The 123,326-nt window shown below is 46.3% G+C and overlaps 4 protein-coding genes and 2 long non-coding RNA genes across 8 annotated transcripts; 4 read left to right on the top strand and 2 right to left on the bottom strand.

Moving 5' to 3' along the window:
• Positions 1-18,042: 18,042 nt before the first annotated feature.
• Positions 18,043-80,766, bottom strand: TNFSF4 (TNF superfamily member 4). Of its 3 annotated transcripts, none has more exons than XR_014220754.1 (4): positions 42,603-45,273; positions 34,674-34,832; positions 32,569-32,605; positions 18,043-18,445 (listed from the first exon to the last, which is right to left on the bottom strand). XR_014220754.1 is itself a non-coding variant. In XM_082226701.1 (4 exons), the coding sequence occupies exons 2-4, from the start codon at positions 42,753-42,755 to the stop codon at positions 18,063-18,065; spliced, it is 573 nt and encodes a 190-aa protein (XP_082082827.1). In that variant the 5' UTR covers positions 42,756-42,767; positions 78,304-80,766; the 3' UTR covers positions 18,043-18,062. The 3 variants fall into 3 exon arrangements, 2 of the variants coding, with proteins under 2 accessions (XP_082082827.1, XP_082082826.1); XM_082226701.1 differs by lacking the exon at positions 34,674-34,832 and adding an exon at positions 78,304-80,766 and having other exon boundaries at positions 42,603-42,767; XM_082226700.1 differs by lacking the exon at positions 34,674-34,832.
• Positions 45,665-48,188, top strand: LOC309534503. Its single transcript, XR_014220758.1, has 3 exons — positions 45,665-46,457; positions 46,878-47,742; positions 48,114-48,188. It is a non-coding gene; the product is annotated as an uncharacterized lncRNA (long non-coding RNA).
• Positions 49,491-77,812, top strand: LOC309534494 (mitotic-spindle organizing protein 2A-like). Its single transcript, XM_082226703.1, has 4 exons — positions 49,491-49,661; positions 52,795-52,913; positions 72,209-72,346; positions 77,407-77,812. Exons 1-4 carry the CDS (start codon positions 49,507-49,509, stop codon positions 77,547-77,549), a joined length of 555 nt encoding a protein of 184 aa, XP_082082829.1. The 5' UTR covers positions 49,491-49,506; the 3' UTR covers positions 77,550-77,812.
• An 8,091-nt stretch (positions 80,767-88,857) lies between the features above and the next one.
• On the top strand, positions 88,858-104,328 carry HMGCS2 (3-hydroxy-3-methylglutaryl-CoA synthase 2). The gene is made up of 10 exons (XM_082226672.1): positions 88,858-89,033; positions 92,003-92,454; positions 95,911-96,036; positions 97,389-97,553; positions 98,656-98,824; positions 100,411-100,581; positions 101,731-101,837; positions 102,332-102,457; positions 103,068-103,210; positions 103,975-104,328. Exons 1-9 carry the CDS (start codon positions 88,930-88,932, stop codon positions 103,172-103,174), a joined length of 1,527 nt encoding a protein of 508 aa, XP_082082798.1. The 5' UTR covers positions 88,858-88,929; the 3' UTR covers positions 103,175-103,210; positions 103,975-104,328.
• A 656-nt stretch (positions 104,329-104,984) lies between these two features.
• PHGDH (phosphoglycerate dehydrogenase) lies at positions 104,985-117,185 on the bottom strand. Its single transcript, XM_082226666.1, has 12 exons — positions 117,007-117,185; positions 113,325-113,476; positions 111,927-111,992; positions 111,192-111,246; positions 110,980-111,078; positions 110,667-110,799; positions 109,829-109,977; positions 108,894-109,046; positions 108,214-108,346; positions 106,508-106,635; positions 105,877-106,099; positions 104,985-105,213 (listed from the first exon to the last, which is right to left on the bottom strand). The coding sequence occupies exons 1-12, from the start codon at positions 117,145-117,147 to the stop codon at positions 105,065-105,067; spliced, it is 1,581 nt and encodes a 526-aa protein (XP_082082792.1). The 5' UTR covers positions 117,148-117,185; the 3' UTR covers positions 104,985-105,064.
• A 105-nt stretch (positions 117,186-117,290) lies between these two features.
• LOC309535231 lies at positions 117,291-120,631 on the top strand. Its single transcript, XR_014221143.1, has 3 exons — positions 117,291-117,435; positions 117,476-117,803; positions 118,678-120,631. It is a non-coding gene; the product is annotated as an uncharacterized lncRNA (long non-coding RNA).
• Positions 120,632-123,326: the final 2,695 nt, after the last annotated feature.

The following is a 123,326-nucleotide window of genomic DNA, read 5'->3' as shown; positions in this document are numbered from 1 at the left end:
ATTTTATATCTGTATTCCTTAATTTTTCCCATGTTTCCATTTCTATATTATGTTATGACCAACATCTATTGCCCAGGGTATCATTGAAGATTTCACTTGTTCATCTTTTGTCTCCTATTCCAATAACGTCTTGTACATTTTAGACATCACTTTAACCTTACAATTTAACAGGTCTCTCTCTAATTGTGATAGTTGTTCCCCAAACCTCCACTCCATATCCTTTTTAAATATTTCATTCAAAGGATGATATTGTAACCATGTTGCCAACATTCCTGGTAGATCCTTAAACTCTTTTAATTTTAATTCTCTGCCCTCCTCTCTTAATAAATTTCTATAAGTCGCCCGACTTTCCGTCATATTTTTCTTTCTCACCACCATGGATTCCAAAGGTGAAAGCCAAAGTGGTGTTTTAGTTTCCCATAATTTTTTATATATGTCCCATATTCTATAGATTTCCCCCCTAACTATATGGTTTGTAAAAGTTTTATGTACTTTCACCTTTTCATACCACAGAGAAGTATGCCAACCAAAAATATTATCATGACTTTCCAAATCTAAAATATGTGGACTCTTCAATAGCAACCATGCCATCAACCTGCACAGACAAGATGCTTTATAATATGGTCTCATATCTGGCAGGAAGAAACCTGCTCTATCTTTCATGTCTCTCAGTATTTTATATTTTAATCTCAGTTTTCCCCCTTGCCAGATATATTTAGAAATGTCTTTTTGCCATTTGTTGAAGCAATCTGTTTTGCCAATCACCAGAACTGATTGAAACAAAAATAACATTCTATTTTTAAAAAATAATTTTTTAAATTGATTTTCTTTTCTCATAACAAAGATTCAATATCATCATTTAACATCCATTTTCTAGTTTCCCCCCTCCCTTTGACTTCCCTCAACTTCCATTTCTGGTTTATTACACCAAATGTTACATTCTGATGCTTATACATAATGTTCTGTTATCACTAATTATGTTTCTTGTTCTCTGTAAATAAAGTTGTAAATGTTTATTTAAATCCTGCCAACAAGTCCATTTTTGTTGTTTTTTTCTGCAAGTATGTTGTAAATAAACAAAAATAACATTCTTGGTAATGCATTCACCTTTATGGTCGACACTCTGCCCAGCAAAGAAAGTTTCATTCTACTCCATATTTGCAAATTTCTTTTAATATCCTCCCAGGTTTTCAAATAGTTATCTTTATAAAGATGTATATTCTTTACTGTTAACGATACACCTAAATAGTTACTCCCCCCCCCCCGCGATCTTTAGACCTGATATATTTTGCAATTCTTTTTACTCTCATCATTCATATTTTTTACCAGGAGCTTGTTTTATCTTTGTTAATTTTAAGACCTGATTAATACACACACACACACACACACACACACACACACGCCACACTTCTAATGCTTTTGGAATTGACTCTATTGGTTCTTCTACAGATATCACCATGTCATCTGCAAATGCTTTTAATTTGCATTGTCTCTGCCTACCCTTATTCCTTTAATTCCGAGAGAATGTCTGACACCGCTGGACCCTCCAGAACCCGAACAAAAACCTTTGGGCTTGTTAAGGTGTGTTGCCCTCGCTGCCTTCCCGTCTCCTCACAGCAAGTGGGTCGCTCAGCACAAGCAATCTCCACCATCTGCCCTTGCCCACAGCAGACCTGGAAGTCCAGACCTCAATTGCCCAGAACCTGGACTCACCAAATTCTAGAGTTGGAAGGGATCCAAAGGGTCATCCAGTCCAACCCCCAGCAAGGCAGGAATCACAACTTAGCTTGGTTGCCTTTGAGGCACAATAACTGTACTCCAAGCACAAAAGGGGGTGCAGAGAGGGTGCAACTTGCCTATGCGGGATGTTTGGGATGCCATCCTCTTGTGCCTCTGCATGGTTTGAGCCTGAGTAGAACTAAGAATGAATCCCTCTCCCAGCAGCTCATGACAGGGATGCTGCATGTTAATGTTAAAAATGAAAGCCAATATTCTTGCCTTGCTAGAAGTATGTGAAAGCCTCTCTCTCTCTCTCTCTCTCTCTCTCTCTGTGTGTGTGTGTGTGTGTGTGTGTGTTGGGAAAGAGGTTGCACCTGCAATTTATACAAATTTGTTAACAAATTTGGATTTAATCAGGAGTGAGTTTTTGTTGCTATCCATCTGTCTCGGAAGATAGTGGAGGAGGGTGCCTTTGGGGGTGAAGTCTTTGGAGTGTTGTAACACCTCCTGTGGCTGCAGAGACCAAAGCGGGAGAGACATGTTTTGTTGCAGCTGGGGCAAAGGAAGTTGTCCAGTTGTGCTGCTGCAGATGCACAGTGGCCTTTCTTCTCTCTGCACTCCTCCAACGGTCATTCCTCCTCTGGTCACTGCTGTGGACACACATCCTGACTGATGGCCTCCAGGTGTTGTGAATGTTTTGTCTATCATTTTTGTCACCAGCCCAGGGCCCATGGGTGCAATGGTGGCCTTAAACATTTCTCCAGGTTCCTCTGTGAAGGTTCATTACTTTTTCACCTCTTCAAAAGTAGCAGAGATGGAGGAGGACGCTCTTCCTCTTTCCGTGCTCTGTGCTTCGCCAGGCAGCCTCTTCCTCTTTTGTGTGAGGGTTGGGGTCAGATTTAGTAAAAGGGATCCTCCTGAAACAATGTAATTTTCCATGGGTTATTTCACCACAATCTCCATTGAAGCACAGATCAAATGAAGCTTTTTTGAAATAACAGGCAAGTTTAGGAGGCTACAAAATGTTTTGGGCATCACTGTGGGGCATCTATTTTTTAAAAAAATGAAGTGAAAAAATGGAGGTCAGGAAAGCTTCAAACAATCTTTTGGTATCAGTAGGGAACCTATGGGTAGCAAATATTTTTTTAAAAAATGTGCCATTTTAAGAAAACAGACTTAAAATAGATTTTAAAAAATATATATTTGGGGGACCCATAGAAACAGTGAGGGTCTGAGGACTATAAAGCAAGAGAGTGGCCTGAGAGAAGGAAGGAGGGAGGGAGGGAGGGAGGGAGGGAGGAGGGATGCTGCTCAAGGGCTAGGCAAGGTTGTGGTTCCCATGGCATTCTCATCCACGTTCCAAACAGGGACGCGGACTTATAAAAAATATTGGGGGGGCCCGGGAAAGCTTATGAATAATAAATAAGCTCATGAATATGCAAATAAAGTGGCGCCGCCTCCTCGTGAGCGAATAGGGGAGAGCGTGCTGCGCCTATTAATCAGCTCCGGAACAGCTGATATGCGGGAAACGTGGGGCTAGCCGGAGAAGAGAGGGCGAGCCCCCTCCGCTCCGGCCCTAAACCTCTGAAACCGCCAGGAGGAAGGAAATTCCCCCCGGCAGTGCCTTGGCAGTGGTGCTGCGAAGCAGCGAGGCAGGAGCCCCCGCCCCCGGGGATTCCCTAATCTCGCGGGGGACGGCCGGGGCTCTCCGACTAGGGCGCGCGGCTGGCTGGCTGGCTGGCGAGGGAGCAGGTGGGGAGGAGGCGGGGGACGGCGGTGGCGCTCTGCTGGAAGGGCGCCTGAGATTATTGGGGGGGCTGAGCCCCCCAAAAATTTTTTTTGAGGGGGCTCGAGCCCCCTCAGGCCCCATGGAGTCGGCGCCTATGGTTCCAAATATGCCCATGGACCAAAGGTACCTAGGAGAGGGTGAATCTGTCAACTCAGGTTTCTTGTTTTCCCAACCTTCAGATTACCATGTTTCTGCAAAGTTCTCATGAAAATTTGTCACATGTTTGCAAGCTACTTGGGCCTAATTCAATGCATTTTTTCACTAATAATGTGGACTTTACAACCCTTTCCCGTAATATAGGCATTTTCTCTTTTTTTCTTTCAATTTTTTTATTTGCATTTTCAAAAACAGGAACAGAGAGCATATTTAACTCCCTCCCCTCCCCTCCCTCTGTCCCACTTGCAACTTTGTACCCAATACAGCATGTATACATATGACTTCCTTTCCACAGTTTTCCTGGAAAAATATATGCATTTTCTACACATTTTTGGGTGGATAAATGGAAATTTTGGAGGGTAGCTGTATTTCAGTTCAGGAAGTGCATACTGTATAGTGCAAATTACGCACCCACTCCCACCAATCCTTAGCACGCCCTGTCTTAAAGTAGTCCCTAATTAGCACTTGGAATTTTACAAAATAAGGCAAATGCTTCTGTTACAGCTGTGGATGGTCCCCAAAACAGGAAACTCACCTGCAGACTTGGATTTTGCAGGAACTCATGTTTGCCTTCACTGGTGCTCTGTTTATATCTTTGCAAATAAAGTTAATCTTGGAAGGAAGGAAGAAATAATCATGTGCCCAGCCCTCTCTGATTCAAAGGAAGTGCTATCCCTGGACACCGAACTGCTGTCATGAAACTGACGAGTGCATGAAACCCTATTTCTTTGGGAGCAGCAGTAACAGCTGAGAAAGGAGGTTTCTAGAACACCCACACCTCTCGCTTCTCTCTCAAAATACATGGACTTCCAAGAAGCAGCCATGCTGATCTTCTCCCTTTCTCTCACTTATCTTCAGTCTCAGCAAGACATCCACAAAGAGCAACAGTTTTTGTCCATTGTTTTGTTAACTGACATGGGAAACAAAGGACAGTAGCATAGCAGTCCTGAAAATCTAGACAACTCAAAGAAAAACTTATCTCGGAGGAAATCCTGGAGGGAGAGGAGGGCTGAAGGTCATGGCTAGTCTCAAAGCTAGTCTAACTGCACACCATGCAGCAAGATGAGTCAGGTGCCAAGGTCCAGCTCTGGCCTGTATGAGGAGTTCATACGCTGCACAATTTCTGCCCTTAGAAAAACAGCATGTTGGGCTTTAGCATGTTGGGCTAGATCCAAAAGCTCCTCCTTGTCATTCTAGGTTTTCCATGTGCAAGAAATCATTATTCATTGAAGCAGCATAGAGGAACCATCTGTCATGTGAGTTCCCACCAGCAGTCTAAAGGGGCACACAAACACAAGTTGATCCATTTGGTGAAAACTAATCCAGGGATTCATTGAACCCCAACAAGACAGAATGATCAGAAGGCCAGCATCTTGCCAGCTTTGGCATTTCCCACCCTGAAACTCCAACGTTTATTGGCAGGTGAGCTATTTTTCTCCCAGGATTTATTCACAGCAAACTGGACTGCCCTAACCAAAGCTACTATACACATAATATAGAAAGAAAATGACATACTTGCAGTCAGAAAGTGTTGGCTTGGGCTGCTCCCGGCATGCCATGGCCTTTAGGACCTTGTGGCTGGCAGGCTAATTCAGGTCATTCTCTTAAGTCAAATGGCTGGCTTTACTCTGCGCTGCCCCTCAGGCAGTGAGGAAGAAAGTGGCTACAGAGTGATGGCCAGACAACCCTGGGATGGGAGACCAGCAAATTCAGGAGCAGGGAGTTTCACATTGTCCTTCTGGGCAGCAGCACAGTGAGGAGACTGGCTTCTGCTGCAAGAGAGGAGAGTCACCAACCTGCTTTGTTCCTGGTTCAAAATCTCAAGACTCTGTGTTGCAGGAAGTCACCCTGTCTCATCACCCTAAATCTCTTATTTCTCACTGCCTGAGCATGTGCAGAGTACTGTGGCGTCAAACAACTGTTTGCAGTGTTGGAGGCATTTTTGCTGAGGCTCTGAACTTTGCTGTGAGAGGGAGAGAGGACAGAGCATATGCGAATGAGCTGAGAGCCATGTGGGAGCCCCTCTGGGAAGTGGAGACATGAGGTCCAGAGTTGGAAGCTGATGAGCTGAGTCGTGATGGTGCTGTTAGTATCTCAGCTCACAGTCAGAGGTAACTGGCCTCCCCCAGGCAATTAAGCTGGATACTTGATGACCTCTCCGCTGTGTCTTCCGGCAGGCAAGGTCATAAACCCGGCGATTCTCCTCATCAGTCAGACGTGAAGAACACACCCTCTGCTACTCTGTTTCTCTCTCCCTCCCTGCATTCTCCCCAGGGAGGGGAAATGAGACAGACAGGAGTCCTATTTACATGTTTTATTCCTGTCATTCAGTAGTACATAGAAATGCGACTGCACCCTTCAGACTCCATCAGAAGAGTCACACAACTCCACCCCTGTACTTCCAGCACAGGTCACATGACACTCTGAGCTAACATCCGGTGCTCAGTACAGAGAATAGACTCCTCCTTTTCTCCAACAGTACATCTGCAAACCACAACATCCTGTTTTGCATTCCAGCCATCTGGAGCTGGCTTTTGCCTTGGTGCTTTTTCCTGACAGGTGCAACATGTGAGTGGTCTTCCTCTGGAACAACTAAATGGCCGCAACTTCTTATTTGGCGGTCACTAGTAGCCAAGTACGATTGTCTTCCATAAACACGGTTTTAACAATAAGTCCGTAAGTGACTGTGGAGGCTAATTCTGGATCCACACATCCTTCCACAGTGGGGACATAGGTTTCCGGGAGGGAGTTGATCATGGTGTGGATTTGCCAAGTGTGCCTTCCTCTTAGCACATTTCTCCCTTGCGTCCTGACTTTGAGTGTCTTCAAAGCCCATGACACCTTTGGTAAAGGCTGTTCTCCAACTGGAGCGCTCGCAAGCCAGTGTTTCCCAGTTGTCAGTGTTTATACTGCATTTTTCTTAGATTTGCCTTGAGACAGTCTTTAAACCTCTTTTGCTGACCACCAGCGTTACGCTTTCCAATTTTAAGTTCGGAATAGAGTAGTTGCTTTGGAAGATGATCATCAGGCATCCGCGCAACATGACCAGTCCAACAAAATTGATGTTGAAGAATCATTGCTTCAACACTGGTGATCTTGAACCTTCTGGTCTGACACAGACCAAGAGGGAGTGGGATTTAGCCCTTTGGGGAAAATTCATATTCTGCAGAGAAAGTGGGGGTTATGCAAAGGCGCTGCAGACCTCTGTAAAGCCCAAAAGGACACAGCATCCTCAAGCAGCCTCTCCGCCTCCCGGATCGCTCCTTAAAGGAGTGGAGAAGATTGGCGAGATTGAGGCATGAATGCTAAGGAGCCATTTTCTAACTCAGCAGAATGAAGCCTCAGGCTCCTCAGGAGTAAAGTGACAGATTCTCCAACAAAAGAAAACCGAGTCCAGATTTGGAAGAAAGGACTTATAATTTGGAATTCAATTGGAATGATTTGGAAGACAGCAAGGTGAAAATAATAATAATATTATAATAATTTATTATTTATACCCCGCCCATCTGGCTTGGTTTCCCCAGCCACTCTGGGCGGCTTCCAACAAAACACTAAAATACAATGACCTATTAAAAATTAAAAGCTTCCCAAAACAGGGCTGCCTTCAGATGTCTTCTAAAAGTTTGGTAGTCATTTTTCTCTTTGACATCTGGTGGGAGGGCGTTCCACAGGGCGGGTGCCACTACCAAGAAGGCCCTCTGCCTGGTTCCCTGTAACTTGGCTTCTCGCAGTGGGGGAACCGCCAGAAGGCCCTCGGAGCTGGACCTCAGTGTCCGGGCAGAACGATGGAGGTGGAAACACTCCTTCAGGTTTACTGGACTGAGGCCGTTTAGGGCTTTAAAGGTCAGCACCAACACTTTGAATTGTGCTTGGAAATGTACTGGGAGCCAGTGTAGGTCTTTCAAGACCGGTGTTATATGGTCTCAGCAGCCACTCCCAGTCACCAGTCTAGCTGCCACATTCTGGATTAGTTGTAGTTTCTGGGTCACCTTCAAAGGTAGCCCCACATAGAGCGCATTGCAGTAGTCCAAGCAAGAGATAACCAGACCATGCACCACTCTGGCGAGACAGTCCGCGGGCAGATAGGGTCTCAGCCTGTGTACCAGATGGAGCTGATAAACAGCTGCCCTGGACACAGAATTGACCTGTGCCTCCATGGACAGCTGTGAGTCCAGAATGACTCCCAGGCTGCGCACCTGGTCCTTCAGGGGCACAGTTACCCCATTCAGGACCAGGGAGTCCTCCACACTTGCCGGCCTCCTGTCCCCCAAAAACAGTACTTCTGTCTTGTCAGGATTCAACCTCAATCTGTTAGCCGCCATCCATCCTCCAACCACCTCCAGACACTCACACAGGACCTTCACCGCCTTCACTGGTTCCAATTTGAAAGAGAGGTAGAGTTGGGTATCATCTGCATATTGATGGACACCCAGCCCAAACCCCCTGATGATCTCTCCCAGCGGCTTCTTATAGATATTAAAAAGCATGAGGGAGAGGACGGAGCCCTGAGGCACCCCACAAGTGAGAGCCCAGGGGTCTGAACACTCATCCCCCCCCCACTTTCTGGACACGGCCCAGGAGAAAGGAGCGGAACCACTGTATAACAGTGCCCCCAGCTCCCAGCCCCTCTAGACGGTCCAGAAGGATGTTATGGTCGATGGTGTCAAAAGCCACTGAGAGATCCAGCAGAACTAGGAAACAGCTCTCACCTTTGTCCCTAGCCCGCCGGAGATCATTGACCAGCGCGACCAAGGCAGTTTCCATCCCATGATGAGGCCTGAATCCTGACTGGAAGGGATCCAAATGGTCCGCTTCTTTCAGGCATGCCTGGAGTTGTTCAGCAACCACCTGCTCAATCACCTTGCCCAAGAATGGAAGATTTGAGACTGGGTGATAGTTGGCCATATTGGCCACATCTAAAGATGTTTTTTTAAGAAAAAAGGAGATCAGCCTCGGATGTGGTGAGAATTAAAATGCAGAACTATTCGGCAAAATGTAACGTAACATATCTATTTCCCTCTAATGGAGAATTTCATTTTGAACTATTGCAGTTCTCTGCTTTTATATTAATACATCTGGACTTATTTAACTGGGGGGGGGGAGCGAAACACCCCTCCAGTGACTTATATTTTCCCCCCTTTTTCCTCTCTTTTGGAGGAGTCTGGTTGGCAAGGGGAAGATTTTCCTGAATAGAGATTGTGTTGCCTTTTCAGCAGCTCAGGCTTAAATAATATTGTAAATACTGCTGTGTGTGATACAAAGTGATATGCCAGTTCTGAACTTTTTACTTTGAAAAGGACCCAGAAAATCTTTTGGGATCATCTGACTACCCATCTGGGAGGGAATTGCATAGAAGGGATACAATACCCAGCAGTTATTAATTGATAGATTTGCCACAGTTTTGCTTTATTTTTATTATATTTGTCTCTGCCCCTGTAACTGGACTAGCAAGTGGCTGAAGCATTTGTTTACTGGATTTTCTTTTCTTTTTTGGTTGCTATTTCAACTCTGTGCCTGGTGTCGCCAGGATAATAATAATAATAATAATAATAATAATAATAATAATTATAATTTAATTTGTATCCTGCCCTCCTCGGCCAAAGCCGGGCTCAGAGCGGCTAACATCATATAAATAAGATGATATGCATAATACAAGTGATCAGTCAATTAAGATACACCCCACAATTAATTCAAACAATTAAAATTAAAATTAAAACTGGATGCTGGATTTCGGCATCAGTGTCGGCCCTTATGGAAAGATAACTGCCCAGGTAGGAGAAGTGATCGACATTTTCCAACGTTACACCATTGAGTTGGATTTGTGGCACTGCAGAGGGGTTGTTTTGTACTTGTTGGTGCAGCACTTTGGCTTTTTGGATATTGGGTGATAGGCTAAGCTTTTCATAAGCTTTTGCAGAGATATTTAGGATGGTTTGGAGGTCATCCTCTGAGCGTGCACACACTACGTCATCATCAGCATACTGAAACGCTATGACAGAAGTTATGGTAACCTTACTTTTTGCTTTCAACCTGCTCAGATTAAAGAGCTTTCCATCTGTTCAATATATGATTTCTACCTGTTATGTAATGAGATGAATAGAATCCAAAAGGCAGCAGTCTGATTGGTCCTAGAACAATAGGATTCAGAAATTCAGCAGTCTGATTGGTCCACAGGAGCCACCCAATCCAGCTCCAGGTGGAAGGGAATCCACAGCCTGATTGGCCTACAGGAGAATCCCAGAATTAGCCAATCACGTGGGGCCTATTGTGTAAATAATGTATATAAAGCAGACATTCTGGGAGAACTTCCATTCCTTTAACCAAAATGGTCAAAGGCCTGGAAACGATGCCTTATGAGGAACGGCTAAGGGAGCTGGGCATGTTTAGCCTGGAGAAGAGGAGGTTAAGGGGTGATATGATAGCCATGTTCAAATATATAAAAGGATGTCACATAGAGGAGGGAGAAAGGTTGTTTTCTGCTGCTCCAGAGAAGCGGACACGGAGCAATGGATCCAAACTACAAGAAAGAAGATTCCACCTAAACATTCGGAAGAACTTCCTGACAGTAAGAGCTGTTCGACAGTGGAATTTGCTGCCAAGGAGTGTGGTGGAGTCTCCTTCTTTGGAGGTCTTTAAGCAGAGGCTTGACAACCATATGTCAGGAGTGCTCTGATGGTGTTTCCTGCTTGGCAGGGGGTTGGACTCGATGGCACTTGTGGTTTCTTCCAACTCTAGGATTCTATGATTCCTCCTCACCACTATGAGCTGAATAAAGAGCATGAAATCCACTCTCTGTCTGAGGGACAGTAGACCTGCCCCCTGCTGAAAAAGTTTGCTGACCCCTGCCCTAGAAGGCTGAAAACCATTTTGGGATTCAGGAAGGGTCACCTCGGATATTGTTAAGAGACGGTTTGCTAAGATCCTTGCAAGAATTTTGCCGGCCGCAGCTAATAGAGAGATGCCTCTATAGTTTCTGCAATCAGTTCTTCTGTCAACTTTTTAAAAGAGATTAATAATTTTGGCATCCCTAAAGTCTTCTGGGATCTCTTCTGTGTCCCAGATTTTTTCGATGAGCTTGTGAAGTTGTTGTGTTCCACTCACTTTGAAGAGTTTGGCAGGTATCCCATCAGGTCCGCTGGCTTTGTTGTTTTTCATTTGGCTGATACCTGTACAAAACTCTCCCAGATTTAGAGATACTGCAAGCTCATCTCTAACTTGGTTTTGTGGAATTTGTGAGAGGACCTCAGCAGCTACGGGAGAGTTGCGGTTAAGAAAATGTTGGTAATGTTCTTTCCAGTACAGTGCAATGGCTTCTTTATCTTTTAGAAGTGTAGTACCGTCTGCTGAGCATAGGGGGCATATACCATGATTTATTGACCCATAGATGGTCTTTGTGGCTTTAAAGAAACTCTGTGCATCATGAGTGTCAGCTAAGTGCTGGATCTCTTGAGCTTTTTTTTATCCACCAGGTGTTTTTTTAGTTCTCTGGTTCTTCTTTGAACCTCAGCCTTAGGCTATTTTCTTAGTGGCACAGTTTCTATCTCTTTGCCAGATCTGAAAAGCCTTCCTTTTCTTGTCAATCATGCACTCAATCTCACTGTCATTCTCATCAAACCAGTCCTGATGTTTCTTGGTTTGGTATCCAATAGTTTGTTCACAGGCTGCAATAATGGATGTTTATAGCTTGGTCCGGTGTTCCTCAGTGTTATCAGGGAATTCCAAAAGCAGATGGGCCTTAAGAGTCGTTTGGAAGCAGTCCCATTTAATGGGATCTTGAAGGGCTTGAGTGTTCATTTTGTGCCTTGGTTTCCTTCCTTGAAGCCTATGTTTAGGTATAATCTTGATAGCCATCGTGGAGCGTATTAGTCAGTGATCTGTCCAGCAGTCGTCGGCGCTCATCATAGCTCTGGTAAGGAGCATATCACGGTGATCTTATCACGGACAATAACATAGTCTAAGTGGTTCCAGTGGTTTGACCGAGGATGCCTCCATGAAGTTTTTAATTTATTTTTCTGTCCAAAGAGTGTGTTGGTAATAACAAGGTTGTGCGCTGCACATATCGTCAAAAGTAAGATTCCGTTCTGGTTGCTGTTGCCAATTCCTTCTTTCCCAATAGTCCCAGGCCACAGATTGAAATCTCACCCAACTTTTGCATTAAAATCGCCCAGGAGGATAATTTTATCTTCCTTAGGCATCTCTGATAGGACGGTATCCAGCTGAGAGTAAAAAAATTCTTTAATATCTTCATTGGCATCCAGTGTTGGTGCATAAGTGCTTATAATAGTAGCTTATTGGTTTTTGGTGAGTTCTATTCGAAGGGTTGAGAGTCGCTCATTTATGCCGGTAGGGACTTCTGACACCAGCTTCACAAGATGGTTTTTGATAGCAAAGCCTACCCCATGTATTCGATGTTCTTGTTCAGATAGACCTTTCCAGAATAATGTGGAGCCTCCTTTTTCTTCCTTCAGTTGTCCCTTGCCTGCTCTTTGAGTCTCTTGAAGCGCTGCAATATCAATGTTAAAACGTCACAGCTCTCTTGCAATGATGGCAGTTCTGCATTCAGGATGCTCACTGTCTGTTTTATCTGACAAAGTCCGTATATTCCATGTTCCAAAGTTCAATTGTCTTTTATGACCACTAGAATCATAGAATCATAGAATCATAGAGTTGGAAGAGACCACAAGGGCCATCGAGTCCAACCCCCTGCCAAGCAGGAAACACCATCAGAGCACTCCTGACATATGGTTGTCAAGCCTCTGCTTAAAGACCTCCAAAGTAGGAGACTCCACCACACTCCTTGGCAGCAAATTCCACTGTCGAACAGCTCTTACTGTCAGGAAGTTCTTCCTAATGTTTAGGTGGAATCTTCTTTCTTGTAGTTTGGATCCATTGCTCCGTGTCCGCTTCTCCGGAGCAGCAGAAAACAACCTTTCTCCCTCCTCTATGTGACATCCTTTTATATATTTGAACATGGCTATCATATCACCCCTTAACCTCCTCTTCTCCAGGCTAAACATGCCCAGCTCCCTTAGCCGTTCCTCATAAGGCATCGTTTCCAGGCCTTTGACCATTTTGGTTGCCCTCCTCTGGACACGTTCCAGTTTGTCAGTGTCCTTCTTGAATTGTGGTGCCCAGAACTGGACACAGTACTCCAGGTGTGGTCTGACCAGAGCAGAATACAGTGGCACTATTAATTCCCTTGATCTAGATGCTATACTCCTATTGATGCAGCCCAGAATTGCATTGGCTTTTTTAGCTGCCGCGTCACACTGTTGGCTCATGTCAAGTTTGTGGTCAACCAAGACTCCTAGATCCTTTTCACATGTACTGCTCTCAAGCCAGGTGTCACCCATCTTGTATTTGTGCCTCTCATTTTTTTTGCCCAAGTGCAATACTTTACATTTCTCCCTGTTAAAATTCATCTTGTTTGTTTTTGCCCAGTTCTCTAATCTGTCAAGGTCGTTTTGAAGTGTGATCCTGTCCTCTGGGGTGTTAGCCACCCCTCCCAGTTTGGTGTCATCTGCAAATTTGATCAGGATGCCCTTGAGTCCATCATCCAAGTCGTTGATAAAGATGTTGAATAAGACCGGGCCCAAGACAGAACCCTGTGGCACCCCTCTAGTCACTCTTCTCCAGGAACCATTGATGAGCACCCTTTGGGTTCGGTCAGTCAGCCAGTTACAAATCCACTGAGTGGTAGCATAGTCAAGACCGCATTTTACCAGCTTCTTTACAAGAATATCATGGGGCACCTTGTCAAATGCCTTGCTGAAATCAAGGTAGGCTACATCCACTGCGTTCCCTCATCTACCAGGCTTGTAATTCTGTCAAAAAACGAGATCAGGTTAGTCTGACATGACTTATTTTTCAGAAATCCATGCTGACTATTGGAGATCACAGCATTCCTTTCTAGGTGTTCACAGACTGTTTTCTTAATGATCTGCTCCAGAATCTTCCCTGGTATTGATGTCAGACTGACTGGGCGATAATTATTTGGGTCCTCTCTTTTCCCCTTTTTGAAAATAGGGACAACATTTGCCCTCCTCCAGTCTGCCGGGACTTCGCCTGTTCTCCAGGAATTCTCAAAGATGACTGCCAGTGGTTCTGAGATCACATCTGCCAGTTCTTTTAATACTCTTGGATGCAGTTCATCTGGCCCTGGAGACTTGAATACATCTAAACTAGCCAAATATTCTTGTACTATCTCCTTAGTTATTCTGGGCTGTGTTTCCTTTGCTGAATCATTTGCTCCAAATTCTTCAGGTCGGGCATTGTTTTCTTTATCGGAGAAGACTGAGGCAAAGAAGGCATTGAGGAGTTCAGCCTTTCTGTGTCCCCTGTTTGCATTTCACCATCTTCTCCTCTGAGTGACCCCACTGTTTCTTTGTTCTTCCTTTTGCTACGAACATACCCATAAAAGCCTTTTTTCACTAGGTGGTGACCTCAAAGGCACGGTAATCCAGTCACGGGAAAAGGGAGGCAGGCTGTGCTTAGGGCACCTTTTCTAGCCCCTCCCCCTTTTCGGGGTGAGCAGAGTGGATCCTAAAAAGGGCTTCTCAGCCATGGATACAGCTGCCGAGCTGCTCAACTGCCTCATTCCTTGAGTCAGAACGACTGAATCAGTATCCACCGCCCATGTGCCGGATCATGACTAGGGGCTTCCAGATTTCACGATCCTGCCCCCGTTACCATTTGCCAATCGCAATGGGACTTTGGGGGGTTGGATTGGGGTTTTGGAAGTCGCCTGTGTGTGAATTTGTTTTATGTGTGTAGATCAGTGCACGCTGACCAACGCACAGTCTTCGCAGTAGGGCTCTGTTCCAGTGGCATGAAGTAGTCACAACAAACTGGTAGATTCCTATCTGCTGCAGCCTTCATCCACCTTCACAGCCGTTTTAATATGTATCGCTTGTTATCATCCACCTGTTCTGCTGTTGAGGACTTCTTGGATCATTCTTTGTCTAGCTCCTTCCCTTTGGCCTTACGTGACCCTGCTGGGAGTATGAGATTCCTGACGGCTTCGCTCACAAGGATTATAGGAACATGTAAGCCCACTCACCACAACAAGGTGAGATCCAGCAACTGAGATGACCACAACTACCTTGATTGGTGCATTAAGATGGAAATGTTTCTTCTCCGGGAAAGTTTGTGGGACATTGTAAGCGAGCCAAAACCAGAGGAGGTGAGCACCCAGCACCTGAAAGATGAAGACAAAGCGGGGTCTAACATTATCCTGTGTCTGGAAAACAGCTGGTTCATTTTAAAGGCATGGAGATGGCAAAGGAGTGCTGGAATGTGTTGCGAGATGTTTATGTATGCACCACTGCCGAGCCCAAGGTCAGGCTTACAAGGCAACTCTGCAGGAGGGTGAGAGTGTATCAGCCCATCAACAGAGGATGCAACAGCTGTTTGTGGAACTGGAAGAGTGTGGAATGGCTTTTACTGAATTGAATAAAGCCTACACTGTCCTGAACTTGCTACCTGAATCTTGGATGTTGTGGTGGTATCGTTAGAGGCGATGGATGTGGCTGACCCTGCGTTAGAGCAAGAACAGAAACATCAGCAGAGACAGCATGTGAAGCTGGCCGAGCATCGTGAAAGCCAAGTGGGGGCTGACCTGTGACTGCAAACTGCAGAGATCAGCTCTTGAAGGAGTCAGCGTGCCGAGGCAGCGAGGGAGAAGCCAGGGTGATTGTCATGTGACAGTGTTTTTGGTGTGGCTCGATACAGCACCTCAGGTACTGGCTGGAGATGCTGGCCATAAAAAACATCCCCATTCAAAATAGAAGCAAATAATTTGTCTCATCTGTGGTGAAAGGAACAGTTCCTGAAACCAGAGCTGCTGTGTATACAGAAAATTTTTAACAACCAAATTATTAATCAATATATCCATTTACATGCCCCCTTTTTATCCCCTCCCCTCCCTCCCCCCCAGGACATCCCTCAGCTCTCTCCGGTTTCTTTGCACATATTATCCTCTGCATATTGTACAATTGTACGTATCATTGCCTTATTTATCATATATTCAACAAATAAATTTGTGGATATTTATTCAAAACCTGCCAAGGAGTCCAAATCATTTTGTTGTCTTTTTAAATAATTTGTGAAAAGTTCCCATTCTTCCTTGAAGTCACGATTGTCACACAATCTATATGTCAGCTTGGCCAGTTCCGCATAGCTCATCAGTTTTTCTTGCCACTGTTCTTTCGTTGGAATTTCCTCGTTCTTCCATCTTTGTGCTAACAAGACTCTTGCCGCTGTTGTAGCATACATAAATAAGGTTTTTATTTTTCTTGGCAGGTCTTGTCCCACAATCCCTAACAAAAATGCTTCTGGTTTTTTTTTACAAATGTCATTTTGAACATTTTTTTCAATTCATTATATATCATTTCCCCATTTTTTTTAACTTCTCTACATTCCCACCACATATGATAGAAAGTATCTTCTTTTTCTTTACATTTCCAACATATGTTTGACCCAGTTTTATACATTTTTGCTATTTGTACTGGTGTGATATACCATCTATACATCATTTTCTTATAGTTTTCTTTCAGCAGGGAACAGTCAGCAAATTTCAGATCTACTTTCCACAGCTTTTCCCAGTCCTCAAACTATATTGTGTCCTATATCTTGTGTGATGGTTCATGTGTTTTAATCCAAGGGCAAGTGCCAGGGTATGTGCCTTGTCTGAGGACACATTTAGAGAATGTTTTGCTAGTGGAAAATTTCCAGTATTGTCTGCTAAGTGTAGCATGCTTGACAAAAGATAATTACATTGTAATCTTTCCTAGCACAACTTGCTGGATTGAGAAGGATGGCATGGTATGTGCACAAGGTTATCATGAGAACAACTTGTATATCATGCAGGATACAGCTGAGGTCAGTTCCACTTTAAAAATGCAAGTATCTGCTCAAACAATTCTAGCCAATAGGCCTCTCCACGACAGCTGCACCCATCTCCTACATCAGAGAATGGGGCATTCAAACTTTAGAAGTTTAGCCAAAAATGCCACAGCTCGGCACTGATTTTAATTTTTTTCTGGGGTTGCAGCACTCAACTCGCTTTACAGGCTGTGGGAGCCGGTGTTTGTCCGCAGACAGTTTTTCCGGGTCATGTGGCAGAGTCTGGGGGTCTGGGGGCAGAGGAGTTAATGTGTTACTGTGACTCAGACTATGGAAATAATGTATAGACAAGAAGGTCCCCTACTGGAATAGTAGTACAATTTGGATGGTCTCTGGTGGGTTGGAAATCCCGGAAACAGGGGTTGGTATCTGCACCTACATCCAAGGCAGAATATGCTGCTCTGTCTGAATTGAGCAATGAGCTTCCCTATTTTGTGCAGATTCTTACTAATATGAATGTAGAAGCCAAGCTACCTGTGACAGTTTATGAGGACAATCAGCCCTGTATATCCATGGCAGAGTCTGAACAATTTAAGTCTAGGACAAAACATGTGGACATAAAATATAGGCATGTTAGGGAAAAGTGGCACAAGGATTAATGAAACTTGTCAAGCCAGAACATTGCTGACATAATGACAAAACCCATCAGCTTCAAAAGACACAAAGAAATAGTTGAAAAGTTGGGATTAGTGAAGCTAACTGTATAAACACTTCGCACTTCGCAAGTTTTTTCCTAAACAGAATTAAGAAGGGGTGTTAGGTTCCTTTAACTGCTATTAAGGAAAATCTCTTGCACCTGCTTCTCTTCTCTTGCACCTGCAGGTCTTGTGATTACTGTTCAAAGGTCACTGACCTGGCAACTGTGTTCATTCTTGGGTCTATTAAGAGGGGCTGTACACTGCCGCTTTGCATTGCTGCAAGGAAGCTCTGCCAGTTTGATACTGAACTCTGTGCTGTATGTATGCTGTGAGTTGTGCTTCCTTTGCATTTGAAGCCTGCACCTTCTGCTAGGGATCTAGGGGAAGCCTGCATATAGTGTATGAAATGAAACTGCCTTAATACTTTGGACCTGTCAGTAAAGGACTGAACTGACTGAAAAGCTGGAGTCTGACTGAATTTCTTCCAGCTCAAAACTGCACAGTCACGAACCTACACGCTTGGAGGGCTGCACATGTTTGGCACATGCCATATGCCAGCACTGGGATGATACCCAGTGGCTCCCCCTCCCAAGCTCCATGCGTTCTTCTGCATAGGCTCAGTTCAGAAGGGACAGAAGTCCCTGATCTGCAAGGGATGGCCATCCACACAAGGTCAGCACGCGGTCAGGGCGTAGGTGGGCTGTTTAAATTTTTATGCCATTGGCCAACCAACACTAATTAGATCCGGGAACAATTATTCTCAAATACATCAAGTGGGAGTCAATTCTGGATGTGCTTAATTCGAAGCCAGTACACAATTGCCCAAACAGCTGGAGATGAGTTCACTGGTCATTTTATTAATTTTCAGGACGGCAATATGAACGAGGAGTTAACATGATGAGGTTCAGATTCAGATCCAGCGTGAGTGCTTCATTATTTTCAATATTGTTAGGGTGTGCCTCCAAGTAGACTGCCTCTTGGGAACGAAATTCATGCACGAAGACTTCCTTCACCTTTGTATTCTCCTCACTGCAATTTACCTCCAGCAGGGGCTCTTGGGGCTGACAGTAGACCCTGAGGATCAGTTCGTGCGGAGCCCTGGGCAGGGTGATGGTTCCCTCCAAAGAGAACAGGTAGAGGCCATCACAGTGGATTGGGATGGAGCGGTTTAGAACATTTATTTCCATTGTGCCATCCCTCTTTTTAATACCAATCGCTTTCTTATAGGCAATGGAGTCATCTGAAATGCAAGAAAACACAGGAAAAGCCACAAATGTGTTAGTCCCTAACCTACTAGTTTCTCTTATGAGAAAAGAAAATTGGAGGTGGATTGTAAAAGCAAGAGAACAGAAAATCTATAAAAGAAGGTAAAGAAGCAAGGGTCTTTGCCGAAGCTTTTGCATGAAATAGGGCTTGTCCCTAAGCATACTGGGTGGGGCTGGCTCAAGACATTTGGGCATCTGAAGCCAACCACAAAATGGTGCCTCTCACTTTCGATAGGTGGCGGGGGGGTGTCTGTTTCCAAGGTGCTCAATCTCACTGTCCCTTAAGACCCTTGTTCTGCTGGTGGCTGTACAAAGCAAAAGGATCTGGCAACACAACAGAGAAAGCGAACTTCTAGGAGCTGCCCTCATTGAAAGGACGAAATTAGAATCATTGAAAGGAGTTGAACTCGCTCTCATCTTCAAAAAAGTATGCAAGTTCCCGACTCTGCGCCTAATCTGTTTCTCATCTCTTTGGGACCACAGGTCTTAACCAACAAGCATTTTCCCTACTGGTTGTTACCTGCCATTGCTGTTTGCATTTCCAGACTCCTCAATTTTACACACAAACTCTGTCAGCACCTGACATTTCAGCACTTGAAATTTCAGATCTCTGTCAAGAAAATGGTTGCCTCTATGGACTTCCGGGGAGGTGCCTCTGGATAATGGGGGAATTCCTCTGATCGGGAGGAATTTGCCCCGTGGGAATTCGGTCTGGCCACCACGGCAAAGGCGGAGACCCACAAAAAATCACAGGCGAGAAAAGCCTGTGAGCGTGGGATTCGGCGGGCACCTTTTGCGCCTCCCCTACTCGCAGGGAAACCCGGTTTCGGGGATCCGGAGTGAAGTGGGGTGAGCGGCGCGGTGCTTTGAATCATCTGCTTCTTCCACGGAGCGAAGCCACATAGCTGTTGCCGGAGAGCACTGACTTTTTCCTGTGGACAATTTGACTTCAAAGAACTATCCGTGAGTAGAGCGGAAGAGGGAGAATTGGATTTTAAAAGTTTAATTTGGCATCGAAACGGGGGAGGTTCAACACAGGAAGTCCGCCTTCCCCATTTGTAAATAGACGGAAGCAATAAGACTGCAAGCTAAAGTCTTGGAAAGCCTTCTGTAAAAGACTAAATTTCCATCGGAAAAGAGTACAACCCCCCCCCCGGTGGCAGGAGAAGGGGGGGAGTTGAGGACAGAGTATACCTGCAAGAGAGAGCGACGAGAGTAAAAATACTGCTGCTCTGACCCTGGAAACGGACTGCTAGCAGGACCGACGTTTTGGAATGTTCATTGACAGCGCTTAGAATGTTCTTTGACAGCTAGCAAAATAAGAGAAATACACTGTTTCTATCGTCTCCGGCTGTTACTAAAAAGGAGTAAAAGTAACTAAAAAATTGAAACTAACTTTGGACTTGTGTTTGAAAGAGGATACTAATTGACTATTACAAATAGAAACTGTTTCCCCCTAGTGGAAGTCTTTAAAATTGGTTGCTTTATAAGAGCTGGGCTAGGGGAATTTCCAGTCACAAGATAAGAAACCATGAGACTTTGGGACTGACCTTGAATTTGCTAAGTGTTATGGCAAATGAAAAGGGAAAAACAGAACAGCCAGCAGCTGGGGGAACATTGAGATCCGGTAAGACTTGGCAGCAACCCAGGAGAGCTTCAACATCAGGCCCCTCTGCCTCTTCTGCGGCTGCTGTTTCTGCATCAGTACATTTAAAATCCAAAGGAATGTCGACAGAAGACTCTCTAGCAGTTGCATTAAGTAAGATAAATGATTCACTGGAACAGCTTAATAAGAAAGTGGATACTGCAACTAATAAAATTGTTTTAAATACAGAAAGTATAAATAACTTGGGACAAAAGGTGAACACCAATACAGAATCCATTCAGAAACTGATACAGGAATCCACTTTGACACGGCAGACTGCGGAGGAAGCTAGGGAGAAGGCAGCAGCAGCTGATTGTAAAGTAACTCAATTGGAGAAAGAGGTAGTGCCAACCCTACAGAGACAACTTGACGAACACAAGGTGATGCTTGCTATGATTGAACTTAAAGAAAAACAGACAAATTTGAGGATTAGAGCCATACTGGAATTGGAGAAGGAAAGCTTGATAGATTTTCTTACACAGGAATTTGCTGATTTTTGGGAATTGGACTTTGGTCAAGAAGAGTTTAGAATTGTGAGGGCATTTAGACTTGGAAGAGGAGGGAAGAAAGAGAAGAATAGAATAAGAGACTGTTTGATTTCCCTCCGGACCAAAGAAGAGAGAGACAAAATTTTGGGTTGGCACTACCAGAAAAATCTAGAAATACATCAGTCAAGAGTGGAAATTTTTAAAGACATTCTAAAATACCTTTTGGATCTTAGATCCAACTACGGAGATATTGTTGCTCTGCTGAGAAGGAATAAAATCATCTTTAGGTGGGAGTTCCCCCAAGGCCTATCTTTCAGCTTCAAAGGAAGTAAAATAAAAATAAGATCAGTAGAAGATAAAGTAAAGTTTTTGATTAAATACGAGGAAGATCTGCAGAAGGGAAATGGAAAAGAACCAACAGCATTGGATAGAAGATCACCAGATAGAGGACCAGAGCAAAGAGCATCGGACAGAAGATCACCAAACAGGGGAACATTGGATATATCAACATTATCCTTTGGATTGGACCTCCCAGTGAACATGCCATCATCACTACCAACAGAAGAGGAGCAAGCATTGGGTGCAGTTTTTTTTTTGGGGGGGGGTACCAGAGTAACTACATGATGGCGCTGCAGGTCCTGAGCTGGAATGTGAATGGACTGAACTCCCCCGAAAAAAGGCGGAGAGTATTTCATTTATTGAAAAAAGAGCATTTCGACTTGATTTGTTTACAAGAAACACATGTGATAAGGCTACATAGGAAGATATTGAGTAATAAAAGATTAGGCCAAGAATTTATTTCATCGGATAAAGTTAAAAAAAGAGGAGTGGTCCTTTATGCAAAGGAGAGCCTATCACCAAAATTCATATTTAAAGATGATCAAGGAAGATTTGTTGCAATTGAAATTCAATTACAAGGAGAGAAATTTCTGATTGTAGGTATTTATGCACCAAATGAAGGAAAATCGGAGTTCTTTAAGAAGCTACATGAGATTTTGATGGACTATATGGACTACAATATGATTTTGATGGGAGACATGAATGGAGTGGTGTCTACAAATATGGACAAGGCACAGAGACAGGTAGTCACCAAAGATGGTAGACTACCAAAAACCTTTTTTGACATGACTGAAAGTATGGACTTAGTTGACATTTGGAGAATGAACAACCCTCTGGGAAGAGAGGGAACTTTTTTCTCTGAGGCTAAAATGACTTGGACAAGAATTGATCAAATTTGGGTAACCAGGGGACTGGTCCCGAAGATCTGCAAAACGGAGATTTGCCCTAAAACTTGCTCTGACCATAATGCTGTGAAGATGGAAATGAAATTGATGTCAATTGGTTCCTTTAGATGGAGGATGAATGATACTTTGTTTAGGAATGAAGAGGTTGAAGAAGGAGCAAAAAGGGTTTTCTTGTGTCTGTGTGTTTCTTTCTGGCTGATTAGCTGTTTTCCCTGTGTAAAGGTCAGAGGGGGCAGGGTTTCTGTTGAGGCAGGGGATTAGCTGTGGGAGGAGCTTATCAGAGTTTGCAGGGCAGCAGTTGAAGAAGGAGCAAAAAGGGTTTTCTTGTGTCTGTGTGTTTCTTTCTGGCTGATTAGCTGTTTTCCCTGTGTAAAGGTCAGAGGGGGCAGGGTTTCTGTTGAGGCAGGGGATTAGCTGTGGGAGGAGCTTATCAGAGTTTGCAGGGCAGTGGCGCGCGCCTAGCGGCGCGCGCAGTTAGATCCATCTTTTAGATTTAGGGGAGCTAGTCTCAAACGTTTGTTGGGGGAGATCTAGGTGTTTTTTTGTGGGGGGGAAGTTATTTGTCCTGTCTTCAAGCTTTTTATGATGGAGGACCTCTGTAGCCAACCCCAACGACACGATCTCAAGATGGAAGGGGAGGGAACAGCTGCAGTCGCCTGCGATTCCTGCGCAATGTTTGCCATCTTGCCAAAGGTTGCAGGCAGCTTTACCTGCAGCAATTGCATGTTGATTGCCCTCTTAAAAGACAAAGTCCAGCAACTGGAGGAACGTGTAGCTACGCTCCAAAGAATTAGAGAGCTGGAGCTCTTCTTGGAAGCAACAGAGCACACCGTCTCCACCAAGGAGGAGACAGGGGACTCCCCTGAGAAGGAGTCTAGTTCACCAACACAGGAGCCAGATATATGGAAAAACGTGACTCAAAGAAGTAGGAGGCCCAGGGTTCACTCTGATTGCTTAGAAATACACAATCGCTTTGAGGTCCTCTCCCCTAGCATGGAAGACGAAGAGCAGACTCCATTTGAGGATCTCTCCCTCATTACAGTCGATCAGGTATATGAAGACGAGCAGCAAAGTCAGTCCTCAGGGAATGTGCAGGCGACCTTGGAACGGACAGCTCACGGAAGAACCCCGACCAAACCCAAGAGGAGGCGTGTAGTGGTGATAGGGGATTCCCTACTGAGGGGAACAGAAGCAGTGATCTGTGGGCCTGACAAGATGTCTCGGGAAGTGTGCTGTCTCCCCGGGGCTAAGATCCAAGATGTAACTGAACGACTGCAAGGAATCATAAAACCCACTGACAAATACCCCTTCCTCTTGGTTCATGTGGGAACCAATGACACTGCAAGCAATAGCCTCCAGAAGATCAAAAGAGACTACGAGGCTCTCGGCAGGAAATTGAAGCAACTAAATGCACAAATTGTCATCTCGTCTGTCCTCCCAGTTGAACGACGTGGCCCAGGGAGAGAGGGGAAAATAGTGGAAGTGAACAGCTGGCTTCGCAAATGGTGTAAACAGGAACGGTTTGGATTCTTAGATCACGGACTGCAGTTCCTTGAAGATGGACTTCTGGCAAGTGATGGGCTGCACCTCACAATGGTTGGGAGAAATGTTTTTGCCAAAAATCTCAGAAACCTCATCAGGAGGGCTTTAAACTGACTAATGTGGGGGAGGGAGACAGTGCTCCTGAAGGTAGGGGTCTATCAATTAATGAAGATGATCATCCAAATGTCATAGACCAAATGGAGCAAACAGCACGCGGACCTAGTGGTGGGAGGAAAAAATCCTTAAATAAGAGACACGGGGGAATGATTAATGGACTTCAATGTCTGTACACTAATGCGCAAAGCATGGGAAATAAACAAGATGAGCTTGAGCTCTTGGTACAGCAAACTAAATATGACATAATAGGCATCACTGAAACCTGGTGGGATAAGTCCCACGATTGGAAGGTAATAATGGGGGGATACAATCTATTTCAGAGAAACAGACCAGACAAGAAAGGAGGAGGAGTGGCGTTATATGTCAGGGATGTGTATACCTGTGAAGAGATCCAAGATTTAGATCCTCAAAGCCAAAGTGAGAGCATTTGGATCAAAATTAAGGGAGAGAAGAATAACAGAGACCTCATTGTGGGAGTTTACTATAGATCCCCAAGCCAAACGGAGGACATAGATGATGCCTTCCTGGAACAGATGGCCAAGCATGCAAAAGGAAGGGAGATAGTAGTAATGGGGGACTTCAATTACCCGGATATTTGTTGGACGTCAAACTCAGCCAAGAGCATAAGGTCAAACAGATTCCTCACTGGCCTTGCAGACAACTTCATTGTCCAGAAAGTGGGAGAAGCAACAAGAGGAACAGCCATTTTAGATCTGGTCCTAACCAATGTTGATGACCTGGTTAGTGGGATAGAAGTGGAAGGATCATTAGGCGCGAGTGATCATGCTCTTCTGAAGTTTACTATACAGCGGAAAGGAGCAGCCAAGCATACTAGGACTCAATTTCTTGACTTTAAGAAAGCCGACTTCATAAAACTTAGGGAAGTGCTGGGTGAGATCCCATGGACAACAATACTAAAAGGAAAGGGAGTTCATGATGGCTGGGAGTTTGTTAAGAGGGAGATACTAAAAGCACAACGTCAGGCAATACCAATGAGACGGAAACATGGAAGGTGCCTAAAGAAGCCAGGGTGGCTATCTAAAGAACTTTTAACTGAATTAAGATTAAAAAAGGATGTGTACAAAAAATGGAAAAGGGGGGAAACCACCAAAGAGGAATTCAAACAAATAGCCAGCACGTGTAGACACAAAGTCAGAAAAGCTAAAGCACAGAATGAACTCAGGCTTGCTAGAGAGGTTAAAAGCAACAAAAAAGGCTTTTATGGGTATGTTCGTAGCAAAAGGAAGAACAAAGAAACAATGGGGTCACTCAGAGGAGAAGATGGTGAAATGCAAACAGGGGACACAGAAAGGGCTGAACTACTCAATGCCTTCTTTGCCTCAGTCTTCTCCGATAAAGAAAACAATGCCCGACCTGAAGAATTTGGAGCAAATGATTCAGCAAAGGAAACACAGCCCAGAATAACTAAGGAGATAGTACAAGAATATTTGGCTAGTTTAGATGTATTCAAGTCTCCAGGGCCAGATGAACTGCATCCAAGAGTATTAAAAGAACTGGCAGATGTGATCTCAGAACCACTGGCAGTCATCTTTGAGAATTCCTGGAGAACAGGCGAAGTCCCGGCAGACTGGAGGAGGGCAAATGTTGTCCCTATTTTCAAAAAGGGGAAAAGAGAGGACCCAAATAATTACCGCCCAGTCAGTCTGACATCAACAGCAGGGAAGATTCTGGAGCAGATCATTAAGCAAACAGTCTGTGAGCACCTAGAAAGGAATGCTGTGATCACCAATAGTCAGCATGGATTTCTGAAAAATAAGTCATGTCAGACTAACCTGATCTCGTTTTTTGACAGAATTACAAGCCTGGTAGATGAAGGGAACGCAGTGGATGTAGCCTACCTTGATTTCAGCAAGGCATTTGACAAGGTGCCCCATGATATTCTTGTAAAGAAGCTGGTAAAATGCGGTCTTGACTATGCTACCACTCAGTGGATTTGTAACTGGCTGGCTGACCGAACCCAAAGGGTGCTCATCAATGGTTCCTCTTCATCCTGGAGAAGAGTGACTAGTGGGGTGCCACAGGGTTCTGTCTTGGGCCCGGTCTTATTCAACATCTTTATCAACGACTTGGATGATGGACTCAAGGGCATCCTGATCAAATTTGCAGATGACACCAAACTGGGAGGGGTGGCTAACACCCCAGAGGACAGGATCACACTTCAAAACGACCTTGACAGATTAGAGAACTGGGCAAAAATAAACAAGATGAATTTTAACAGGGAGAAATGTAAAGTATTGCACTTGGGCAAAAAAAATGAGAGGCACAAATACAAGATGGGTGACACCTGGCTTGAGAGCAGTACATGTGAAAAGGATCTAGGAGTCTTGGTTGACCACAAACTTGACATGAGCCAACAGTGTGACGCGGCAGCTAAAAAAGCCAATGCAATTCTGGGCTGCATCAATAGGAGTATAGCATCTAGATCAAGGGAAGTAATAGTGCCACTGTATTCTGCTCTGGTCAGACCACACCTGGAGTACTGTGTCCAGTTCTGGGCACCACAATTCAAGAAGGACACTGACAAACTGGAACGTGTCCAGAGGAGGGCAACCAAAATGGTCAAAGGCCTGGAAACGATGCCTTATGAGGAACGGCTAAGGGAGCTGGGCATGTTTAGCCTGGAGAAGAGGAGGTTAAGGGGTGATATGATAGCCATGTTCAAATATATAAAAGGATGTCACATAGAGGAGGGAGAAAGGTTGTTTTCTGCTGCTCCGGAGAAGCGGACACGGAGCAATGGATCCAAACTACAAGAAAGAAGATTCCACCTAAACATTAGGAAGAACTTCCTGACAGTAAGAGCTGTTCGACAGTGGAATTTGCTGCCAAGGAGTGTGGTGGAGTCTCCTACTTTGGAGGTCTTTAAGCAGAGGCTTGACAACCATATGTCAGGAGTGCTCTGATGGTGTTTCCTGCTTGGCAGGGGGTTGGACTCGATGGCCCTTGTGGTCTCTTCCAACTCTATGATTCTATGATTCTATGATTCTATGATTCTAGGTGACTAAGAAGGCCCAAAAAACTCTAAGAGATTATTTTGAGATAAATATGAATACTACAGTGGAAAAAAGAGTAATTTGGGACGCAAGCAAAGCGGTTATGAGAGGATTCCTAATACAACAGTACGCAATTAAGAAGAGAATTCAGAATGCTGATGACATTGAAATGAATTGCAGGGGCTCTAGCAACAAGGTAAAATGTAAGATTGGATTAATAATAGATAAACTAATAGGACACAAATTTGCTGAATTAATTATTAAAAGGGATACAAGAACAGGAGACGTGAGGAAGTCAGGAAAATAAGTTAACTAAAGATGAAATTAAGAAAGAGGGAATTTTTTCTTTCTTTTTCTATATGTGTTTTTTTCTCTTTTTCTTTTTTCGTTTTTAAAGTGTGTATTTTTGTATTTTGTAACTTTGTATTTACTCTGTCTTTGTATTTTTCTGAACTTTTTTATTGTTAAAACTTAATAAAATATTGATTAAAAAAAAACAAAGTCACAGGAGATCCTGAAAGAGATAAAGCTATACCAAACACAATATATGAAGCTGATGAATCAGGAAATAGAATGGAAGATCAAACAGATGAGGCAAAAGACATTTGAATCAGCAAATAAGTGTGGAAAATTGTTGGCCTGGCAGATGAAAAAAAGACAAAAACTCAATACCATTATGAACTTGGAAGTGGAAGGAAAGAATATACAGAACCCAGTGGAGATCAGGAAGTGTTTTCAGAGATACTTCAAACAACTTTGTACACAGGAGAAGCAAAAAGAAATGGATATTGATCGATTTTTAAAAATGAATGGACTACGTAAAATCTCTCAGGAAAAACAGCTAATGTTGAATTATAAGATAACGGATCAGGAGGTGGAAGGGGCCATCCAAAACATGCAATTAGGCAAATCTCCAGGACCAGATGGTTTGACTACAAGATATTGCAGATCTTTGAAAGAATGGTTAATACAACCATTGAAGGAAGTCTGCAATGAAATATTGGAAGGAAGACAGGCACCAGAGTCTTGGAAGGAAGCTTACATTACACTTATACCAAAAACAGAGACTGAAAAGACACAGCTCAAGAACTACCGCCCTATATCGCTGCTTAATGTGGATTACAAAATCTTCGCAGATACTTTGGCTAAAAGATTTAAAAAGGTGTTAGCAGAAGAAATTCATACAGACCAAGTGGGCTTTCTCCCGGGCAGACATTTGTCTGACAATACAAGGAATATAATTAATATTCTAGAAAAACTACAAGTGAATATTAATACTAAAGCAGTCTTGATATTTGTGGATGCAGAGAAAGCCTTTGACAATATTTCTTGGAGTTTTATGAAGAAGAACCTACAGGGGATGGGGGTAGGACAAGGTTTTGAAAATGGTATAGGTGCAATTTATTCAGAACAAAAGGCAAAATTAATTGTGAATAATGTGATAACAGAAGAGTTTAAGATTGAACAAGGGACACAACAAGGTTGCCCAATTTCTCCATTGCTTTTTATATCGGTCCTCGAGGTTTTGCTAAATATGATTAGAAAGGACCAAGAGGTTAAAGGTATACAGGTGGGAGCTAAACAGTATAAATTGAAAGCATTTGCTGATGATTTAGTATTGACTTTACAGGAGCCAAAAGGGTATTGGAACTGATTCAAGAATTTGGACAGGTTGCAGGTTTTAAGTTGAATAAGATGAAAACCAAGGTTCTAAAGAAAAATTTAACTATGAATGAGAGAGAGAAGTTTCAGGAGGAGACAGGACTAACATTGGTTAAAAAAGTGAAATACTTAGGGGTTAACATGACTGCTAAAAATGTGAACCTATTCAAGGATAATTATGAAAAATGTTGGACTGAAGTGAAAAAGGATTTAGAAGTATGGACAAATTTGAAGTTATCATTGTTAGGCCAAATTGTTGTGATAAAAATGAATGTGCTGCCAAGGATGTTATTTTTGTTCCAAACATTGCAAATTTGGGATAAGATGGATTGTTTCAAGAAGTGGCAGAAGGATATTTCTAGATTTGTTTGGCAGGGCAAGAAGCCTCGAATAAAATTTAAGATACTAACGGATGCTAAAGAAAGAGGTGGATTTGCCCTGCCAAACCTTAAACTTTATTATGAATCAGCTGCTTTTTGCTGCCTGAGAAAATGGCTGCTTCTTGAAAATACTGAAGTGTTGGATTTAGAAGGTTTTAACAATGCATTTGGTTGGCATGCATATTTGTGGTACGATAAGGTAAAAGTACATAAAGCATTTAAAAATCATATTGTTAGAAAAGCATTGTTTAATGTTTGGATAAGATATAAGGATTTGTTAGGGGGAAAAACCCCAAGATGGTTGTCACCAATGGAAGCGAAGGCACAGAAAAAACTCAATATGGAGGCCAAATGGCCGAAATATTGGGAAATTCTGGAATAAGATGGAGAGAGAATAAAATTGCAGAGCTTTGAAAAACTGAAAAACAAAGTGCGAGATTGGCTCCATTATTATCAAATAATGGAGGCATACAAATTGGACAAAAAAGTTGGTTTCCAGGTGGAAAAATCAAAATTGGAAACAGAATTGTTAGATCCAAAGACTAAGAATTTGTCAAGAATGTATAACTTGCTGTTGAAATGGAACACTCTGGATGAAACGGTGAAATCAGCTATGATTAAATGGGCACAAGATGTTGGACATAACATAATGATGGCTGACTGGGAACGGTTATGGACCACAGGTATGAAATTTACGGCATGCAATGCCTTAAGAGAAAATTTAATGAAAATGATTTATAGGTGGTACATGACACCAGTTAAGCTTGAAAAAAATTACCATTTGCCCGATAATAAATGTTGGAAATGTAATGAGACTGAAGTTACATTCTTTCACCTGTGGTGGACGTGCCCAAGGATTAAGGCATTCTGGGAGATGATCTATAATGAATTAAAAAAGGTACTCAAATATACCTTCCTTAAGAAACCAGAGGCCTTTCTCCTGGGCATGGTCGGCCAATTGGTGTTAAAGAAGGATAGAACTTTCTTTATGTATGCAACAACAGCAGCAAGAATACTCATCGCGAAATATTGGAAGACACAAGATTTACCCACCAGGGAAGAATGGCAGATGAAGTTGATGAACTACATGGAATTGGCGGAAATGACTGGCAGAATCCGAGACCAGGGAGAAGAGTCGGTGGAAGAAGATTGGAAAAAGTTTAAAGACTATTTACAGAAATACTGTAAAATTAATGAATGTTAGAAAAATGTTGGAATGAAGTTATATGGCTTTAGTAGAAATGTTATAAGGAATTAAGTATAAATAGATTATTAGAGCATTAAAGGGAAAAATAAGGTTAGAATGTGTTAAGACAATTATAGGATAGAAAACAGAGGAAGATGGAAAGGAATTGCTGAAACAATTAATAGAAGTGGAATACAAAAAGGGAGGTGTGAGGAGGTCGTGGAAATAAGGGAATGAAAGATAAGATATTGGAATTGGACTGTGTTTTAAATGGTTTTTGTTTTGTTTTGTTAGTTGTGTGTTAGTGTTTTGCAGTGTGTGTGTGTTTTAGTATTGTATGGTATTGTTGTATGTTTCTTTTTTTCTTTTTTCTTTTGGTTTTTTGTAGTGTTGTGTTCAATTTGTTGGAAAACTAATAAATATTATTATTTAAAAAAAAGAAAATGGTTGCCTCACTTAGGCCTCTGGGTAAAAACTGGCCAGTGTGGTGTTGTGGTTAAGAGCGGTGGACTCGTAATCTGGTGAACTGGGTTCGCTTCCCCGCTCCTCCACCTGCAGCTGCTGGGTGACCTTGGGCCAGTCACACTTCTCTGAAGTCTCTCAGCCCCACTCACCTCACAGAGTGTTTGTTGTGGGGGAGGAAGGGAAAGGAGATTGTTAGCCGCTTTGAGACTCCTTCGGGTCGTGATAAAGCGGGATATCAAATCCAAATTCTTCTGTCAGAAGTTACCATATGTCTCAGCTCCAATCCCAGCTGGCATTTCTCTCCTGCCTCCTCCAACCTGTCCCCTGACCTCTTTCTCCATGCTTGTCATTTTTCTCAGGGTGATCTAAAGGGGACAGGAGTCATTTCTCCGCTCTGCCCCATTTTGGAAGGATTCTAAAGTTCCTCGGCTGTGCTGGAATCTCACACAAGGCCGGGCTCAGGGCAGCCTAAGAAAGCAGGCCTACCTTTGTGGATAAAATGCAGTCTGCTAACATTCAAAATTTGAGAGCTTGGCTCTTCAAGCCCTAACCCCAGATTCTTGAGTCACAGGGAACTTCAGGGAACTCAGCTGCTCCTCCCCTGCACTTAGCCCCCCTTCCTTGAATCCTTGAGTTTCTCTCTGTCCCACCATTTTCCAAATCTTGCTGTTCTTTCTACCTTTCTGTCCTAAACACAGCATTTGCATTCCATTTCTCCCTGTTGCTCCGGAGCCTCCACTGCGCCTGCTGAACCCCTTGCGCACACACACACCCAATCCTGATAGAACAACAGTAATCTTTTTCACTTCCATCTATCTCTACCTCTGACTTAGAAACAAGAGAGTTTAAGCTGTTGGTCCAGGCAGATTGTTATTTTTGAACTACCTGCACCAAATATATTCAAACTAACCATTTTTGTTCTCTGTAGCCTTTTTGTGTGTTTGTTACCCACCATTTGCTTAAATGCTTTTTATTCTTCTGTATGTTTTGGAAACACTTTGTATACATCTTTTGCTGCTACAATTCTGTCTAAATCTGGGGGCTGACATTTGCATATCCTTTTTGTGCTTTGTAACTTTGCAGTGGCAGCTGAAGGGCAAAGTCTCCTCTCACGCCCACTTCCAGCTGGTGCAGCAGTCCTGCCCTGGAACCCAAGCAGGCGCCCAGCTAGGCATGGAGAAATCCATCTGTTTGGCTTCACCTCAGTTTCTCATCTTATGTTCAGTTCTCCACATTTCTGCATCAGTTTGTATTATTTTTTAAAGTCCTCATGAAAGTTCATCAGCATTCAAATGCACGTTTCTTCTAGGCTGCACATGGCTGTATGCAGTTTTGCCCAATACACATTTTTTGCAAGCCATTTCCCTTGACATAATATATTTTATATATTTATTTCCTAAATGTGCATTTTTAATTCACACATTCATCTAATATACAAATTTTTGTACATATTATTTGGTCAGAGAGCCAGTTTAGAAGAATACAGTGGTACCTTGGGTTAAGAACTTAATTTGTTCTGGAGGGCTGTTCTTAACCTGAAACTGTTCTTAACCTGAAGCACCACTTTAGCTAATGGGGCCTCCTGCTGCCGCCGTGCCACCACCGCACAATTTCTCTTCTCATCCTGAAGCAAAATTCTTAACCCAAGGTAATATTTCTGGGTTAGTGGCGTCTGTAACCTGAAGCGTATGTAACCCAAGGTACCACTGTATCTGTTTTTTGGTCCACATATTGTTGGAGAAAGTGCAAATTTGGTAGGCTTGTGTTAAATGTCTTACTGATCTCTCCCCCCCCCCTGCGCATCCTTGGCTCCACCCAGAACACCTGCCGTTAGCTGAACCAAAAGCTTTCCACCTCCTGAAGGCTGCCAAGCGCAGCTTCAGCGTGACCTTCATTCTACCTCTTATCTCTGCCCTGCTCAGGTATCAGGCAGTTTGCAGTAAAAGGGAATAGAGAAGAAACCAGTAGGAATCATTCTCCAACTGTTTCAACCTAAATTCATTCTCCTGCCTCTTTCACTGGAACAAGGTGGGAGGGAAGGAACAGGCAAACCCGAGGAGGAGAGGGTGAAGATGGTTCTTCTCTTTCTGGTAAAGCCCATCTAGATCATTTTCCTGCCTGGATGTTCACTAGAGGGGCAAATGCAGAGCCCGGGAGAGAGTGTTCTTCTCCCTCATGCAGCCTGGTCAGAGAATATTCATTGCTGCTTCAGTTCCCTCTGGGCAAATTGGGATGGAGGGAAGTCAAGATTGGAAGCATCAACTGGTCATGGGGGAGGAGAGAACAGTGCAACCCACCTCAAGCCTTTGGAATAGGGCGAAGGAGAAGGAGAAGGAGGAGGAGAGGAGAACTCACACTTGATGTAGATCCATTGTGCCTGTGGGTCTGGACTCTGAAACACAACAAAACATGAGGTTATGAAAGGTGCCTACAAGCTCCAGATGGAAATGCAGACATGAAGGGACACCAGGGAACCAACATTATGGGGCCTTTTGCATGGGAAGTTTTAAGAGGTCTCAACTGCAGTCCTTTAGTACAACTATTTCCCGCAAGCTACAGAACTCCAGAGCACTGCCTGTGCAGATCCACTGCAGGTGCAACTCCTAGGGGCTAAGGTCCCTTCACCCCCCCAAAAAAAAACTATATGAGGATGCTGGGGCCCCCTAAAGTTGATGAACGTTGCCATTCAAATGGTGTGCATGCACTGCATCATGTGAGCAGGGTGGAGCTTATCTCTCCCCCCCCCCCCCCGTAATATTTTATCCAATTTGGCACCCCGATTCACTGCCCCCCCCCCCACGAGAGATGCTGGGAACATTGGCCTCTTCAGAGGCAGTGCACAGCACTGGGAGAGTGGAGTGCTACTAGAGAGTAAAACCTCTGTGGGCTGCAAGGTATCTACTTCTGTGTGTTTGTGTTCAGAGGCAGAACGGGGAAAGCTGAGCTCTTAGTAAACACCAGAGGGGTCAAGAATGATGGCCGCAGGATAGTTAATATTTTGCAGGCTTGGGGATTAGAGCAGTTGGTGGCATCTCATGCATAGCACACACACACACACCCCAGCACAAGCCTGTACAGTAACTTCAGTTGGAAGACATCACATATACAGTAGCTCCAAAATAGCCATGTTGCTATCCAGTATTATTTCCTGCCTTTGTTTTAGTTATATAACTGGATTCACATGCCCATAACATAGACTGCGGTATTATTAAAATTTTCTCTCTCCCTGTGTGTGTGTGTATGTGTATCTAATATATATCTGCCATGTGTCTGATGAAATGAGTTTTAGACTGAAACAGTTTATACTACAATAGGTCTGTTAGGGTTGTGTCTAAGGAACTCATATTTGGAGTAGAACCATTGAAATCACTTGACTAGTCATTTAGTTGAGTAGAATCTATTGGAGCTGTATCTTCCTGGCAGCACACGACAGAACCATGAGACAGGTGTAAAATATACTCAAGCAAGAGTTTTATTTACAACCTTACAAACGCAAAGCATGTGGGTGTTCTCTTTTGCAGGCAAATTCAAACTGCAACTTCTCCTCCTTTTGTAGTCATCACCAGCTGTACCTAATCAGCCTAGAAAACCACACCCAGAACTCACAGAAACAGTTCTTAAAGTTACAATCATCTTTCCTGTTTATTTGCAGAATGACTCCTAACAGAATCCTTACAGCACAATCCTAACCATGTCTACTCAGAACTGAATCCTTTTGAATTCAGCGGGGCTTCCTCCCAAGTAAGGAGGGTTAGGATTTTAGTCTTTAAGTTAAAGGTAAAGGTAAAGGGACCCCTGACCATTAGGTCCAGTCGTGGCCGACTCTGGGGTTGCGGCGCTCATCTCACTTTATTGGCTGAGGGAGCCGGCGTACAGCTTCCGGGTCATGTGGCCAGCATGACTAAGCCGCTTCTGGCAAACCAGAGCAGTGCACGGAAACGCCGTTTACCTTCCTGCCAGAGCGGTACCTACTTGCACTTCAACGTGCTTTCGAACTCCTAGGTTGGCAGCAGCTGGGACCGAGCAACAGGAGCTCACCCCGTCGCGGGGATTCAAACCACCGACCTTCTAATCGGCAAGTCCTAGGCTCTGTGGTTTAAACCACAGCGCCACCCGCATCCCTTAAGTGAGCATAAGGCTATTATTTAGACTGCAGCAGACTGGCACAGTCCCCCAAGTACAGTTTTCCAACTGTACTTCCAAGTATAAAGAGCAGCAACATCTTCCCTGGTTCTTTCTGTTAGAAGACACCTTATTTTTTCTTTCTTTTTTTTGCTTATTTTTGTAATATGTTGAAACTTTAATAAATATCTTTTAAAAAACACACAAAGATGATTACAATTTCACAGCTTAAAAAAAAGAGCAAAGGACCAGGGTTTTCCCCTAAACAGCCCCCAAACGGTCAGTGCACTTTGGCATCTGCCTAGAGAGCTCTTGACATTTGTAAATGGGCCTCTTACTAGGGAAGAGGTGGGAGCAAGCGCTGGTCTCCCTTAGTCTGTAGGTGGTGCATGCAGCTGCTAGAGAGAGTTCTTGTGATCGTGATGCCTGGGGGTTTGGTTACGACTCTGTGTCCTCCTGCTCAACCTCATATGGTGGTGGCAGATGCTCTTTGTGTTCTGCAAGCAACCAAACATACAGGTAGGTTGGAATATTGTGGAAATATCTAGAGGCAGAGAAAACCAGCCTTTATTTTGAATCCAAATGAAGGCAGAATTATGTTGGGAGGAAGGATTTTAGGCATAATTTTCAAGCTTGCTTTCATTTGCACAGTCCTGGTTTCAGATGTCATACACAGTGGGACTAATTAGGCTTAGTATATGTACAGAAAGCAAACCAACTATGGATGGTGGTTACAGTATTCAAAAGGCAAAGCAGACACCTTCACAGCAACCTTGCAACCTTCTCAAGGACATTCCCACTTGGTATAGCTAGCATGCAACAACAGAGTGTCTCCAATCCCCGTTTCATCTTTTCTTCTTAAAACTATTGATAAATCCATGATGACGGTTTGTTTGCTCATTCCAACGATCTATATACTGTTTGCCACAATAATCTCTAAACCATGCACAGTAAGCTTACAAAAAACATCCACCAGACATACAATGTTTTATCTTGAATTTTCATTCACTGGATACTCAAATGAAAAAGAATTTTAATAGATGGACAAGAATGAGAACTCGGTTATCAACTTTAAGACAGATTGTTGAGTTGCAAATGAAAATTATTCCAACCTGTTTGTACTTATTTCAGGTTCTCCCTATCCCCCTTCCTCTGATCACTGTGGCAAAAGCCAATAAAATATTTGTTTTTTCCAAGGTCCTTGAAGTTGTATTATAGAAAATATGGGCCTGAGAGGCCTGGCCATGGGTGGCTGCACTTTCATCAGGTAACATAGAATCATAGAATCATAGAATCATAGAATCATAGAGTTGGAAGAGACCACAAGGGCCATCGAGTCCAACCCCCTGCCAAGCAGGAAACACCATCAGAGCACTCCTGACATATGGTTGTCAAGCCTCTGCTTAAAGACCTCCAAAGTAGGAGACTCCACCACACTCCTTGGCAGCAAATTCCACTGTCGAACAGCTCTTACTGTCAGGAAGTTCTTCCTAATGTTTAGGTGGAATCTTCTTTCTTGTAGTTTGGATCCATTGCTCCTTGTCCGCTTCTCCGGAGCAGCAGAAAACAACCTTTCTCCCTCCTCTATGTGACATCCTTTTATATATTTGAACATGGCTATCATATCACCCCTTAACCTCCTCTTCTCCAGGCTAAACATGCCCAGCTCCCTTAGCCGTTCCTCATAAGGCATCGTTTCCAGGCCTTTGACCATTTTGGTTGCCCTCCTCTGGACACGTTCCAGTTTGTCAGTGTCCTTCTTGAATTGTGGTGCCCAGAACTGGACACAGTACTCCAGGTGTGGTCTGACCAGAGCAGAATACAGTGGCACTATTACTTCCCTTGATCTAGATGCTATACTCCTATTGATGCAGCCCAGAATTGCATTGGCTTTTTTAGCTGCCGCGTCACACTGTTGGCTCATGTCAAGTTTGTGGTCAACCAAGACTCCTAGATCCTTTTCACATGTACTGCTCTCAAGCCAGGTGTCCCCCATCTTGTATTTGTGCCTCTCATTTTTTTTGCCCAAGTGCAATACTTTACATTTCTCCCTGTTAAAATTCATCTTGTTTATTTTTGCCCAGTTCTCTAATCTGTCAAGGTCGTTTTGAAGTGTGATCCTGTCCTCTGGGGTGTTAGCCACCCCTCCCAGTTTGGTGTCATCTGGAAATTTGATCAGGATGCCCTTGAGTCCATCATCCAAGTCGTTGATAAAGATGTTGAATAAGACCGGGCCCAAGACAGAACCCTGTGGCACCTCACTAGTCACTCTTTTCCAGGATGAAGAGGAACCATTGATGAGCACCCTTTGGGTTCGGTCAGCCAGCCAGTTACAAATCCACTGAGTGGTAGCATAGTCAAGACCGCATTTTACCAGCTTCTTTACAAGAATATCATGGGGCACCTTGTCAAATGCCTTGCTGAAATCAAGGTAGGCTACATCCACTGCGTTCCCTTCATCTACCAGGCTTGTAATTCTGTCAAAAAACGAGATCAGGTTAGTCTGACATGACTTATTTTTCAGAAATCCATGCTGACTATTGGTGATCACAGCATTCCTTTCTAGGTGCTCACAGACTGTTTGCTTAATGATCTGTTCCAGAATCTTCCCTGGTATTGATGTCAGACTGACTGGGCGGTAATTATTTGGGTCCTCTCTTTTCCCCTTTTTGAAAATAGGGACAACATTTGCCCTCCTCCAGTCTGCCGGGACTTCGCCTGTTCTCCAGGAATTCTCAAAGATGACTGCCAGTGGTTCTGAGATCACATCTGCCAGTTCTTTTAATACTCTTGGATGCAGTTCATCTGGCCCTGGAGACTTGAATACATCTAAACTAGCCAAATATTCTTGTACTATCTCCTTAGTTATTCTGGGCTGTGTTTCCTTTGCTGAATCATTTGCTCCAAATTCTTCAGGTCGGGCATTGTTTTCTTTATTGGAGAAGACTGAGGCAAAGAAGGCATTGAGTAGTTCAGCCCTTTCTGTGTCCTCTGTTTGCATTTCACCATCTTCTCCTCTGAGTGACCCCATTGTTTCTTTGTTCTTCCTTTTGCTACGAACATACCCATAAAAGCCTTTTTTGTTGCTTTTAACCTCTCTAGCAAGCCTGAGTTCATTCTGTGCTTTAGCTTTTCTGACTTTGTGTCTACACGTGCTGGCTATTTGTTTGAATTCTTCTTTGGTGGTTTCCCCCCTTTTCCATTTTTTGTACACATCCTTTTTTGATCTTAATTCAGTTAAAAGTTCTTTAGATAGCCACCCTGGCTTCTTTAGGCACCTTCCATGTTTCCGTCTCATTGGTATTGCCTGACGTCTTCTGTTGGATCCCCACACCTGAGCACAGGCTACTAGAACTAGACCTCTTACAAAAACTGAGGTTCTGTTCCTTGGTATGGGGTGTGGTAAAGGTTTGGTTGCAGCTTTGTGTAAGGAACTAATAAGCAACACACAGGTTTGATATTGGGCATCAACGTTGTTTAGGAGGGAGACAGAGGAGAGAATATAGGTGATATAGATAGAGGAGAGAATATAGGTGATGAAGGAATATTGAATGATCTGATCAGTCAGTGAAACCAATCTTGACGCATACAAGAGAAACCATGCTTTAATTGTATCATGGGTGGTACAAGACCCCAATGCAAACTATGGGCTATATCTGCCTCATATAACCAACATGCTTAGCTCTAGTTAATGCATGGAGGGGTTAAGGCCATAGCGTAAGCTTAACTAGGTCACACACCTTCACCTTGGGAAGAAGGGTTACCAAAGCCTTTGTTCTTTTTCCTTTCCTTCATGCGAACCAACTAGTAAGGATGTCTAAGCTGGATGCTCCAATCATAGACCATGTGGCTTTAGCAACATTTTTCTAAATGTTTAGAAACATTTTTTAAATGTTTAAATGTTGCTGATGTACAGAAAAGCACATGCATTTGACCTTTGAAGAGTTTGCAAGTAAACCATTTTTACTTGCTATGCTAAGGGGATGTGGGCAACTTTGGAAGAAAGCTAGGAGGAGGGATTTTAAAAGTCTAACAGCCTATATTTCCATGCTCTACTTCAATGCATATTTTGTGATTTTAAATCTCTGCTAGGGCTCTCTTGCCAGAGTACCAGGCACCCAGGAATTATCTTTTTATACCTATTATTTTCCTTGCCAACCAGCACAAATGTTACAGATAGCATCTAACATGCTTGCCAACTGCTTGTGAGGCTGCTGGGGGAGCATACTTCCAAGTCTGGTGGGAGTACCTGCAGGTCCATACATTTTGGTCTCTGGTTTTTAATGAAATTGCAGCAATTAACAGTGCATGTTCCCTGGGATACTCAAGAGTATGCAGCACCAGCACTGTTTTTTCAAATGTTTACTGTAACAACTTCATGGTGAGTTCCGGCACCTTTTTTTTAAAAAAAGCACTGGCAATTCCTAAGGAGTTGATTCAATTCTCCCCTCTGCCTGCCTCCACTGGAGAGGCAGGGAGGGGCTGTAGTTTCCAGGTTCCAGCGAGACCTTGTGGAGCTTTTGTGAGATCTCGCTGGAAGCCACAGCCACACAACCCTGGCAAGTGACCCTTGGGCAGCAGCGCTGGGGAGTGCAGGGGCACCTTCCCGTTTCACCTCAGGTGCCAAAATGGGCCACCCCTGCATGCGGGGCCACATACAGTAACTGGCTGAAGACCTCTGTCCTTAAAAGTATATTGAAGCCAAGTTCTTAAGGGTCTTGTAAAATAATACAAGAACCTTGAACTTGACCCAGAAGCATTTCGGCAGCACACGCAAACTTCCAGGGGCTTACCGTATTTTTTGCACCATAACACTCACCTTTTTCCTCCTAGAAAGTAAGGGGAAATGTCTGTGCATGTTATGGAGGGAATGCCTAGGGGTGGCATGCCTACGGATTTTCCTCCTCTAAAAACTACGTGCGTGTTATGGTCGGGTGCGTGTTATAGAGTGAAAAATACGGTAGCTGCTGTCTGTCTGTCTCCACCACCCGTCCAGCCTCCACATTCTGCGCCAGTGGGAGCTTCCAGATCAGGCACAAAGGCAGCCCCACATCAAGGGGATGGAGCAATTCCTCTGACAGGAAAGGCTGGAGGCATCTGGGACTTTTTAGTTTAGAGAAAAGGCAAGTAAGAGGCGACAAGACAGAAGTTTATAAAATTAAACACGGTAAGGAGAGTGGATAGAGAAAAGCTTTTCTTCCTCTCATACACATCCAGGGAAGCTGAATGTTGGACTATTTTGGACTCTGCTGGTCGTGTGCTCATGTCCCAGGAGGATATGGGTCACATCAACGTGACGGGAGACCGGAGTGATGAATCTCGGGCGACGCTGCATTGGGGGAAGGCACAAGGCCTCAGGGTTATCTCCCAACAGGTTCCCCATCTAATTAGAACTCCAGAATGTTGCTTTGGTGAGTTTATTTCTGATGAGTTTACTCTAAGAAGCACTTTTGGTTAAGGAACTTTCTTAGCACATCAAAAGGCTAGTATTCATGAATTAGCAACAAAGTTCCCCACAATAAATCTAGAGCAGTGGTTCCCAATCTTTTTGGGCCATGCCCCACCTAAGCTTCTCTAAAAACCTGACACACACACACACCCCCCGGTGACATATAATTTTTATTATTCAAAAACCCCTACTCACGTGGAGGAAGCCTAAAAGGCCATTAATTTGGTCTAACTCATTCTTGAATTGCCAACATTTTAAATAAAATTTAAATAACCACATGCTTAGTTTAAAACTAAATATTAAGGCATGATTTGACCTGTTTGATAAAAGCAAAATATAGTACAGTTTACTGGTTCCAAATGGACAGCTGTATTCCTCTACCAGAGGAGTTTATCATAGGAGGGAACTAATTAGCCAGTAGTTCAACTCTACTTCTGTTGACAAAACCCACACACTAGACTTAAAAAGAACAAAAACTGCAAAGCTAAGACAGATGATCTTATTTCTTGGACAAGCCCATCATCTTGCATCAGATTGTCACCTTTCTCTCATGGACCTTTATTTTGTTCCATGTATGGTTGCAGGTCTATCCATCAGGGTAGATCAGATATATTTTCCTCTCCAATCTGACCATTACATCAATTATAGGTTGATGAAGAAGTAGTGAAACGTTTGAGTGGATACAGTATTAAACACTAGGCTGATTTAGAATGTGTCTCAATATGTATAACATTTTTAGCTACATTTTAAAAAATTAAGTCACAGTTTGAAGGGTTGCTATTCCAAGACCGATTAAAATGGCTGAAATGAAACTTCCTGAGCCCAAAACAGTCAGGACTACTCTTAAATAACTTCACTGAGAGGAAAATAATTAGTGTGGTGTAATGCTGCTGTGACAGCAGAAACCACTATTGTAAATTCATTGTACTAGCATTTTGTGAAAAATTTTCCCCAACACAGAAATAGTATCCTAAGTACATTTCAACTGGCATGGAGTTCACAAACAGGGCAAACTGGACTCTCAAAGGATGTCAACATGCTAAGGTCCAACCGCCCCCTCATTGCAACTGTCTTTATTTTAGTATTTCCTGTTCTCCACAAACACTAATAAATAACAGCGATAAAGCCCCCTTTGCCCCAGCCTCTGTGTTCAGAACTAGACATTGGTTGTCCCCCCCAAGGTGCTTAGCAGTCCCTGGATGATCAGGACTATCACTTATTCGGGTCTCACTCCCACCCGTCTCCACCTCTCTTCACTTTTATTCCCTGTGGTCTTCTAATCTGTGTGTGGCAAACCCAGCCCCACTTCCGCAGGCAAGTACCGTATTTTTCGCCCCATAGGACGCACTTTCCCCCCTCCAAATATGAAGGGGAAATGTGTGTGCATCCTATGGGGCGAATGCAGGCTTTCGCTGAAGCCTGGAGAGCGAGAGGGGTCCGTGCGCACCGACCCCTCTCACTCTCCAGGCTTCAGGAAGCTATCCACAAGCCTTGCAAGCCCGGTGGGAGTTCCCACGGGCTCACAAGGCTTGCGGGCAGCAGCCTGCAGCCCCCGCGAGTGTCCGCAAGCCTCCCGCGCCCGGCAGGAGGTCCCGCCAAGTGCGCGAGGCTTGGGGTGGCAGCGTGTCACCCGAAGCACGGGGAGCCCTCCGGAGGGTGCCCCGTGCTTCGGGCAGGTGTGCACAAGGCTTGGGGCGGCAGCCGCAGCAGGGGGGGGGAATATTTTTTTTAATTCATTCCCCCCCCAAAAAAAAACGAGGTGCGTCCTATGGGCTGGTGCACCCTATAGGACGAAAAATACGGTACATTTCCAAATCTGGACCTCCCTTATTGAATCTGGCCAAAATAAAAATGTGAGGTTTACTTGTGTTATTTTCCAGTGATGGTATTTATCACTAAATTTTGGGAATGAGGGTGGCATTGCACTTTTTATTTAATGAACTTGGTAAGGTTTTTAAAAATAATTTACTGGCAAATTGCAGGGGATTGGACTAGAAGACCCATGGGGTCCCTGCCAACTCTACAATTCTATGGTTCTAAGATTTATTTTCCAATTGTTTCAGTGTGCCTTGATAAAGCCTAGCATTTTCTAACAAAATATAAACATGAGAATGGAATTTTAAAATTGTCCTTAAGATTGCCAAGCCTTGAGATTATCAGCCAATTTCAAAAATAAGTGGTATGAGATTTTTTACATTTACTAGTTACAAATTCTGAGATTTACCAACAAATGATGAAAACTAGAACAAAGTTTATCATTAGCCAAAGGTACTTGGCGATTTTTGAGGTATACTAATAACTGTTGAACACCAAGTGGAAATGATCATTACGTGCTCCTAGTATTTAAAACCACCCGTTTCTAACAACAGTTGATGTGAGAAATGGCTATAATATTTCTCTCTTAAGGAAGCAAAGCAATAAACCTGTCCTACATTGTTGGAGAATCTTGTGATTAAGGAGGGAAACAGTGTGGCTAAATCTTTGAGTCAGAGGAAGAGCTCAAATAACCTGCCATTTACATTGTAACTTCTGCAAAGATAGATTTGCACATACCCTAACCTCCACAGAAGCCCGCAGCTTTTTGTATGTGTTCCTTAGCATACATGCAGATGAACAGACCAAGGGACCATTTTAATAGCAGGCTTTCCAATACCAATCATGTGGTTTTAAAAGAGCCCTATTATATGAAAAGTGTGTGCCTTTTTCTGATTCAGGAGAGCCTAAACATAAACAAAACTGTGGACTTCAGGATGGGAAAGCCTCGTCTGTGTGAATCTGTCAGGAGAGTCATACCTGTAAGGTTCTTTTGCAGACTTACCCTAAGGTAGCACAAGCCAATGCAGATCAGGCAGGCAAGCAAGACCACCAGCTGTACAACCATGGTCCCAAGCGGCATCCAGATTTGTCTGCTTCTTTTCCTGTCCTCCTCACACTTCTCAGCAGGTGCTTCTTCCAGTTTTCTGGCCTCCATCTCCACTTGTTCCTCCATGTGCAAAGCACAAAGGAAGAAAATCAACACTGAAGCCAGAGAGCTGTGAATTCCCAGGGACAGCTATTAAATAGCATTAAGAGATCATTTTAAGCCTTATATGCAAACAGAGGCGGGGAACTTCTTTATGACTAATATGAAATTTCCCTTGAATCTCACTCTCTCTCCTTCTGTGGGTGATTGTGGTGGTTGATATTTAAGATATCCCAATTCATTTTTAATAGACATTTAAGCTGATCCCCAGAGATTTATAGATCTCTGTTTTCCTGGCTGTGCCTCCCAAACGTGGAGCAAAGGCCTGTCTGACCCCCTGAGTGTCTGGGTCAGAAGACGCACAAGGCAAATGTCACTCAGTGAACACAGTGCAACACAGTAAGCTAGAAATAGATGGGTTACAAATAAAATAAATAAAAGCAAAGTTTAGCTGGCATAGCTCAGTTGGTCTTAATCTCAGGGTTGTGAATTTGAGCCCATTAGGCAAAAGATCCCTACACTGCAGGGGGTTGGACTAGATGACCCTCATGGTCCTTTCCAACTCTACTATTCTATGGTTCTAAATAAAAGATACTAGGCCAGCCCCTGGTATTAACCAGGTCTCTTTAGTACTGCCTCTTACTCCTGAAACCATAACCCTTGATCTTTGGCTTCTCCCTTTCCTCCTCTAATCATGCGTGCTCCCTCTAACCTTTACCCCTTAAATTCAAACAAGTTCTATAGCTGTGTACACACCATACACTTACAGTGTATACCCCCCCCCAAAGAATGGGAATTGTAGTTTGCTAACAGTGCTGGGAACTGTAGCTCTGTGGGGTATAAACTACAATTCCCATATTCTCATGAGAGCATAAACCTCCAGCAAGGCCAAATTCTTCAAGTAGAGGAGGTTATTTTTCATTTTTAAATGCCTTCAACAGTTTTTTTTCAATCAGAACAAGGTACCATTTTCATGTGGTTGTTTTATTTTAAAAAGTAATCTGCCCTAGTCCCATGAACACAGGGCAAATAACATAACATTGTTGTTGTTTAGTCGTGTCCGACTCTTCATGACCCCATGGACCAGAGCACGCCAGGCACTCCTGTCTTCTACTGCCTCCCGCAGTTTGGTCAAACTCATGTTGGTAGCTTCGAGAACACTATCCAACCATCTCGTCCTCTGTCGTCCCATTTTCCTTGTGCCCTCCATCTTTCCCAACATCAGGGTCTTTTCCAGGAGGTCTTCTCTTCTCAGGAGGTGGCCAAAGTCCTGGAGCCTCAGCTTCTGGATCTATCCTTCCAGTGAGCACTCAGGGCTGATTTCCTTAAGAATGGAGAGGTTTGATCTTCTTGCTGTCCATGGGACTCTCAAGAGTCTGCTCCAGACCTATAATTCAAAAGCATCAATTCTTCGGCAATCAGCCTTCTTTATGGTCCAGCAAGCCACTCCAGTATCCCTGCCAAAAAAATTCCATGGCAAAAACAACAGGCATATAAAACATAACATTACCTTTGATATAATCTAATAAGCAAGGAAGCATTTTGCTCACTTCTGAAGTCAAATGAAAAGTTCTTATTTCTAGGAGAGTTCCCAAGATGCCCCCTTGTGGCTCAGATCTATTTATTGACGGGTAGAGCTTCAAGCCTGCCTTTTGCAGAAGGACTGTGCAATTAAAGCGGGTGAAAGTACTTGGCCATCATGGCACATCAAATCCTTTTTAATGGCCCTTTTGTGGTTGGGGAAGGGCAGGAAAATGCACTGAAAAGTGTAGGGCAAGCAAATGATTAACAAGAAGATATATAAACACTGGGCAAGCAAATCAGGATAAATGCTCATTTTTGTATATCATCCCTACAAAAAACCCCTGAAACACTCAATAAAAACTAGACACGGTCTAACTTCTGTATAAGTTTTATGCAAGCAAATCAGGATGAAAGCTCATTAAATGAGGGGACTGTTTATACAACAGAGTTCATTTAAAAGGAAATTGAAAGAAAAAAAGAAAGAAACAAGAGATTTTAGATGAAATTATGGAAAAGGAGAAACAATTGTCAAAAAAAGCAAATAAAGAGCTAAGCAGGCAACTAGAATATTACAAACCCAATGATAGTTAAAGATAGCTAATGAAAAAATAAGCTAAAAGATAAAAAGAATGAAACAGAAGCACTTTGAACATGCCAATAAATCAGGAAAACTGATAGCGTGGCAATTGAACAGAGAAACTCCATAAATAAAATTAATATAAATGGAAAGACTACTGACAAGATGAAGGAAATAAGAGCAGCATTTGGTAAAATATTTCTTAGACTGTATAAAGAAAGGAAAAAATCTGTAAAATAGATGCTGAAAAAGCCTTTGACAATGTGTCTTGGGAGTTCATGGAAAAAATTGCTTGAAGAAATTAATTTTGGACCTAAATTTTTAAATCGAAGCTACAAACATGAGTCTGACCAAACTGCGGGAGGCAGTGGAAGACAGGAGTGCCTGGCTTGCTCTGGTCCATGGGGTCACCAAGAGTCGGACACGACTAAACGACTAAACAACAACAACAACAATTTTAAAAGGAATACAAGCAATATATTCATAACAAAATGCCAAGTTAATTGTAAATCAGGTGATAATGGATGAATGTAAGATACAAAAAGGAACTAAACAAGGATGCCCGCTATCACCGCTGTTGTTTATTCTGGTCCTGGAAGTACTTGCAAGAAATATAAGAGCAGATAAGGAGATCACAGGGTAAAAACTGAAAGCATATGCTGATGATTTAGTAATTAGGGTGGAGGATCCAAGAAAATCTAATCCTAGAGTGATAGAAAAGATTCAAGAATTTGAGGAAGTGGCAGGATTTAAATTAAACAGAAATAAGACTAAGCTATTAGTAAAAAAATTGAAGAAAAGAAAAAAGAGTTGATACAAAGTATTGAGATGGAAGTTCATAAAAAAGTAAAATACTTACGGATATGGTTAACAGCAAAAAATATAAATATCTACAAAGACAATTATGAAAAAGTGTGGTCTGAGATAAAAAGGAATTTAGAAATATGGAGCAGAATGAACCTTTCCCTACTAGGAAAAATAACAGTGATAAAAATGAATGTATTGCCAGAAATGTTCTTTCTGTTCCAGACAGTCCCAGTAATGGTGAAAGATGATTGCCTCAAAAAATGACAAAAGGATATTTCAAAGTTTGTCGGGGGGGGGGGGAGGCAAAAGGCCAAGGATTAAACATAAGATACAGATATAAAAGAAAGAGGTGGGTTTGCCCTCCCAGACCTCAAATTGTATTACGAGGCCGCATGTTTGGTATGGATTAGGGACTGGATAAAACTGGAAAAGGAAGAAGCATTAGATTTGGAACGTCATAACAGATTTGGATGGCATGCATACTTGTGGTATGGGAAAGGGAAAGGGAAAATCCACAAAGGATTCTACAATCATATAATTAGGAGATCACTAATGAGGGTGTGGGAGAGATATAAAGACTTAGTAGAACAAAAAACACCCTGGTGGTTATCGCCAATTGAAGCTTTGTTACTCAAACTGCTTGGCAAAAAAGGGAATTGGCCTACATATAGAGAATTGCTGAAGGATCAAGAAGGGAAATGGAAGCTAAAAGATTACGAGGAAATTAAAGACCATTTTCAGAGTTGTTTACACTGCAGACAACTACATGAGATGTACAAGGAAGATAATAAGAAAGGGTTTATGTAATGTGTATGGGTTGCTCGTGCGTAAGTTGCTGCCTCTCCAAGCTTTGTTGCCTTGCTAAACCTTTCAGTCTGCACAGCCCTTCACTTCGTGGCTGCCTCAGTCGCTAGCAGAATCTGTCGGTGGGCGTTTCTTAAATCTTTTCCAACATAAAAGTTGTTTGACACCCAGTCTCCTCCTACTCTCTCTGTGCGGAAGTCTTCTGCGCAGGGTGGGCGTGGGTAGCGGAGGACCCGTGCTCTCCCCGCTGGTGTCCGGTGAAGAGTCCTGGAGCCCTCTCGCCAATTCCCCCATCAGCCCCTCTATATCCCTGGTGTTGGGCTGATTTGCTTCCCCATCTGCGGAGCTGCCTCTCTCCAGCATCATTTGAGAGCCTTCCCTCCGCCTCTAGCTCCGATGTCAGTTCCCTGACAGTTTAGCTATACAACTTCTAGATTTCAAAAGAAGAAGGGAAGCTGCTGAAAAAAGCAGATAGTATTTTGCTAGAATGGAAAACAAAAGATGAGGAGGTCAAACCGGTTATGATCAATGGGCACAGGATATAGGACATAATATACAATTTGAGGACTGGGAAAAACTGTGGAAAGTAAAGTTGAAATTTAGATTGTTCTCTCTTGAAAGAAAATTATATGAAAATGATATATAGATGGTATATTACACCAGTACAGATCACAAAAATGTATAAAACCAGGTCAAATATATGTTGGAAATGTAAAGAAAAAGAAGGGACTTTTTATCATATGTGGTGGGAATGTAGAGAAATTAATTTTTTTTGGGAAATGATATACAATGTATTGGAAAAAATGTTTAAAATGACATTTGTAAAAAAAAAACCAGAAGCATTTTTGTTAGGGATTGTAGGACAAGACCTGCCAAGAAATTTTTTAAAAAACTTATTTATGTATGCTACAACAGCAGCAAGTCTTGTTAGCACAAAGATGGAAGAACAAGGAAATCCCAATGAAAGAACAGTGGCAAAAAAACTGATAAACTATGCAGAACTGGGACAAGGACAACTGTGGCTTTAAGGAAGAATGGGAACTTTTTACAAATTACAGTGGTACCTCTGGATGCGAACGGGATCTGTTCTGGAGCCTCGTTCACATCCTGAAACGAACGCAACCCATGTCTGCGCATTTTGATTTGCTGCTTCCGCGCATGACGTCATTTTGAGCGTCTGCGCATGTGTGAGCGGTGAAACCTGGGAGTAATGCGCTCCATTACTTCTGGGTCGCCGCGGAGTGCAACCCGAAAACACTTAACCTGAAGCTACTTCAACCCGAGGTAAAGGTAAAGGTACCCCTGCCCGAACGGGCCAGTCTTGACAGACTGTGGGGTTTGTGCGCCCATCTCACATTTATTGGCCGGGGGCCAGCGCTGTCCGGGGACACTTCCGGGTCACGTGGCCAGCGTGACATCGCTGCTCTGGCGAGCCAGAGCCGCACACGGAACGCCGTTTACCTTCCCGCTGGTAAGCGGTACCTATTTATCTACTTGCACCCAGGGGTGCTTTCGAACTGCTAGGTAGGCAGGCGCTGGGACCGAACAGCGGGAGCGCACCCCGCCGCGGGGATTCGAACTGCCGACCTTTCGATCGGCAAGCCCTAGGCGCTGAGGCTTTAACCCACAGCGCCACCCGCGTCCCTCAACCCGAGGTAGGACTATCTAAAAAGACAACAAAATGAAATGGACTCCTTGGCAAGTTTTGAATAAACATACACAAATTTATTAGTTGATAACATGTTAGATAGATAATGTAAGGATATGTAAAATTTTATAACACGCAGAGAATAATATGTGCTGAGAAATCAGAGAGAGGAGCTGAGGGAAGTCTTTGGTGGGGAAGGAGAGGGAGGGAGGGAAGGGAGGGAGGGGGAAAGGGGGGGAATAATGTATGTGATTGTATGGTTTGATAATTGGTTATGTTGAAATTGATAATAAAAATGTATTTTTTAAAAAAGAAAGCTCATTAAATGGATCATTTGAAGGAGAGAGGTGCTCATTTCTGACATAGGATTGCAATTTGGAAAGTATCTGTATGGAAATTTCCTTTCCCCCAGAAGGTATTTTGGACAGGCCCTTTAGAAATAAGTAGGCTTCCAGCAATTTAAGTACAGTGGTACCTTAGGTTAAGAACTTGATTTGCTGGAGGTCCATACTTAACCTGAAACTGTTCTTAACCTGAAGCACCACTTTAGCTAATGGGGCCTCCTGCTGCCTCCGTGCCACCAGAGCCCAATTTCTGTTCTCATCCTGAAGCAAAGTTCTTAACCTGAGGTAATATTTCTGGGTTAGCGGAGTCTGTAACCTGAAGTGTCTGTAACCTGAGGTACCACTGTAGAACCCAGTCTTGCAGGACCTCATAGTATGACCACCACAGGACCTAGCACAAGCTAGAAAGAGTAGGGCCACAGTATTTGTACAGCCACAGCCCCCTTGGACCCCTGACCAGGGAGGGAGGAACAACTTTGTTCTTCAAGCCTCGGGTCCAGGGAGGGCCTCTCCCCAGGAGGCCAAGGGCCTAGGAGACACCTGCAGGGCGAGCCTGGAGTTGGCTGTCCTCCCTCAAGCGTCTCGTCCGCAGCCCGATCCTGCACCACAGGGCCGCCCCTCGCTCCTGGCGGGGGGAGGGAGGGAGAAGCCCCCCCCCCCCGCTTGACCTCTGCCATGTCTGCCTCGTCCAGAGCGGCGAGCGGGTCCTGCCCGAGGGGCGCCCCAGGAATCTGCCCCCCCCCCGCTTCTGAGACTGAGCGGGAGCACCGAGGGCTCAGGCGAGGGCAGCCGGGGGGGGGGCGCTGCTTCCGCGCCGCCGAGGCTCCTCGGCTGCTGCCTGGCTCCTCGGGCGGCCTCCGGCCCCTTGAGCGCGCGCGCGCGGGGCTGCTCCTTCCCGGCTTCCCCGGAGCGCGGGGCTTTTGCGCAGGGGCCGCGCGTGCGCGACTCGCCTCCCCGCCTCCGACCAACTTCGCTTCCCAGAGTTCTTCGCGGCAGGGCCGGGCGCCGGGGCGCGGCGACGCTCCCAGCATGCCTTTCGCGCCGGCTGGCGGGGCGATGTCTGGCCCGGGCGCGGAGGCGGCGGCGGCGGGGCTGGCGAAGGCGGGGGCCGGAGCGCCTCGCCCCCGGAGGAAGCTGCTCACGGCGGAAGAGGCAGAACTGTTCGAGCTGGCGCAGGCGGCGGGGAGCGGCCTCGACCCGGAAGTGTTCAAGTGAGCGGGGGGGGGCGGTGTAACGTGACGCGCCTTTGTAATCCGCCCCGCGACCCTCGCGCGAAAGGCGGCACACAAAAGCCGGAGGGGGAATCAAAGGCTCCGCATTGCTAAGCCAGGCTATGGTTACTGTAATTGCCACTTGTTCTTTACTCCAGGCAGATTGCAGATAAATAAGGACAGGTGAAAAGCTGGAGGGGTGTGTGTAAACCCATTAGTAAATAAAACAAGCATTCATGGAATAACACCCACCCACATGTCAGGAGCTCGGCCTACACTCGAGTAGGACCCTGACAGAGGCACATGCCCGACTGGCATGTTCTGTCCCTTCTGGTCATTCGGGAGTGTCAAAAGCTTTCTTCTGCCCGAACATCACAGCAACCGATGCCAACAGAGACAGGCACACTTGGGGATCCGCAGAGTGTTTGCAGTTCGCATAACAGACCTCAGCAACACAGCATTTTGGCTAATCTACTTTATTTACATATAAACACACATGGAGCACTGCAACATGGCTCCCTCTCTCTCCAGCATCAGACAGCAAAGAAAAAGAACAAAGGTCAATAGTCCCACTTCACGGAACACAGGAACACAAACATCCTGTCTCCATCACTTCCCACTCTGTGGAGTCAAAACATACACTGTCATGTGAAGGACAACAATCCCATGACAGCAATCATGGAGCAGGAATTCTAACACCACCCACAGAAGATCTCTTGAAACCGCACAGACAGTCATAGCAAGGACAGAACAGCACCAGCTTCACGAAAAGCAACCAGTTCCCTGTGGGAGCAAGGAAGCCTTCGCCTGCCAGCTGTTCAGAGGCCCCTGTCCCTTGATGGTGACTCCCTCCAATGCCACTACATAACATGGCAGAGGAAGTGAAATAGTGCCCCTTGGCACTCCTCTTAAGTGCTCCCACAACCACAGGGGTCAGAGGCACTACATGTGACATGTTTGAATTCCACCCCCCAACTACCGTATTTTTCGCACCATAGGACGCACTTTTCCCCTCCTAAAAAGCAAGGGAAAATGTGTGTGCGTCCTATGGAACGAATGCAGGGGGGAGGCAGGCGGGAAAAGCCCCCAAGAGCCGCACACAAGCTCCGTGAGCTCTTGTGGGCTTTTCAGCAGGAGGGAGAAGGGACTGACTGGCGGCATCAGTCCCTTCTCCCACCTCCCAGAAAAGCCAGGAGAAGCCGCAATCTCTTTAAAGGGATTGCGCAGCTTCTGCGGGCTTTTGCGAGAGGTGAGGGAATCCCCCCGCCTCCCAGGAAAGCCAGGAGAAGCCGTGCAGCCCTTTTAAAGTGCGCGCGGCTTCTGCCGGTTTTGCAGGAGGTGGGGGAATCCCCCCGCCTCCCAGGAAAGCCAGGAGAAGCCGTGCAGCCCTTTTAAAGTGTGCGCGGCTTCTGCCGGTTTTGCGGGAGGTGAGGGAATCCCCCCACCTCCCAGAAAAGCCAGGAGAAGCCGCGATCTCTTTAAAGGGTTTGCACGGCTTCTGCGGGCTTTTGGGAGAGGTGAGGGAATCCCCCCACCTCCCAGGAAAGCCCTGTGCAGCTCCTCCGCCAAGGAGAGGCTGCACAGGGCTAAAGGGGAAGCCAAAACAGCGAGAGGAATCCATCCCGCTCGGTGCCTTGGCTTCCTCCATAGCTGCGCGCAACCCCTCTGCCAAGGAGAGGTTGTGTGCAGCCTGTACGCTGCTCTTTGGGGCTGCTGGGGGGAAAAAGATTTTTTTTCTTGAATTCCCCCCCTAAAAACTGGGTGCGCCCTATGGTCCGGTGCGCCCTATGGTGCGAAAAATACGGTATATTATGTAGCAGGGAAGAGTATCCTATGGGGCCAGGGAGCCCAGAGTAGTCTCTCAGTGGCATCTGCTCAAAGCTACCACTCTTACGGGAATCAGCCTTAGCTGGCAGCAGAGAGGCGCTCCTGCCTGTGCTACTCAGAGCTCCCAGGACCTTCCTTTTTTACCTCTTATGCTCAGAGTTTTCCTGTAAGCCACTCCCTCTGTCAGTCTCAGTTGCAGTATGAATGATAGTTCCCGGCAGGGCTGTGGAACTGGATTCAGGCAGCCATGGGATCATAGAATTGTAGAGTTGGAAGGGACACTCAGGATCATCTAGTCCAACCCCCTGCAAAGCAGGAATACGCATTTGTCCCGTATGGGGATCAAACATTGGTGTTATCGGCACCGTGCTCTACCCAGCTGAGCTATCTCCCCCTGCCCCATGTAAACATCTCTCTGGCGTTTAGAAGGCATTTGAAGGCAGCCCTGTACAGGGAAGTTTTGAATGTTTGAGTTTTTTTGTGTTTTAATATTTTGCTGGAAGCCACCCAGAGTGGATGGGCCAACCCAGATGGGCAGCATATAACAACAACAATAAAAATAAAAATGGGTGGGGCTGCCCACCTGACAGCCAAGGGACATAACGGAGTCGAGTGGTGTGTTTTTGCCCATGCATGCAAAGGCATAGCCAACAAAATGTGGACAACCAGCTGATTGTCAAGCTTAGTGCTCAGTACTTTCCAAGACCCAACAATCAGCTGGTTGTGTGGGGTTTCAAAGCTACAGCATTACCTGCCTCACACCTGGCATCATATATGGCATCTGGTGTAGGGCGGGTGGACATGGCTTAAAGGTCATCTTAGGCCCACAGACCAGAAAGCTCACGCACCTTGTGGGGATAAATGGTATGTTGTAAGCCACATTGTCTCCAGTCCAGTCCACAATATGGGGATAATGCCTATGCACTGAATTTGAATTTGCAGGACATTTTTTTGTAACTGTTTCAAGACTAATTGACTGTAGGGTAGCTCAGTCGGTAGAGCATGTGACTCTTAATCTTAGGGTTGTGGGTTGGAGCTGCACGTTGGACGGCAAAATACTCCTGCTTTCCGGAGGGTTGTACTAGATGACCCTCGTGATCCTTTCCAACTCTACAATTCTATCATTCTATGACACTTTCACATAAAACATGGCCTAAGTTAAAGAGAATGTGAACTGCAGTCTGCGTTTTTGGGGAAAAAACCAAAAAACAGCAACCCAGCAACAAGAAACAAATCAGGAAATCTAATTTCCAGACAATGAATTGTTAGTATAGTACTTTTAATGTCTACCTATGTTCCCTTCTAGGATTCTGCTGGACCTTTTGCGCATGAATGTGGCACCTTTGGCTGTTTTCCAGATGCTGCGCTCCATGTGTGCTGGGCAGAGGCTTGTCAGTGCTGAGGCTGCTCCTGAGCCAACGCGAGGTTAGTGGTGCCCCCCCACCCCTTAAGGACAGAGGTGCTTGTTAAAGGCTGCTGCTCACCAGGGCTTAATTTGTGCCAGGGAAACTAGTAGCAACGATAAGAGTATCTTTAAGCATCGAGTACCTCTCCTACATTTTGATTATTTTCCACAGTCAGTTCTCAATTTGAAGAAGATGTTAAGCTGCTAGGATGGGCCTACAGTATCATTTTCTTTCCATATGTTAATAGCTTTCAAGTTGCAAACTGAGAATTGTATAAATCATACAAATCTGACTGAAGTTATACATCTTTGAAAGTATAAAGCCATTTTAAAAACTACTCTCTTTGCTATGCAGTTGAAATTAGAATTTGTGAAATGTCCATTTTCTGACCTCTGATATTTTCTATATCACTCAAGCCTGATCCTCTTTTGCACACAATCCATTAAAACCAAAGATTTTAAAAAATAAGTGCCACTCTCTGCATGAATTTATTTTACTGATTTTTAACATCCACTTTCTAAGCTGTAGATAACATCCTGTTCCTGGGACTATAGGAAACCCTCTTGTTATGAGTCAGCCATTTGTTTAGCTTAGTGTTGTCAACACTGACCGGCAGCTGTTCTTCTGGGTTTCACGTGTGTCTTTTCCCCTGGAGATGTCAGGGAAAGCTCCGCCGCTGAGCTATTGCTGAGTCAGCAAGTTTTCAATAAAATGCAACTGTACATTCTTGTGTTGCGTTCAGTCTAATCCTAACTAGGCTTCTTGGGAAGTAAATTCTTTTGATTTTCAGTTAGACTTGTCAAAGTGCATTGAGCTTTGCAGTCCCAATATGATATACATTCCAGATCACCTTTTATGTCTGTTTCTCAGGCAGCATTTGAAAGATCAGTAAATATTAACATTATTAGAGCAGATACAATTTTGTTCACCTTGTTTACTGTTCTACAGTTCAGGAATGAACATTTTGCCTGTCATAGTTCAGAATTATTGCTTCTAATTAGCATATCTATGTTGATCAGAAGCAGTAGTTCTTTGGTGGCCTTATTTTATGTCATAGCACCGCCTGTTCTTAGCCAAGGCCCCTTCACAGCAATTCTGACCATGTTTGTGCTTAGCACTGGATATAATCTGGTTTCTGGGTTACAGTCTCATTCAAGAGAAGGGCAAAAACAAGGCTTTATAAAGCGGGAGGCAGAGGACCAGGGAGATGAGGCCTAAGTACTAGAAGGCAGCACAGAAAAGGTGAGTTTGCGGTAGAAACTGTGAAGACTATGGGGAAGCTGTTCAGCCACTAGGAAGACATGGCAGCTGAGATGAAGGCACACGTGTGAGAAGGAAAGAAAGTGGGTCAGCAGGAGACAAGCTTGCAGGAGGTGGGGAGCTGAGCACAACAGGCCGCCCTCTGGTTTCTTTCAGGGCCCTTCTCGGTTGCATGTTGGTGAGCATTCATTCATGCATTCACATACCTAATGATCTGTTAATTCTTCTGGTGCGTACTGGAGTCTGCAGCGCTAGACCACTTAACTGGATGGCTTCCTACTGATCAACGGCCGAGGTCCCACATACAACCCCCTGGATTTATTCTGTGTTTGGGCTTGCTTGTTAATTTCTCCCATCTCTGATATTGTATCTACCACCCTGAGCTGTGCTAAAAGTTGCCCAGATCTTGCCTTCCTGTTCACCTACTCCCCACTTTCATTGTAGCACTCTTGGCACGTCAGGACTATAGATCTGCTTTTTAAGGCTGAGAGGGGGCATTGAAATAAGCAAAGAGCCCTCATTCTCCCCCCATCTTTCTGATTGAGGAGAAGAGTGCTGCTGTGTGGAGAGGAGCAACTGCTGCAGCCTGACATTTGTGGCTCCTCTGAATTAAGCATCAAATTGCATAGTGCACACAAAATAGTCCTCTTTTTTTGTTTTGTTATTGGAAAAGCAGCTTTTGGAAGGCAAAGCTTGGAACAGAGAAGTGGCTGCTGACTTCACTTTCTTTCCAACAACACCAGAACTGGCGTATGAATATAAACAACAATTTTACTAGAATAAGTATATAACCTCATAAATCAACTAGACAATGAGCAAACTAAAGTGCAGTGTGCATAACCAAGCCTGGAGCTACTCATAAACATAGAATGTACCAGTGTCTCTCTCGTTGCTGTACTGGTTACGTATGCAATAAGTATGTCAACATAGCTGGAACAAATAGTCGTTGGAAGCACAAAGCCATAAACGTAGGAGTGGTTGCTAAAAAGCATTCTTCAAGTAGTCGTTAGCTGGAAGCGCAAAGTCAAATGATCAATTGAAGCCAAATGGATGAGACCTGTTTTCCGGATATTATCCAGGTTTTGCAGCAAACTTCATCAGTCCATAATGCTAAATAATATGGAATAATACAGAATGGCATTCCAGTTACAGTAAATGAACGACGCAATACCCATCTCATGTTGTATCTTACTTAATCGCTCAACACATTTCACTCAAGAAAAAAGATACTCACAGGCACAGCAAATGTAGAAACTGGTGATACCAAACATTTAAATACATTACAGGTGCTTGGAATCAATAATCACATTCATACATGGTTAAAGGTACAGTAACACTTCCCTGTTATTGCTAAACAAACAAAGACACAAAAATAGATTTATATATAACAACCAGGGTCAAATTCAGTATTCAAACCTTTTGGAAACAAGGTTCCTAGTTAAAATATTAATTTGTACTCTTTTTGTATCAAGGCTCTTCATACATCAACAGATCTAAAAGGTAGTTTTTTTAAAGTCCACAGGATGAAAAAACTCAGGTCATTTTCAGTATGGGCCTCTTGCTGGAAATGTTGGGCTAACGGGGCGGGTAGGCAAGCATTGCATATTTTGGACCTTTGCTCATAAATTCCAGTCCTGATTGCACAGGACCTACATATAAAAGCTCGCAAGCACAACAGATACAGTACACACAATTTTTTGTAGAACAATTTGTAAACTGTTGCAAGACAATCTTTCGCCCATTTATTGTGTTGGTAAATGATTTCACGGGCAAAGCAAATCTGCAACATGTGCAATGACTGCATCTATAATGCCCTTTCAGCGTAGTGTGTGGGTCGTCATTATGGTATTCAAGTAGATCAGTATGGGAAAGAATGTCCCTAAGCGATCTAGGACGCCTTTTGCCTAAAATGGGCACATTTTGACAGCCTGGAATATGGGGAATGATGTGCCAATGTCTCGTAATCACTCTTTCAATAGAAGAAGATAAATAGTTGTCCTCTATAGAACCAAAAATCCTGTCCTGATTGTTTTTGGGTTTCGGTACCAACAATTCCTGCCTAGAAGTTCTTTTAGCCCTTTCAAAGGCCGTTTGAATTATTTCCTCCAGATAGCCTCTATCTCTTAATGAAGAGGAAAGGGATGCAGCATTTTTTTTAAAAAAAAAATCAGTATCAAGGGAAGAACTTCTTTTAAGTCTAATATTTTTTTAAAAAAATAATATTTATTAGTAGTTTTCAGAATTATAAGAAGAAAAAACATTAAAAAACAACACTATAATAGACAAAGGGGAAAAAAGGAAAAAACACAAAAACCAATACAACAATACAACAAAAAGATAAAAAGAAAAAAGAAAACAACACAAATCCCAGATTACATATCTAAAACTTCCATTTGCTTGTTTCATTTACTTCCTCACACCTCCCTTTTTGTATTCTAGTTTAATTAGTTATTTCTTCAAATTCTTTCCATCTTTCTCAATTTTTGTTAAAAAATTTATCCTAACCTAATTTAATCTAATAATTAACTCAACCAATCCTTTCCATCTTTCCCCATATTCTATTATTCACATTACCTTAATTAATTTAACCTTATCTTACCCTAAAACACCTTAAAGCTTGAATCTTAGTTATCAAATATACATTACTCCTGATATCATTTCTGATAAAGTCATATAGTTTCATTCCAACAATTTCCCTAATATTCATTAATTTTTAGCCAATTCCCCAAATAGAAAATTTTCTTTATAAATTTTCTTCCAATCTTCATCCAACGTCCCTTCTTCCTGGTCTCAGATCGTGTCAGTTCTTACTGTCCATTCCATCTAGTCCATCAATCTGGAAGCCTTATGTCCGAGGCCCTTAAGTCTCTTCCATGTCCCTTCTGCAATTCTTCTTCTTCTTGTTTATACTTGCCCTTTTCCTTGTCTTTTGTTGGTCTCTTTCTTAGTTTCTTTCCTTTCTCATTGAGGGGTAGGCCTCTGGGGGATTCCAAGCCAAAATTGTCCCCATCTCCCTTCATCAAACCCGCCCATTCCCCACAGTCCCACTCCCCACAATCCTCAATATAGTCCAAAAAGTTTTTAAAAGCATATTCCAAGGTCTCTCCAACGTTGGGAACCTCCTCGACTCCAGACGCCCCCTGGCCCACTCCAACTTCAATCTTCAATGACAACGGCTCATACTCCTGTAGGGCCTCGGGACTCTCCATTTGTATTATTTGGGGTGCAACCGCATCCTCCTCCATTATCTTCTGCACTTGCCCAGTCAGTACAGATTCATGAGTTGGTCCCTGGATAATTTCTGTATCAATATTCCCTATTTGCCCACAGTTATTAACTGCAACAGTCAAATCCATTTTCTCATTCATCAAGTCCATCTTCTCATGCATCTGTTCCAGCAGGGCACTTGTCTTGCATAAGGCAAGCACCCATTCTTCTTTCCAACTCATCTTTAGTCAAGGTCAGAAAAGCCTGTTCCCACGGTCTTAATCTCACATCTGTTGAGCCCTCAAATGTACTGCAGCAACAATTTGACAAGCTCCCTCTAGAGGAGGCAATTTCTATTTGTATCCATTTTTTTTTTAGGCAAGTCCAACAAAGGAAAATTACTTTCGTTTTTCAGATATTTTTCAGATATTTTGTTTCTTTAAAATGCAAAAGGCAACATTGGAATCAACTTGTTTCTCTTCTTTAGCTATCTGTCAAAATATTCCATTGACAGTCAATGAACCTCTCCAACAATTTCTGTCTCTGACACCCCGTTCCCAGGTTAGAGACGGTGGAAACTTGTCCTTCTTCACTCCTCTCCTGCTAGGGTTGAACAAAGTTCCCCCCTTTTCTCCTGCTTCCAAGGGGGTTTCAGTAATTCTAAATGAAGGAAATTTAGACTTTTTTGACAGCTTTCCAGGCTTTAGCTTACAAAGTTTTTGCTTTAGTCTATATACAAAAAGCGGAAGGCAGACTTGCTGTTTTGAACCTTCCCGCTTCGTTACCAAATTAAGAAATTTCTTGATCCAATTTTCCATTTCTACTCACAGGTACTTGTTTTAAATCCAATTGTCCACAGGAAAAAGTCAGCGCCCTCCGGCAATGGCTGTGCGGCTTCACTCCGTGAAAGTAGCAGTCAGTTTGCAGCACCGCGCTTCTCACCCCACTTTGCTCTGGAGCCCCTAAATGGGATTCCCTGCGAGTAGGGTGCCCTGCCGAACCCCACGTTCCCAGGCTTCCTCCGCCTGGGATTTCTAGCGGGTCCCCACCTTCGCCGCGGCAGGAAGACCCAGTTTCCACGGAGCCCGTTCCTCCAAACGGAGGAACTCCGCCATTCACCGATGGCGCTGACCCGGAAGTCCTTCTTTTACCGTATTTTTTGCACCATAACACTCACTTTTTTCCTCCTAGAAAGTAAGGGGAAATGTCTGTGCGTGTTATGGAGCGAATGCCTGCGGGTGGCAGGGGGGGGATCTGCTGCAGTCGTGAGCAGAGGATCCATGGTTCCCCTTCCTTCCCTCCTCCGTGGTTACAAAGCATGGATCCACATGGATCCTCAGGATTTTTGCATTGGGCTACTCCAAACTCACTGTCAGATCACATGTCTGTGGCCACAGCATGAACCACAAAAATCATATATCCACTATTTCGTTTAGAATATTTTTTTTCTTGTTTTCCTCCTCTAAAAACTACGTGCGTGTTATGGTCTGGTGCGTGTTATAGAGCGAAAAATACGGTAAGTCTAATAAATTGGCTGAGCCGGAGACTATTTTTTAATTGGACTGGATGGTTAGAATGATAATGAAGTAAATAATTCCTATCAGTAGGTTTGCAAAAAATAGCAAGGAGAGACAAGAAGGCCTTCTTAAACAAGCAATGCAAAGAAATAGAGGAAAACAACAGAATGGGAAGAACCAGAGATCTGTTCAAGAAAATTGGAGATATGAAAGGAACACTTTGTACAAAGATTACCATAATAAAGGACAAAAGTGGAAAGGACCTAACAGAAGCAGAAGAAGAGGTGGCAAGAATACACAGAGGAATTATACCAGAAGGATATCATAGAATCATAGAGTTGGAATAGACCACAAGGGCCATCGAGTCCAACCCCCTGCCAAGCAGGAAACACCATCAGAGCACTCCTGACATATGGTTGTCAAGCCTCTGCTTAAAGACCTCCAAAGAAGGAGACTCCACCACACTCCTTGGCAGCAAATTCCACTGTCAAACAGCTCTTACTGTCAGGAAGTTCTTCCTAATGTTTAGGTGGAATCTTCTTTCTTGTAGTTTGGATCCATTGCTCCGTGTCCGCTTCTCTGGAGCAGCAGAAAACAACCTTTCTCCCTCCTCTATGTGACATCCTTTTATATATTTGAACATGGCTATCATATCACCCCTTAACCTCCTCTTCTCCAGGCTAAACATGCCCCAGCTCCCTTAGCCGTTCCTCATAAGGCATCGTTTCCAGGCCTTGGACCATTTTGGTTGCCCTCCTCTGGACACGTTCCAGTTTGTCAGTGTCCTTCTTGAACTGTGGTGCCCAGAACTGGACACAGTACTCCAGATATGGATATGGATGGCCCGTACACCCCAGGTAGTGTGGTTGCTGACCTTGAGCCAGACATCCTGGAGAGTGAAGTCAAATGGGCCTGAGAGAGCACTGCAAATAACAAGGCCAGTGGAAGTGATGGTATTCCAGCCGAACTATTTAAAATTTTAAAAGATGATGCCGTTAAAGTGCTACACTCAATATGCCAGCAAGTTTGGAAAACTCAGCAGTGGCCAGAGGATTGGAGAAGATCAGTCTACATCCCAATCCCAAAGAAGGGCAGTGCCAAAGAATGCTCCAACTACTGCACAATTGCACTCATTTCGCACGCTAGCAAGGTTATGCTTAAAATTCTACAAGGCAGGCCTAAGCAGTATGTGGACCAAGAACTCCCAGAAGTGCAAGCTGGATTTCGAAGGGACAGAGGAACCAGAGACCAAATTGCAAACATGCGCTGGATTATGGAGAAAGCTAGAGAGTTCCAGAAAGACATTTACTTCTGCTTCATTGACTATGCAAAAGCCTTTGACTGTGTCGACCACAGCAAACTATGGCAAGTTCTTAAAGAAATGGGACTGCCTGATCACCTCATCTGTCTCCTGAAAAATCTCTACGTGGGACAAGAAGCTACAGTTAGAACTGGATATGGAACAACTGATTGGTTCAAAATTGGGAAAGGAGTACGACAAGGCTGTATATTGTCTCCCTGCTTATTTAACTTATATGCAGAATTCATCATGCGAAAGGCTGAGCTGGATGAATCCCTAGCCGGAATTAAGATCGCCGGAAGAAATATCAACAACCTCAGATATGCAGATGACACAACCTTGATGGCAGAAAGTGAGGAGGAATTAAAGAACCTTTTAATGAGGGTGAAAGAGGAGAGCGCAAAATTTGGTCTGAAGCTGAACATCAAAAAAACGAAGCTCATGGCCACTGGGCCCATCACCTCCTGGCAAATAGAAGGGGAAGAAATGGAGGCAGTGAGAGATTTTACTTTCTTGGGCTCCATGATCACTGCAGATGGTGACAGCAGTCACGAAATTAAAAGACACCTGCTTCTTGGGAGAAAAGCAATGACAAACTTAGACAGTATCTTAATAAGTAGAGACATCACCTTGCCAACATAGTAAAAGCTCTGGTTTTCCCAGTAGTGATGTATGGAAGTGAAAGCTGGACCATAAAGAAGGCTGATCGCCAAAGAATTGATGCTTTTGAATTATGGTGCTGGAGGAGACTCTTGAGAGTCCCATGGACCTCAAGAAGATCAAACCTATCCATTCTTAAGGAAATCAGCCCTGAGTGCTTACTGGAAGGACTGATTGTGAAGCTGAGGCTCCAATACTTTGGCCACCTCATGAGAAGAGAAGACTCCCTGGAAAAGACCCTGATGTTGGGAAAGATGGCGGGCACAAGAAGAAGGGGATGACAGAGGACGAGATGGTTGGACAGTGTTCTTGAGGCTACCAGCATGAGTTTGAGCAGACTGCGGGAGGCAGTGGAAGACAGGAGTGCCTGGCGTGCTCTGGTCCATGGGGTCACGAAGAGTCGGACATGACTAAACGACTAAACAACAACAACAAGGTTTGCAAAATGGGCGTAAATTAATGACATGTTCATTACGTTCAGTAACAAAAAATAATTCAAATTCTAGAAAGGAAATGCTAACCTCGCTCTTTTTACCAGTAAATCTTAAAGCTGTATTACATTGATTTAACCAAATGTCAAATTCCAAGAATATATCCTGGTCCAAAACAAAAATAAAATCATCAATGTAACGATCATCAATGTAACGATAATAAGCCAACAAATGCTTCCTAAATGGATTTGAATCACTCAAAATATATTCTAAATCAAAATAACGCATATAGACACAGGCGAGGGATGGTGCACAATGGGCGCCCATCGCCACGCCCCTGCATTGAAAATAAAACTGTTCTTTAAAGCGGAAGAAATTATTTTCAAGAATAAGGTCCAACAGATTGAATAACACATGTACCAGCGGATCATTTTGATTACTGTTTTATTGTCATGCAGTATTTGTTCAACCAGGGAACGTAACCTATCCAATGAAACATTAGTATACAAAGCTTCAACATCCCAAGTAGCTAATATAGCACCCTGGGGAACAGCGAGACCTTCTATGACAGAAATAAAATGTTGAGTATCCTTAATGTAGGATGGGGTTCTTATTGCCAAAGGATTAAGGATTGAATCCACAAATTGTCCTGCAGGCTCAAGGAGGGACCCAGACCCAGAGATAATGGGGTGGCCGGGAGGGGGGGAAATCCCTTTATGAATTTTGGGGAGGGTATTAAAAATTGGAACACGACTATGTTCTGGTACTAAGAATTCAGCTAACTGGTCAGATATTAAACCAAGGGCAGACGCCTCTTGGACTACCAATAAAAGCTTACGTCTGACCTCATTAGTTGGATCATAATTCACGGGTTGATAACTGTTGAAAGGTCTCCTATTCATACACTTGTTTATCTAAAACTACAACGGCCCCTCCCTTATCCGCTTGTTTAATAACGAGATGTTTTTTCTCAGAAATCTCTTTAAGAATATTGTTTTCTTCCCTAGACAAATTGAAGGATTTATACTGTTTCTTCCACTCGATTTTCTCTATATCTCTTAACACTAAGGACTGATATGTTTGGATATAATGATTGTGTGTTACAGGATTGAACCGGGACTTAATTCTCAATGGGAGTAGGCTGGTATATCTTGCCTGCAAAAAAGTCTCTAAGCTTTTATGAACGTCTACGCGAGTTTGAAAGGTGGAATAGCCAGGTGTGGGCACAAAACCCAATCCTTTCTCAAGTATATTTCCACTCTAATTTACTCGTCAGAAGACAAACTAACAACTAATGATTCTGTTGGAATCCTTTCCTCCTGGATGAGCATTTCCCCGGCTCCTGCGAAAACCCGGATAACGCCTGTTGGACCTAAGCTGCAATTCCCTGTCTCTTTCTTTTTCTTTTTTTTAAAAAAAGATATTTATTAAAAGGTTTTAAGATATAACAAGAAAAAAGAAAAATAAACATACAAAATAAAAAAACAGTTAAAAACACACATTAATTTTCAATAACATAACTTCCATACACTTATTTCCTCGGACCTCCTCCTCCCTCCCTTCTTTGTATTCCAGTTCGATTTGTTAGTTCAGCAAATCCTTACCATTAAACTTTTACCCATTTGTAAAACCTCTTTTTTCATATCTCTTAAAGCATTACAGCTGGAAACCGCTTAGTTTCTATCCAACATCCTTCTAACATTCATTAATTTTACAATGTTTCTGTAAGTAATCTTTGAATTTCTTCCAGTCTTCTTTCACCGACTCTTCTCCCTGGTCTCGGATTCTGCCAGTCATTTCTGCCAATTCCATGTAGTCAATCACCTTCATCTGCCATTCTTCCAGGGGCAATTCCCTGTCTCTCTCCGTCTTGCTGTCACTGTGGCTGGAAGCACTGATAGAATCATAATCACTAGGGAAATCATGTGGTCTAGTGCTGTCATGTCTTCTGGGTTGGATTTTACCCTTTTTATCGTCTTAATCCACCAGTATATGTTGTTATGGGCATAATCATTTTTATCCCTATTAAATTTCAGCATTTTCAATTTCTTAATCTCCTCAGTGTAAGTGTTTAACTCCTCCTTTGTGATCTGCACCAACTTGTCCATTTTCTGTGATTTTAATTGAGTTTTTAAATTTGCTAATACCATACAAATTTCCTTATCAACAATCTCTATCATGTGTACATTGTTCCAAGCACCTGTAATGTATTTAAATGTTTGGTATCACCAGTTTCTACATTTGCTGTGCCTGTGAGTACCGTATGTTCTGGTGTATAAGACAACTTTTGAACCCCGGAAAATCTTTTCCAAAGCCAGGGGTCGTCTTATACGCCGGATATGGTGGTGGCAGGTGGTGGCAGTGGCAGCTAGCTTGGAACGGCGACGGGCAGAAGGATGGTAAGAGCCGCCCCCCACCTCCATCCCTGGCCGCCTCCCGAAGCAGCAGCAACCGCAGCAGCCTCCCCTTCCCACAACAAGGTGGTGCGCGGCTTCAGCCAGGGCTCTAAGGAGCTGAGCATCCCCACAACTGCCAGAACTACCAGCCGGTGAGCGCAGCCCGTCGCTTTGCTGGACGGCCGATCGGGGCTCACTCGCTTCACCTCGGGCTGCTGCGACGGCAGAGGCAGCGGAGGGGTGCACGCTCTGCCCCGGCGGCGCTTGGCGGGCTTTAGGTTTGGGGGGGCTGCCTCTAGTTTGCTGCAGGCGGGGGTAGTCTTATACGGCGAGTATATCCCAAACTCTGTATTTTAACAGGATTCCAAGCTCCTGTAATGTATTTAAATGTTTGGTATCACCAGTTTCTACATTCTATAGTTTCTACATTTGCTGTGCCTGTGAGTACCTTTTGTCTTGAATGAACCGTGTTGAGTGATTAAAATACAACATGAGATGGGTACAGTGGTACCTCGGGTTACGTACTTAATTTGTTCTGGAGGTCCATTCTTAACCTGAAACTGTTCTTAACATGAAGCACCACTTTACCTAATGGGGCCTCCCGCTGCTGCCGCACCATCGGAGCACAATTTCTGTTCTCAACCTGAAGCAACCTGAACCCGAGATAATATTTCTGGGTTAGCGGAGTCTGTAACCTGAAGTGTATGTAACCTGAAGCATGCGTAACCCAGGGTACCACTGTATTGCATGTATTTTGTGGGCATTCGTTTATTGTAACTGGAATGCCATTCTGTATTCTATATTATTTAGCATTATGGGCTGATGAAGCTTGCTGCAAAACCTGGATAATATCCAGAGAACAGGTCTCATCCATTTGGCTTCAGATGATCATTTGGCTTTGTGCTTCCAGCTAACGACTACTTGAAGAACGCTTTTTAGGAACCGCTCCTACGTTTCATTTTTAATTAACTTCCACACAGTTTCATTTCTATCCATTTTCTCCACAACATGCATAATTTTTATAAACTTTTATCATGCTTTCCCACCCCAATAATTTCCTTTCTTTTCTAAACCAAAAAGTTCCAAGTACATTAGTTTTCCCTGTGGGAAGCATGTTCCGACTCCCTTGGCCATGGTGGTGGTCCTCTTCTGCATCTTTCCCAGCTTCACGGTATCCTTTTGAGATGGGTCAACCAGGAATGTATTCTCAGTTACGACCACACAATTGATTATGCATTACAGGCTCAAACTGGTACCCATATGAAACAGTCTAGCAAGCTGAAGGCTTCATATTACATGTATAGGGTAGGAAGGCAGAGGCCCAAATTGGCACCCATGTTTTCACCATATACGTTACGGTCACCAGACAAGCATTTTGGGCTGCTTTCAAGGAAGGGCGGTGGACACATTAAATAAATAAATAAATAACCCCAAGCCTGGAATTTGTCTTTTTCACAGCAGTTGCATCAACATCTTCTTTGAGAGGTGCAGCACGGCCTCCCAATTTCTTTCCTGGTTAATCACTACCAGTTCAGGCCTCATCAGTGTACAGAAGTTGAAATTATTTTCTCCCACTTCTATTGAACTGCTGTACGCCTTACTCAAATTACTTAAATACTTTCAATCAATCAATCGGCCGCGAAGGGGGGAGGGAGACGGGGGGGAAGAAGAGGAAGGTGAGGTGGAAGAGGAGAATACGGAAGAAGAGGAAGAAGCAAGGAATTGAAAGTCAGGAATAAACTCGATATTTAACTTTAGCAATGTCTTTAACTTTTCTAACATGGAATGTTAACGGTTTAAACGAAAAATCAAAAAGGAATAAAATAGAGAAAGTTTTGAGAAATAAAAAATGTGACGTGGTTTGCTGCCAGGAGACCCATGTAGCTAAAAAACACAAACATATATTGGTCAACAAAAAATTAGGATTGGAATTTATAAACTCAGAGGTGAATAAAAAGAGAGGTTTGGTAATCTACGTGAAAGAGAAATTGGAACCCAAATTAATCTGCAAAGATGAAGAAGGGAGGATCCTGGGAGTCCAAATTACTTACCAAGGGGAAAGAATCAACGTAGTATCAGTTTATGCTCCTAACACAAACCAAACTGAATTCTTTAGAAAATTGGAACAAGTACTATTAGAATTGGAAAATCATAAATTAATTGTACTAGGTGATCTGAATGGAGTCCCGGAACCTGAGATAGACAGAAGTGAAAAAAAAGGAAAGGGAACCAGGGGAGACTCCCCAAAACCTTTGATGACCTCCAAGAAAATCTAGATTTAATTGACATCTGGAGGTTCAAAAATCCTACAGAAAAGCAGTTTACACATTTTTCAGGAGTTCATCAAAGCTGGGGTAGAATAGACCAGATTTGGGTCTCCAGAGAGCTCTCAACAAGATCGGTGAAATGTGAAATAGACCCCAGAACACTCTCGGACCACAATCCTATATTTCTGGAAATAAAGTGTAAGTTATCAGGACCTTATAGATGGAGAATGAACGATTACTTACTGGAACAGGATGAGACTATCGGTAAGGCAAAGAACACCTTGAAAGAATATTTTGACCAAAACCTGAATAAAGGAACAAAAATTGATGTGGTCTGGGATGCAAGTAAAGCAGTACTCAGAGGCTTCCTGATCCAACAGAATAAATATAGAAAGAACTTGAGAGAGGCAAAGAAGGATGAAATAGTTAAACAACTAAAAGAAATAGAGAGAAAACTAATAAGAAATCCTGGAGACGAGAAGACCAAACAACTCGGTAAATTATTACAAACTCAATACTCAACATTGTTAAATCAAGAAATAGAATGGGGAATAAAAACGATGAAACAGAAATATTTCGAGTCGGCAAATAAAACAGGTAAGCTACTAGCGTGGCAACTGAGGAAAAGGAAAAAACAAAGAGTGATCAATAAAATTAAATTGGAAGATCAAACAATAGAAGACCCTAATGAGATAAAGGAAAAGTTCCTCCAGTATTATGAAACCCTGTATAAAAAGAAGGAAGATGAGGATATAAATGAGATAGGAAGGTATTTGGAAAGGAGTGGAGGGGAACAACTATCAGAAGAAGAAAAGGCACTCTTAAACGAACCAATAACGGTGGAAGAGGTCAGGGATACAATTAAGAAAATGAAACCGGGGAAGGCTCCAGGCCCGGATGGCCTGTCTCAAAAATACTACAAAACTCTAGAGGAACACCTGGCCCCGGTTTTGTGCAACGTAATTAATAACATTCTACAAGGGGGGAGAATACCTGATTCATGGAGAGAGGCATATATCACGGTAATACCGAAAGCAGACTCAGATGCGCTCGATATAAAAAACTATAGACCAATATCACTACTCAATAATGACTATAAGATCTTTGCAGGAATAATGGCGAGCAGATTAAAGAAATACCTGAATAGAGCGATCCATAAAGACCAAGCCGGATTCCTGCCCGGCAGGCAGATAAAAGATAACGTAAGACATATAATTAATATAATTGAATACCTGGATCTCAGAATCGATATCCCCGCTGCCTTAATCTTTATAGACACCGAGAAGGCTTTCGATAATGTATCTTGGCACTTCCTCATAAAGTGCATGGAGAAGGTAGGAATAAGAGGGCCATTTCTAGAAGGTATAAGGTCGATTTACTCAGATCAAAGAGCGAAATTAATTATTAATAGTAACCTGACAAACTCATTTAGGATTACCAAAGGTACAAGACAGGGGTGCCCTTTATCACCCCTGTTATTCATCTTGGTTTTGGAAGTTATACTAAACAAGATAAGAGAAACATCGGTAATAAGAGGGATCAGAATAGGCACAAAAGAGTATAAAGTTAAGGCTTACGCCGACGACCTAGTAGTCTCAATAGAAGACCCCGCAAAAGGGATAAACACAGTGATTGAGTTAATGGAAGCGTTTGGTAGACTATCCGGTTTTAAATTGAACAAAACTAAAACGAAGATGCTGATAAAAAATGTAGACGAACAATTAAAAAATAGAATCGAGTTGGAATCCGGGATAATGGTATCGAAAAAGGTTAAATACCTGGGTATTTGGATCACCCCAAAAAATATAAACCTGGTGGAAGACAATTATAATAGAACTTGGAGAGAGTGTAAAAGAGACCTGGACAGCTGGAGTAGATTACAACTCTCTTGGGAGGGGAGAATGGCTGCCATCAAAATGAGTATCCTTCCAAAAATGATATTCCTATTCCAAAATATCCCAGTAGTCAGGGGCACAACAATGTTTAAAGACTGGCAGAGGACCCTATCCAGATTTATCTGGCAGGGTAAAAGGGCCAGAATTAAGTATAAGTTGCTCACTGACAGAAGAGATAGAGGAGGGTTTGCAGTTCCAAACCTGCAACTATACTACGAGGCCTCGCGCCTCTGTTGGACCAAGGAATGGATAGTTTTGGACAATACTGACCTACTGGATTTGGAGGGTTTTGATGCTAGATTTGGGTGGCATGCGTACCTGTGGCAGGATAAGGGGAGAGTACACAAAGGATTTTCCAACCACATTATAAGAGGAGCGCTGCTGGAGGTGTGGAATAGATGCAAAAGATTAGTAGAAAAAGATACCCCTTGGTGGCTGTCACCCGTTGACATCCTAGTAATTAAGAAACTAAACATGGAAGGTAAAAGGTGGACATATGCTGACCTCCTGAGAAGATCAGACAAAGGATGGGAAATTAGACCCTACGAAGAATTAAAAGATAAATTAACGGGGTGGATACAATACCACCAAATTAATGCTGTCTGGAGGGAACATAAAAAGGCCGGAATGAGCAAGAATAAGCCAAATTCCAACTAGAAATAATAGAAGGAAAGTCTAAACTCTTAACTAAAATGTACAACCAACTATTAGATTGGGATACAATGGATGAGGAAATCAAAGAAGTTATGATTAAGTGGGCCATAGATCTAGGACACCCCCTAGAATATGAAAGATGGACAAAACTATGGATTAAGGACATGAAATTTTCAGCCTGCGTCAGACTTCGAGAAAACATGGAAAAGATGATGTACAGGTGGTACATCACCCCAACAAAATTAGCCAAAATGTATAAAACCGGGGAAAAGACGTGTTGGAAGTGTAAGAAGAAAGAGGGAGACTTCTTCCATATGTGGTGGTCCTGCGAAGAAGTAAAAAGGTTCTGGGGGTTGGTTTATGATGAGCTAAAAAAGGTCCTAAAGTATACATTCCCCAAAAAGCCCGAAGCATTCCTTTTAGGAATGGTGGGAGAAGAAATTAAAAAAGACGACCAAACCTTTTTTCAGTACGCAACAGTATCCGCAAGGATACTGTTAGCACAGAGTTGGAGAACATCTAATATCCCAACGATCAGCGATTGGCAGAACAAATTAATTGAATACATGGATATAGCAATGATGACTCAGAAGATCAGGCAACAGAGAAATAATAAATTTATTAATGATTGGAATAAATTTCTCTCATACATGGAGTCGATTTTAGGAAATGTCAAAATCACAGTTGGTATAATATAAAAACCGCGAGGTAGGAACAACGATTAGATGAAGACACTGCTGAATATATTATTAAGTTATGGCTCACGACGTGGTGGTGGGAAGTCAAATAATGTAATGGATCTGTATAATGTTTGAGTGTCTAAGCAGTAAGGAACTTAATTTTGGTTTTGTATATTTTTTTTTCCCTTATATTTTTGTCTTTGTTTTTATGGATGATGTATATATGTTTTTTAACTGTCGGAATATAATAAAGGTTTTTTAAAAGTGAAAAAAAATAAGAAAGAAAGAAAAATACTTTCAATCAATCATTTACTGTATTTGGCTAAAAGCCATTACAAATCCAGTTACAAAACCAGCAAATCCAATAAAACCTATTAAAAAGCTCCAGAAATAAGCAATAATTTACAATAAATCGAATACAGATTAGCTGGGAAGATGGTGGCACAGCGGGGATCTATATAAAGAGGCTCGGCTTTGCTCCTGCAAAAAGGTTTTATCTGCTATTTTTAAATGTTTTTTAAAAACACTCTAACTTTTTAAGCTTCTCAACTTGCAATTTGGATGCCTTTCTGGGTTTCGGGACCCTGTTTTAATTGTTTGAACTGTTTATTTTATCTTCTTACCATCCCCTGGTCTGGAGGAAATTTCTTTCTAAGGAGCCTTTTCATTATTACCTCCCCTTACCTGCTTGCTCACAGATTAGCTTTCTGCTTCATTGGGTTATTTGCTTGGCATCATTAAATACTATCATAAATTATCTATATGATTATATTATGACTGTATTATATGCTACCAGTCACTCCAGATCCTTGCGGACTCTGCAGCTTATATCCTGCATCTATCCTCTTTCCTGTTCTTTGACCAGTTACTGATACATATGAGGAGAACTTTTGCCACTATGGTGGGGGGATATTTGTGAGTTCAAAGTACCGTATTTTTCGCCCCATAAGACGCACTTTTTCCCCTCCAAAAATGAAGGGAAATGTGTGTGCGTCCTATGGGGCGAATGCAGGCTTTCGCTGAAGCCTGGAGAGCGAGAGGGGTCTGTGCGCACCGACCCCTCTCGCTTTCCAGGCTTTGCGCAGCTCTCCGCAAGGCGCGGGAGCCCGGCGCTGGGCTCCCACGGCTTGCGGAGAGTTGCCTGCATGCTGAAGCCTGCGCGTGCTGAGCTCAGCGCACCCAGGCTTAGCACAGCTCTCCGCAAGGCACGGGAGCCTGGCACTGGGCTCCCACGGCTTGCGGAGAGTTGCCTGCTCTGGGGGCTGGGGTCGGGGGAAGCTCGGGCTTCCCCCGCTCCAGCCCCACGCCTGGGAGAAAAAATCCCCCCCTTTATTCCCCCCCCCAAAAAAAACTAGGTGCGCCTTATGGGACAGTGTGTCCTATAGGGCGAAAAATACGGTATATAATATCTTCCTCTATTTACATGCTTGTTAACACTCAGAGGATTGCTGATGCAGTACTTGCCTTTGCAAAAGTCATGCTAACACTTCTTGAACAAAGCTTGTGCCTCTTTCTTTAGTAATGTCTCCACAAATATAGGTGGATCAAGCATTAGATGAAATAGCTCATAATTTGCTGCCTCCAACTCCCAGATGTTTTATTGCTCACTTCCCAATCCTTTGGGAGCAAGGCCTCTTTTTCACATTGGGTATTTTTGACATGAAATCACTAGTTTCAGATTTTAGTTCCTATGTTTATGGTATCTGGTCCCATGTTGTTCCACACTTTTTCAGCAATGTTGGATAGGAATATATGACCTGCTATTTTATGTGATCATAAAAGACCTTCAGTATTTTTTTCTGGTAACGTTGTGACAATACATGTTGATGAATCGTTAGCCTTGGCTTAGCGGAGGTATACAGCCTGAGCAATATTAAAAGGTTCCTGAACAGCCCTGAAAGATACCAAAGGCGGGGAATTCAGGGAGCCATTCAGGCGGTGAATGGTTTTACACAGAGGTAGAACTGGTGTGAAGCATCAGGCGTTAACATCTGTCAGCCACTCTTGCTCAGGGGAAGGACAGCCAATTGGGCACCTTCCAGATGATGTGGACTACAACTCCCATCAGCCCCAGCCAGCATGATCAGGGGTGATGGGAGCGACTCCAGAACAACTGGAGTGTTTCACACTGGCTTCCTTGCGAGCAGCATAAAACAAGTTGAAGCAAGTCGTTGAATAATAATGACATCATGATTATTATATTATAATTCTTTAAAGAGATCTTATGTGTCAGTTTTACCACACTACATTGAGTTAGAACAAAGGCAGTGTAAGTTCATTCTCCAGAAACACAAAATCCTAACCACATGTAAGTGAGTTATCTTGTGCAGTGGTTGGGATGAACATATTTAGGTGATTTAGGACTGTTGAGAGAAGGAAATGATTTTGAGACTGAGGAAAGTCTGGGAGAAACACGAATGCCTCTTGTGTGGAATCTCTTCTCACCCTGTTGCTCAAAGGAATCCCCCCAAGCTGTGCCGGCCCCTCATTCTGCATTGTGGGTCAGTGGGGTCACGGCCACAATGAAGGTTGCTACAACAGAACCAGGTTCCTTCTTACCTTGCCCTGTGAGCCTTGTTTCCTCTTCTCTCCATGCATGTGCCTCTTTGTAAGTAGAATGGAGCAAAATTGATCCAAAGCATTGCTTATGCTTCTGTCATTTAGTATCTTATCAGGAACATTTCACAGAAATCCATATGCATATTTACAAAATCAAGATCCTTTGGTGCATCACATAATGGCTTAGAATTGCAAGAAGACAACTGAAGAGATTGAAATAGAGGTGATATAGCCCCTGTTTCCTCCTAAATCCTTCAACCTGGCTAAAAGATAATACATAATACAAGTATCTATGCAGAATTATTCCACTAATTGTGAATTGTATAGGGGGAGTAAAAATAGCCGTGATTACATAACCCTGTGTAACAAAGCATTCAAGTCATACATCTTTGAACATTTGTTGGGATATTTGAGCATTTACAAGTTTGTTTCTGTGTCTATCGCCATGTGGTGTTTCTAATTTGTTTCTGTGTCTCTCTTTGAATTAGAGCCCCCATTTGTCTCTGCCAAGACCAGTAAAATCCCTGCACCACTTTCACTTTCCTCTGCCCTTCGACCTCCGAGAATAAGAGTTTCTAAGGCTGTGGTCTACAGTCCTGCTGCATCTTGCTCGCCTCTCTCTCAAGGTCCCCCTGGCTCTTTCCAGTTTTCTTGCTGCCTGTTCTCTCCTTTTGCAGGTTGTGTGTGTTCGTTACCTACTGGGTTTTAATTCAGCCTTCTGTGACCAAAAGAGAATCCCCTTCCAAAAGTTATTCTCTTGTTTCCAGATCCTAAACACATTTACTTGAGAGTAAGTACTATTGATTTCAGCAGAACCTGTTTCCAAGTAAATGTGGTTAGTACTTTAACTTATACAAAATTAACACTGTGTAGTGTTCATTGCAGTTTTAACGAGATGGCATTTGGGGGGAGGAAACATAGGAAGCTTTTAATACTACTACCACTTTATTAAGAGAATGTGGAAGATGGTATATTTTCTTTTGGGCGTATCCTAAATGCACCTTCTTGGCAGGAGAGGGGACTCACATTTCTGGTGATTTCTGAGGGGGCTGCATGTCAAGACCAAAAGGGCAGAGTGGGTTGCGTCCACAGAGGAAGGCCTTCCCGTGACATGCCGAGATTTAGCTATTTCGGATTGTGCCACCCATGTGCCTTTTGCTACTTGGGATCACGATAGCCTGGTCCAGACACACCTGAACATTGCAATGCGTGCAGAGGCCCCTTTGTCAAATGCATTAGCCTGTCATGTGCTGCCATGTGCTCTGGAAAGCTCTGGCTGAGTTACTTTTCTGATATGCTCTGGCTGAGCTTGGAGCGCTTGTACAGTTTCCTTTTCTGTTCATCCTAAGATACAGCGTTGGACTCTTCAGCTTTCGGAATTCAGACTTCTGGGCTGAAATGTTCTGTCCATTCTTTTTGATACCTGAATTCAGTGTTCTTGAAAACGTTGGGCAAATCCTTCAAGAGCAGTTTTGTATGCGTGTGGCAATATAAAGTTGAGTGTTGTGTGTGTGCCATTGCATATACACTGGAGAGAGACTCCTTCCTCTGCCCTGTCCCTCCCTCTTTGTCCCTTCCTTGCTCCCCAGCAGTTTTATCTGCAGCTGGCACTGGCTCCTCTTTGCCCTTCAGTGCTCTGTGTGCACCAGGAAGCATGAGGTCTCAGGCTGGAATTGCAGAAGGAAGCTGCAGACACTTAGGAGCAGTAATGCCCTCTGGGGAAGTCGAGGGATCCACCCTGCATCTGAATTGGTAAAGGCCATTGGTAAGCCACCTGCCCCATCAGGATTAAGCATGTTTGAGGTAGAAAGGGTTTACCTCTCTGTACAAATGAAAAGCCTCCTACAGCTTCCACTTCACCCTCTGGGGAAAAGTATCTGGCAATTCTATGTGTGTGCAGGAGAGCCTAGTGAGAAACTGGATTCCCTGAATGGCTGACTGGTTCCTATGGTTGAGGGTCATGTAGAGAGACTACAAGATGGGTGACACCTGGCTTGAGAGCAGTACATGTGAAAAGGATCTAGGAGTCTTGGTTGACCACAAACTTGACATGAGCCAACAGTGTGACGCGGCAGCTAAAAAAGCCAATGCAATTCTGGGCTGCATCAATAGGAGTATAGCATCTAGATCAAGGGAAGTAATAGTGCCACTGTATTCTGCTCTGGTCAGACCACACCTGGAGTACTGTGTCCAGTTCTGGGCACCACAATTCAAGAAGGACACTGACAAACTGGAACGTGTCCAGAGGAGGGCAACCAAAATGGTCAAAGGCCTGGAAACGATGCCTTATGAGGAACGGCTAAGGGAGCTGGGCATGTTTAGCCTGGAGAAGAGGAGGTTAAGGGGTGATATGATAGCCATGTTCAAATATATAAAAGGATGTCACATAGAGGAGGGAGAAAGGTTGTTTTCTGCTGCTCCAGAGAAGCGGACACGGAGCAATGGAGCCAAACTACAAGAAAGAAGATTCCACCTAAACATTAGGAAGAACTTCCTGACAGTAAGAGCTGTTCGACGGTGGAATTTGCTGCCAAGGAGTGTGGTGGAGTCTCCTACTTTGGAGGTCTTTAAGCAGAGGCTTGACAACCATATGTCAGGAGTGCTCTGATGGTGTTTCCTGCTTGGCAGGGGGTTGGACTCGATGGCCCTTGTGGTCTCTTCCAACTCTATGATTCTATGATTCTATGATTCTATGATTCTGGAGGAGGAGGAAAGCTTGGAGAGGAATAGAAACAGATTTCCATATAGACAGTAACATCGGAGGAGGATTGATTCCTGCTTTAAGATTTTGATTGGAGTTCTTGGTATATAACATAAAGGATGGACTTTAACAAATTTCTCAAATAGCACAAGGGTTTGGATAGATACATTCAGAATAAAAATTCCAAGTCTACATAATGATGGACTCTTATGAAAGGGGAAAATACAGTGGTACCTCTGGTTACGAGCTTAATTTGTTCTGGAGGTCCGTTCTTAACCTGAGGTACCACTTTAGCTAATGGGGCCTCCCGCTGCCACCACTCCACCACCGCGTGATTTCTGTTCTCATCCTGAGGTAAAGTTCTTAACCTGAGGTACTACTTCCGGGTGATTTCTGTTCTCATCCTGAGGTAAACCCTAACCTGAGGTACTACTTCCGGGTTGGTGGAGTCTGTAACCCGAAGTGTTTGTAACCCGAGGTACCACCTTACTGGGCAAAAAAATTCTTGTATTGCAGGGGGTTAGACTAGATGACCCTCGTGGTCACATTCAGCTCCACAGTTCTGTGAAGTGACAAAGAAATGTATAGCTTTCCTTGGGAGATGGCGCCAGAGATGATCAACTTCCACCCCCACCCTTTTCCTCCAGCCCTGGAAACCAGAGTCCCAGGGAATCCTAAGGCTCGGGATTTGCTTTTACCTTGTTCTCTCCACTTTGTGGTGATGGTGACACAATGTGCTATTATATGCATTGTTATATTACTGTTACATTATATTATATTAGCGTAGCAGTAACTTCTGTGGATGCTGTTTGGAAATACAGCAAGCCAGCAACTTACATGCATGATTTAACTTGTGCTTGGCAAAAAATAAAAATAAAATTAAAAAATGGGGGCAGAAGGGGGGCTGGCATATGGGGAGAAAAGTCTTTGGCACTCCCACCTGCCATTGCATCCAGTCTGCTTTGGCTATATGTGATTTTGGCATTATCCCCTGCAACTTACCCCCGCGTAAGTTGCAGGCTTACAGTATTACTTTTTTAGATCAGTATTATAGTGCCAAGTGCATAGAATACCATATTTTAATAGTTGCTAGATCTTAATTTGGGAATCTGAAATATACCCTTCTGAAGCATTGTGATAAATTATTATGTACTAGAAGAACTATGTTTTCACCCTGAAATGCCACATAGTTGCTCACTTTGATGCAAATGGTATGGGGGGAAATGACCTTGTCATAAAACTGGACCCAGTGAGGAGAAGCTGGGACATCTAGACAAAAGGTGTCCTTGAATCTCAGCCCCACCAGTCAGTTGGGAGGGATGCGAGTTGCTGAATTGTTTGAGGAAGTGCAAGCTTTTCTGCTTTTAACGGAAATTCAATGTGTGTTGTGCAGTTGTTGCTTTCAATAGTCCTGCTATTTTGGAGGAGGCCCAGGATTCCTAAATGCAGAGCAGTTCTCTCTTATGCCAAGAATCGAAGATGATGTCAGCAGGGAGAATATTTTTTTTTGTATGGTGAGGAAAGAGGGAGGAATACACAGAGAGAAGCTCTGCTGGCTTTAGGTCCCTTGCCAGTTGCAGGGAGTATTGACGGTCAGAGGCAATGGGTGGTGGACTTGGTTATGCTACCTGGATAGTTACTGTTTGTAAAAGTAAGGTTTAGGATAAGAATTCTGAATAAGTGTTGATGGGTGAAGCAAGCCTTTGCTGATGTTGAGCTGAGCTCCTCTTTCAGTCTGGCTTAGTGTGCTGCTTTCCTTAAATATTTGGTCAGACTGTAGCTCACAACTACTATTCAGATGGTATTTAACACTAGTAAGACAAAGTGTGAGAGATCAGTGCTAGCATTTTCAAGCCTCTAGAGTAAACATATTTCACATTCTGCAACCTTTCCACAAATACTGGAACTCTAATGGCAGAAATAATACTATTGACAGTATTGTTGGTCATGATTTACCAAAAGATCCTTTAGTAATAATATTTGGTTACCTTAAATAATACTATTGGCAGTATTGTTGGTCATGATTTACCAAAAGATCCTTTAGTAATAATATTTGGTTACCTTAAATGAGCAGCACCCAGTGAGAATTTCATAATGACCACAGTTTGTATGACCACTTGCCCATAATTGGGTGGGGAAACTGATCCACCTTCTTAGGTACTAAGAACATGTTATCTGGCATATAGGACCAAATTAATAAATACAGTGGTACCTCGCAAGACGAATGCCTCGCAAGACAAAAAACTCACTAGACGAAAGAGTTTTCCGTTTTTTGAGTCGTTCCGCAAGACAAATTTCCCTATGGGCTTGCTTCGCAAGACGAAACGTCTTGCGAGTTCTTGCGAGTTTGTTTCTTTGTTTTCTTAAAGCCGCTAATAGCCGTGCTTCGCAAGACGAAAAAACCCCAAGACGAAGAGACTTGCGGAACGGATTAATTTCGTCTTGCGAGGCACCACTGTATATGGGTCAGAGAAGGCTGACATCACAAGTCCACAAAGAAATTGGCTTTTAAAATTTCTTATTCAAACAACAAAGTTCTTGATGCCATAATCCTGTAGGATGATATCCGACATTGGTAATACTCAGAATAGTCCATTGATTTCATTGGGTCTACTCTATGACTGATATTGAATATTACCCACAAACTTTACTAGGTGAAGTATAGTTTTGTTCATGATCCTCAGTAAGACAGAGTGAAAGTCAAGAGACAATTACTCATATTATGTTAAATAGTAAGAGTGATATCTATGGACTGCTATGTTAACTACTGATCTGACAGCTTGTGTTTATTTACATGTGTTAACTTGCTTTTTAATGTTTGACTTGCTATTTAAATTTAAATAATAAAAGCAAAAAGGAGCAAACTTAAGAGTATATCGTGCTGTAGATAAACTTTGAGCAAATTTTATGTATTTGAGCAATGCTAGCAATTGATAGTTGGTCACAATACAGCTCTGCAGTTAGCATCCCTTTGTTTTCCTGTAGGGAGAACAAGAACCAGCTCTGCAGCAACTGGGAACCAAGCTCTGCTAGATCCCAGCAACCGTGAAGGCTCTGTTCAGCGAGTCCCTCGGCAGCCAAGTGGCAGCAGGCTGCAGAAGGCTGGATGTCCCGTGAAGAGTACATAAAGGCTTGGAAGATTGGTGGTTCCAGTATTATGGCGAAATTATGGCAATGTAGTGAATGCACCTAGTCAAGATGGATTTGTAATGTTCCAAAACGTCACATATAGCTCCTATCAAGAAAACAAGTATGAGATGAAGGTTGGTTTCATCACGGTTGGGCTGGTTTTCAAATTCCAAATGTGGTCATACCTGATGATATAGGATATACTGTTGCAACTCCCTGTTACAGGCGTGTGTCCTTCCTTCATAAAGACATTGTTGGTGCATCTCTCTCTCATTTATTTGTTTTCCTTTTGGGGAATTTAGCAATTAAAGAAAAGCACACCAACTTTTTATAGTATGCAACTGAATCCTCTTACTGTTTACTGAATCCCACTATGCTGCCATTGTTGTTGCATGCCAAAATCTCTTCTAAGTAGTTATAAATGATAAAATCCATAAATAATTAAAATGCACAATGAAACAATTCCAGCAAAGCATCCATAATTAAAATAGACAATGAAACAAGACAGTTAAAAAGCAGAGCAATTAAAACAGTTAAACAAAACAGATCAGGAAGGTCAAGCTCAGGGGAATGCTTGCCTCAGCAGGTTTTGTCTTCACGAGCCAGCAGAATGGAGCTGCTGATCTTGTAGGTGAGCCCAGAGGGCATTCCACAACCCTGGTGCCAGCAGGGAAAAGCTGTCCTCTGCATCACAGAAAGCTGATAAGCATCAGGCTGTGGCAAAACTAAATAAACTTAAAAAAAAATACTTACAATTTTACAAGGTAGTCCAAGGGCTCTTCTCCCCACCCTGTCCCTTTCCTTTCTAAGCAGCTTCAAAGCTGCAAAGGAAAAGATGAAGAGCAGTCCTTAGATCAGTTGGACAGAAGAGCACATTCCAGAGCATTCCATTTTCTGAGCCACACATTGCTTTGGGAGCTATGGGGAGCTTGGGTTCTTCCTGGAGCAAATCCTCCATGTCCCTCTTAGCCAGAAATGGCCTTGTAGAGGAGGGGCTGTTACATGGGTGGCAGCAGCAGTCAAAAGGGAAGGGGGGTTAACTGCTTTCCTTTCCCCAAGGGGCCAAGGTGGAGTGAGTTGATGATACAAACACTTAAATGGATATATTAATATCAGAGGCTTAAATCCTTTTTGCTAAAATAAGAAAAAGATGACTGGCATATTATTAAGAGCTGTATATAAATTACCACCACAAATTCTCTTAGAATGTACAGCTTGCTTTTTAGCAACTCTTGAATTTATCAAAGCATATACATCTTAAGCTGTATATCTTAAATATTGTTACAGCCCCCTCTCTAGCCCATGAAACATGAGGTATTTGCTTGGTTTAGAGGTTGCGCTGGGGAAGAGCAGGCCTCTTGCAGCTTTGAACAGCTGTGCAGCATGGAGAAATTCAACAGGCTGAGCCTTTTCTAGTATGGAAATATAATTATGGCTAACAGCTCATCTGCTGACACTCTCTCTGCCATAGTTCTTATTACTTGTGGGTGGCTCCTGACTTTCACACCCCAGTAAGTCAGTGGCCCTATAGTCTTACTAAAGGAGCCCAGGGCAACATAGGAAAAGCTTTCCCACTTCTCTTATACTTGCCAAAGCAAAGTCGACCAGATGGGGGTAGGAATCTGGCCATGGTTTTCTCCACTATGGTGAGATATATTTTATTATTCATTTGCATCTACAATGGTACCTTGGAAGTCAAACGGAATCTGTTCCGGAAGTCCGTTCGACTTCCAAAACATTCGGAAACCAAAGCACGGCTTCTGGTTGGCTGCAGGAGCTTCCTGCGCTCAGTCAGAAGCTGCAGAAGTCGCGTTGGACATTCGGGTTCCAAAGAATGTTTGCAAACCGGAACACTCACTTCCAGGTTCGCAGTGTTCGGGAGCCAAAATGTTCGACTCACAAGGCATTCGGGATCCAGGGTACGAATGTATACTTATAAATAGGCATATAAATATTTATGCAAATAAGTGAAAGCTTATAATATTTGGGACTTTTAAGTTTGGGGCAGACATGATTCAGATTTGTAGAATTATTCATGGAAGGGAGAAAGTGGGTCAAGGGAAGAGTTGCTCCCTCTTGCATAATACTTGGCAGGGAGTGTGTGTCATCTAATGAACCTGAGAGGTGGGAGATTCAGGAGAGACCAAAGGAGGCACTTCTTCACACGGGATGGGATGGGACAGCTGGCAATGTGTAGAAGGACATCAGCCAAACTCATAAGGTAATGGGTGGCTACCAGTCACGATGGCCACAGTATTGGAGCTCGGGTGCCTCTGAAAGCTAGTTGCTGGGCAACCAGAGGGAGCCCATCTTGAACTCAAGTCCAGTTTCCAGCCTTCGCAGGGTGTCTGGATGGGCCACTGTGGAGACGAGATGCCGGGCGAGATTAACTTTGGATCTGCTCCAGGAAGGCTTCTCGTAGAGTCCTCCTGGGACTGAGTCTAAAGTCCCTGCCAGGAGGGCCAAATCAGAAGGATCTGAAAGCAGCTGCCCTCTTGAGCAAGATCAGCCTGCGACTCTGCCCTGAGAAAGGCAGCCGACTCATCCTGCAGGGGTGGCGTGTGGCCACCTGACCTCTGCCCTGCAGTGTTTCCTCACCCTTCTTGCTCTGATTGGCAGCCAGCGGGTGAGAGCCCTCGTCCTGATCCTTAGCAACTTCCTCTCGTTTCTGATCCCTCAGACTCACATGCTACTCGGCAGTTTCAACAGAATTTATCTGCTGCCTTGACCTCTCGCCTGCATTCCTGTGTGGCCTTTGCCCTGAATTGCCAGGGCCTCCTCTGAAGCAGAGCAGCTCCTTGTTCTCCTCCTCCCCCCCCCCCCGCTGGGCCGCTGCTTTGAAATCTGCATTCAACTGGACCCTGTTCCTCAAGTGTGTGTTAAAAGAAAACAGAGCCACCTCAGGGTGCCATCCTTGCGCCACCTCCTTTCTTGGTGCCTTCATCCTCTCAATGAAACCATCCATGGACAACCCAGTGTCCTGCTGCTTTTGAACTCCTAGACACAGGACTTGCTGGTGGAGTGTCTTTGGAGCCTGCGGCCGGGGGGGGGGACGACTTATGCCTCCCCAGCTTCCGCCCTCTCTGCCCTCTGGCCGTGCTGCTTGAGGCTCCTGGGAGCTGGAGTCCAGCCACATCCCAAGGGGCAGCTGTGCAGAGTAGCCTCTTCTGCCCCCTCCCTCCCTTGGTTTGAGGGGCTCTGGGCCCTAGCCAAGCCAGCAGCAACCATTGTCAGAGGGCGCCTGTATTTTTAAAGCTAGAGACAACAGTTGAATGAAAAGCATTTTTATTTTGCAAACATAGGCATGGCTGAAACCCCAGCATAAGCACTGCTATTGCAGAAACAGATGAAAGAAAGGACTCCATGCAGCACATAGTTAAACGATGGAACACGTTCCCACAGGAGGCAGTGATGATCCCCAGCCACGATGGCTTTAAAAGAGGATGGGGCGCCGTCTTGGAGGAGCAGGAGAGGGCTGTCGATGGCTGGCAGCCACAGTGACTCTCTTCTGCCTCCTCAGCGGGAGACCGCCAGCTTCTGAATCCCAGTTGCTGGAAACCTTTGGTTGATGAATCAACCTTTGGCCTTTTAAACTGGTGGGGGGTGGGGCTATTGTTTTTATTTTATTATTTATTATTTTATAATGTCAGAGCTGCTACCAGGTCCCAGCTCACATAGGACCACGCCACACAGCGTCCACTTTAAAAGAGTCTTTATTGAGTTACAGGTTTCATTTCTGAACTGCAGCGTGCAGCTCTACACCTTCTGCCCTAGGTCGGCGAAGACCCATCTGAGTCCCCGCCTCTTGCACACCAGCTTAATACCCTAGCCTTGCTCCACCTCCTTCGCCTCTCCCTACGTCTCTGGGTCCTTCTGCCCCCCTGGGACTCCTCCCTTCTACTCTCCTCTGACGCTGACCCCCCTGATCCTTCCGCTTCCTTTCGGCGGGCTTTGGGACCTGGTTCACTCTCCGGGCTGCTTACTGCTCCAGCTTCCGCTGCATTTGAACTTGGCGCGCGCGCCCAACTCTCTACTTTCCTCTTGACCGTTGCCTCGCTCTCTGAGGAGGGCGTGACCACCCCTGACTCGTGCCCTCCCTCCTGCTGACGGCCTCCGGAACCCGATGCCTGGCTGCCTTCCTCCCTGCTGCTCTCAGTCTTGAGCGTAGGTCCCGACTTCCAGCTGCTGCTCTCTGAATCTCCTCTGTTCCCTTCCTCCTGGGGTGTCCCCCCGGATCCCCCCCTTGCTCTGCTCACTGGGGCTCCCTTTTGGGAGTCCTCTGACTCACTGCTTAGGCTTGGAGATCTCGGGTCGTCATCATCACTCATTCTCCCTTCGGTTTCCTCCCCCTCGCTCTCTGTTTCCACCCTTCTCTGCGTCTCTGCTTCTGAACCCCTGACATCCATCCCCCCCTCGAAGCCCCCCCTTCCCCCCTCCCCGCTGTCAGGTGTGGGTGCTGGGTGCTCCCTCATCATGGGAGGGAATGCTGGATACAGGTCGCTCCCCGTGGGTGGCCGCCAACTGAAGACCTCCGAGTCTTCCCCCTCGCGGCCGTCGACGTTGACTTGTTGCTCTTCCATCTCTGTACCGCCGTGCTCGAACCCGAGGTCCTCCCCGAACACGTCCATGTCAGTCTCTGCGTCGGTCGCTCGACCTGGCATCTCCCGCCACTTCCTGCGCCATTGCTCCTCTGGTCGATCGTCCCACCAATACGAGATGCCTGATGCCGAACCTGCCGGTGAACCTTCTGGGGAACGGGTGCTCCGTGCGGGTTCCCCTTCTGAGTCGAATCCATGGAACGTGCTGGAAGAAAGTGTGGGTGTGAACAACCAGTCGTCGAAGAAGCTCGCTGGCATGGGTTTGTGCGGGAAGAGGGCATGAAACTCGTCCTTGAGCAGGGGTTCCTCCAAAGCGTAGTCTGGTACCCAGCTATTGGCGCTGGCCCGGGTGCCCTCTCTGGCTAAGAGGTATTCGACTCCCTCTTCCCCCCATCTGGAGTCCAAAATCTCCGTGACCTCGTTGATGTGGTCCTGGTGCTTCACCCCCCGCGTCTCCGTCCGTTCCCGGAGCGGACTTGGCGCCGTCCCTGGCTCCTGGAACCTGTGAGGTGCCTTGTAGGGAGTGAGCACCGACCTGTGGAACACCGGATGCATTCTGGAACCCTCCGGCAGCGCCAGTCGGAAGGCTACCGGGTTGATCTGCGCTTCGACTTGGTACGGACCGATCTGCTTGTGCCCCAACTTCTTCTTGGCAAGTGACCTGGTCGGCACTGCGTGGGCTGCCAACCAGACCCAGTCTCCCACTTGGATCACTTCGCCAACCCGCCTGTGCTTGTCAGCTTGCACCTTGTAGGCGTGCTTAGCTAGCTCCAGCTGCCGTCTGAGTTGATCGTGGACCGCCTGCAGCTCTGACGCGAACGCGTCCGCCGTCTGTGGTTCTCCTTCCCCCACTCTCTCCAGTCCCGGGAAGGTTCTGGGATGCCTCCCACTGTTGGCAAAGAACGGCGTCACTCCTGTGGACACGTGCTTCGTGTTGTTGTAAGCGAACTCGGCTAGCGGCAGGTAATCCACCCACGTCGCAGGCTGTTGATTGGCATAGCATCTCAGGTACTGCTGCATGATGGCATTGACCCTCTCTGCTTGCCCGTTGGTCTGCGGGTGTCTTGCGGATGCCAGATTGACCTTGACATTTAGAAAACCCATCAGCTTCTGCCAGAAAGACGAGATGAACTGGCGTCCGCGGTCGGACAGGATAGACCGTGGCAGGCCATGCACTTTGAACACGTGATCTATGAACAGTTTGGCGGTTTGTTCCGCCGTGGCCACCTTCGCACACGGAATGAAATGTGCCATCTTGGTGAACAAGTCCACCACCACTAGCACAGCTGTCTTGCCTCTCGAGCTGGGTAAATCCGTCACAAAGTCCAGGGCCACCCTCTCCCACGGTTCAAACGGCGTTTGCAGCGGTTCTAACAGTCCCGCCGGTGGTCTGTGTACCGACTTGGCCCTCTGGCAGGTGTCGCACCTCGCGACGTAGTCCGCGACCTCCCCTCTCAGCCTGGGCCACCAGAAGTCTCTCGCGACTAATTCCATCGTTTTCTCTGTGCCAAAGTGACCGGCCGTGGGTGCGTCGTGCAACTGTTGCAGTACCTTGGCGCGAAGGTCGTCTCCTGGTACATAGACAGCCCCTTTGCGTAGGAGCAAGCCGTCCCGCACCTGGAACTCGTCCGTGGTAGCCGTGCCTCTGAGCAGTTCCGCCATCTTGTCTTGCGCGAATGAGTCGTCCCGCAATGCACGTCGCACCGCATCCAGGTCTACTGTAGCTGAGGCACACGCCCACGCCGTCGGTGCGAAGATGTGCATGGCCGCCGCTGGCGTCACCTCTTCTAGGTATTGCGGTTTTCGGGACAGTGCATCCGCCATGATGTTGGTGTCGCCTGGGACGTACTCTATTCGGAAATTGAAGTCAGCAAAGAACTCCGCCCAACGTATCTGCCTCTGGTTCAGGAACTGAGCCGTGCGCCAGTGCTCCAGATTCTTGTGGTCCGTGCAGACCTGCACCGTGTGCTTGGCGCCGATTAGGAAGTGCCTCCACGCCTTGAAAGCTGCATGAATGGCCAGCAACTCCCTGTCCCAGATGGTGTAGTTCTGCTCCGACTTGCTGAGCTTTCTGGAGTAGAACGCTCCCGGCCGCCACACCCCCTGCGGGTCTCGCTGCAGCAGAACAGCTCCCACGGCTCTGTCTGACGCGTCTGTCTCTACCCTCAACGGTTTACTGGGGTCGATATGCAGCAGTTGCTTCTCCGATGCGAAGAGATGCTTGAGCGCTTGAAAGGACTGCTCCGCCTGCTCCGTCCAGATGAATTTCTTTTTTTTGGAGCTGAGCGTGTCCGTAATTGCTGCCGTCTGCATCGCGAACCCCTTGATAAACTTGCGATAGAAGTTGGCGAAGCCGACAAACCGCTGGACCTCCTTCCGGTTGCGCGGGCTCTTCCAATCCAATACCGCACGAACCTTGGTGCTGTCCATGGCTATCCCCTTGTCCGACAACTTGTATCCCAGGAAATCCACCTCCGTCGTGTCGAACTGGCACTTCTCCAGCTTGGCGTACAGTCTATGTTGTTGCAACCTGCTGAGCACCTCCCTCACGTCTCGGTCGTGAGCTTGCTGCGAGTCCGAGAAAATCAGGATGTCATCCAGGAAGCAGACGCATGTTTTGTAGAGGAGTCCCTCCAACACGTGATGCATAAAAGCTTGAAAACAGTGAGAGCCATTTTGTAATCCAAAGGGCATAACCCTGTACTCGTAGGTGCCCAGCGGTGTGAACATGGCCGTCTTCCACTCATCGCCCTCCCGCATGCGGATGAGATTGTACGCCCCTCGTAGGTCCAACTTGGTGAACACGCGTCCCTTGCGCACCGTCGCGAGGAGGTCGTCAATCCTGGGCATGGGGTAATCAGACGGTTTGGTCATCTGGTTCAAAAGGCGGTAGTCCACAACGAGTCTTTTTTGGGGCGTGTCTTTCTTTTTCACGAAGAAAACGGGACTGCCCCCCACTGCCTTGGACTCTCTGATGAAGCCACGCTCCAGATTATGCTCGATGAACTGTTTGAGTTCCTGCATTTCATCTTCAGACATGGAGTATAGCCGCCCCTTCGGCAGCGTCGCCCCCGGTAGGAGGTCAATCTTGCAGTCATATGGCCGGTGAGGGGGTAGCTTGTCCGCCTCCTTCTCGCAGAAGACCTCCAAAAAGTTCGCGTATTTGTGGGGGACCGCTTGCAACGTTCCCAACTGCAGTTGTGATTCCTCCTCCTCTCCCTCCCGTCGGGGCAGGATGCAGTGTTCTGCGCAATAAGAGGAGCCGAAGATCAGTTGTCTCTGGTACCAAGCCAGTGTCGGACTGTGCCTGTCCAGCCAACTCATGCCCAACACAATGGGCGTGTCCGACAGTTGGGTGACATTAAAACTGATGACTTCCCTGTGGTTGCCAAGGCGCATCACCATTGGTGGCGTCTGCTTCACCACCTGCCCCCCTAGCAACTCTCTGCCATCCACTGTGACGACTTGCAGGGGCAGAGTGGCAGGCAATAGCTGTATAGCGTGCTGCTCCACAAAGCTCTGCGCTATAAAGTCTGCGTTGCTTCCAGAATCCACAGAAAGCGGCACTTCGATAGTGACGCCGTTGGGTAGCTGGAGAGACGCTGTGAGCTGCACTACTGGTTTGGGTGGGAGGGGATCCGTGGGTTGCAATATCGCTGGGGACTGCTTCACAGATGCGTCTGGCTGGGCCCCAGTGCCTCCGTCTCCAGCCAGACATCGTCGTTTCCCTGCTGTGGTTCTCCTTGCTGCGTTGCTGCAGTCACCATTGCTGAGGCTGCAGTGTGCTTGTGGAGCCTCCGGGGACACTCCTTCGCCAAATGGCCTGGATCCTCGCAGATGTAACACTTCCTGTTCCCTCTAGGAGGCTTCGCTTTCACTGCTGCCGGTGCTAGGGCTCTGGCTGCTGACTGAGCCCTTGCACCTCCAACCTCCATCGGTTCCCCTCCCCCTCCTGGCGGAGGTGTGGATTGCGCACGCGCTGCTTCCCTCGGAACGAAAGAGAAACTTCTCGCTGCTTCGCGCCCTCCACGTCCTTCATCTCTGCACCATGGACGTTCTTCCAGCCTCACCCCCACAGTCAGCGCCCTTTGGACCACCTCCTGCGTGCTTCGGGGCCTCTCCCCCCTCGCAATTTCATCCTTAACCGCAGAACTTAGACCCTCCCAGAAGAGGTCTCTGACAGGGGGCGAATCCCGATCCCATTCTAAAGCACTGACCAGCGCAAAAAATCGGGCGTGATACTGCCTGACGCTCGCCCTCCCTTGTTTTAGTCCATGAATCTCCCGTCTGGCAAGATCCACATCAATAGTAGACAAAAAACACGCATCCATCGCTTTGATAAAGGCATCTGCATTCTGAAGCGCCGGATCTTTATCCCTCCACAAATTGCGCAGCCAGGCTTTGGCATCCCCATGCAAATGGGACAATATGAACCCCACCTTCTCTTCCTCATCTCTAAAGTCTTTTGCCAGCAGTTGCAGTGCGCACATTACGTCTGCTCTAAAATTAGGGTACTGTTGCAAAGTCCCATCGAAGTGAGCCACAAGCCCTCCTGCTCTCCGTGCCAATCCCACGCCCTCCGGTCTGGGTCCCGGTTGCCCTTGCTTAACAAGCATTTCAAACCTGGCGTGTAGGTCTCTGTAGGCGGCTGTAGTCTCCTCCTCCCGTTTCTTGGAAGCCAATACCTCTGAGGACAACTGGTTCACTGCCTCTTGCAGCGCGGAGATCCTCTGTTCTTCCGTCATCTTGCTAACCTTTGTGAGCTTGCTTACAGACACCCCTCTTCCTCCCCTAGCGGCTTCTGCTCCCGCTGCGAGGTTTCAGGTTTCTGAAGCTTTGAAGAGATGGGTCTTACTGTCAGAGCTGCTACCAGGTCCCAGCTCACATAGGACCACGCCACACAGCGTCCACTTTAAAAGAGTCTTTATTGAGTTACAGGTTTCATTTCCGAACTGCAGCGTGCAGCTCTACACCTTCTGCCCTAGGTCGGCGAAGACCCATCTGAGTCCCCGCCTCTTGCACACCAGCTTAATACCCTAGCCTTGCTCCACCTCCTTCGCCTCTCCCTACGTCTCTGGGTCCTTCTGCCCCCCTGGGACTCCTCCCTTCTACTCTCCTCTGACGCTGACCCCCCTGATCCTTCCGCTTCCTTTCGGCGGGCTTTGGGACCTGGTTCACTCTCCGGGCTGCTTACTGCTCCAGCTTCCGCTGCATTTGAACTTGGCGCGCGCGCCCAACTCTCTACTTTCCTCTTGACCGTTGCCTCGCTCTCTGAGGAGGGCGTGACCACCCCTGACTCGTGCCCTCCCTCCTGCTGACGGCCTCCGGAACCCGATGCCTGGCTGCCTTCCTCCCTGCTGCTCTCAGTCTTGAGCGTAGGTCCCGACTTCCAGCTGCTGCTCTCTGAATCTCCTCTGTTCCCTTCCTCCTGGGGTGTCCCCCCGGATCCCCCCCTTGCTCTGCTCACTGGGGCTCCCTTTTGGGAGTCCTCTGACTCACTGCTTAGGCTTGGAGATCTCGGGTCGTCATCATCACTCATTCTCCCTTCGGTTTCCTCCCCCTCGCTCTCTGTTTCCACCCTTCTCTGCGTCTCTGCTTCTGAACCCCTGACATATAATAATAATTGTAGTGGTTGGGAGTTACTCGTGCGTAATCCTGCTCCGTTTGAGCATCGGATTGCCTGGTTAAGCCCTCCGGACTGCGCAGCCCATCTCAGCGTGGCTGCCCTTAGTCACTCATAGAATCTGTCTGTGGGAGTTTCTTAAAGCGTTGCCAACATAAGAGTTGTTTGACGCCCAATCGTTTCCGCCTCTCACTGCGCGGGAGTCTCCTGCGCAGGGTGGGCGTGGGCAGCGGGGTGCTTGGGCTCTCCTCACTAACTTCCAACGAAGAGTCCTGGAGCCCCTGCACCTCCCTGTCCCGTTGCTCTCCTGGATCCCTGGTGTTACACTCATTCTCTTCCCCTTCTTCCCAGCTGAGTCTCCCCCTAGCGCTGGGACCTTCTCCTGCAGAATCAGAGACCCTCTCCTTCTCCCGTGCCTCTGATGGCAGTTCCCTGACAATAATCAATTTTATTTATTTATTTTATTATTTATTATTTTATTTATTTTCATGGTTCTCTATTGAAAACTGCCCTGGGACCCTCGGATGAAGGACAGTATAGTAATTTAAGAAATAAAAGCCACAGGTGGGACAGAGCTCTTGCTTGCGGGATTCCTATGTGCATTTCTTCAGCCACGGTGAGAACGAGGGGGCCATTGGCCTGATCTCTCTGCCAGGCTTTTCTTCGGTTCTTGCCTTATGTGAGGGGCTAGCAGAGGAGACTTTTGTGAACCCTTTCCTCCCTGGCATTTTCTTGATCTAAATACCTCTTTCTTAGTGCTATTTGCCTAGCTGGCGAAAACACTGTATAGAAAGTGAGCATTTTGTCTCTTGCAGAGGGTGGAGAGGGAGAGGAAGAAGCAGAAGGGCTCTTCCTTGGGACGGGAACCCCTGAGGGTAGCAAGGCTCAGGGCTTAGAGATGACTGGTGTCTTCAAAGTAAGGAATCCCCAGGACTAATGCTGCAAAAAAAAGGGTGTTCAAGCCTGTTAGATCCGTCAGTGTGCTATGACCTTTAGTTGGGAAATAGCGAAGTACATCCCACTGGCTTCTTTGATAAGGGTGGGGAGGGACTTAGTTGGGCTTTGCTGTGGGGGCTCAGGGAATCGCTTTAAAAGCCAGTGGGGTTTGCGAGGAATTCACTCCCCAGCTTAGCTTGACTCTCCAGCCAGCCTGTGAAAATGTTCCGGCTTTTCAGCAATGCAAAGCGCTGCTGGCCGATGAAACGGACATTGCAAAGGCCCCCTGGGCGAGTCCATTTGCCAGCAATGGTGCAGCAAAAGAGGTAAGGAGGCTGGAGGGGGAAGGGGGCAGCCTTGACAGCCTCAGCCTGTGTAAACAGGACCTTTCGCACAAGTTTTGAAATATATAAATGATCTGCCTAGAAGGCTTTGACAAAATGATGATGCTCTAAGGAATGCAGGAGTTAACAAAGGGCAGCAGGTTTACATTTTCTCTAGACTCACCTGCATCCTACTTGAAAATGGAAAACAGGCCATTATTGAAAAGTCCTTTTCCGTACAACAACCACACCAGTTGTGTGTGTGTGTTTTTAATGTCACACCTTCCAAAACAATTACCACCAGTTCCTTTCCAACTTTTGGGAGAGTATTTGTGGATTTTTATACCTGGAGGCTGCCAGTACAAAGGAACCAATAGCTCAAGGGGTGCCTCATGAAAGCACTCATGAAAATCTTTCTACATGACAAAAAGAGGAATATTGATATCTGGCTGCATTTCCCATATTTTAGCTGCACCAATAGCCTGTATCCAGCAAACATTTTCACAGAAGTGTTTTGCAGGCAGAATCCACAAGTGGGAGACAAAGTTCCTACTGCTCCTGCTCAGAGATCCTGACTGCAGAATCCATGGATGGACTTGGGCTTCCTTCACAACATTGTGATCCTGCATTCCTTCCTGCACACAAATCCCTTAAGGGAGAAAACGTTCTGCATCCAAACTGACCTTAGACCAGGCACTGAGTGATGGGGGAAAGTGGATTGACAAAGTAGAGCCACTAGCAGAGGAACCGGAGAACATGTTTGCTTTTCTGTTTGACTGATCATTAAATTTATTATGCCCTCCTTTTCTTTATAAAATAAACTCAAATTAGCTACCAAAAAAGTTCAAAAAATTAATAAAACACATTAAAACCTGGACAAATTTCTTAGATCAGTTTCCTATGATAAAACCAAGAGCAGAATAAACCAATATGGCACAAAAACAGGGGGGTGGATCTTTCAAAAAATGAATTGAGAGTGGGTTTTGTTAAAGGGCAAGAATACAAATCTAGTTTGAAAAAATACATTTGCCCTTTGGACCTGAACTCAAGCTGTGTCCAGAAATGTTGACCTTGCATCAGCTTAATCAAAGACCTTTCAATTAAACATTAACCTCCTGATAAGAGTCAGTGTGCAGGGTGAGATTATAACACAGGAATCTTAGGGTTAGGATATGGGATGGTAAGGAGGTCCATGAGGAGGCAAAGGAACCAAGAATGTTGTATCAGACGGCACCCGGGTCCAAGTTGCAGCAGATGTGACAATGTTAAGGGGCATCACAGCTCAAAGCCATTCCTCAAAGTGGGGGTGGGGCAGAAGGTCACATCTCATTTTTTAAATCTTAAAATATTTCTGGGGGGAAACCCAGTAGTTTATAAAGTAGAAACAACAGCAATAAAAATTGCGCAATGCACTCGTCACAGAAAGAAGAAGGAAAGCCAGTGTGGTGCAGTGGTTAGATCGTTGGACTAGGGCCTGGGAGATCAGGGTTCAAATCCCAACCACTGGGTGACCTTAGGCCAGTCACTCTCAACCCGTCACCTCACAAGGTGGTTGTGCTAATAAAATGGGCGGGGGAAGAACCATCCGCATCACCTTGAGCTCCTTGGGGGAAAAGTGGGATGCACATAATAAAAACAATAGCAGCAACAACAAAGCAGGAGCAAAAAACAGAAGCAAAAAACAGAGATTCTGCTTCTCAGAACTTCTCAAAGGTTTTTACCTGCCTTTGGAAAGACAGAGAATCCTACAAGAGCCTTTCTCAGAAGAACGGTACAATAAAACATAAAAATAGAAATGCGGGAAGTTTTGAAGAATGATGAACACATTTAACCAAAATGTTTTGAGCTGGTGTCTAAATGTCACAGCAGAAAGAGTTCCAGAGCTGGCTGGCCAGGGAGAAGGCCTTCTGATACGTCACCTAGGAGCAGGATGTTAGAGACTCTCCCTAGCATTGGTTTTCAGAGGGTGTGGCAGGAGAGGAGGGCAAGGGCGACCAGAAGATTGAAGAACAATCCATTTGGGGAATGATCCACATTCTTATGTAGCTGCATTGTTTGATGCTTTCTGGCTGCCCCATGATCATATGATAAAATAGTTGTGTTCTGTGTTATAAATCAAGCACTGCTAGGAGTTGTTTCTGTCACGGGAATTGGGGTTGCTTGTGTGTAAACCTCCAGCTGTTCCAAACTGCTTAGGGGTGGTTGTGTCTTTCCCTGACTGAGCAGCCCTTGGCGTTGCTGCTCAGTCGCTAGCAGAATCCGTGAGTGGGCGTCTCCTAAATTTCTTCCAGCATAAGAATTCCTTAACGGACAACCTCCTCCTCGCCTCTCTGCGCGGAAGCCTTCTGCGCAGAGTGGGCGTGCCGAGTGGTGGTCCTCCACCCTCCTCACTGACTTCACTGGAAGAGTCTCGGAGCCTCACCTCCGAGAGGCTCTCTGCCTCTCCCTTCTTCCTGGTGTCACCTGGACTTCCTTCCCCAGATGACGCTCTCTCTCTTCCCTTACTCGTTCCCTCTCCTGCAGAATCTGGGAGCCTCGCCTCTCCCCTCTGCTCTGATGTCAGTTCCCTGACAGTTTCTTTTTGTTTTCCAATGCTTTTCTTTCTTATCAATTAAAAAAAATGGTGTGGCATGAGCAAATTTTTATTCTGAAAGTGTGGCCCAGAGAAAAAAGTTTGAGAAGCACTGCTCACTAGGATGCAATTGTAAGCAGAGCTGGGGAGGGAGCTCATTCGGAAGGAGATGCACTGTTCGGGGCCCAGGGCTTAAATCCGACCCCCTGGCCAAGTATCCCTTTTGAACCTCTGTGGAGAGGTCAGTGCAGCTGCTTTGTGGTGATCCACCATGGAGACAGTTCTGAGGAAAGCAATGCCATGGGGAAATCTGTTTGGTTACATGCATCTTGTCTGAGCAGCCAGAGATCCTCTTCCTTTGTAGACTGTAAGGAAACTCTCCTCTCTGCTTGCCTTGCAGTTTCTCCAAAGGCTCTGTGCACCACCAGGCAAATCCCTCCTGGCCCAGTGATGTGGGCATCCTTGCTCTGGAGGTGTACTTCCCTTCCCAGTATGTGGATCAGGTGGAGCTGGAGAAGTATGATGGGGTGGAGGCTGGAAAATACACTGTGGGCCTGGGACAGAAGCAGATGGGCTTCTGTGCAGCCCATGAGGACATCAACTCCTTGTGCCTGACAGTCGTGCAGCGTCTGGTAGAGCGAAGCCGCCTGCCCTGGGAGTCCATCGGCCGACTAGAGGTTGGCACAGAGACCATCATTGACAAATCCAAAGCTGTCAAGACAGTTCTGATGCAGCTCTTTGAAGATTCAGGAAACACAGATGTTGAAGGCATCGACACCACCAATGCCTGCTATGGAGGAACAGCCTCCCTCTTCAACGCAGCTGACTGGATTGAGTCCAGCTCCTGGGATGGTAAGTGATGGTGGTCTCAGTGGCACCCCCTCAGACCCCCACCTGGAAGGTGTCCTCTCCAAAAACAAGCATCCAGGCACGTCCACAGGGCCGACTTGGCCCAGTCATATATCCTTCCATGCCTGCCTACACCCCATCTCTAAGGCATGGATGGGGTCAGCCGGTCTCAGAATAACAGGTGGTGTAACTTGAAGCCTCGGGGCCACAAACACTTGCCTGAGGTCTCACACCAGGAGACAGTTTGGAAATGTTTAGGAGGCTGGACTGTGTGGGAATCACCCTCAAATTTCCCTCCTTTGGAATTTTCAGAAGTTTCTGTGAGTAAAACATTATGTGACATTTCTTGGCTCCACTCAGCAAATGATACTTCCTATTCCTGGAGCTTTTTGTGGAGAAGGCATGCTGCTTAAGTGACTCTCCCAGGCAGGTTTTGTCCCATTTTTTGCTATAGGGTAGCATTTTGCAGTTTTATACTTCTGCCACCAGGAGACATTGGGGCTGCCCATTCTCCTCACGTTAAAGAAAGCTTGTGGCGGTTCACTTTTGTGCTCCTGGAGGAGAAGGAATTTGGTGGGTGCCATGTAGACTCTATAGATTCTCTTGCGGCACCACAGTTCCCAGAGTCTCTCTGAGGGACACAAGGAGCGAAGCGGACCAGGGGAGAGCTAGCCGGGGGGGGGGGGAGAGAAAAAGAGCTAGAGAATGTACAGCCGGGATGGGGGGCTTCCAGCCCATCAGGCTAATTAGTCCACCATTTGGCCTGCAAGGCTATTTTGGCCAAGCCACGCCCACCCTACACCTGATGACAGGTATGCCCTCCCATCAGGTGGCCCACCTGCTAGATCCTCACCCCTGTATTATGGGAGTAAAGAGGTTAAAACTGCTCCCTGTCTAAAAAAAAATTATTTGCTAGACAAACCTCAAGGAGACACAAGGCCATTGTTTCTAGCAGTACAGAAGAATCTAGTTGCTAAGTTCTGTCACAAGCATACAGGAAAGGAACAAAGCAAGAAGTGTTTGCCTCTGAATGCCAACTGTGCAGAGATGCAGCCCTTCTCTTCCATATTGCAGAGTCTTCCCAGAGACAGCTGAGTGAGAGTTGCAGATTGTTCAAGCCGAGTGGTTCGCTCTCACTTATGAGTCATAGGTCTTCTAACAAAAATACATCTCCTGACCAGAGATTTGGAAGGAAAACCATTTAAAGAGAGATAGAGAGCCAAGAGAGCCAGGCAATTATCTGGATAAACTTTGCAAGCATATAGTAGGATTATTATTATGGTTTCTGCAAAGAGAAGTCCTGCCTTTCAGGTTGTAAGGAAAGAATTATACTTTGAGAGTGTATGTATCTACAATAAGTTAGCTTAATCATAGTTACAATGGACCAAATTTTCTCAGCCCTTGCAGATATGGGAGGAGATGTGTCCTCGCGCTCCCATGCTTAGCTTTTGACGAAGTTTCTCCTGAAAGGTTTCTGAGTAAACTTAGAGGAAATGGAACAGGTCCCTTTATGGACTGATAACTGATTTAATGCAGCAGAGTTGGGCAATGTTAACACAATAGAGATCCTTAGACAGGATGTGAACTGATAGGGACCATGGTGAGAAGCTCAGTTTTCCATAGCGATGGAAAAGACCAGTTTTAGGGATTTTATTAGAAAATAAAGCAGCCACTGCTGTAAACCTATGATCAAAGGAGGCTCCTTTGTTGGGTCAAGTAGGGCAGGCCCCCACCCAAGAAAGACCTCCAAGGCCACAGTCTGGTCTCCCTTCCTTAGTCATACATTTCCACTGATTGAGGCTCTTCCTGCATGATTCTGCCCATCTGCTGGTCCATTGACTGGCAGAAGATGCAGGAAGGCAAAAGGACAGGCAAAAGTGAAGACACAAGGCATCGTGAAGATGTGGAACGGGCTGCCATCTGTGCCTTCAGCCCTCTTTACTGTGCATTTATGATCATGTGTTTATTAAAATTTATATACCGCTTGGTAGTAAAAGCAAACCAACCTCAAAGTAGTTTACAAAAAGGAAACAGCAATGTTCTCATATTGTTTATGCTTGAGGTGGTCTTGGGGCGGTTATACGCAATCCTACTCCTGATACTATTTGCGCCTGCAAAATATTTGTTGGGTGGTCTTCCTGCTTTGTCTCCAACTGGTACAAGTCCCATAATGTCATGATGAAGCCCTCAAACTTTTCATGCCACAAATGTTCTAGGCTTTGTTTGTTTCTTTTGTCTGTCCTTTGTTGCTCTGTTGTGCTAGAGTGCCCCCTCCAGGTGGCAATGAGGCAGCAATATTTTGGGAAGCATCCCAGAGCGACAAATAAAGCAGAACGATGGGTGGTCCAGTATAAATCCACCACAAATTCGCTGTCATCGCTGACATGTTGTTGGAGACCCTGGGAGGGAGAGGGCTGCTCTTGGGCTCTAGTTCTGCCCCCTGGTTTCCCACAGGTATCGGGGCGGCCCCTGTGAGAAGAGGAGGCTGGGCAAGGTGGCCAGAGGTGGATCTCGGGGGATGCAACCAGTCTGGTCCCACTGGGCACGGAACCTCAGCTTTGCGGGGGGGTGCTGCAACTATGGTTTAGAGGAATAGAGCATGAGAGGCAGGCACTGAAGTTTAGGAGACCCCAACGTCCGCCACTGCAGCAGGTTTTTCTTATGTTCAGAGGTGCCTCTGAATGCCAGATTCTGGGGACAAGCAAGAGGGGAAGTCCATTATCTTTGTGCTCCACTCAGAAGATCCTTGGAAGCCTCTGGCTGTTGGGAAGACAGCTGTGCTTTCCTCAAGTCCAGAATAATTCTTTTCTGGGGGTTGTTCCATGCCTAACAGGCCTAAAGAGAGAGATGGTGGGTTCACCATTTCATCATTGCTACTTGCAAAACTCTTATACCTAGAAACCTGTGTGTTTTTGGCTTAGCAGAAAACAAGAATACCTGTTTTGCTGTGCATTTTATTGGAAAAACAGTTAAAGCATTTTGGGAGAGTATGAGTAGGTTAATAAGGACTGAAGGCTCTCCTTTTTCATATCGTACCTTTGCTTTGTAGTATCAGGCATGGTCTCTGCCAGCCATTTATTTTTTCAGTCCTCAGGGCCAAACTAGATGTGTGAGATCTTTACATGGAATTGCCTATGAACAGTGTGTGTGTGCTTGTTATTTCAGTTGTAAGGTGCTGCCATTCTTTTGCTTCTTTTTAAGTACTTCTCTTCACTCACTATTGTCATAGTTAAACTGTAAGCTGGTGGGGGGAGGGATTTGTCTTTCCCCCCTCCTCTGACTGTGTGAAGTGCCAGACAGACAGACAGACAGAGATTCAGAAGTAGCTGTTATTATATTGCAGCTCACACCTGCAAGTGAAACACTGATACGTTTTTATGATGACGCAGACCAGGAAGAGCTTTTCCTGCCTTCCTCGTCATCAGCCCTGACACTTTGGTGATGCTCTTCCCATGCCAGGACGCTATGCCTTGGTGGTTTGTGGCGATATTGCTGTTTATGCCACCGGGAATGCGCGGCCAACTGGTGGTGCTGGAGCCGTAGCTATGCTGGTTGGACCAGATGCTCCCCTGGCCTTAGAGAGAGGTGAGTATCCAAACGCGGCCATGTCTAAAAAGCTTGCTTTGCAGAGCGAGGGATTTTATCCATAACCGACCAGCCATCCATTAGATTTTTCTGCATTGGCTGAAGCGAGTGCTATGGTCACAGTTGAAACCATGCCATTAAAATAAAAATAAAAAGGGAGGACGGGATGGGGGGGAGCATGCAACATCCCCCCTCCTGCTGCAAGAGGGCAGACTGGGTGGCTGACACATTCACACTGCCTGTGTCCCAACAGGCCCACTGGACGTGGGCATAGCCAGAGGGGTGCAAGGGGGGCAGCTGCCGCCCCAACCAAGAAAATAAATAAAAATGCTTAACTAACTGACCAATTGCATCACAGATAACTGGGTTCTTCCCTCCTAACATAAAGCCTGCCCCCTCGAAGAAAATTCTGACTACATCCATGCAGCACAGAACAAGTGGGACATGACGTCCGATCTGTGGATTTGCTTAAGTGCAAATGTAGAAGAGAACCAGGGCAGTCAAAGATGAACTTCTGCCAGGCTTCATAAGCCCCTCTATGCAAACAGATTAAGCCTGCATGAATGAGTCCATTGTGGTGTGCTGGGCTGGAGATTCATGGAGCTCTTGCTGGTGGGAAAGCAGCACATCTCTGCCAAAATAGTCAAATGCATCCTCTCTCACACAGTTTTCAGGAATTCATATGGAAAGCTGCAAATGCGGGGGGGGGGGGCTTCTCCTCCTTTTCTGCACCCAGAGGGGCAGGCAAACTTTTCAGGGAGGAGAATAGGCCCTTCTGCCTAGTAGCTCTTAGAGTAGCTGCCAGAGATTCGGAGCTCCCTGAGTTAAAAAAGAAAAGAGAGGGAGAGAGCTAGCCAGGTTCTTTTATTTTGGACATAGGCATCAGTGTCTGGGCAACACTAGTGTTGGCTCAGGGTGGAATTTTGCTTTAGCATCTTTTGCCCCCCCCCCCCAGTAGATTCTCCCTCTCCTTTTGCACTTTTGCTCCTAGACAAGGTGATGCCACTGAAATGGAACCTGGGAGAAAGATGCATAGCTTGGAAGCATAAACCAAGCGTGTCAAGCAGAAAATGCACCAGTCAGACTAAGAAAAAGTTATTAGGGGTATCTGTGGGTTTTACCTCAAGTGCAATGGTTAATAACTGGAGGATTATTCCCTTTGTTGCCATTGCTAATACTGGGATGTCATAGAACCGTAGAGTTGGAAGGTACACCCAAGGGTCATCTAGTCCAACCCCTGCAATGCAGGCATCTCACCATGTGGTCTCCCATCCAATCTGCTTATCTTTCAAATGTGCTAGCAGAATTACTGCTGCACCACGCAAGCTCACCTGTGACTTTTTCCTGCCAAGGTCTTCGTGGGACCCACATGGAACATGTCTATGACTTCTATAAGCCAGACTTGGCTTCAGAGTATCCTGTGGTGGATGGGCAGCTCTCCATCCAGTGCTACTTTCGAGCCTTGGATCGGTGCTATGCCACATATCGCAAGAAGATCGAGAGCCAGTGGCAGAAAGGTCAGTGTGGCTGGGAGAACGGTCAGCCGTGCCTTCCTTCCTGGCTGTGGGCACACAAGAGCATGAATGTGCACATGGACCACGCCAATCTCAATTGTCCATGCGTGCTTCTTCACACGTTCATTTGCACCCGACTGCTTTTGGTTGAACCTTGTCCAGAAGGGCTGGGGAGGAGCTGCTCTGCTTAGGTTGCTGTTGCTTACTGGAAGCAGGAGGGGGCCAGGTGGCAAGGAGGTCAGTGTGCCTCAAATGCACTGGGAAAGCCCTCACGCTGGTCCTGCCAGGGTGCTTGCACCATGCCAACCTCCCAGCCTCCCTCTCAGTGAGCCAGCAGCCAGGGTGCTGAGGGAGAAACCCCGCCCCACCTGGTGGGGGGGGGCTTTTGGCTCTGTCTTTCCTATCTACACAAGTGGGAAGCTCTGTTCACATCGAGGTTGGGTGTCCCCCACCCTCCCTGAGCTCCAGAAGCCTAAGGTCCGTTGTGAGTTTTCCAATACACATGAACATGCACAAAAGAGTGGATTGGGGGGAGAGCTGTGTGTCACACCTAGTGTTCCCCCACAGCCACTGAGGAGTACTTTGCCCACAGAAGTAGGGGGTGAGGGAAAAGGTGGTTGTGGCCCCCAGGAAAACATCCCCTCCCTTTAAAAAAAACAACCCCAAAGCAAAAGGTCCCCAGAACATCCAGAAATGCTTCTTTACATCCACAGTTGGGTAATTTACAATTTGATTATGGTGATAATTTATTAAATGTGTATTCTGCCCTTCATCCAAAGATGAATAATCTCAGGGTGGTGAACATAGCCCCACCACCACCACCAATTTTATGTTGGATTACCTACCCCCCACCACCACATTATCAGCAGATCAGGAGAATCCTAACTGAAGTTGGGGGTGGGAATGTGTGGGTTGGCACTGGGAGGATCATGTGAACACTATGAAAAGCAGGCACCTGTGCTAGCTATTTTTTTTGGGGGGGTAACATCTTGCATGCTAGGGCTGAGCAGGTGGTGTGTCTCCACTGCACGTCTCGTTTCCTGGGTGCAGTTGCGGGGGGGGGGGGGCTCCATCTCTCTGATGCTTTCTTCTACCCCCGAGGCAGCTGGGATCTCCAAGCAGTGCACCCTCGAAGACTTCCAGTTCATGATCTTCCACACACCTTTCTGCAAGCTGGTGCAGAAGTCTCTGGCGAGGGTGTTGCTGAACGACTTCCTGGCCTCCCGCAACCCTGATGTCGAGTGTGGGGTCTACCAGGGGCTGAAGGACTTCAGGTCAGTGGAGTGTAGCTTCCTTTATTAGTGGCTTTGTGTGGTCTAAACCACAGAGCCTAGGACTTGCCGATCAAAAGGTCGGCGGTTCAAATTCTAGTGATGGGGTGAGCTCCCATTGCTCGGTCCCTGCTCCTGCCAACCTAGCAGTTCGAAAGCATGTCAAAGTGCAAGTAGATAAATAGGTACCGCTCCAGTAGGAAGGTAAATGACATTTCCGTGGACTGCTCTGGTTCGCCAGAAGCGGCTTAGTCATGCTGGCCACATGACCCAGAAAAACTGTGTCGGCTCCCTTGGCCAGTAAAGCAAGATGAGCGCTGCAATCCCAGATTCGTTTGCGACTGGACTTAACTGTCAGGGGTCCTTTACCTTTACCTTTTTTAAAGACATCACCCAAGAACTGGAGAAGATAGTGGGACAGGGGGCAAGCTTGTTCTTAGAAGTTCTTCAGGACAGGGATGGGCAGAAGATGGATCTAGATCCTTGCATGATCTACAGTGGACTAGCTCCAATGTAAAAATGAAAGCCCCTCTTCCCATTAAAATGATTAGGCTTTCTTATCTGAAGTAACTCAGATGTACAGGACTTGCGTATGCAGGTTGTCCTAGGATCCAGCTCATGCCGCATGGTAGATCAATGGCTCTGTCCTCTGAGAGAGGGTGTGGTGTCTGGATCTGGTCTCCCCTGCCCCTCCTCCCTCCGTCTTTTGCACCTGCCTCTGGTTGGCTGACCTTGCACTTCCAGGAAAACAACGGAGACCTTGCAAGTCATCTGCTCACACCTGCCTTGGGACTGAGACGGGGCTGGCATTCTTTTCTTGTAGAGATGATAACCCTTAGCTCTCATCCCTGACTTGAAATTCACCTGAAGTTCCTTTATCTCCATTAGCTTCTATTCACCCATTGTCAAACTCACCTGCCGGCTGCTGAGGCAGAGTCCTGTCTTTTGCTGATCTTCCCACGCGAAGCCACCCCTTGGCCAGCAGCAAAGCCTTCAGTGCACCTATTACATCCTCAACTTCCTTCATATTTGCCAATAGAAAAAAATTATATTCTTTGGGAAAGCTTATGTATCTGTTTTATTTGTTTAGATATTTATAAATTACTTTTCTCAAAGATTGAAAACGGATAAAAAGGCAAAACCCAGTATTAATAATTAATCCTGTAAAACTAACAATTAACCTGAGCAAACCTCTGAAGCAACTGAAAGTCAAGTGATTTTTAAAAAATGCTTTATGTCTTTTATGCAGTGGGGTCTTTCTCAGCAAAGTACTTTGAGCCTGATCGGAGCGGGGGAAGCAAGAAAGGCTTCCGCCTCCAGCAAGGCTAGGAGGACAACTCCAGCAAACGTTTATTTCTCTGCCAGCTTTGAATTTAACTGAACTTGCCACCTCTACCTCTATGGAGAAAGTTTTAGGCTCTTTTAAAATGTTAATTTATTAAAATGTGCTTATGGAAATTAAGCCAAGCAGAGAAAGCTCAGTGCACCCCCATGCCTCTGTGTATTCCCTGGCCTCACTCCCCCCACCCCCCCGAGAAAAGGGTATTCCACAGTTGGGGCCAGGACTGACTGCCCACCTTCCCTTTTAGTAACGTGAAGTTGGAAGAAACCTACTCCAGCAAGGAGGTGGACAGAGCTTTCCAGAAGGCCAGCCAGGAGTTGTTCCGCCAGAAGACACAGCCCTCTCTCTTCCTCTCTGCTCGCAATGGAAACATGTACACTCCCTCAGTGTACGGCTGCCTCGCATCTCTCCTGGCCCAGTAAGTCACCCCTGCTCTTTCCTTCCACGCCTCCCCTGCTCTTTCCAATAATGGATTCTTCCCACTCCAAATCCAGGGCAGGTGAAGAGGACACAGAAATGGCAAAAATAGTCGTGTTTCATAAGGCTTGGTCAGAAAGCAAGGGCTGCAAACACACCATGCATTTAAAGACTCTTTGGGAGCTGTATTTCACGCCTTGTAAAGTACAATTCCCAGGATTCTTGGTATGGGTGAAGCCATGATTCTCTGATGATTAAAAATCCTCTTAGCCAAGGTGATTAATTCTGCTAAATAAGGGCTGAAGTTGTGGCCCCCACTCCCTTGCAGAATATATATGGGTATATATTCACATACCCATGAAAACATTTCCTGTTTCTGCTCATTATATTTTGGGGGTTTTGCGTAGTACCGCATTTGTTGGTTTTAACCTGTGACAGTTGCTAGCTGCCTTCTGAGCTTTCAAGCAGAAGGTGGCATTTTAAAACTTTAAACCTGGGGTGGCTCATCGGCAGCTGGATCTGGCCTCCCAGCCTCTCTCCAGTGTGTCCCCTTCGCCAGCCTTGCTCTGGGCTGCTTTTGGCCTGGCAGGGAGAGGAGGCTGTGGCTGTGTAGAAATCTCTGACATTAGCGCCAAGGAGCAACGGAAGTTGCTGACCCCCTGCCACCCGCTGGACATCTTGCCCGTCTGCTGTACACTGCAACACAACCTTCCAAAACATGTTTCCGTCACGTCCTCTGTCACACTATCCCTGCCATTCCCCGCAAACCAGGATGAGCCAGGAAGGTTGCCTCAAGGCAGCCTGTTTATTTGAACATTCATCCTGATTGGTTTGCAGGGTTATACAATGTTGCACTTCCCTGTGCATTTCTCATCACTTGCCTTATCACAAATAGGCCAGTTTGGGTGTGGGTGGGTGTGGAATGGGCTTGTTGTGGAAGAACACAAAATCAGCTTGAATTGTGGCAGCTGAATTTGCAAGTATGTGATTGCATCTCACCCCAAAACTGCAACCATCTGGAAAAGTCTTTGCAAGGTAATGATTTTTGCAGGGGCATCAATGTTTGCCCTTGCCTGGTGTGATTTCTGGGGAAGAAAGGAAACTTTCCCTTTCTTTTCCTTTCTGACATTTCTGGTCTCAATCCCGGCAGGTTCTCTGCCCAGCAGCTGGCTGGCTCTAGAATTGGGGTCTTCTCCTATGGCTCAGGACTGGCAGCCAGCATGTTCTCCCTGAAGGTGACCCAGAATTCTGCTCCAGGTGAGTCCCTTCTTGATGTAGAGCTCCCTTTCCTCTTCTCAAACTTTTTGAACTCCTAGAGGATCCTGAGTTTGTGCTGCCTGCAAAAGTTACTTGCGCTCTACATTGCTGGGGCACTGGAGGAATGAAAATGCTGGTGTCCAGTGCTCCTTTGAACCCTGGAGAAGGGAAAATATAAAAGGAACCAGGACCCCAGTGTCTGCATTGGTGGGTCCTGCTGGGGTCCTGGGGTTTGCCCTATGGTGCCCAGTGCTGACGCTGCATGGGGCCATTCCTCTTACACCCAGAAGCTCTTCTTGCAGCCTCCCAAATGCACATTTCAGTTTTTTGGCTCATTTCAGCACAGTAACCAACCAGGCCAGTTAATTCATCGTTTGCCCCAAAATCATTGCCTTGTTGGGGAAATGTTACTGCACCCATGACATCTGGGGTTGCTGGGGTCCCTGGAAGCAGCAGGATTTCTCATGGGAAACTGTGTGCCCTCTCTCTTCCAGGCTCCCCTCTGGAAAAACTGGTATCCAGTCTTTCAGATCTGGAGACTCGGTTGGATTCCCGGAAATGTGTTCCCCCAGAGAAGTTTTCTGAGATCATGAAACTCAGAGAGGACACTCATCACTTGGGTGAGCATGTGAGCCGCTTTAGCTGTGCACCTGGGTGCAGTAAGCTTTACCTTAGGACCTGGAAAGACATTGTCACAAGGTAAACTGGCTTTGGCAGGAAAGATCTGAAGGGAGAAAGCTAAACTCCAGTTGCTTGCTTAGTAATGTCTCCTGCAAAAACCACTTGAGCTCTGCATTTCTGGTGAGAGCATTTTCAATGATGTTCATTAAGTTATATTTCTTTATGGGGAGTGGGAAATATAAAATCAGGTTCAGCTCTTGGAAATGCAGTTAGAAAAGCAGCCCCAAGGCACCCTCTGGAGCAAAAGGACTTTCTTCTTTCTGTGGAGTTTCTAAAGGCACTTCAGCACAGCACACAGATTTGCCATTGCTCTGGGGAATAAATGGGTCTCTCTCTAGGAGGCTTGAAAGGGAGTAATAGTTTTCTAAAGTAGCCTTCCCCAACATCTTATCTCCTGAAGACCTAAGCCACCTCCGATCACCAAGTGCACACGGTAGAAGGAAGAGCCAGTGTTCACAGCCTGTCTTGTGGGTGACACCCCCCCATCATATTGTCCTGCTCCCTCCCTCTGCCTTCCTACCCCCCCCTTCTTACTTTGTCCTTCTGCAGTGGGCCACACCCCACACGGGTCCAAGGATGACCTCTTCCCAGGAACCTGGTACATAGAGCAAGTGGATGACAAGAACCGCAGGAAGTATGTCCGGAGACCAGTCTAGGGGAGAGCAGAACGGCCAGGAGCAGGGATTTTCCTGGTAAGCCAAAATCCTGGGCTCTAAAAGCAGTCCCTGAAGGGAAGCCGCTTGATGTGGGCTGAGTTGTCATGTGGGGAAGTCCAGAGAAGGCAGCTCAGCTTTTGGTGAGGGAAGCAAATGCCCTTCTGGCCGCAGAGTCTTTCCTTCAGATTAGCCTTCTCCAACCCATCTCCACCTAGGACTTCTCTCAGGGCTGAGAAAGCACAGGCAGAAATATCAAGAAGCAGCTTGGCCAGCTCTTGCTCGAATTGTTTGGCACTTCCACTTTTATAGTCCTGCTCTCTCCCTGACACATAGCAGCTTCCATGAACCAGCAGACTCACGGAAACTGAACAATATGGTTGTGTGAGAAAAAGAGAAAGGGAAAAGAAGTTTCAAGATGGTTACTGGCAGAAGTGGGAGGGAAATGTTGTAGCACAAGAAAGGCTAAGAGGTTTCCCCCAAACCTTTCACCATTTCCCAGAGCCCCGTTTTGAGCTGAGCTGAAAATGTGTTATTTAAGGTTTTACACCAACATGCTTCATGAGATGACGAGGGGCTTGGTGGTCTCAGGCTCCATGCACCTTCTTGGTCTCTTCTGTGACTCAGAATACCACACTGGGCATAGCTAATGTCTTCCAAGGCAAGTAGCCAAAGTAGGTGGCAGGTACTTTATGACCTGGTTGTCCCCTTAGTGGACCTGAAAGGGGACTGCAGCAGCCCCCCTTTCCCATCTGGAAGAGCCAGCTAGTTTGACCAGACCTCCCTTCTTTTTGCCCCTACAGTCTCAGCCTTACGGAAGGAGGCCAGGCGAATGGTTCCACCATCCGAAAGAAGAGCAAGTCAACCTGTGCCTGCACTTCTCAAGATGACTGCTCTGGCGGGGGGGGGGGCGGGGGGGGCAGCGCCCCTCTTGCACAGCACTGCGTCCTCTCCATGCTTGCTAAGGGAGGAGGGCCTCCCCTCTGCCTCTCCTCCTCCCCCCTCCCCCCCCCACTTCCTGCTCTGCCTTCACTGCTGAGCTCCGGCTTCCCTTTGCTTGGAGGCATCTGCTTCTCCCTGTTGGCACTTTTTTGGACAATAGGCCTTGTTAGTGTAAGAAAGATTTGTTGAAGTATATAAAATATTTTAACACAGAAGGCGAGGGATATTTTTATTTGGGAAAGGGGCTGGTTTTTGTGACTTCCATCAAAAGAGATCCTGGCACATGCAGAAATCTTACATCTATGGTAATTTCTTTGTAGTCTCAAAGGCAGTTTTCACTTCATCCTGTTCTAAATAAGATTTGACTTTTTGTACTCTTCTGGAGCATTTGCAGAGGCTGATGAAGAATAATTCCCAACTTTGGAAACGTGATTGGATAGCTCAGTTGGTTAGTGTGTGGTGCTGATGGCGCCAAGGTTGCAGGTTTGATCCCCGTCTGGGACAGCTGCCTATTCCTGCCTTGCAGGGGGTTGGACTGGATGACCCTCAGGGTCCCTTCCAACTCTATGATTCTATGATAAATCCCTGTGATAAAAAATATGCCAGCCACAGGAGGTAGCTCTTCTGCAGCCTGCCTCAGTGCTCTGCTTTCCTTTGGACCCCCTCAGCGAGGCCGAAAGAGGGGTCTTCTCACCTGGGTAGTCCACACACATTGCCCAGGCCTGTGCTCTGGAGAGGTCACTTCAGGGCTGCTAATGCAGAGGTTTGACTTCACCCCTGGAGGTGCACTCCATTGTCTCTCAAGACAGACCGATATCAACAAAAATGTTACCCCTCGGCTCTTGTAGCTCAAGGATGCACTGGACAGCAGTTTTTGCAAATTCTTTTTATTGGAATGTGCAACATTTAATTAAGGAAACTTGCTGGCCCTGCCAGGTTTTGAACCACAGCTTAAAGGGCAACCTGAACAGCTTCTGTCACGTGTCGCTTCAGCTCCTGGAGGTTTTGTAGGGCAGAAGACACACTCAGGACGTTCCATGCCTGCCCAGCCACGGTGCCAGAACGGTGGTATGACAACAGCTCTGCCTTCCCCAGCAGCCCTGCAAACAAAACAACATTGAGTCCATGCATCCTAGGAGACAAATATAGTGAGATCAGACTGCTCTGTTTGGCTAAAATGGCTTCTATTGGGGGAGGAATAAGATCTAACAAAACATTGGGGCTGCAGATAATGGGACACAGTCATGGCCGCATGCTGGGTAAGAGAAGTTTTGCGCCCCTTAAGGAGTGCCCAGGTGTGGCCATCTTCCTGAGGAAGCCTGGGGGCGGCACAAACCTCTCCCTGGCAAAGAGAGGCCACTTCTTCCCTTACCTGTCTACAGCTGCTCTCTGCACCTGCCCTTCCCTGCATCTGTTCCCCACCCTTGAGGTTTTCCTTGCTGGTGTCTTCACCCAACCATCCCCAGAGGTTTCCCATTTCCTGTTCATCCCACCCAGGATCCCTGCCCCCTCCTCTTCACCCCAATCCTTCCTCATCCGTGGGGCGTTAGAACCCTCAGGCATTGGCACACGTCCTTCCAGGGTTGGAGCAGCAGCCCCTGGGCAGGGTGGCTGGCAGGAGAGGGGCAATGCCAGGCCTGACAAGCTCCGTCCCAGTAAAGCACTCTTCTGTTACCCGGCCCCGGAGAGTGAGAGACAAGGGTTTCCCCGTGCCAAGTGTTAGATTAGGGAGCTCTGGCAGGGAAGAGGAGGCCTCTCCTTACCAAGGACGGTTGGCAACAGGCTGGCCTCAGAGGTCTTGGCTCTGTAAAACAGCAGAGTGCCGGAGAGGGGAACATGCTGCTTGAAGACGGCTCCGCTGAGTTCATGCAGGACAGGAGTGCTGCCTTCCACAGACCCAACTAAGACATAGGGTGACTCTTGTGCAGAAAGTTGCAGCAGGGCCTCGTCACTGCCCAGGGCTCTGCCACTGTGGGCTGTGGTGATCTGCAGGGGGAAATGGCAAGAGAGATGCAGAGCCTATTCATTGCAGAGGAGATCTGCTTCCAGGTTCCCTCTTTGGGGAACGCGAGGCGAGCTCAGCTCTTGCCCATCATGGAGCAAGAGAGAGAGGCGGGGAACAGCAAGGCCCCTGCTGAGAGGGCAAGTCTAAAATCTGCTCAATGGGCAGAAATTCAGTATGTGAAACTGAGCCACATATCTGTGCTGAGGAAGCTGCACCAGTTGAGTTGCTGACTGTTTTGCAGCTGCAAAGATAAAAACCATGTCTGGGGGGGGGGGAGACGCCACCCTCTCCTGAGCAGACCAAAGGAAAGGCTCAAAGACCCCACTGCTAAGTCGAGGCTCCCCAAGGAGCCGCCCTAGGGACCTGTCAGCGGAGGGCACCAGACGTACCTTCAGCCCAGATTCCTGTGCCAGGAGAAGCCCATTGACAAGGTTTGCGCCCTTCTGCACAGTTCCCTTGAGGAGGCCGATGGCCACGGCAGGGCTCAGGTAGCTGCCCGCCTTCTGCAAGGTTGCGCCTAGTGAGTGTGACAGGCATGGTCAATTAATTTTAAAAGTGTCCTGCGTGTTTCCTGTCCTGTCCTCACCCTGCAACCAGAAGACGAGTCAATGAAGAGACCGGACCATCTGATCAAGGGCTGTGCCAGAACCAGACACCCCAATCAGCAGGACCCTGGGGCCTGACTTGCTTCTTGGCAGTATCTGTGAAAAGCAACACTGGGGCTGCTGCCTCCTCGTGTGCAAGCCTCTCACTAGCTCCCCTCCAGTGGGAATCACAAGACAAAAGCCGCTGGGTGGGCTAACAGCCCCCCAACCCCTTTCCCTTTGCACAGGCCCCATACTGGCACCTTAAATCGCAGCGGGAAAGGTTCAGTTGCTCAGCCATCAGGCTGCTGTTAAAGGGTCAGCATCAGGGCCCACAAGCCCACAAGCCTCACTGCAGCTGCAGCAACACATCAAGATCCCATTGCTTCTCCTCAACTGCAACACTGCAGCAACGGAGCACATTCTCATCTCTTCTGTGTGTTCATTAGTACCACCCAGGACAGACTGCTACCGGTTAGCGGCTCATGTTTCCTTAGCAGCAAGAGCAGAGGGGGACGCAGGCAGTTAGGGGCAGGCCTCTCCCCACCAAGACCTTGTGGACTTGGCAGAAGAGCAGGGAGGAGGGAGAAGAGCAAGCACACGCCCAAGGCAGCAGGGCCTGCGATAGGCAAGTTGCAGGAGGACGAAGCAGCACGGCGAGGAGGCAGAAAGGCCAGAGGAGGAGACAAAGGAGAAGCTTTCAAGAGGGCTGCAGAACAACTGATAGAGCATGGGGGGGGGATCTGAGCCCCCCCCCCCGAGGCTGGGCCTACAGCTCCCAGGACCCGTGCCGGCCGTGGGCCGCGTTGGCGTGGAGTTGGGAGTCCAACCAGAGCGAGGTTTCCCCAGCCTTGTGGTAGCTAAATAAGCAGGGCTCTCTGTCTTCTGCACCAGCACGTAAAGGAGGACCCGATGCAGGATTCAGCTCCCTGAGAACCTTGGATGTTCCTACATATAGAAAAACAAAGTAAAAAAATTCCTTCCAGTAGCACCTTAAAGACCAACTAAGTTAGTTCTTGGTATGAGCTTTCGTGTGCATGCACACTTCTTCAGATACACTGAAACAGAAGTTGCCAGATCCTTCTATATAGTGAGAAGGTGGGGAGGGGTATTACTCAGAAGGGTGGTGGGAATGGGAGATTGGCAGATAGCTGAGATTGGCAGATAGTTGGTCTTTAAGGTGCTACAGGAAGGAATTTTTTTATTTTGACTATGGCAGACCAACACGGCTACCTATCTGTAATAGAAAAACAAGTTTGCACTCATCATGGTTGCAGCAATTGCCTTAGAAGTAAATGGTTCATGAGTGGCAAAACTCATTGATATGGGTTGCAAAATTCAACTGTTTTTCACACAGAATAAAGAAGGGGTTTTAAAGCACAAGAACACAGAACCCTGCACTAAGGAGAGGTGAGAGAGCAAAGGCAGAGGGGTAAATCGACTTAGGCATTTAAAAAATAAAACCCGACAGGCTCTCCAGCCCAGTGCTGCTCCTGGATCTCTCCTCTCACCGTGAGTGACAACCTGAACGCCTCCATTCACTGGGTGGCTCAGTGCTTGCAGCACAGTCCCCAGGGCCCTGGCCAGGGCAATCCATGGTTTGGTATGAGGTGCGTATGCACTGTGGAGAGCTTGACCATTGACCTGAGGGAAAGAAAAAACCTCTGCTCCATTTCTCCTGCTTGTACTGCTTGGGATCCAAGCCCCAATGACAACACTTTTAATGAAGGGCAGTGGTTCTCCTTCTGCCTCCCTGCAAACCTACCCAGGCATCCATCCAAAGACCTTGCCTGGGCACACTTCTACTGTTGCTATCATTTGCTAAGCAGTGATATTGGCAGTTGAAGAGTGCAAATGCTGAGCTTGCTGGGTCAAAGCGGGACACTTGCTTTGCAAAGAAGTTGAGCCAGACTGCCACGTGACACTTTGCAAGTCTGCCAAGTTGCACTGCAGAACATTTTGCTTTATCTAACAAGCTTGTCTTTAAACAAGCGTTGAGAAAACCAACATGCTCATGCTTTGCAGAACAGCTATTTTGCATCTTAAATTGCTAAAAAGCTCAAATTTTAGAAAACAAAACAAAAAAGAACAAAAAACCCCAAAATAAACCACAGATTTGAACTAAAAACCATTTTTAAGATTAATTTTATAAATTGAAAAACAAGAAGAACAACTGAAGAGAAGGACTCACGGCGCCAACCAGTGCCCTGCCCTGGGCCCAGTCCACTATTTGCACTGCAATCTCCCTGCCACAGCGACTCTGAGCTTCTCTGGTGCTGGCACCCAAGTGGGGGCAGCAGATGACATTGGGGTGGTTTACCAAGGCCTTGTTCGTGGGTGGCTCCTGGAGGGGGAAGAAGAAGAGCCGAGTCGGTTACTAAGACCTGCCTTGTAGCCACAAAGCATTTCGTACGGCTCCCTTGTCCAAGCTGATCTCTCACGGACGGCCAGTGAAGGGGAACGTTGGGAGATTCAGGACAGACAAAAGGAAGTCCTTAACACAGCGCAGAGTTAAACTACGGCAATCGCTCCCACAGGAGACAGTGGTGGCCACCAATATGGAGGACTTTGGAAGAGGACGAGGCAAATTCCTGGAGGAGAGTAGCTCTCAAGGGCTACCAGCCACAAGGCAGCCATTCTACTGAAGGCCAACGGCTGGCAACCACGGGAGCGGAGGGGTCTCTTGCACTCCTCTTCTGCTGGCTGGCTTCCCACAGTCCTATGGCTGGCCCCTGTGAGAACAGGACGCTGGGCAAGATGAGCCCCAGGCCGGATCCAGCAGCCGCGCTCTTCTGTTCTCACACCCTCAAGCCCAAGGCTGCAAAGATAGCCATCTTCTCTGGGAACCAAGGGAGGAGTCCTGGAGCCCATTCAGCAAAGTCCTGGCAAGGCTCAGGCGCTCACTCCAAAGGCTTCCCCCACCAGTGCGGCTGGTCTGTGCCAGGGGAGCAGAAGGGCTGTCTGCTCTAAGGCAAGGCACTGGACGAGACCCTCTTGCCACAGGCTGGCATTCCAACAACCACACCAAAGCAAGAAGGGCTCGTGTGCAGCCTGAGGCGTTGAAAGAGATCCTGATGGCAACCCAAGGAAAGCCAGGGAATGAAATCCAATGCCCAAGCCCCTCACCTCTGTGAAGACATCTAGGGCTGCTCCCCCACACTGGCCAGACTGCAGGGCCCGCAAAAGGGCACCCTCATCCACAATGCCTCCTCGGGCGCAATTGATCACCTGGACCCCACGCCGGCACCGAGCAAAGGTGGCGTCATTCAGGAGCCCTGGAAAGGAGGCAGCCGTCAAAACACAGGTGGGAGCAGCTCCCACGCCACTCCAGCCACAGCCAGCTTTCCTGAGGAGGGGGAGGGCAAAGCGAGCCCACCATCCCCTGGGCTGCTTTTGGGCTGCGCGTCTATGATTACCACACCCCCAAATGTAGATGGGTGCCATCCTGGAAATCAAGCTTTCAGTTTCATAAAGAAGGAAGCAGTTTTCTAATCCTAAAGTTGAAAAATTTGAAAAATGCATAGAGTGCCAGGAGAAGTTTCTGACGCTTTCCTGCATATTAACTCTTTGCTTCTCTGCATGCGTAACAGAAACAGAATTATGAAAAACAAGCCATCAGGCAAACATCATTATTATTATGGCAGCAACAATACAGCTTTTCCCCTGCTGCCTTTCTGCCCCAGCTGTATGTCTCCCACGGACTTTTCTTTCTGGCAGCACCCTTCCTCCCTCACATCCATGATCCACCTTCTGCACTCCCATGCGAAGGCTGGGCTGCCTCTGCTGCTTCAGCCAACTTCCCACGCCCAAGCAAGTTGTGGGGGCTCCTCAGTCCCCCCCCCCCAGTCCTGCTGCCCCATTCGTGGTGGAACCAGGCAGCTTCCCAGTGGAGCACTCTGCAGGCACACAAGCAGCCCAGGACCCTGCAGGATCACCTCTGGCAGTCCCCAGGGACACCCCTTACCTGTGGTGGAAGGCAGCAGAGGGGTGTGGACGGTGATGAAATCACACAGCGGCCAGACTTGTTCCAAAGGCAGCTGCTCAACTCCAAAAGCAGCAGATTCCTCGGGAGTGATGATGGGGTCGTAGCCTATGGTCTGAAGGCCAAGGCGGAGAGAGACCGAGAGCTCTTTAAGGTCGCTGAGATTCCCCACCCCATCTCAACACCCCCAGCATGGAAGAGAGGCACAGGGCCTCTTGAGAAGGCAACGGATCAGGGCCGCAGGATGTGCCTCCTCCAGACCACAAGTGGTCCCCCTCTATAAGGGCATTCTTACCTTCATGCCAAAGGACTGCATCCGGACAGCCACTTCTCGTCCAATCCTGCCTAGGCCAAGAATGCCCAGTGTCTTCCCCTGAAGCTCCATCCCCATGAACTAAGGCAAAAGGCACACCTCCATGTGAGAAGATGGCAGGCCTTGCCTGCGCAGCGTCCTTCCTGCGCCCCAGCAGTGCAGCGGGAGATGGAGACCCCAACCCAGCCTCCTACCTTCTTTCGATCCCATTTCCCTTCCTTCATTGAAGCTGCAGCTTGTGGGATTTGCCTGAAATGAAAGACTCCAGCTTAGCAGGTTCCAACAAGGGCCCAAGCCACAGCAGAGGAGCCATCTGCACGTCTTCTTCTCTTGGACATGTTGGTGCGGAAGATTTAAGATTGTTTTGGTTGTGGGGGAAGCTCATTTTCCCAAAGGTAGGAATGGCCTGTGTCCAAAAGAGACACAGCTATGGAAATTTTCACAAGTGTGTTTGTGTTTTGTTTGTGTAACAAAACCTAACAGCTACTTCTTATGAGGCAAAGGAACTGCAGGAGGAGTTCAAACCCTTCAAACCCTCTACATTTGGAGTAGAACAGTGGCAGGGAATGGCTTCACCCCTTCCCTATTCTTCTAGAATCCACCTCCCAAAAACATCCCCTTTCCCAAACAGGGTTTCAGACGTGTATGCGAGGACCCCTTTCTGCATGGGAACGTGTAGCTTGAAGAGATGGGTTTCAGCAGAAAAATAACAGGAGGGAAGGGTGAGGCACCCCTCCAAAGCTGCTTTTCTGTGACAAGAAGGGGGATGCCCTAGTTCTATGGAGTATGGCTGCACAGATAGTGTGCAGCTCCATGTGAAACATGTCGTTGGGGGGAGCTACAGGTTCTTCTCAAGCCCAAAGAGATGAGTGCGGTGCAGCTGGTGCTTCTGGAAGGCCCTGTTCTCTTCCCAGAGCCCCATCACCTACCTTGCCAGGCTCATGACCATGCCACACGTCAGCTCAGCCGCACTGAGGCTGTTGCCAGTCGGTGTGCTGAGGAGCAAAACAAAAGCAGAGGAAGTTGGGTGGAGCCCCTGGCAAAAAGCTTCAAGGCCCCCCAACTCTTCCACAATGAGAGCTGTGAACTCTGTGCCTGTTGTTCTTCAGAGACAGCAAATACTCCCTGGCATCCCTCTTGTGTAGACCTTTAGGGCTCACCCACACCTGCCCACCAAGGCACAGGTCAGTACTCAAAAGCTCCGGGTCTGAGCACACACACCCCACTCCCTGTGGACCCACGAGACAACTTTCCTCCCAAGTTCTGCTTGTACAAATTTGGGCAAAGCTAGCAAGGCATCTAAATCCCACCAAAGGAGCAAGATGTGTTATCACCTGGAATATTCCTCACAGGCAGAATAATACTTTGCTCCCTCTCCTCCTGTGGTGCAGTTCGGAGGAAGAAGCTGTTGCTTTAATTTTCAGTAAACTGCAATTACCCAATATAGCTGAACTGAGAAATATGATTAGTGTTAACTGTGGTTAAGGGAGACAAGTACAGCTCGCCCTCCCCCCTTGCCATGCCAAGGATCATTCAAAGTTACATGGCACTAGGGAGCACAGCTCAACCACAGGGGGAAATCCCTGTCCCTGGGACTGAATGTTTTGGCAGAGAGCCCAGCTCCAAACAAGCTGGAATGTTTGCAGAAGAGGGCAACCAAGATGATCAAGGGACTGGAAACCAAGCCATATCAGGAACGCTTGAGGGAGGTGGGTCTGTTTAGCCTGGAGGAGACTAAGAGGACACAGGGTAGCCATCTCCAAATATCTAAAGGGCTGTCACATGGAAGATTAAACAAGCTTGTTTTCTGGTACTCCTTGGCAGTGGTGCCTGCTCTGTGGAGCACCCTTCTATCAGATGTCAGAGATTAACAATTATATGACTTTCCGAAGACATCTGAAGGCAGCCCTGTATTGGGAAGTTTTTAATGTTTGATGTTTCACTGTGTTTTTTATATGATGATGGAAGCTATCTAGACTAGCTGGGGCAACCCAGTCATAGGGGTGAGGTATAAGTATTATTATTATTATTATTAGTTCAACGGTGGAACAGACACCCTCAGGAGGCGGTGGACTCCCCTTCCTTGGAGTGTCACAGGCTGCTTCGTGAGATTCCCGCATTGCAGAGAGTTGGACTAGATGACCCTTCAAACCCTACAAATTTACGATTCTATGAACTACGTTGTGCGTGTGTGACTATGTGGGGGGGGGATACCTTGGGGGGTCTTGAACTAATAGGTTGTTGGCCTCCACCTTCTTTGGACACCCTTCCTGCCAGGCTTCCTCTGATCTTGTGACACCCCTGCGCCCATGTGAGAAGTGGCTTACTTCATGACCAGGATTCCTTTCCTCGTAGCGGCATCGACATCCACATTGTCCACGCCAGTCCCGGCTCTACCAATGACCTGCAGCTTCTCAGCAGCATTGATGACCTCTGCAGTCACTTTGGTGGCAGATCGCACAATGAGCCCATCGCAGTCCTAAAGAAATCACAGCAGGAGTGAGCAAAGGGCTGCCTGAAGAACCGGAAGCCAGCAGGGAGGCTGGCGGAGGAACAGGGCTTAAAAAATTGAAACCATTGGCCAAGGCAACAAATATTTTGCACCAATAGCCAAGTTCTCTAAGGTGCATGAATGACGTATTACGGTATGCAAATTCAGAAATTTGAATGCCATGCTTTAATTTATGCAAACGTAGCTACTAGGGTGGGACTATTATCTGGGGGTTTGACTCTGAAATGTCTGAAGGCCAAGGGAGGCAGGATTAGACCACGCTAGGTGCAGAACTGAGGTAAATAATGGCTCTTGATAGGTACATCTGTGGATATAATATGCCAGCAGTTCCTCAGCTCAGTCTCCAGCCACACAGCCCCTTGTGAGAGAGAGAATGGGAAGAGACGCACAGAAGTGTTACCAGGGTTGCGCTACTAGCAAAGAGTCAGCAAAAGTCAAGTTGGGCACTATGGCACCATGGGCACAAAATCTCCCAAAGAAGTCCCACCTTTAGGTAACAGTAGCAGGCCATCTGCTTCCAGTTCTGGGATCTCTCTCCTGCAGTAGACTGGGGGAAGGAGCTGTTCTACCATGACCAGGTGAGGCCTGGCTTTGAGGGCTCCAAGCCAAGTGGCTACCCCAGCATCTGTCCCCAAATGCAGCCGAGCTAAGGCAGAAAGTCAAAAGTGCAGCCAAAATATGGCCAGAGAAACCCAAAATGCAAATCCCAGGTGCTCTGCAATGACTGTCACGCAGGCTGCATGGGATGGCTGGCCTCTGATGGCTGCCCAGATACTTCAGCAACTGGCTGCCTATCCACAGGGCTCAGCCAAGAGTCCATTGAACCAGGGTCTGTGCCCTCAGCCTGGCTCAATTCAGGGTGCTGGCTTTGATTTTGAGAGGCTTGGGCCCCTTGACAGATCGTCACGTTCACTCACAAGACCACCTGGGAGCTACTTTCAGCCACAAAGGATGGGCACAATAGTGCCACATAAGGCTGCCCATTCCACAAGGGCAGAATCTCGCCATTCAGCTGGGATGGCTTTCAGTGGCATGGAGTATAGGCAGTGTGCACAGACACACACATGTACAAATGCACTGTTGTTTGGCTTTTGCAATTTATGTTGCAAAGAAGAACATTGTCACCCTCCTCACCAGAAAAAGCTGGAATAGGGATGAGGAAGGTGTTTTCAGCCAATGTGGCTCAAGGCAGAGAGTGCTGAACGCTGACACATCAAGAGGAAAGTTAATCAAATTCTCTGCTATTAGTCTTTCAAATTCAGAGGTGTGCTGTAAAATCAGACAGGTGGAGGCAAGTTTCATTCCCGTTCCACAAGAACTGAGGCTAAACCAAGCAGATATATATTCTGCACCTTCGGCTGTTCTAAACAAGCACAAAAAACTGGGAGAGGCAGCATTTCTTTAGCGCCAGCCAGCCACATTTTAACAAAACAGCAGTTTTCCATGGTGGAATATTTTCCAGTGGTTCTCCCACAAAGCCCCTCCCTGTGAGAAATGGGAATGGGAGATTGTCTATAAATAAAGCTAAGGACCATGAAAGAGGAAAAGGCAGAGAAGCGATCAACCTGAAAACACTTTTGCCCTTCCCTAACATCTGTGGTAGGGCAACAGTGAAATATAAGGAACAAGGGGTGCAACCCTATGTGATGTTCTCCTCCAGTCCCACGGAAATGAAGGTGAGCTCCCCAAGGAAGGGGGCTTCCTGAATGAGTCCCCCCTGCAAACTTTCACTTGCTCTAAATTGGTTGAGATCTGGTATATGTAGGCATCAAAACTTATAAATATCTCAAAATAGGAAAAGAAAATGAAGGCAATGAAAAATGCAAGCATCCTAATTTCAGCATGTCTGAAGAGTTGTGTGCATGTGCTTGGATAAACTACCCGAACAATTACAATTTTTACTTTAGAGTTGTTTTGTATTTTATCCATGATGTCAAAAACTTCACACACCAAGTTTTAACTGTTCGATATCAAAATGTCTCTGCTTTTTCTTTTCTTTTTTTGAAATCATTTTTATTGATTTTACAAAATAAACTCACATTTACCACATTTAAATTTTAAAATAAAACAAGATTCTTCCAAATCTTAGGACTCCCCTCCTCCCCTCTGTGGATCCTTTACACAGTTGAACCTCGTGTTATGGATGGGATCCGTTCTGGAGGCCTGCCCATAACATGGAACTGACACAAGCCGAAGCGCCACCATCTGCGCACACGCACGGCACCATTTAGCACTTCTGTGCATGCGCGAGCAGCAAAACCCAGAAGTAGCCCATTTCTGTACTTCCGGGTTGTCGTGGGACGCAACACGAAAACACGTAACCTGGACGCAACATGAGGTATGACTGTACAGTGGTACCTCGCATTAAGAACTTAATTCGTTCTGGAGGTCCGTTCTTAACCTGAAACTGTTCTCAACCTGAAGCACCACTTTAGCTAATGGGGCCTCCTGCTGCTGCCACGCTGCCAGAGCACGATTTCTGTTCTCATCCTGAAGCAAAGTTCTTAACCTGAAGCACTATTTCTGGGTTAACGGAGTGTGTAACCTGAAGCGCATGTAACCCGAGGTACCACTGTATATCTAAATCAACTGCACATTATACTTTTTCCACATTATGGTCCTCCAAAATATCCAACAGTGTGTGTAACCTGAAGCGCATGTAACCCGAGGTGCCACTGTATATCTAAATCAACTGCACATTATACTTTTTCCACATTATGGTCCTCCAAAATATCCAAAGTCTTTGTAATGTTGCAAGAGTGACTAAAAGCTTGCCAAAGAGCTCTTTTAAGTGTGGTCTGTATTTGTCCCGTTCCCTATGGAGGTTTTCTCCTCTGTCCATCGCTTTCCCCATTCTAAAGGTCTCTTCTCCCCTGCCTGAGGGAGCTGGTGCTCTGAGCTACACCGGACTGGAGAGTTGTAGCCAGGAGGAAAGCAGGCCCACACCGGGAATGCTGAAGAAGAGATGGATTCATGCCAACTCTTCCATTTCCTGGGGTTGCCAGCCCTTGTTCTGCCTTGCCCAGCTAATGAGGGAGCAAGGCATTCTTAGCGCCTGGGGCTCCCTGTCTCAGGCTTGGAAGAGGAACTAAAAAGCCCAGCCATTTCCAGAGTTATCCAAGTGCCTTGACGGCATGTGGGTCACTGCAGAACCTTGCTTTCTTCCAATACAGGTTTGCCATATTTTGAAGAGCAAAAAAGGGGACACATTTGCCGACTTCTGCTTTTAACTAGGGATCACTAGGAGGATTCTCATTTTACATACCCATGAAAAGGAGGACGTGTCCTGCAAAAGGCGGGGCAACCCTGAGATGCTAACGTGATAAACTTCTTTCCAAACCCCTGGTCGCCCTTCTTTCCGCCTTGCCCCTTCCAGCTCCGGAGATGCTCCGGGCTGCTCGGGGACTGGGGGCTCCGCTTCCCGGGGCTGCCCTCGGACCTCCCCCGCCGCGCGCCCTGCAGGAGCGGGGCCAAGGCGCCCCTACCCCGGGGCTCACCCGGATCTCGGCCAGCAGCTCCTCGGGGCTGAGCCCGGCCTTCTCCGCCACGCCGACGCCGGCCTCGCGCAACAGCCGCGGGCACGACGGGTCCAGGCTGTCGCTGAGCAGCACCTTCCGCAGCGCGCCGCCCGACGCCATGGTCCGCTCGCCGCCGCCGGAGAAGGCGAGGCTCCGCCGCGCGCCCTAAAGACGCCTCTCGCCGCCGCCGCCCCATTGGAGCAGGCCGGCCCCGCCCCGCCGCGCCCTCCGGCCAGGGCTCGGCCTCCCTCGGCCGCCTTGCGTCGCTCCGGCTGCTGACTGTCTGATAAAGGGGGGACTCCATCAGATCGCGCCGCAGGAGCCGCGGGGTTGGCACAAAGCGCAGCTTCCTGCAGCGGACACGCCGGGCTCCCTGCAATCCGCGCGCCACGCCGGGACTCCCCGCAGGCTTTGACCCCCGAGGGGTCTCTCCGGATGTTCCCATCAGCTCCGGGCAGCTTGGCCAACGGTCGGGAGGATGGGAGTTGGAGTCCTGCAACACCTGGAGGTCTCGTGCCATAACTGGTTGCCCCTTCCTGGGTGTTCTGCTTAGAAATGCCGAACTCCTATCTGATGTGCAACCAACTTGGCCACTTGGGCTGCAAGACGGGCAGAGAATTCCTGCTTAAATATATGGTACAAACTGAGCTTGGTAAGCTGCACTCAATTTAAAATGCCTGATTGATAAGTCCCTTATCCAAGCAAACTATACTTTGCCTTCATCTGGGACCCAGGAAAAGTTGTCGGATTCTCTTCGCAACTCATAGAATCATAGAGTTGGAAGAGACCACAAGGGCCATCGAGTCCAACCCCCTGCCAAGCAGGAAACACCATCAGAGCACTCCTGACATATGGTTGTCAAGCCTCTGCTTAAAGACCTCCAAAGCAGGAGACTCCACCACACTCCTTGGCAGCAAATTCCACTGTCAAACAGCTCTTAATGTTTAGGTGGAATCTTCTTTCTTGTAGTTTGGATCCATTGCTCCGTGTCCGCTTCTCCGGAGCAGCAGAAAACAACCTTTCTCCCTCCTCTATGTGACATCCTTTTATATATTTGAACATGGCTATCATATCACCCCTTAACCTCCTCTTCTCCAGGCTAAACATGCCCAGCTCCCTTAGCCGTTCCTCATAAGGCATCGTTTCCAGGCCTTGGACCATTTTGGTTGCCCTCCTCTGGACACGTTCCAGTTTGTCAGTGTCCTTCTTGAACTGTGGTGCCCAGAACTGGACACAGTACTCCAGGTGAGGTCTGACCAGAGCAGAATTACAGTGGCACTATTACTTCCCTTGATCTAGATGCTATACTCCTATTGATGCAGCCCAGAATTGCATTGGCTTTTTTAGCTGCCGCGTCACACTGTTGGCTCATGTCAAGTTTGTGGTCAACCAAGACTCCTAGATCCTTTTCACATGTACTGCTCTCAAGACAGGTGTCCCCCATCTTGTATTTGTGCCTCTCATTTTTTTGGCCCAAGTGCAATACTTTACATTTCTCCCTGTTAAAGTTCCTCTTGTTTGTTTTGGCCCAGTTCTCTAATCTGTCAAGGTCGTTTTGAAGTGTGATCCTGTCCTCTGGGGTGTTAGCCACCCCTCCCAGTTTGGTGTCATCTGCAAATTTGATCAGGATGATCAAACTCATGGCAGAAGCTAATCCTGCAGCCGCTTCTGCTCTGTCCTGCCTGCAGGCTAGATGTCTCATTTTTGGTGCTTGTCACCGTCGCTCCAGGGCTTGGGGGAAAGCAGGCAGTCTCCCCCTCCCGCAGTTCCAGGACCCCCGTTTCCCACTCCCACCCCAGCACCCCATTTTCCAGCTGCTTGTGCACATAGTGGCCATCCTTCAAAGCCCTCTTTGTCACCCCGACCCCCGTCCTTTCCACACCCATTTTTATTTTTTACTGTTGTGATTTGCAAAATTGCAACAAGATGTCATGGTTACTCCTGCCTCCTCAGTGCAGGCTTCCACAGCATGCTCAATTTCTTGCTGCTCCAATATAAGCCAGAAGTGTTCATGCCTCGCAGAATTACCCTTTAGATTAGAAGATTTTAGGCCGTGCTATTTAGGGAGTGGTAGAAGAAACAAGAGAAATCAGGACTTGCCTCCTCCTTGCAGCCTTGACTTGCCCTTACTCTGCCCATGTGGTTCAGTTGCCCCAAAATTAATAACAACAACAACAACAACAACAACAACAATATACCCCATCCACTCTGGGCAGCTTCAAACAAAATATTAAAATACAATAATTCATCAAATATTAAAAGCTTCCCTATAAATTTATAGCTGCCTCACACAGTATAGGGTAGAAGCAGGCAAATGCTGGAATATTAAATGTGTGCTTCTACAATAACATGCAAAAGCCATCTTTGATATGAGCTCATATCTGGTTTATGCTCAGTAGAAATAAAAAGGAAGCCAAGCTTCGTTGGAGGGCCACCTCATTGCATAAAGCCAATCGTTTAGCCTTTGATAAGAAATGTTGCATAACCTTTCAGTCACAGCGGTTAATCACCTCATCATGATCAATCTCTAAGATCAAGGTCAATTTCAATATCTCCAAGCTTGAGTTTCTGCTCTGGAAGTTAATCCTATAGAGAGACACGAATAATTCTCCTGAGGCCATTTTAGTCTTGCCCAAAAGCTGGCAGGGAGAGACTGCTTAAAACAGAGAAAGTCCCACGCTGCCCTGCATACCCAGGGAAGGGAACCTCCGGCGTGAGGGCCAAATGTGGCCCATCAGGTCTCTCTGTGTGGCCCTTGGACCTCTTCGCAGGCCACACCCCTGGAGTGTTTTGGGGGGTGGGGTAGAAGGGGTCCTGGTACCCTGACATGGCCTCTTGCTTCCTGCAGGGAGGAAAGAAAGAAATGTGTGTGGAGCAACTGGCCGCCTGTATCAAAGGAAACCTTTCTAGTCCTTGCTGGAGCCAGTTTTGTCTCTGCCCAGCCCTGCACACTGTGGGAAGTTTGCCCAGATGGGAACAGAGCCCTTGGACTGAAAAAGCCTCCCCATCCCCACCCCAAAAATGATTAAGGAAGGCAGTAATGAGCAATGGATTCCTGCTGTCCATCACACACGGTCGCCCCTTTCTCACGTCTCATGGGTTGGCCCCAGACAAGCCTCCCAGGCTAGAGAGTCCCTGGTAGTCCGTGGTGCCTGTCCAGAAGCCCAGGTCCCTATGGCAGAAGTGCTGAGCCTGAAAAGCTAGCTGCCCCCACGCTAAGTGGGTGAACTGGTGGACTTTAGTGGAGAAGGAAACTTACTGTTGTGGCTCCCACTTGATGGAGAACTCAAACTCAGGTCCGGGTTTCTACCCAAATCATTAATGCTCAGATGGCTGCAAGACATGCGCAAGACGCAGCTCAAAGGCTGCACAAGGAAAAGCATTGCTGCTCATTTGACCAAAGCTGGTAGGTGTTGATAGTTAGCAGACCGGGCAACAGGCAGCCTTATCTTTCTAGCTTACAGGATGGCAGCTTATCTATTATAAGTAATGCACAGGTATTTACTATAAGTTTTGAGAAAGCCATGTTGATTCATGCAGTCTTCTATAAAAGGAATTTTTAAAATCTTTTTGTACAATTGTGCAAGATCTGTAATAAAAACAAATGGTGACTGTGTAATGCTGTGAGTCGAGCATATATGTTTGCCCAGCTTCCATCAAGAGAATTCATCTCTCCTTGTCTCTCCAGCTGATACTTCAGCTTCAGCATAAAGTGCCCAGGGGTCTCATCATGTTCCTGAGGGGCAGAGAAAGGGATTCAAATCAGTCCTGAGCCTCTTACTGTTTTTTCTTTTTCCAAGGCTCCAAGTCTGTGTACACATTGCTGACTTAAACACAGCCAGCTCATTCTTTTTCTCAGTTCAGATTGCAGTTGGTTTGCGGGAAACACATCAAAATGCAGTATTTCATAAGAAATGACAGGATAGATGGGGATTTCAGCCCAAGAGTCTCCTGCAATATTGGAGAGGTTGGGGGGACAGCAAGAGTCAGTAAGTGGGGATTTCCTGCTGCAGGGAAGCTCTTGGCTTGTCTCTTCTTGCTGCTAGTCAAAATAAAAAAATTCCTTCCTGTAATAATAATAATAATAATAATAAATTTTATTTATATCCCGCCCTCCCCAGCCGAAGCCGGGCTCAGGGCGGCTAACAACAATAAAACAGTACAAAAGTACAACATAAACAACATTCTAAAATCATTCATTATAAAAATTAATTAATTCAAGCCACTAGCAACCATTGGGCCAGAGCTCTGCGAAGATTGCCGAGGGAGTGAGTCAGGCTGTGCCCTGGCCAAAGGCCTGGTGGAACAGCTCTGTCTTGCAGGCCCTGCGGAAGGATGTCAAGTCCCGCAGGGCCCTGGTCTCTTGTGACAGAGTGTTCCACCAGATCGGAGCCACAGCCGAAAAAGCCCTGGCTCTAGTTGAGGCCAGCCTAACTTCTCTGTGGCCTGGGACCTTCAAGATGTTTTTATTTGAAGACCGTAGGTTTCTCTGTGGGGCATACCAGGAGAGGCGGTCCCGTAGGTACGAGGGTCCTAGGCCATATAGGGCTTTAAAGGTTAAAACCAGCACCTTAAACCTGATCCTGTACTCCACCGGGAGCCAGTACAGCTGGTATAGCACCGGGTGAATGTGATCTCGCAGCGAAGACCCCATAAGGAGTCTCGCCGCGGCATTCTGCACCCGCTGGAGTTTCTGGGTCAGTCTCAAGGGCAGCCCCACGTAGAGCGAGTTACAATAATCCAGTCTGGAGGTGACCGTCGCATGGATCACAGTGGCTAGGTCAGGGCGAGAGAGGTAAGGAGCCAACTGCTTAGCTTGGCGGAGATGGAAAAATGCCGCCTTTGTTATAGCTGCAATCTGCGCCTCCATGGTAAGGGAGGTATCGAAGATTACACCCAAACTCTTAACGGACGGTGCTGGCACTAATTGCGCCCCCGCAAGAGATGGGAGTTGCCCCCCCAATCCCATATCGCCCCGTCCCAGCCACAGGACCTCTGTCTTCGAAGGATTTAACTTCAACCGGTTCCCACGTAACCATCCAGCCACAGCTTCCAAACATCTGGTCAGTGTGTCTGGGGCCGAGTCAGGATGGCCATCCATCAACAGATAGAGTTGGGTGTCATCGGCATACTGATGGCAACCCAGCCCAAAACTCCGGACAAGCTGGGCGAGGGGGCGCATAAAGATGTTAAAAAGCATCGGGGAAAGAATCGCACCCTGAGGCACTCCACACACCAAGGAGTGGCGCGATGACAATTCCCCCCCAAGCGCCACCCTCTGTCCCCGACCGGAGAGAAACGAGCGCAGCCATTGAAGGACTGTGCCCTGGATCCCCACGTCGGCAAGGCGGTGGTCCAGGAGTTCGTGATTGACTATGTCGAAGACTGCTGACAGGTCTAGAAGAATCAGCAGCCCCGACCCGCCTCGATCCAGCTGCCTGCGGAGATCATCTGTTAGGGCGACCAGAGCCGTCTCGGTCTCATGACCAGCGCGGAAGCCGGACTGGGATGGATCCAGAGCCGATGTTTCATCCAGAAACCTACCAAGCTGTTCAGCAACCGCTCTCTCAATCACCTTACCCAGGAACGGAAGATTCGAGACCGGGCGGTAATTGGATAGAACTGAGGGATCTAATGATGTTTTCTTTAAGAGCGGACGCACCACTGCCTCCTTCAGTTCCCCTGGGAATATCCCAGTGCCAAGGGACAAATTGATGATATCACCCAGGGGGGCCCGCACCTCGTCTGGACACGCTCTAATCAGCCAGGACGGGCACGGGTCAAGAGGACAAGTGGTGGGCTTTCCAGCTCGGAGGAGTCTGTCCACATCGGCTGGGGATATCTGGTCGAAGTGGTCCAATACTGGACCCGAGGACAGTCGAGGGGCCTCCAGTTCCTTTATCGTATCCAAATTAGCAGGGAGGTCATGGCGGAGCGACAAGACCTTCTCCGCAAAAAAGCTCGCAAATGCCTCACAGCCGTGTGTCAATTTGTTATTTAAATTTGGCTGTCCCTCAAGGGACGTTAAAGACCTGATTATGCTAAATAATTGCGCTGGGCGAGAGCTAGCGGATGCAATGGAGGCCGAGAAGTATGACTTCTTAGCAGCCTTCACCGCCATCTCGTAGGTTTTCATAAAAGCCCTATAAGATGTTCTTGAGGCTCCGTCACGGGCACCCCGCCATACTCGCTCTAGCCGTCTGAGGTCCCGCTTCATTTTCCGGAGCTCCTCGGTAAACCAGGGAGCCCGGTTTCTGCGGGGTCGCAGAGGGCGCTTAGGTGCGATCTCATCGATGGCT

This window comes from Podarcis vaucheri (assembly GCF_965113315.1).
Source record: "Podarcis vaucheri genome assembly, chromosome: 6".
In the NCBI taxonomy this organism is placed as follows: Eukaryota; Metazoa; Chordata; class Lepidosauria; order Squamata; family Lacertidae; genus Podarcis; species Podarcis vaucheri.
Note: the sequence above shows the minus strand (reverse complement) of the source record. Positions and strands in the feature narration are given on the sequence as shown.

Bases quoted from the DNA above. Each gene is read 5' to 3' on its own strand.
- TNFSF4 (XM_082226700.1), bottom strand. From the start codon at position 42,773: ATGGAGGAACAAGTGGAGATGGAGGCCAGAAAACTGGAAGAAGCACCT. The intron at 32,606-42,602 runs GTAAGTCTGCAA...GTTGTGTTTCAG, and splicing joins TTGGCTTGTGCTACCTTAGG to AGTCCAGACCCACAGGCACA. The intron at 18,446-32,568 runs GTGAGTTCTCCT...CTTGCATTTCAG, and splicing joins ACAATGGATCTACATCAAGT to ATGACTCCATTGCCTATAAG.
- LOC309534494 (XM_082226703.1), top strand. From the start codon at position 49,507: ATGTCTGGCCCGGGCGCGGAGGCGGCGGCGGCGGGGCTGGCGAAGGCG. The intron at 49,662-52,794 runs GTGAGCGGGGGG...GTTCCCTTCTAG, and splicing joins CTCGACCCGGAAGTGTTCAA to GATTCTGCTGGACCTTTTGC. The intron at 72,347-77,406 runs GTCCCCCTGGCT...GTTTTCCTGTAG, and splicing joins TTGCTCGCCTCTCTCTCAAG to GGAGAACAAGAACCAGCTCT.
- HMGCS2 (XM_082226672.1), top strand. From the start codon at position 88,930: ATGTTCCGGCTTTTCAGCAATGCAAAGCGCTGCTGGCCGATGAAACGG. The intron at 92,455-95,910 runs GTAAGTGATGGT...TTCCCATGCCAG, and splicing joins TGAGTCCAGCTCCTGGGATG to GACGCTATGCCTTGGTGGTT. The intron at 96,037-97,388 runs GTGAGTATCCAA...TTTCCTGCCAAG, and splicing joins TCCCCTGGCCTTAGAGAGAG to GTCTTCGTGGGACCCACATG.
- PHGDH (XM_082226666.1), bottom strand. From the start codon at position 117,147: ATGGCGTCGGGCGGCGCGCTGCGGAAGGTGCTGCTCAGCGACAGCCTG. The intron at 108,347-108,893 runs GTGAGTCCTTCT...TCTTTCCCTCAG, and splicing joins GCAGGGCACTGGTTGGCGCC to GTCAATGGTCAAGCTCTCCA. The intron at 106,636-108,213 runs GTGAGAGGAGAG...CACACTCACTAG, and splicing joins CGTTCAGGTTGTCACTCACG to GCGCAACCTTGCAGAAGGCG.